The sequence below is a fragment of the Equus caballus genome, chromosome 1, assembly GCF_041296265.1.
Source record: "Equus caballus isolate H_3958 breed thoroughbred chromosome 1, TB-T2T, whole genome shotgun sequence".
NCBI classification, from domain to species: Eukaryota; Metazoa; Chordata; class Mammalia; order Perissodactyla; family Equidae; genus Equus; species Equus caballus.
The window spans coordinates 135,950,963-136,091,714 of NC_091684.1; the positions used below are offsets into that span (position 1 = coordinate 135,950,963).

General features: G+C 53.2%; 1 protein-coding gene and 1 long non-coding RNA gene across 21 annotated transcripts; one reads left to right on the plus strand and one right to left on the minus strand.

Annotated features, from left to right (window-relative positions):
- The first annotated feature begins 31,097 nt into the window (after positions 1–31,097).
- Positions 31,098–80,867, plus strand: TLE3 (TLE family member 3, transcriptional corepressor). Of its 20 annotated transcripts, XM_005602961.4 has the most exons (21): positions 31,098–31,232; positions 31,365–32,235; positions 32,783–32,883; positions 33,398–33,461; positions 34,439–34,483; positions 52,676–52,738; positions 54,321–54,425; positions 62,941–63,145; positions 65,177–65,193; positions 69,110–69,229; positions 70,113–70,163; positions 70,828–70,980; positions 71,427–71,568; positions 72,129–72,328; positions 73,136–73,212; positions 74,026–74,275; positions 74,645–74,892; positions 75,774–75,921; positions 76,737–76,887; positions 77,749–77,825; positions 78,892–80,867. In XM_005602961.4, exons 2-21 carry the CDS (start codon positions 32,212–32,214, stop codon positions 78,997–78,999), a joined length of 2,349 nt encoding a protein of 782 aa, XP_005603018.1. In that variant the 5' UTR covers positions 31,098–31,232; positions 31,365–32,211; the 3' UTR covers positions 79,000–80,867. The 20 variants fall into 20 exon arrangements, with proteins under 20 accessions (XP_005603018.1, XP_070125517.1, XP_070125563.1 ...); XM_070269416.1 differs by lacking the exon at positions 65,177–65,193 and having other exon boundaries at positions 62,941–63,150; positions 71,427–71,559; XM_070269462.1 differs by lacking the exon at positions 65,177–65,193 and having other exon boundaries at positions 54,321–54,395; positions 62,941–63,150; positions 71,427–71,559.
- Positions 80,868–107,034: 26,167 nt separating this feature from the next.
- On the minus strand, positions 107,035–112,447 carry LOC111775999 (uncharacterized). Its single transcript, XR_002812030.2, has 3 exons — positions 112,297–112,447; positions 111,615–111,896; positions 107,035–108,142 (listed from the first exon to the last, which is right to left on the minus strand). It is a non-coding gene; the product is annotated as an uncharacterized lncRNA (long non-coding RNA).
- Between the last annotated feature and the right edge of the window lie 28,305 nt (positions 112,448–140,752).

A 140,752-nucleotide genomic window follows, 5' to 3' on the forward strand; every position in this document is an offset into this window, starting at 1 on the left:
AGCTGAGAGGCAGTTGGGCGTTGCTAGGGAGGTGTCAGCTTCCCGGTCACCCATGGTCATCTCTCACGGGGAGGACTGGGCTTCACATTATTTCATCACCCTAAAGACATTCCTGTGTGAACTTATACTTCTTATCCTCTGGAGTCCCGGCTGGAAAGCCCTGCTGAACCCTCTGGGACGCAGTTGTGAGAGACACCATGCGAACAGCTTCTGATGGACCCCTGCCCAGTCCTACCCAACTCTCCCCTGTCTCTCCCACTCACATGTAGCTTCGATCCACAGTCCTCTGTCCCTGAAAACCCCAGGCTGGGCAACGCTGGAGGAGCTCACCTGCTCAGCTCCAGCTGGCTTCCACGTGGCTCCACTGGAAGCACTTGGACAGGAGAAAGAAAGATTGGCCCAATTTTTAGGGGTGGCATTAATAAATTGGAGTGGGTGCAAGAGCCGGTGATCAAGCTATACACCAAAAGCCTTCATGAGAGGAAGGGTGAAGCCCTGGGGACTGGGCATCGTTGGGTCCAGTGAGATTCTGACCCCGAGAGCTTACTTTGGAAGCTGACCAAGCCACCGCGTGGATATGGGCTTCATCTTCTGTGTGGCAGTGGAGGGTAGCACTTGGCCAAAGGAGGAGTATCCACGAGGCAGACACAGCTCAATTCCCAAAGGTGCTCTGGCTTTTAGAGCTGTCTGCACAGGCCTGTGAAGTTGGCAAAAGCAAGGGTCACACTGGTCCCCACAGGCTGGAAACTCATCAAGGAGAGCCACCTTCTAAAACGACCACCGTCAACGCATGGGGCAGAGCCCCCATACCCCACACCACTCCCCACACAGAGGCTGAAGGCCCAGGAATTGGACAAAAGGAGGCAATTCCTATGTGATCATCTCCTCTGATGTTAGAACCCGGCCACATTTCTTCCTCCCAGCCCTGAGATCAAGACATCTGTGAAGCACGGTCTCACTTCAGTCTGCTGGGAGGTAAGTGACCAAGAGTGACCCTCTCAGCATCTAAGGCTGAGAAGGGATGTTAACCTGGACCAATAGCTGAAACTAAAGAGAAAAACTTACCAAGTGTAATATCAGGCGATGCTGAGCTGGACATGGGAACAGTAATTACAGAGCTCGGTGCCGAGCCCCATGCTGCGGGCTGGACCTTTGCTGCCTCATTCGACCTTCCTTCTCTGGAGGGCACTGGATCTTCCTCATAAACCTGCCTGGCAGCAGAGGTGGGCCTGGTGTGGAAGTGGGGAGGCGAATCTTCTAAAATATACATTTTTGTACTCTCCTCTCCACAGAACAGCATTTTACATTATTAAACAGAAAACCACACCTGAGCAGATCTTGCAGCCGGATGAGCTAGAGGGTAAACTCAGGCCCTTCACAGAAGGATCCCTTGGGTTGCAGAGAGACCGAGGGCCTCTGAAGGTAGCATCTTCTCCAGTGTTTGTTTTCAGATCATTAAGTACTTAACACAGGGAGAGACTAAAAGCCCAAGTGTTCCAAGCCACTGCTGATTAAGTATCAATCAGAAATTAAGACAGAGCAAGTCTAAAAGTGTAACGATCCTTTACAGGACAGGTCTGTGTCCACTTGATTTTTTTTTATCTGCCTGGCAGGAAGCGAAACAACTAAAGCATGTGGTTAAACACAGGACACTCGGTGCCCTGCCACTCGATGGGCATCACCTCCTCAGTTTACAGGCCAGGAGTCCCGGCCTCTCAGAGAGTGTGCAAGTGCCCCAGAGTCACACAGCTGCTGAGTGTGCACAGGTCGGGGGCCAGGATTCCATCCCAGGCAAACTGACTCCAGATGGCAAGCACCACCTGCACCCCACGGTCGCACTCCCTGAGTGCCAGTAGAGAAAGCCCATTCCCCTCAGCAGCCGGCAGAGACCTGCGCTCGGTTTACTGAGCAGTTACTGTGTTCTGAGCTTACACTGTTCTGTTCCACATGTCATTTCATCGTCACAACCATCAAGGAAAGCAGATACTATTGTGAACTCCTTTACTGATGAGAAAACCGAGACCTGGAGACGGTGAGTCATCTGCCCAAGACATCTGGACGGGAAGCACTGGGCCCCGTTTACAAACCGAGGCAGTTTGATTCCAGAATCCCGAGGCCTAAGCTGTGCCGCCATGATCCCAGCTGCTGGGGAGGAGAGCCTGCCTCCCCTCGCAGCCGACTGGGCCCAGCCCTCTCTTTGGGTTCCCACAGTCCACTCTGAAGATGAGGCGAGGGCATCGGGCATCAGGCCTCTCTGACTGGCTCCAGGAAGAATCAGCACGCCCTTGTGGTTCAGGAGTCGAAGGGTTAACTTGATTGCCCTTTCAAGGGAAGTGAGGCAGAGGCCCTTTTTGGGGCTAGCTCCTATGCCTGAGTCACTTTGGCACTCAATTGTTTATTATTTAATTGCGGTATTGGGCGGCACAAAGTGATCTACTGCAAAGTTATTAGCAAATTCCAGTTTTAAGGAAATAATTACTGAATTCTCCCTCCCTGGGTTGAATAATTCCTTCCAAGATGCTCAACAGCATTAAGCATTTTCACCAGGGCCACTAGCAGCTCTGTAATATGCAAATAAAGTAACTCTGTAATTACCAATAAAATGCTTACTGAAGTGACAAATTTTTACTCAGCAGTGAGTTGGGGGAAAAAAATAGCATCATTTGTTTTTTAAGGATCCTTTAACCTTGTTAGTTGGCATTTGTTTCCGTGCTGTTTTATGGTCATTTAAAAAGACAACGGAGCCAACAGGCCTCCCCGGACGGGGAGAGGCCCTCCTGGGAGCTCCCTCTTCCAACCAGCCTCGCTCCTGCCTTGGAGGCACAGATGGCCCACTCCTGTGCTGGGGGACTGCAGGTGCTCCATGCACTTGCCTTAGACATCCCTGCTGGGACTTTGTCTCTCCGTGGGGTGCAGGGCTGATCTTTCCAGACAGACAAATAGAGAGTGACCTGTCAGCCAGATGCCAGAATGATCTTTCTGAAGCCCAAGTTGGCCTGTGCTGCTCCTCTGTGGTCAAGCTCTCCCCTGCATTTCAGAGATAGCAGCATAAGTCCCAGTCACTTTCCTGGCCCTCAAGGTCTTCCACAGTCACTCAGTCAGGGCCTTGTGCACGGTGAGGGCTCCAGCTGCCTCTTCTCCAGGCTCATCCAGGCCTCCCTGTGCAACTCTGATTTCTTCATCTGTAGAATGGGATATTAGTCAGCATAGGCTAGGTTATGCAGCAGTAACAAGCAAGTCCAAAATCTCCGTGGCTTAAAACAATCAAAATTCATTTTTTTGCTCATGCTACACATCCACCATGGGTCAGCCTGAGTATCTGCTCATTATACTCACTCAACAAAAAACAAGCTGAGGAAGACATCACCTTCTCAAACGTTGCTGGCCTGACACCACGTTGGAGGGAAAATGAAATGTTCTCAATCTGGAATGACGTATTACTTCCTCTCACAAGTTGTTGGTCAGAACTCTTCACGTAGCCCCACTCAACCACAAGAGGCTCAAGAAGTGAAATTCTACTTGGTACTCAGAAGAATGAGAACCAGAAATATATGATGAACGCTAATGACCACCACAAATGCAGATTTAAAAAATTGTATAAGAATTATCTCTGTCATAGAGTTGGTGTGAGAGCTAAGTATGATCGCTCTTAGTACTGTGCCCAGCACATGTAAGCGCCCAGCCAATGTTAGCTACGAACAGGTGCTCAACGCCTGCTCATTGGATGAACATTCCAGTGTAACCCTCTGTAGTCTGCTAGATCCAGTTCTCTCTCTCTCTCTCAATCCTCATAAATTATGGTGATCAGAGAAAGCCTTCAAAGAAAAGATAACAGTTGAACCCAGTTTGGGGGATGCTGCAATGTCAGGAGATGGCACTCCAAGAGGAGGAAAGGCACAAACACAGGCAAGGAGGCCTGAAAGCAGGATGCACATGGAGAAGACTGAGATGAACTTCACTGGGGTAGAGTTTTTCAAGGATAGTCCTACATGCAACAGGGCTGTCTCCTCAAAGAATAAGAGAAGGGACTTCATTCCAAACCCTGAGTTAACACCCACAATTCACAAATCAGAAAAACTCCTTTGACATGCCCTGCATCTAATTCTTGGCTTGGAAACAGTCCCTGGGAAATGAGGTTGGGGTTAGATTATCAGACACCTTGATCTGAAACTCCGATCCCCACTGAGAAGCCAGGCCTCCTGGCTCCAAGTCCAGCGGCCTCTCCACAGCCCCACACAGTGGCTGACCTGCTTTCTCCTCCTTCTTGTTGCCAAAGGCTCCATTTCTGGGTGACCACATTTGCCCCGGGAGAAATCTGTCTCTGATATTTGCATTGCTAACTGCTCAAAGTCCCACTGAGGCCTTGGAAATGTGCCACCCCCATCCTCTCACACTGGCCCAATTGTTTGTGGCGAATGCCTCCCTTTTGAACTCTGGACCTTCTGGAGGAAACGGTTTCAATAGGAATAACTCCGAATTCTCCCAGGCCTTGCCATCTGGGCATCTGGAATGGAGCTTCCAGGATACATGGCTCTTTGGAAGGAAATAAATTCAATTGGTGATTGTGTTCCTATTTAATATGCCTAAGGATTGGTCTTGTACTCTTGCCAGGGCATTTTTTTTTTCATTCAACAAACACTTATTGATCTCCTACTGTGGATTCGACGCTGGGCTGGGTGTGCGGTCAGGAAGGTGGGAAGAGTAGATAATTTTGAAAACAACTTTGACCCAATAAAATGAGCATAATAGAGATACGCATGAAGGACTTTGGGAGCCCAGCAAGGGGATGGCTAACTGCTCCTGGACAAGCCAAGAAGCCTTAGAAAGGAGAAAACAGGGCCACGAGGCTCTGAAGAAAATGAACCTGCAGAAACTTAGGGGGTCGTACACTTAATCCACATTATTTCTGGACAAGTTCGGGATGCACACAGTAAAATATGATCCCACTGGACAGACATTTTAATGTGGACCTGCTGCTTGCCAGGCACAGAGCTAGATGGCTGGGGGACCGCAGAGGAAAGAGGCGTAGTCCCCGCCCGCATGTTGCTTACTGTCTACTCGTGGAGGCTTAGGCTTGGGTGCAGACGACTGCCACGCGACCGCAGAGGAAGATGCCCAATGCCTTCGGAAGCCCTCCATGAGCCTTCCAAGTGGAAAGAGCAAAGTAGTCCCAGGGACTGGCAGATGCCAGGGTGGACTTCCTGGAGGAGGTGGTAGGACTGAGTTTTTGCAGAGATGGAGCGGTGGGGAGGAGAGGGGAAGGGGCTGTGGCACAAACAGGCACGGTGACCAAAGAGCCAAGTCACAGGCACAACCACACACATGTGTCCCAACGGCAGTGAGGGCCTGTCTGAAGCAGGGAGGCAAAGCTGGTGGTGGGGTGAGGTTAGACTTGACTCTGCTGGATGAGGTCACCAATGTTATCACCACCCAAGACCTTCTGTTCGGTTTTCTCCATGGGTTCCATCTTTTAGCAGAGCAGGCTTTCTCTACCGAATACATCATATCTATTAAACAGTAATCCATGTGTTTTCCCAGAGAATAACCAGTGTCAGCTCAGCTAAGATTATTCTAGCCAAAAGGAAACAGAACATTTTCTGAATATGTCCCTCTGGTGCTCCAGATTCTTTGATGGCTCCCCATTGCCCTCAGGATAAGGTCCAGCACACAAGGGCGCTGGCCTCCTGGCCCCTCACCTCTCTGCTGGGCCTTGTCAAACTACTTGTGGTTCCCCAGACCCGCACGTTTCCCCCTCTGCACTTCTGAGCATGCTGCTCCTCTGCTTGGAAGCCTCCCACTCCTCCCCACCTCCAGATCCTCTGGCTTTTCTGGGCTCAAACCTTAATGCTTCCTCCAGGCAGAGTTGCCTGACCCCAGACCTGGGGTAGGTGCTGAGTTCTGATCACACCGTGTGGGCGTGCTCCGTTTCCGTGTCTGTCCCCCTCAGGTGGCTGTGAACCTGTGGGCAGGGACTCCATATCCAACTCAAGTGGCCAGCACTAAGGAATACAGTGGTGCTCAATACAGGTTGAGTAACGCGCAAGCTGGCGAGTGAGTGAGTGAATATGATGTGTCATTTCAGGTTGACCTGTGGACCCACGTCACAGCGAAGGTGCCATGCACACCCACCAAGCTTTCCAAACGAGTGGAAAGAACCCATGTTACCCACACGCCCATCTTCACAGCTGCCAGACCAGGCACTCCCGGCACAGGCACTGGGAGCCAGAGGGGATGTTGAGCAAGGGGAGGGCGTGCCTCTTCCAGCCACAGTCGTATTTGTTTGGCTGCCGCTCTGCAGCCCTCGCCCCCATCAGAAGGGCCGGGCAAATGGTGGAAGCATCAGCCTGGTTTTACCAACTTCGCCCCTAGTGTCTTTCCTAGTCCTCTCTTTCAATATTTCTTTACCTCCTGACCCCAGGCAAGAAGCAGGATCAGATCTTCCGATGCCTTGTGAGATGATGTCCTTCTGATCCCTCACGCTTCAGGCCCCATCCCTTACATTGTCACCAACAACCAGTGTTAACTGTGCACCTACTGTGTGGCAACTGCTGGGGGACCAGACACACCCCAAACATAGTCCCTGCTTTTGACAGCTTTGGAGAGAGGGCATGAAAGGTAAAAGAGTCATTAAGTAACTTCTGAAAGAGCCCTGAGTAGGGCGAGCAATGGGTGCAAAGGGGTTTCTGGCACTGAAATTTTGAGGGTGCCAAAATATTAAGGAATGGTTTCTAAAGACTGCACGCAGTTCTCAGCCCTCCTCTGCAGCCCCCTGCCAGTCTATGGAGAGGATGGAGCAGCGGACCAGTTGGCCGGAGGCAGTCTCACTCCCTGTGCCATGTGGCCACCCGTGTTGCTGCCTCTCATGCTCCCACCCATGTTCCCACACTGTGGGAACTGTGACCAACTACTTTGGCCATCACTTATCCCAACACTGAGCTGCTTGGTCCTCAGATATAGCCTGCGGAACCTCGCTCAAGCAGCCTGAGAGGTGGGGATCATGCTCCCATTTTGACTTGAATGGCTGTCCAGCCAAGCACAGCAGCCATTTGAGCCCAGGTCTGGGAGGCCCTGCAGCCAGGGCTGCAGCATCAGTTGTCTGGTTTGGCCCTCACAGCGGCCCACTTGGGGAGACAGAGTAGACGGGAGTATGCTCACCTGGCAACCCAAAGTGGGAGCTCTCCATTGTCGAAAGTTAGATGACGTCACCATTTGGCAGAGGCTGTCAAGGGCCCACAAAGGTGGACAAAACCAGCTCCCTCCTAGACTAGCCACGCAGTGCCACGGAGAGTGGTTGGTCTCTGGGCAGAGCCCCCCACTATGGAGGTAAGGATAAGGAGGGCAAAGGAAGAAAAGGAGCCCTCCCCCACCTCGGCCCCCAGACTGTCCCTTTGTACCTCTAACCTCCCCTCACTCCAACCCACCAATAGCCACACCTGCTCAGTCATTCATTCATTCCTAGTGAGTACCACTCTGCGCCAGATACCTCACTCAGCCCCCAACAACTCGAGGGGGGCCCTATAATTGTCCCTGTTTTACAGAGAAGAAAACAGAGGCTTAGAGGCATTAAGGACCCCAAGGGGCTGGGACTCCATCTTAGGGCTGTCTGGCTCTGAAGCTTCTTGGAGCTATCATCCTGCAAGGGGCTCTCTGACCCGCTCCTGCCCTCCTTACGCTGCTATCCTAACAGGGGAGGAGGAGCCCAAGAGCTTGGAATCCATTAGTAGAAGATTCTAGAATTCAGGACTCCTCCTTTTCCTCCTCAGATTTTGCTCAGCCCCACACCCCTCAGGGAAGTCCCTCAGCCTCTCTTGGGTTTCCCTCCATCACTGGGGCAGGCAAGAGAAGACTAATTAACAGTATGCTGAGGGCTTTGAAGATGAAAAGCAGCCTTCAAGTGGCAGCCTATTATCCTAAGCTTCACACACGGAATAATGAAATTCCAGGTTCCAAATGGAGAGTAAAAATCCTTTAACAAGGTGATAAAGGGAGGCAGGCCAGGGCCAGGGTGGGAGGGAGGACGGAGGTTCATTCACACCTCCAGTGTGCAGACCCCGTAGACCCCAGGGTCGTGGGCTAAAAGCGTGTGACCTGGGTCAGCCTGGGGCTGGGAGGCCCTTTGTCACTCACCCCTGCTGTTCCTGCCAGCAACCTGAGACTCTGGAGGAAGGGGGGACCAGGCCTCCCAGAGGGGCCCCTGGCCTCGGGGAGCCAGGATCTGAGGATCCAGGGCAGATGGTAGAGTGGAGGGGCGGGCTTGGGGGTGGGGAGCCCTGGTGTTTAGGCCTGGCTCTGCAGTGACTTAGTCCCGACCGAGGGCGGGCGGGTCCTGCTCTCGCTGGGCTGTTTGCCTAGGGAATCCACCTGCATGAGCCCCACGCCACCCCCACACATGGAAGCCCCTCGAGGACGGGCAGTGTATGCCCAGCGTTGTACAGCCCCGATCCCGGTACCAGGCGAGTGATCAGTAACTGCTGTGTAACTGAACAGCTGACTCTAGGGTCCCTCCCAGGGCTAGTTTTCTGGGGTTCTCGGACTTTAAGTGTTCAGTCTGCCCCAGGTTACAAGGCTGGAAAGGAACAGCCGTCCTGTACGCTCCCAAGTTCCCTGACTGACAATGTCCTGAGCACCGCTGGAGCCCTGAGGAAGCCCCCCACCCCCTCAGAAGCACATGCTCAGAGCCTGCACGGCCCAGCCAGCTCCCTCAGAGCCAGCAGGTCCCCTGAGGGCAGGGATGGGTCCCACTCAGCTCCGGACCCCCGTGCCTGCCATGGAGGTGAAGTCACACTCAAACACAAACCTTGGTTTTGGCATTCCAGTAAAAGTGAAAACATGAAATTGAGCTGGTAAAGTTATTAGATTGAAGAGATTTTGGAAAAGACTCATCAAAAATTAAAACTTGATCCCATCTCCACTATTTGGACAAATTGCTTAACCTCTCTGTGCCTTAGTTTCCTCATTTGTAAAATAGAGAGAGTGGCAGGACCCATCTCATACGGTCATTCTAAGGTTATGTGAGTTAATTCCTCTAAAAAGCCAAGAACAGCATCTGCCATATAGTATTTGGTCAGTTCTTATTACTTTTATTATTATTACTTATTGTTATTATTGTCATTGGTTAGATAGTTATTATTGTCCCCACCTCTTTGCTGCACCTGGAACTCCTTTAACCCCTTTACTCCACAAGGGAGGCAAGACGGGAGGGGAGACGCCATTCGGCCAGCCACCGTGACAGGAGCCCTAGCACCCCAACTGCATATGGCCGGTGTTCTGAACTCCTAATAAGCCTCACCTGTGATCCTCACAACACGCTTCAAATCCAGAAAGTGGGTACCGTTCTTCCCTTTTACAGATGAGGACACTGAGGCACGAAGAGCAAGGGGGTTGTCCACAGTGCCCCAGCTGGACAGGGTAGCGCACAGATTTGCACAATGGAGAGATGCGTGTCGGGTGCCGATGGGCCAGGCACGAGGGGCATGAGTGAAGCAGACGCACACATCCCTTGCTCTCCTAAGCTAACATTCTGGTAGACAGATAACAAACCAGAAAAAGGTGAGTAAATGGATAAATATCACAGCTTGTGATCAGGGCTCTGAAGAAAATAAACGAAGTCCTATGATCAAAACTAAAGAGGAGGTTGTTCAGAGAAGACTTCTCTGAGGAGGTCCAGTCTGAGCCCTGGAACAGGAAAGATGAAAGACAGCCAGTGTCTTTCCATTGCCCCTGGCTGCCTTGCTGCCAATTCTCGCTAAGGTGTAAATGATTAACTATTGGTCCCAGCCTGGAAGCGAGGGAAGAGGGAATCTGAGGGCAGTGTGGAGGCCGCAAGGGAGGAAGGGAAGGACGGTGCTAGAGAAGGAGAGCCCTCGGAAGGGCTGCGGGGCCTTCTAGGTGTAAGAACTCCAGTTGCGACTTTGAGGGCTTTGCTAAAAACAGAAAGACGGGCTTGGAGGCTTGGGGAGAAACTCCCATTGGTGAGAAGGAAAGACATGCGCCTGTGTCCTCTCTGTCCCAGAGACAGGTGGCAATTTGAGGCTGTCAGGGCAGAAAGATGAAAATCATCTGTTCCTGGGTGGTGGCATGCACGCAGACGACATCATTCCTAACCAGAGCAGACAGAGGGAGCGCTACACGGCCATCCCGAGAAGGCAGACTCTGCTCCCTCCCTTTTCACAGCTGTCGTGACAGAGCTGGTGTCACGCACCTTCCCACATCCTTAAGCAGGCCCTACTGTGTGCCCTGTGGCAGGCACTCTCCACAGTTCTGAGGAAGACCAGAGAAAGAGCCTGTGACAGCAAGTGTGGCCAGGCCCAGGACACAGAGAAGGTACCGCGACCTGAGGTATCAAAGGGGAGGGGAGCGTGTTTCTGGCAAAAGGAACAGTCTGCTCAGGGGCGTTCTGGCACGTTTCTAATAACTGGGGACTCTGCGAGGCAGGGGGTGGCCCACTGGCAGTGTTCGCCAATTTCCCTGGTGTAAATACTCTTGCGGTGGCATGGCGTCACTGAACGTGGGCAATCCTCAGCCAGTGGGAGCGGGCTCCAGACGGACACTGGCATGGGGCCCGAGGCCGGCAGGCACTCTGCTGGATGAAGGAACAAAGCCCAGCCCCGGGCACCCAGGGAGGCTGCTGGCCTTGGAGGAGGAGTGGGTTTAGCCAGCAGATGCCATGTGAGGGTCGTGACCACAGTCTCTTCCTCATCTTCCCGTACCCCTCAGAGCTCCGCCAGGTTGCATCCAGGCCGGGTGTTCCTGGTGGTAAGTGCCAAGGAGAGAATCAATCCACTAGATCCTTGCAGGAGCAGTTGTGCACTTTTCATCTGGTGAAAGGGGACAGGCATTCCGTAACCATGGATGGGACATCCCTGGAAGCGCGTCTGTCTCCCTCTCTGTGGCAGGTCACACAAAAGCTGTTGGTTCACCAGCCCTTCTGTCTGCAGAAGTCCAGCTGGGCAGCCGAGCCGGGTGTGTGTCGGGGGAGGGAGAAGTAAGATACAGACCCCACATGTGTCCCTCCGAAGGCCTGGCCCGGAGTGTTTTTGAACTACGGGGCATCTCGCCATTCCGATTTGAGAGCAGCCTAGAGCAAGACAGAGGCCGGGTAACGACAGGTAGGTAAAGAGCCGCCCAGCCTGAGGCAGCCAGGAGCATCAGCTACTCACAGGAAGGACAGGGAGGTGGCAGCTTGGAAAGAGCAGGACTCAGCAGTGGGGCCTTGGAGGACAGGGGACCTTCACTTCCCACCCAACCTGGCACCCTGGACCTGGCACCCTCCACCCAGGCCATCCTAATCTTCCCAGTCTGAACCTGCCCTAAAAATCCTCTGCACTCTGCCTATTCGTCCGTTCCTCCCCCTGGTAGCCACTGATCCTTTTACTGTCTCCATAGTGTTGCCTTTTCCAGAATGTCCTATAGTTGGAATCACTCGGTATGTAGCCTTTTCAGATTGACTTCTTTCACTTAGTAATGTGCATTAAAGTCCTTCCATGTCTTTTCCTGTCTTAATAGCTCATTTCTTTTTAGTGCTAAAAAATATTCCATGGTCTACATATGCCGTAATTTCTTTATCCATTCACCTACTGAAGGACATCTTATTTGCTTCCAAGTTTTGGCGATTATGAATAAGGCTGCTATAAATATCTGTGTGCAGGTTATTGTGTGGCCACAAATTTTCAACTCCTTTGGGTAAATACCAAGGAGAGCAATTGCTGGATTATATGATAAGAGTATGTTTAGTTTTCCAAACTAAACTGTTTTCCAAAGTGGCTGTGCCGTTTTGCATCCCCACCAGCAGTGAATGAGAGCTCCTATCGCTCCACATCCTCACCAGCATCTGGTGTTGTCACTGTTCTGGATTTTGGCCATTCTGATAGGTGTGTAGTAGGATCTCATTGTTGTTTTAATCTGCAATTCCCTAATGACATATGATGGGGAGCATCTTTTTATATGCTTACTTGCCACCCGTATGTCTTCTTTGGTGTGATATCTGTTCAGATCTTTGGCCCACTTTTTAGCTGGATTCTTCATTTTCTTATTGTTAAGTTTTAAGAATTCTTTGTATATTTTGGATAACATGCCTTTATCAGATATGTCTTTTGCAAACATTTTCTCCCAGTTTGTGGCTTGCCTTCTCATTCTCTTGAGGAGTTAATCTTTTCATTATTAAAACAATGACTGTATATATAGCATGCTGATAATGAAGATCAAAATAAAAGAAAAATATTCTTTTTTGAAGAAGAAGAAGATTAGCCCTGAGCTAACATCCACTGCCAATCCTCCTCTTTTTGCTGAGGAAGATTACCTCTGAACTAACAGCCATGCCCATCTTCCTCTACTTTATATGTGGGTCGCCTGCCACAGCATGGCTTCATAAGTGGTATGTAGGTCCATGCTGGGGATGTGAACCAGCGAACCCTGGGCAAAGTACACGAAATTAACTGCTTCGCCACCTGGCCAGCCCCAAAAGAAAACTACGCTCAATTCTACTTTTCTAAGGATGATAACAACAACCGTTCCCATCTTTGCAACACTTGCTGTGTTCTGAGCGCTCGGCCATCGTCTCAGGTCACCCCACCACAGGAGCATGTTGGATAGATATTATTATCCCCATTTTCAGATGCTAGAGAGGAGGCTCAGCGAAATGAAGTAGCTAGACGGGATTACACCCTAGTAAGTAGTGGAGCCAGTATTCAAACCCAGCACTGTCAGTCCCAGAGGTCTTGTTCCCAACCCAGCAATTTTAGATGGTGCCATTTTCATCTTCAAGCACCCCCAGTCAGAGGCTTAAATACAGCTCATATCTCCTCCGCCCCCAAACCCTCTTAATTTTTATCATCTTTTTTCAACTTCAGGATTGCTCTGGGAGATAGGCATCCTTGCAAAAGAGCAAATTGAGACTCTGAGAGGTTAAGTGACTTCCCCAAAGTCACACAGCCAGCTGGTGTGTAACCTCAGACAAGCCGCTTTGCAAGGATTCTCTCCCTGTGCTGCCAGACCCCACAGTCCAACTCCTCCCACTACTTCAAGTGGTCCCCCAAAAGCCACCCCTGGGCTGGAATGCTGCTGTCACCTCCCATCCTTCCCTCCCGCTCAGTTCATTCTCCCCCTCCCATCCTTCTGTGGCTACTAGAGGGATCATTCTAAACTGCCAACCCAATCACAGAACTCCCCAGTGACATCATCCTGCGGCTGCCATCTCTTCTCAGGAGGATGCTGGAACTCCCCTGCATGGCTCCCCAGGCCACCAGCATCCTACCGCTTCCTTCTCAGCAGTCTCCACCCCGCACACACCCCTCCTTCTTGGCTGAGCCAAACCACCTTCGTCTGCTCATTCTGGAGCCTCCAGGACTCTATCCTCATTGCTTCTCTGCCTGGTACACCTTGCCCCCCCTCCTTCACTCCCCGGCTCCACCTGAGTCCAGAACAGGTAGAGGTGGCTCCTCCTCCAGCGGCAGGAGGAAGAGCTGTCTTTTATGGAGCACTGACTCTAGTCAAGGGCAGTGCCAGGTGCTTTATTCAAATTTTATTTAAATCTCATAACAATTCAGTGGTAGGCATCACTAGCCCCATTTTACAGAGGAATAAGCTGAGCCTTAAGAGACCTTAAATAACTTGGCTAAGGCCACACAGTAGGGAAGTGGCAGAGGTGGGATTTGAGACACTATCTAGCTTCACACACAAAGGTCTGACCGCATCACCCTGACACCCACCTTCCCAATCCCTCCCCTCCCCCCCCAAACTGCTCCCATAGCACCCATGAATTTCTGCGTGATTACACTTGCTCTTTTTTATTTCATAATTTTTTTTTTCCTGGCAGTTTTAGGTTTACAGAAAAATTGAGCAGAAAGTACACAGAGATTCCATACATCCCCTCATGCCCCCTCCCCTGGTTTCCCCTACTGTTAACATCTTGCATTAGTATAGTACATATTTTTACACTTGATGAGCCAATATTGATAGACTGTTTACATCAGGTTCATAATGTGCATCAGGTTCACTCTTGGTGTTGTACATTCTATGGGTTTGGACAAACGCATGATGATATGTCCACCTCTGTCGCATCTCACACAAGTGTCACTGCCCTAAAACTCCTCTCTGCTCTGTCTGTTCACCCCTCCCTTGCCCCACCCCCTGGCAAGACCTGATCTTTACTGTCTCCTTAGTTTTGCCTTTTCCAGAATATCCTATATTTGGAATCATACAGTATGTAGCCTTTTAATATTGGCTTCTATCACTTAGTAATCTGCATTTAAGTTTCCTCCATGTCTTTTCATGGCTTACTAGCTCATGTTTTTATCACTGAATAATATTCCATTGTCTGGATGCACCACAGTTTGTCTCTGCAGTCACCTACTGAAGGACATCTTGGTTATTCCCAAGTTTCGGCAATTATGAATAAAGATGCTATGAACACCCCTGTGCAGGTTTTTGTGTGGATGTTAAGTTTTCAATTCCTTTGGGTCAATATCAAGGAGAATGATTACTAGATCATCAGGTGCTCTTTCACACAACGTCCCTGAGCCTCTTCCAACCCCATTGGGAGAACTCTCGGAAGGCAAAGAATGTATCTTGTACTTCTCTATCTCCAAGACTTACACGTCATAGGTCCTCAATTAATATCTATTGAAATGAAAAATGCAAATCGACAGTCATGTATCTCAGATTTTCCAGGGCACTTTAAATTCCCTATCATTTTCTTATTTGCAACAAAGGAAATTTATTATAAACACAACCAAATGAAGATTGAAAATGCCTGTGTAGGCTTTCCATGTTAAAACATTTCACAAATTGTTTTTTCAAAAACGTCCTTTGCCAGATACGGATGGTGGCTTTGGGATTCCGAACACGCAGTTGCCGGAGGTATGGTGAGAGGGACACAGCCTGCGTGCTCTGACCTCGGGCTGGTCCCTTTCCCACAGGGGCCTTGGTCTTCCCTTATGAAACAAACCCGGGGCTTGGACCAGCTGACCTCTGAGTTCCCTCAACTAGGCTGTTCTGGGATCCCGGTCAGATGAGTCCCCTACTCTTGCACCTGGGGGAGACAGGGGCAGAGAAGGCAGCTGTAGGGGAGAAGGCCAGGTCTCTCTCAGCCAAGGTCCACAGAAGGGGTCCCCAGGCCCTAGCAACAGGAAGGAGGAGTGGAAGCCTCTTCCCCCTTCACTGTGGATGCCCCTTTGCCCCTTTGATCTGGCTAAACCATTCACTTGACCATATTCGTTCTAAGAACATTCACGGAGCACTTACCAGGCACTGGGCTGTGTTCTGAGTAGGCTGATTTAATTCTGACACAGCCCAATGATACAGGGACTAGGATCACCCACATTTGCAGATTCCATTCAATCCGCAGATGTGTGCTGAGTGCATACCACAGGCTAGGCACTGCTATAGGGCTCCAGTAGTGAGCAAGGCAGACAGAGTCCCCGGCTTCATGGAGCTGACATTCCAGGGTAGGAGACAGACGGCAAGCAATCAACACAAGACAGCATTATGGGTGTTAGAAGGTGAAAGTACTGCCCCAGAAAGAACGAGGAGAGCAGGGAAGGGGGCAGGAGTGGTGGGGAGCAGAGGGGGCAGACTTCAGCGTTATGTAGGCAAGCCAGGGTGGGCCTTTCTGAGAAGGAGGCGTTCCTAGCAACAATTTGAAGGAGAGAAAGTTAGCCAGGTGGATTTCTGGGGAAAAAGACTTCCAGGTGGAGGGAACAGCCAGAAGGAAGGCCAGGAGGCATGAGTGAGGAGCGGGTCAGCGGGGTGAGTGGGGTGGAAGAGCAGCGGGGACAGTTAATGGAGGGGCTGGTGGGCCACCTAAGACCTTGGGCTTTTCTCAGAGAGAAATGGAGGGCCAGGTCGGGTGTCCAGCAGCAGAGTGGCGTGACCATCCTCACTTCTGTTAAGAGTAGATCATGGGCAGGAGGGGAGGTGGAGACAGACGCCCTCTAGGGCTGTAGTTAGCCAGCAGAGACATGATGGCGGTGGGGACCGCTGGTGGCAGCGGAGCAAGTACCAGGAGGTGGGATTCGGACTCTCCTCGGAAGGCAGAGCCAGCGTGGTTCCCTGAGGAAACTTCAGTTCATCTGAGCGGCTGGGGTGGAAGCCCTTGGCCAGGCCCTGTCCTCAGGGACAGCCCTGCGGGTGGCCCGTGGGAGGCGGGAGATTTCAGGTCTGCTTCTTTCCCACGTAAGCTGGAGATGCTGGGGCCACTCCAGAAGTGGAAAGCACCCCTCCACTCCACTCCCCCGGACTGCACGGGCCCCAATCCCAGTTCCGCTTGGTGTTACCGTCAATGGCACAATGATAGTAGCTTCCTATTGCGCTCTCCAGAAGCTGACCTCCCAGTCACCCGGCCCCAGCATTCCAGTTAAAGGGGAAGCGGGCAAAACCGGAAGTGGAACTGCTGCCGAGCATCCTCACACTCTACCCGGAGCTGGGCAGGCGTGGGGGGGGGCAGAGAGCAGCAGAAGGGGGCCTCTCAGTGTTATTGAAAGCCATTAGACATCTCCAAATTTTTGCAAAATCTCTCCTTCGCTGCGTTTAATTCAGCATTTAATGAGCTCCTACTGTGTGTCTCCCCACTGAGCTAGGTGTTGTTTGCATACAAGATCAGGAGTCCAGCCTTTGGTGGAGACAGCACTGGCGTTCGACTAGGAAGATCTGGGTGGTTGAGTCCTGTTCTGCAGTTAGTAGCTACCTGACCATAGGCACACCAGGACACCTTCCAGGTCTCTACGGCATCATCTTTAAAATGAGGACAATGGTGACTATCCAAGAGAGCTATAAAGGACCATGAAGGTGAAAAGGACTTTACAAGCTGGAGAACACCACATGAAGTTCAGGTGACTGCTCATGGCCCAGGGGGAGACACCCACCCATGCCCAGCTAACCAGGGCAGGGCACCCTGGGGTGAGGGCATCAGACACAAGTTAGGATGTCATGGGACCCCAGAGGCCGGAGTGCCTCCTTCTGACCAAGTAGGGGACAGTGAAGGCTTCATAGAAGAAAGGGCCTTGGACAGCGGGTGGGATTCCAGTAAGTCAAACAGAGAAGAAAGGGCATACCGGGGAAAGGGCACACATACGCAAAGGCCAGAGGTGTGAAAGTACACTACACATGGCTACAGGGAGCTATGGAAGGGTTTTGAGCAGGGGAGTGGCAGAACCAGACTTTCCCTAGAGGTCACACTGGCTCCTAGAGAGGGATGGAGTGGAATTGCTGTGGCCCAGCTGAGCAATACCAGGCTTGAGCCAGCTGCCATCTCCAGAAGCGAGGGGAAGGCTGCCGAGGTTCCCCCAACAGTCGGGCAGTCAGTCCAGGTCTGCAAGGGAAAGGCAGATGGAAGTGGGAAGCTGACGAAGGGGGGAGCCTGGGCCTGGCCGAGCCAGCTGGCTGTCCAGCCCCCCTCCCCCAAGCCCATGCCCACCCCCTGGGAGCCTGGAGACCTGTTTGTTTTCCTTGTAAAGAGGGGAGTCCTGCCCTTTGTGAGGTTTCTGCTTGGGAAGAGCAAAATGTCTACTTGTGCTGCTGCCTGGATTTCCAGCTATTGACACAGACTCTGACAATGAAAGCAAAGGCCAACAGCGCAGAGACAAGGTGGCTGATTAAACTGTTCTCCCCGGGTTTTTCAGCCCTGCCCTGGGAAGGCCAGCTGGAAAACCCGGGGAGGAGCCCCATCCTCCAGGCTGCAGGCCTGCTTAGAGGCGGCGCTGTGACAAGGGTGGGCAGTTTCTGCACCCGCCCCGACCCAGCTTCCCAAGCGCCCCCCGCCACTGCTTTTGTGGTTTCTCTCCTCCCTTAATAACCGGGGCCACTTCCAGGACTGCAACTTCTTGAGGTTCAGTTTCGTTTCTAAAAAGGGGCAATGACAGCTCCCCCTTTATGGGGTTTGTAACAGGTTAGACTCCCCAAAGAACAGACCCTGCAAAGGAGCAGAGCTGCCAGATAAAATATAGGGTGCCCAGTTAAATTTGCATTTCGGATAAACAATGAAGGATTTTTTTTTAAGTATATCCCATGTCACACTACAAAATTATCTGTTGTTTAATCGGAATTCAAATTTAAGTGGGTGTCCTGTATTTCTATATCCTAAATCTGACGGCCGTAAAGTGGAGAAGGTTCATAGGCGCAGGTTTATTTAGGAGTGTTCTCAGGGTCGACATCTGCCGGGGTGCAAGGGAAGCGGGATGGGGCAGAAGGAGGAGCGCTGGGGTGCTGTCACATGTCACACAAGGGTCTCAGATGAACCTGGGGGTAGCTCTGGAGCCAGCTGGCCTCTCAGAGCTGCCCCAAACTGGGGCTAGGGCTCTGGACCCTTATACTGGGCCCCACAATGCGCCTGTCACTGGATTCTGGCTTTCCTGGGAGGGGATGTGACCTTGGGTGAGGTGACTCTTCCCTGCTGAGGGCAGTTCCAAGAGGTGGACTCAGCTCAGCACTGTCAACCCCCATAGGCCCTGCAGCTGGGCACGGGGGCTTCCGTCCTGAGAAGAGTCTGGGCAGCAGCCCACCGCAGCATCCAGGACTTGGTTTTCTACAGTTTGATGAGATAGTTGTGTAAACAGCTTAGTGTGGCCTGACACCTAGTAATCAGTGATTTTAGCATCCCCCAAATAAAGGCTAAGTCACTTAGCCCGGCCTTCAAGGCCATAAACCATCCAGGGCCAACTCAGCTGCTTGTCCCTCAGCTCCTTCTGGGGAGTCCTTTCCAAAATTGGACCTGTTTATTTAACATCTGGGAGGGGGACCATGTTCACAGTTCCCCAGTGTGTTGATCACCAAATCCACGCTAGACTTTGATTCTGCAGATCCCAACCAACAGCATAACATAGATCTTCTCCTAAAGACTCTGTCTCAAGCCCAAACCGCTAGTCCCAGTCCTGGGGGCTTGACCGTCCTCTGTCTGGGTCTGGCCTCATTCTCATCTTCGTTGGGAGTTATGAGACTGCAGTTAATTGGGTTGGAGAGGGCATGCTGGTAATTGGCTCAAAGGAGATCCCTGCATTGCCAATGGTGGGGGCAGCCTGGCTCTGGTTCCCAGTGTCTCTCTGGGTTTGGCCTCCATAGGGCAGGAGGCTGCAGGCAGGTGGACGGGGGCTGCCTCCATGTCAGGCCCTTGCTAGCTCTGGATGAGCTAGTCCCCAACCCCATCCCACGCAGCCACACACATCTGTGACCCACTGAAAACCCACCCTGCTTGCATTTTCCATTGGCAAGGACTCCAAGGCCCTCTGATTAATCCTGACCTCCAGCATTTGGGCCTCTAAATCCGAAGCTTCCCTTCTTTCCATGTCTCCCACTTGTGTGAGACATATTGAAGTTCTGGGAGCAGGGAATCTGGCTCTAGTAGAAAAGAACCTAAGTGTGGATTTAAATAAAGAAGCTGAGGAGTCTGAACACACTGAGACAAAGTAGTCGATGCGCCTCACTCATTCAGAATCACTGACAGTCATTGAACGCTTGCTGCCAGCCCGAGTTATCCTGCTAATTCTCACAACCACCCTGTCAGGAAGGCACTGATAATATCCCCATTTTACAGATGAGGAAACTGAGGCACAGGAAAAACAACTGTCTTGCCCAGGGTTCCACAGCAGAGGAAGCAGGAGTCAGGATTCCAACCCACATCTGCCCGCCAGGAGCACCTGAACTCTGAATGGGGGCGTGCCCTCCACTAGATTGCACAGATTTGTCTGTTTATGCTCAGGCATGGTGGCCATGAGTCATCGTTATTTTCAATATCACTATTCTTGTGAAACAGGTAAACAGCCACGAAAGACAAACACCCCAAAAGCCCAAGTCAGGCTGAGGTGGGCATAGTCAGGAGGCTTGCTGGAAGAAGCAGGACTGTACCAGTCAGGAGTCAGGGGCAGGGGACAGGAGCCACCCTAGCTGTGTGACACAGACAGCATTCAATGGAAGGAATTCGCATCGGAGACACCAGTGGAAGGGCTGGAGGAGGAGTCTGGGGGCTGGGCCTCCATGAACCACGCCTAGAACTCTGATGAACTCACCTGCCAGAGCGGCCGCCCCTTTTTTTTAAATTGTGGTAAAAAACACGTAACGTAAAATTTACCATCTTAACCATTTTTAAGTGCACAGTTCAGAAGTGTTAACTATATTCACATTGTTGTGCAACAGACCTCTGGAACTTTTTCATCTTGCAAAACTGAAACTCAGTCCCCACTGAACAACAACTCATTTCCCTTCCCCCTGCCCCTGGCAACCACCATGCTACTTTCTGTTTCTATGAGTTTGACTACTTTACATACCTCATATAAGTGGACTCATACAGTATTCATCTTTTTGTGACTGGCTTATTTCACTTAGCACAATGTCCTCAAGTTTCATCCATATTGTTGCATGGGACAGGATTTTCTTCTTTCTTAAAACTGAGTAATAGTCCATTGTAGGTACACATTTTATTTATCCATTCATCCACGGATAGACATTTGGGTTGCTTCCACCTCTTGGCTATTGTGAATAATGCTGCAGTGAACATGGATGTGCGAATATCTTTTCGAGATCCTGCTTTCAATATTTCTTGGTAAATACCCAGAAGTGGAATTGCTGGATCATATGATAATTCTATTTTTAACTTTTGAGGAAGCTCTATACTGTTTTCCATAGTGGCTATACCATTTCACACTCCCACCAACAGCGTACAAGGGTTTGAATTTTTCCACATCCTCACCGATACTTTTTCTTTTTTTTTTTTAGGAGAGTGGCCATCCTAATGGGGTTGAGGAGATGTCTCATTGTGGTTTTCAATTCCATTTCTCTAGTGATTAGTGATATTGACCATCTTTTTATATGCTTGTTGGCCATTTGTACATCTTCTTTAGAGAAACGTCTATTCAAATTCTTTGCCCATTTTCTTTTTTTTGAGGAAGATTAGCCCTGAGCTAACATCTGCTGCCAATCCTCCTCTTTTTGCTGAGGAAGACTGGCCCTGAGCTAAACATCTGTGCCTATCTTCCTCTACTTTATATATGGGATGCCTGCCACAGCATGGCTTGCCAAGCGGTGCATAGGTCGTCACCTGAGATCTGAACCGGCAAACCCGGGGCCGTGGAAGCAGAACGTGCGCACTTAACCACTGCACCATGGGGCCGGCCCCATTTTGCCCATTTTCTAATGCAGCTATGTGTCTTTTTGTTGTTGAGTGGTAGGAGTTCTTTATATATTCTGGATATTATCCCCTTATCAGATATATGATTTGTAAATATTTTCTCCCATTCCGTAGGTTGCCTTTTTACTCTGTTGATTATTTCCTTTGATGTGCAGAAGTTAAGTTTGATGTAATCCCATTTGTCTATTTTTGCCTTTATTGCCTGTACTTTGGGTGTCATATCCAATAAATCATTGCCAGATCCAATTTCATGAAGCTTTTCCCCTATGTTTTCTTCTGGGAGTCTTGAGGGGAGAGCCACCTCTTCTGGCACAGTCAGAAGATAGGGAAATAGACAGCAACCTCTAGAACCTCTAACTTGAGGAAGTGCTGCTGTCGCCAAGATTCAGAGCTTAGAAAGCTGCACCACCCCTACCCTCACCACAGCTTACCCTTGACATTTATGAGACTAGTGACTAGACACTGGGACACGGGTGCAGAGAAACCCCCCATCTCCACAAACACGTCACCAGCCAGAAACGACTGGGGCAGCCCGTTGCGGTCTCCGCCAAGCTGCTGCTTTCCAGTGTCCCTGGAGAGCCTCGAATCATGGAACCGTGTGTTCACTCAGGGCCCTAGCAATGACAGCGTCTTGAAGTGTGACGTTTAGCTGTCAGCCTCTGCGGCGCAGGAGGTGCCCAGTAAGGAGGTTGGAACGGATGATGAGTCTTGGGGTCCAAGGTAATAAGTTAGTCGATGTATCAGAAAGTGTCAGGCCTCTGCTTAGCAGAGTGGAGCCTAATTATACACTGCCACCTTCCAGGCATGAAAGAATGGTGGGTTTATGACGCAGGGTGGTATTGGGTAGGGTAGTGCAATGGTTATGGGCACCGACTCTGCAGCCAGACAGGCCCAGTGTGGAATCCCAGGTCTACCATACATGAGCTGTGTGACTTGAGTGGGTTATGGGTCTCTCTGGGTTTCCCTTTTCTCTTCTGTAAGAGGAGGGCAGGGAAGGAGCTCAGAATAATCTACAGCTCTCCCCTTCTGGGCTGCTTGGCCATTCAGTATGCTCTTGGGTTGTGAGTGTTGCCCTCAGCCTCTCAGAATCTCTCTTTCCTCTTAGGTCATTTCATAAAAGCAAATGGGAGGCTGAATTAGAGTTAAGGGGCTCCCTAAGCGTGAAGACGACACAAGGTCTTCTGCTATAAGGCATCTTCAGGACCCCTTCCAGCCTGGGGAATTTCTGCAGCCCTTCTCTCTCAGCAGGAGAAAATTCTGTAGTCATAGCTGAGAATATCTGGAAAGATATTATGTAGTTTACTGATTGTAAAAGTTCTTTTTTTTCAGCCCCAAAACAAAATATTTTTTAAGGGCCGGCCTGGTGGCATAGTGGTTAAGTTCGCGTGCTCCACTTCAGCTGCCCGGGGTTCATGTGTTCAGATCCCGGGCGTGGACCTATACACTGCTCATCAAGCCACGCTGTGGTGGCATCCCACATACCAAATAGAGGAAGATTGGCACGGATGTTATATCAGCGACAATCTTCCTCAAGTAAAAAGAGGAAGACTGGCAACAGATGTTAGCTCAGGGCCAGTCTTCCTCACACACACACACAAAAATACATATATTGTAGAACCTAACCTATAAAACAGACAAAAATTGGAGTTCTTCCGATTGAAGTGGGGGTGAGGATTCCTGCAGTCACCTCACTTCCCTACGGTCTTCCCACTTCATCAACTTCTGCAGCTCTCAAGACCTCCTTAGAGCAAGATTTGGAAACAAGACTGGTCTATGGAAAGAGTTCTTTCCAGTGCAAGAAGGCCTAATTCTGGTCAGAATTTGCCATTATCAACTTGTGTGGTGGTGGACAAACCGCTGAACTCTCTCTGCCCCTGAGTTTTTTCATCTATCAAATGGGGATAATTTCCCAGCTCTTCACGCTGAGGCTCACCCGTGAGTCCATAGATACGACAGTGCTTTAAGCTGAACACACAAAAGTAAGGTGGTGCTGGTTTGGTTTGTGCCTTTTGCAGTGGGTTAATGGTCAGATAGCCAGTCTGACCTCCAGACTTTCAAAAAGAGTCTTTTCCGCAATTCTATTCCAACATAAAACTCTGAAATGATCTATCTGCCTTATTTCTTCTTTTCTTACAACTGAAGTCCCCTCGCCCTTCTCTTGTCCCCACCTTTCTGTGTGCCCAGAATTCCAGGGTCTACCTAGACCTTCAAGTCTCTGTCTCCATCTTCTCTCTGACTCCCAGCCCCCGCCCCAGCCCCTTCTCTGGTGGCCCCTGTCTTCCTCCTGCAGAACCTCAGTTCTAGGAAGGGTACCCTCAATGAAGGCAAACTATACCCCATTATTGGGCCAGCCCTGCCTCCCAAACTCCACACAACTTAATTCTACTTACCTTCCACCTTGACGTCTTTCAGAGCTGGGCCAACAACTACTTTTCTGACTATTTTCCAGTGTAACACAGGTGCCCAGAGGGCCCAGGCCTGTTGCCCTCACTATAGGAGCTGCCAAAGCCTCCCAGGGCCTGTCTAGAGCCAGCCCTTCACAGAGGGACTTTATTTGAATGACTACATAATTTCTCATTTGTAGGGCAACCTTTAAAATGGCTAAACCCTACACAAGGTAGGATCCCAGAGTTGGTCAGTTTTAAATACTTTCTAGTAGAGAGAGCACTGAGAATAGAGGGAAAGTGGTCTGAAGACCCTGACAAAGGGTTTGAAGACAGAGGGTCTGAGTTCAGCAACCACTCTTTCTCTCCCTGCACACGTGATACTTTCCTTCTTGCCTCTCGGTTTGCTCATCTGCAAAATAGGGACACAGAGAACGACTCGATGTGTTAAGATTAGATGAGATGGCATATGTCAAGGTTCCTCAACCTCAGCCCTATTGGCATTTGGGACCAGATAATTCTGTGTTGTGGGGCTGTTCGGTGCACCATAGGACGTTTAGAGGCATCCCAGGCCTATACCCACTAGAAACCAGTTGCACCCCTACCGTGAGTTGTAGCAACCAAAAAATGTCTCCAGATATTGCCCAATGTCCCTGTGGGAGCAAAACCCCTCCCAGTTGTGAACCACTAGTGTACATGAACACACTTGGTAGACTCTTCGCTATTGCATGCATGTGACAAACACACGTTTATAAATTCATTTACTGAAACGATGTAAAGCTGAGAACAGATTTGGAAGTGAGAATTCGAGCTGTCAGGCAGACAGCCTCCTCTCTCTCCTTCCCCGGACCACATAGCCCAGGAGTGCTGGGTGAGAGTCCCGCCTTCAGGGTCGGGCTGCAGAGCACTCCCTCCGGCGGCCTGGATAATTCCTGCAGCACGGGCCTCACCCTTGTGAAGTTGGAAGCATTAATACCAGCAAAATATTTCTTAATCTCCTAAGCCTCAGCTTTGAATCCTTAAAAAGGGAAGAAAGAAATGGCACAAATCTCTTAATTAGGACGCCCAATCACTTCGATAAATATTTACCCGGTTCTGCACGAGGCATGGAAACCCTGCACCATTAGTCAATAGAGGTCAGCAAAGTGCACCTTGGGAACAGCAGGATGCAGCTCAGCTTGGCTTTGGATGGGGTGTGGGGAGAATGTTTCCAGTCTGATGCTTCTGCTAAAGACAGGTGAGCAAACACATCACACGCCTACTCTGCACACCTGCCCCCACAAAGTACCAGGTGGACACAAGAGGCTCATTGTCAATCACTGCCTGGCTTCCAGATCTTTCTATAGAGAGGTGATGACCTCTTCTGTCAGTTGAGCTACCAAATCATCCCCAGTATTCTCTAGTCTCCTGGCTGGGCATCTTTGCCCCTATCTGGAACTCTCCTGAGACTTTTGTCTCCACTTAGCCGCAAAGGGCCACCCCCTACAGGCAGCTTCCCTGATCATCAACCCCCAGCCTTCTACTCAATACTGCTTTCCTGCATGGACTCTATTTAGCTCTTGGGGCGTACATGCAGCCTGGCATTAGGGGTTGTCTGGGCTTGCATATGTCCCAAAGGCAAGGGCTTCCCTTAGATTTTGGTACCTCCAAAGTGGTCTTGCAAAGAGTAAGCTTTCTGTAAATTCTCACCAGGTAAGCAATCAGGTGCCAATATTCCTACTTTACAGATGTGGAAATCGAGACCCTGAGAATGTCAGGGTTTTGCCCAAGGTCCTTGAACATCCCCAGGCCTACTAATGCCGAGGTGAGGGCTGCCACACAGTACTGATGAGTGGATTCTTCTCTCCTGACCTTAGTGGCACGCAGAGACAGGTTTCATTAGAGCCTGAAATGGAAGTGGAGATGAGGGGAAGGGTCTTAGAATAGTAAGCTGGATGCCTTGTTAGGCGGCAAAACAAAGAAAGGATCCAAGGAAGCAAAAAGCACCTGTGCAGGCTGAGGGCGAGGGAAGGGTTTCTGCCGGAAGTATTTGCTCATCCGGGCCCCTCTACCTACTGGAACTTCTGTCCATCCTTCTGGGCTGAGCTCAAGCTCCACCCTTCCAGGAAGTCCTCCGAGAACCCTCTTCGCAATTCCTGTTCTCCCTCAGAACCGGACCATTTTGTAGTCATATACTTCACGTTTGTGGCTTGTCTTCTCAGAAAGGCTGTGGACTCCACTGCTGTCCAGTCAGATTTCTCTAGCTGCATCCCCCACACCTCCTGAGGGCTTAGCTTTGAATTGCTTTGGACCCTTTCCTCCCCCTCCCCCACATGCCTCAGGGGTCCTTGGGCAGTAGGGATGTCCCAGATCAGGAGAGGACCTTGATAAAGAATGGGAATTCCAGAGAGGGAGGGCAAGGCCCAATGACTCAGGAGGGCCTTGCGGGAGCTCAGGGGAGGGGAGCTGGGCCTTCCCACCTGGGCTGGGCTACCTGTTTATACATAAGGTTGGGACTACTGCCTGGTTTGTTTCCTCTAAGGAAGAGAACATTAGATCTTCCTCTCTTCTGCAGGCCCCCAGAAAATGGAATCAGTTGATGGTTCTACATCATCGTCATGGCCACCATAGCTAACTGTTATTGATCACTTAATGTGCCACATTCTGAACTAAGTAGATTGCATGCATTATCTCCATCGATCCTTCAGCCAGTCCTCTGAGGTGGACAGGATTGTTATCTCCACTTTACAGATGAGGAAATGGAGGCTTAGCAAGATTAAATAAATCCCCCAAGGTCACATAGCTTGGACCAGCCAGAGAACTGGAAGAGGGGTCCGGAGACCCTGGGAAGTCCCTTGCCTTTTCAGAGCTCAGTCCCCTTCCCTGAAATGAGGTGGCTCCAGGATGAGGTCTATAGGGGCTCCCTGTGGGACTTCCTGGGGTCCTCCAGTTTCCTGTGGTCTTTCCTACAGCCCCCTGATCTGCATTCCCAGGAAAGCCAAACTTGTAGAGACAGTGAGGTGTGGTGGTGAAGATTCTGGAGCTGAACTGCCTGGGTTCAAGTCCATCAGCCACTGGAGTGACCTTGGGCAAGTCCTTGTAGTACCGCCTGTCAATTGCCCCCTCTGTGAAACAGGGGTGATGCTGATAGCAACCACTTCATTCATAGTGAGAGGATTAAGTGTGTTAATATTTGACAAGTGCTTAGAACAGTGTCTGGCATAGAGTAAGCACCACGTAAGAATTTGCTAAATAAACAAAAGATCCTTTACCTCTTGCTGGAGGGTAAGGTGCTCACTTGTTGGGGAAGGCCTGGGATGACTGGTGGGTAGGGGAGGTGAAGGTAGGGGGACAAAATTGCCCTAGCAATGGGGTTAAAGGCCCCCAAGCAGAGGAGCCTTACAGAGTCAACCACAGCAGGGTGGGCAAGGGCGATTCCTCTTCTCTCTGGGCAGTCCCAAGGGGAGGCCTCCAAAAAACCAAAGCCAGTGGAGGCTGTAGGGGAAGGGATGACAGGCAGAGGCTCACAACCCCACCCCAGGCACTGGCATCAGTTCCTCAAACAGGAGGCCGCAGATCAGGCTGACCTGAGCCAAACCCTTCAATTCCTGAGAAAGGGAGAAAACACATATTAACACTCTCTCTGAAGTATCTGACTATGCTTTTTAAAGAACCAGAGGAGCAGCTCTCGGAGCTGGCAAGCAGCTGCCCACCAACCACCCTGCACCCCAAAGGAGGGCTCGGGAGGCCTCCGCTCTGCAAATCCAGGCCGGGCTTTCTGTCTCACCCGGGTGACTTTTTTTTTTTTTTTTTTTTTTTTTTTTAATGTGCCAGGAATTCCTCTCCCACGTGGGGTGGACTCCGAGGTACTCAATTAAGCAGCCAATGAAAAGTCAGCTCTCCGGTAGCAAATGACCCTGACACTTCTTGTAACATAAACAGTTGAAACGTTTCCAATTAGAACTGGAGACAGCAACGTTTGAACTCTCTCTCCACTCCCCTCCTTCCTTAAAAATAATTGTCAAGCGCTTTTGGACAGGGTGTTGTATACATGTTTTTTATTTTCTTTTCTCTTTCTTGAGCATAAAAGAAATTTATTTTTCTCCTTGTTTTTCCTAATTTGCGGGGTGGCATGGGGTGGGGGGTAGGGCGGTTAAAGGGGGGCTGGCCTCGTTACTTACCTCCCCACCCTGCTTCCTGCCCTGGGCTCAGGCAGCCCAGGAGAGCTGGGAGGGACGCCGGGTGCGGAGCGAGAGGGAGGCAGAGGTGGGCGAGCTGGGCCTTTGACCCTACAGCCAGACCCTCAGACAGGGCTGGGAATGAATGAATGAATGAATGACTATGAATGCATGAATGCCTTTCCTTCAGCGAGCGCTCACACGATGCAGCTCGTGGGTGCAAGCAAAGGGGGCGCCGAAGTAGGCAGTCGAGCCAGCTGCCCGGGATTCGAATCCTGACACCTCTGCCCAGCTTGGGGCAAATTACTGAGCTTTCTCAACCTCTCTTTTTCACTCTATAAAATGGGGCTACGAGCCAGGCTGCTTCTCTCAGGAGTGAGGTGAGGATGCAGAGTTCTCTCCCGGGTAGCGCGCCCTGCCTTGTACACACTAAGCATTCTAGAGCCGTTATCATTCCTGACGGCGTGACAGGGTCCTCCAGCCTGGCCAGGCAGAGGAGGCTGCGCTCTGCCGAACCACCTCTATCGCACGTAGCCGCTGGCTCCTCCATTGTACCCGGCCGGGTGCTCGCGCTGGGGTTCACAGATGAGCTTGACGTGACTCTGCTCTGCTGGAGCGCCCTGCATCGTGGGGTCCCCAGGAGCGCAGACATCGGGGTAGGAGCGACGCCCAAACCCGGGACGGAACTGCTGTGCTCTTCTGTCCACAGTCCGCAGAGACCCGGACTCGGGGCCCGGGCTTGTCGGCCGACTGCTGGCGGGCGCCATCGGAGCCAGTCCAGAGTGAGGCTGGGAGAGGGAGGCCCGACGAGGCGCCGAGTCCCGGGCATCTTGAAGGCATTGTGTTTAATAAATCCGGGCAAGACGCACACCCGCTCTCCCGCCTCTCCTCTCAGCTCCTAAATCGAGACCTGCTGTGGGACCCTCAGTTTATGGGGGATCTCAAAACCCCCTCCACTTTGATTAGCAGCTTCAAAGAGCTCCCTTTAAAGTTCTCCCCCTCCCCGCCCCCACCTCCCCTTTTACAGACCACCCCTCCCCCATCACTCCTCCTAGACTTCTGGACGACAACAACAAAACACTTAATGCAAGTTTAAGGGGGCGGGGGGATCTTTCAGGCTCCCTCCTGAACATGGGCCGTAGAAATTACCCGTTTCAGGCGTGCGCAGAAGTCGGAGAACCGTGGAGTCTGCTTTTTTTCTCTTTTTTCTGTCTATCTTTTTTTCTTTTCTTTTTTTCTTTCTTTCTTTTTTTGGGGGGCTTGTGTGTGTGTTTTTACCTTTTATTATTTAAATTGATACGTTTCATTACTAGGGAGAAAAATAAAATATTCCTTTGATACACAAAATCAAATTGATATTTAGCCTCTGCTTACTTTTTTATGCATGGCTCCTTTATACCACATGGTAGTGACAGATTGTTTGAGCTGGAAGGAAAAGCCATTCAAAGCTAATTAAGCAGCCATTCCAAGCACTATTTGCAAGCGGGAGGCTCAGAAGCCTCGGCATTTGTCAGCGCTCCCCCACCCCGCGTGGTTTTGACTGACAGCTCTGGCCGCGGACTGACAGCTCCCGGTAGCTTCACCAATCAGAAACTGAGAGTCCCTTCAGCAGTCTCTGATTGGTCTTTCGGGTCTCACTTGGGGGCGGAGCCAGCGGCCCCCACGTGGGAGCAGAAGCGAGAAAGGGGCGGGGCGGGTAGAAGCGGGTGCGCCCACCCGTGACGTAAGGGGGAGGGCAGAGAAGGGGGAGGGGAAAAGGAAGCTCCAGAAAGGAGCCATTTTGTGTCTAATGAATGCTGCGGCCAGATGCTCGCATCTGTCGAGCCCGGCTTCTCACCACCCCCCTCTTCAGTGCTCGCCGCACACGATTTATGTTTTTATTTAGGAGAATAAATAAATGAAGAGACGAGCGCGGTTCTGGGCTGGCGGCCGGAGCGGGCGCAGGGAGGTTCAGCTCCGAGGCGGGCGCTCACGTGTAACTCCCTGCGCACTGGCCTCCGAGCGCCCGCTCGCTCGCAGCTCCTCATTAAGATGCAAAAGCGAACTCCGGCTCCTAATGAGGGGAAAATATAGATCCAGGGGCGCGCGGCCGGCTCGCGCGCGCCCGTCGCCGGCCCCGGGGTGCGTGCGGGTTCTCGGAGATGCCCGGGAGGGCCCTGGAGGTCCACCTGGGCCCGCCTACCTGCGGTGCCTGCGCGGTCTGGGGCGCGGCGGCTCCAACCTCTAAGCAGGTCGAGGGCCGCGTCCCCGTGGCCGGTGTGCCCTGATGTAACCCCGAGGGCAGGAGATCTAGGCTATCGGTTTGCGGGCAAACCGGCCCCCGGAGTCGAGTGGCCTGTGCGACCGCGCGGGGAGCCTTGGAGGCGTGGGGGCGGGTGAGAGTCTGCGCCTCCCGGGGCGTCGAGGCTGGCGGCCGAGACACCCACAGGCTCGCGCACGCGCCCCTCCACAGGCTTCCGCCGACGCTGTGACACTGCCGCGAGCAGGCCGAGTAAACCGGGTTGGAACTCGGAGATCCCGGGCCGCAGCGGGGCAGGGCCGCCACCCCGTCCCTCACTCGGCTCCTCCGGCCTCAGCGCGCAGTCAGGAGCTGCGGCGAGGGCGTCGCTGTACCCCCCGGGAAGGCGCCCCGAGTGGGGACAGCGCGAAGTGAGCCGGTCGTCCGCGGGCAGCAGGGCCCTTCCTTCCATCTGTGCTGCCCGCCAAGCAAGAGTTCCTCAGACTACTCATAGGCAGCCGTCGCACATCAAAGACGCTGTTTATTTGGCTTTCTGAAAAGAAGGACGAATGAACAAAGACGAAAAGCTGGGGGCCAGTAGGGGGGTGGCGCTGGGCAGGAGAAGGGGTAAAGAAAGGGACACCTCAGTTACGAGCAAATTTTTTAAGGTGGGAAGCAACTTTGGGAGCCTCCATTTTATCTGTCCTAAATCTTGTGAAGTGAAAACATTAAAGTGACAAAGTGATTCTGTTTGTTTTATAGTATCTAATTGGGCTGCTTTGCAGACCTAATGAGATTAGCGGGAGGAATCGTTCGCCGCCACTGCAGAATAAACTGATATATTACTACCAGCCACAGGTTTTGAGGACTGTACAGCTTGGGTTTTTTTCTTTTGTTGTTATTCCTCTGTCTTCTCTCTTCCCCCCTCCTGCCAAATAATTATTTGCTAGTAGATCGTGGGAAAAAAAAAAAAGAGGCGGAAAAAACCTCTAGTAGCCTAGGACTATAATATATATCTATTTATTATATGTCTTTCGGTTAATTCCTGATCTGAGGAGCGCTGTTTTTCACTCCCATGCGAAAGTCACCAGCGGGTAGGGCCTGATTGCTACTTTTCATGCATAGTTTTAGACACAAGAGGGCATTGTGACGTCGCGCCCGGCGGCGCCCAGTCGCAGGCCGAGTCCGGCAGCCCCACGTGGGGACCCCGCGTTCCCATTGGCCAGCGCCGGGCGAAGCTGCCACATTATTTTGTTACTTTTCAGTCCCTATTTGGAACTGCTCTCGCGGCAGTTCAGACCTCGTGCTCGTCCCCCTCGCTTGTCTGTGTGTGGTATCCGAAGGTCCGGGGCACTTTTCTGGTGTGTGTGTGTGTGTGTGTGCGTGTTGGGCGTGTGTTTGGGGGGATTGTCGGGGCGCGGAGAGGAGAGCCGGGCCGAGGGGAAGGAAGGAAGCCGCAGAGCTCCCGGTCTAGAGCTGCGTCTCCTCTCCAGCGCTCTCCTGCCTGCGCGCTCCGAGGCGGCGGTGGCGGCGCCGAGCGCTCCTCGCTGGGGACGCGGCGCTCGAGCTGGGAGCAGCGAGGACCCCTTTACGGAGGTTTCCTGTGCCCGCTGGAGTTAGGATGCCAGGGAGGTTGATTTGCACCTACTGAGCCCGGAGTTTCCTCGGCCCTGGGAAGGGCTTGCGGCGGCGGCGGCGGCGGCAGTAGCAGACGGAACAGCAGGCTCTCCTCTCCGAGGGGGGGCGTCGAAGCGCCCGCGCCTGGCTCCCGCCCTTACCCTCCGGCTCTCCTGCGGCCCCAAGCCGCCACCTCGGTGCCTGCCTCCTTCCTCCTTCTCGCCAAGAGCCGCGTCTGGGATCGGACCCGCGCGCCCCGGATGCTGGGGCTGCCCCGGCGCGCCCCTCTCTTGGCGCGACGCGCTGAGTGATCCGGCGGGGGCCCGCGCTCGCCCCAGGAGGGGCCCCCGGCCTCGGGACCCCGCGCCGGACCCGCCGGGGAGACGACGATGTCCGCGCAGCCCCCGGCTCTGACGCGCTCCACGCAGCCGGGGGAAGGCGGCCGGCCGCAGCCCGCCGAGCCCTAGGCGCACAAAGCCCGCGCCCGCCGCCCGGCCTCGGCGCCCGCCGACGACTTTGCCGCCTGCTCCGCGGCTCTTTGTCTCCACTTGGGGCGGGCGCCCGACTCTGGGATTTCGCTGCGAGAGCGGGCTGGGGGGGCCGGGGGCGAGCTCTCGGTTTCCCGGCCGCCCCCCGCTCGGGCTTGGCTCCCCCCTCCCCCGCACCTCCCCGGCCCGAGCTCTCGGCGCTTCCACGCTCGCGGAATCACGACCCCTCCCTGCCATGTATCCGCAAGGCAGACATCCGGTGAGTAATTGCAACTCGGTTTATTTAAGCATCTATCATGGCAGGGTGAACGAGGCAGTTTATCTGGCACCTCCATTTTGCTTGTTGCTACCTTTATGGTGTGTGGGGGGTGTGTGTGCGCGCACTCACACAAAGGGGATGGGAATGGGGCGGGCGCCGTTGAGAGAGGAGGTTAATTCCGCCGGAGTGGCGTGGGGGGCTGCCTGTGTTCCAGTGGAGCTGTTTGTTTTCACGCTGCCCCCCGCCCCCTCTCCTAAGTCTCTCAACTCACCCGGCGTGTCTCCACCGCCCCCGTCTTACTTGGGAATGGGAGCCCCTTGGTGAAAGGGATGGGAGACCCGGCCAATAGGGAGAGATTGGGGCGCCCCCCTTCCCCCGCCCCATCGGGGAGCTGAGAAACTTGCTGGGAAGGTTCTGGGCTGAGGGTGGCCTCTCTGGTTGGGTAGGGGCGGGGGGAGGCCGGGGGAAGCCGCCGAGGGGCCCGGGCAGCTTGGAGCCGCGTCTGACGCCCCCGCCCCCTCCCCTGTCTTGTCTTCGCGGGCTCCAGGCTCCCCATCAACCCGGGCAGCCGGGATTTAAATTCACGGTGGCTGAGTCTTGTGACAGGATCAAAGACGAATTCCAGTTCCTGCAAGCTCAGTATCACAGGTAAGGCCGGTGGGGGCCGCCCTGGGCCTGGCGGGGAGGGGGCGTCCCCACTGGCGCTCCTGCCACCCCCCGCGGGGACAGAGGGGGCTCCCGACCCCGGGGCGGCGGGACAGCCGGGGCCTCCGCCTTTTGTTTCCCCTTTCCGTGCGCGGCGCCTTAACCCTTTGCTGCCTGCAGCCTCCTGGCTCCCCGCGCCGCTCACAGGGGCCCCCGGGGTGGGGGTCGGGGTCGCCGACGGGCTCGCTGTGGGTCTGGGGGTCGCGGGCCTGCGTCAGGGTGCAGCCCCCGGCGGCTGCGATGCATCCACTTGCCCGGCCGCGGGAAGTTTCAAGTTGTTTCACTCCCCTCCCCGTGGCGGGGACCCGAGTCCTACTCCTCCCCGAGGCTCCGGGATAATGGGGTACCCCCGGGGGGGTGTCAGGGAAGTGGAAAATGGCTCCCCGAGGCCCTTCGGTTGGGGCCTCGGCGGAGGCTGCAAGCGCCAGGCCTGAGCCGGCTCCTCCTGCCCTCGCAGCCTCAAAGTGGAGTATGACAAGCTGGCGAACGAGAAGACAGAGATGCAGCGCCATTATGTGATGGTGAGAGGCGGCCCCACGGGGCCGGAGGGGGTCTGGGGAGACTGGAGCTGGGTCCCCACCTCGGGCCCCGCCGCAGGGCAGCCCTGGGAGCGGGTGTAATCGGAGTGCCCTCCCACCCTGCCCCAGCCTCCCTTAGCCGGCCACTTGGAGGAGGGTGGATGAGAGGAGGAGCAGCAGGAGAAAGCCAAACCCCAGGCCAGCACTTCTACCCTGCCTTTGTGCCCCTCTGCTTTGAAGGTTCCCGAGGGCTGGTTGCCCTGTCTTGGCTAGTTAGATAGCATTGGATCAGCCCACGTCAGGACTGGATAAAAATCTCTCAGAGACCTCCTGGCAGCGTTGGGAAACTGTACAGCCCTTGGGTCTAGCCAGAGTGGGACGTAAGCCCTCTCCGCCTACCCCTTTCCTTCTCCAGGGTTTTCTGAGACTGGAGGAGCCTTTGAAAGTGCTCTGCCTCCACTCCCCTCCTCAGGGATCCCCCAACAGAGAATCTTGTCAGCCCTGGGGCAATAGGTAGACTGTCTTCCCTTTTCCAGTGTCTCTTCCAGCAAGTTTCAATCTTCTGTTTGTGAGAGGGCATGGAAGGCACTTAAGCGCAGCTCCCTACACTGCTTTGCACATAAGAGGCCTTCGACACGTTGCTAAATAACTCTCAGAGGACAAGAGGGTCCCAGTGTACACAGGATTCCCTGTTGAGCCCAAATCTTGTATAAACAGGGTATATGGCACATGTGGTGCTTGTGGGAGGGAGAGCCTAGCTATTCTTACTCCTGTGTGTATAATGTTGTGTTGAGATGAGAAGAACACTTGCCCGCTGTCAGCTCTTAAACCCCTCGATAGCTGGCTTTGGGGTTTGATTTAAACTTTTTAAGCAAATGTATCCTAAAAGTATGGTTTGGCCTGAACCTTCCCAGTAGCTGATTCTGGAAAATGAACAGATTTCTGTGTTGTCTGTTAACGGCAGCTCTTTTTACTTTTAGTACTATGAGATGTCCTATGGCTTGAACATTGAAATGCACAAGCAGGTAAGTGCTTTTCTCTTTAAAAAATGGGGCTCGTTTTTAAAACTTACATAATACATGGATTTTGTATGGCCCCTCCTGTTTGAAAGTGAGCCTACTTCTGTTTCTCTTACTTCTTGAGGAGAATGGATCGGGTCCTTGAAATGCAGGGTCTGAGGCTTTGCTGATTTCTTGGTCGCGGTGAGTTTTTAGCGTTGAGCTTGTGAAATTAGTCGAGTCTTGGATCTTGGTGGAGGATAAGGGAGCAAAGGGAAAGTTGTACCTTCAAAATCTTCCTTATAAACTCCTGCAGCCCAGAGGTGGCAGGCTGCTTTCATCTATTTCAGTGTAAAATTCTCAAGAGGAAATGCAGGAGGGGTGTGCGTGTGTTTTGTGCTCACTCAAAAATGTGATGTTCTGCCTCGATAAGATTAAACTTCGAGAGTCTTAAACGCCAAGCTGAGCTGTCAAAATTTAAGGGAACTAGTCACTAACTGCTTAAAAACGTAAAGTCGGAATGAAGTACAACCCCAGTGCCTTCCAGTCCTAAGGCAGCTTTCTCCTGCTATCTGAGTCTGAAGGCAGCTGCGTTCCCATTTCACAGAGAGGAAGCTGAAGCTGAGGGGTGAAGGAACTTGCCTGGGGGCAGCCTAGCCGGGACTTTTGAGATGGCTGGGAGTTGAGCTCAGCTTTGAAATCCTGAAGTCAAACCAGTTTAGCTGGTGTGGTGGTGTTTGATGGATCTGTAAACTACCTGCTATTGTCAGTGCTCTAATAACAGTATCCCTCAAACCAAGCAAATACAAACACCCTTTATCTCGGTGCCTATCAGTAACTAGTCCGGGTGCTAGGCTGGGCTGTGGGAGAGGCCTGTTTGTGTGTTTGTGTTCCGAGGAGAGGCTGCCTGTAATTTGGCTTGGCCGGCGATTAGAGTTGACTTGGCACGTATAAATGGTGCAGACCGGTTGTTCTTTTTAACAATTGGTGTTCTTGAAATCTCAGAAGGCTGTTGACTCATTCTAGCCCTTGGTGACCGTGACTTGAATGGGTTTTCTGCTCTAAATTAACAGTCGTTTACAAGGTTTAAATTTTGCTCTTTAAGGGGGCAGGACCCAGGGCAGGTGAGAAGGGCAGGTGACCCCTGGAATGCTTGTCGGCTCTTGCCCGCTCCATTGGTTTCGTAGAGAGCCTTTTGAACGTGTGGTTTCCTTTGCCCTCCTGGAGGGAGCCCCAGTGTTGAGTGAAGGGCAGCCAGAAAGGGGCCTGAGGGTGTTGAGCAATGTGGGAAGCCAGCTTGTGGCTTCCTGAGGGATTAGCTCCTTAGGAAGGCACATGAAGGCTACCAGGTTTTTACTTCTTGAGCCACAGAAATCACAAACAGACGCTGCTTTGTACGTAAGGATGTTTCTCCTTGGGAGAACGGACTAGATAGAGATAGGTTCTGCCCACCTTTAGGTGGAACTGACTGGGTCTGACTCGTCCAGTAAGAATGCATGAAGTGCAGCTGGGGTCCCAGGTGTTGAAGGACCTTGGGGTGTTATGCAAGGTGCCACCTCCTCCCTTTATCCACCCCCCCCCCCTTTTTTTCTCAGCACTTAGTATCTTGGGTGTGTTTAAAGAGGGTAATTGCACCAGGTTTAAAATTTATAGCAGCAGTTATTCTAAGAGCTTCGTAATTAAGGTATAATATGTCGTTGCATGTTGAGGTTTGCATGGGTGGTGTTCCCCGTGTCTGTGAGTGGATGGTTCTTTGGCACAAAGAATGCACCTTGGTGGAGCAAAGCTGTTCCCGGAATCCTGGGGACACTCTGAACCCAGTAAGAGTTAACCATCTTAACGCATTTGGTGGTGGGGTTTGCATCAAGAGCAGCTGTGTGCATCTGGGACTTCTGGCTGTTCCCCAAACAGGGTTCTTAGGGGGAGAATGCCTGAGGTTTGGCTACATCGTCTCATTTAATCCTCTCAGCTGCCAGAGGCAGATAAATGGATTCTTTGCCCCCTTTTTATAGGCGAGGAAACTGAGGCTTCAGAGAGGCCAGGAGGGCGGAGCTGGCACTCAAACCCCAGCCTCTGGATTCCCAAACTGGGCGCTTCACCTCACATGCCACTCACCTTTGCCTTCCAGCCTCAGCTCCCCGCCTGCTTCCCGGCATGCAAGTGTGTGCTCCCAGCGAGGTGCCTTTGCAGGGTTTATGGCAATCTCTGAGTTGGGTGAAATCGCCCTGTGGCTGTGTAGGAACAAAGAGGCAAGGAGGTGAAGAAACCTTCACTCAGAAATGCAACCCTGACCTAATGGGGCTGTCCACGCCCTGGGCTGGCGAGGGTTCTGCAGCAGAAAACCCGGCCACTAATTGCAATGTGGGTCTTGGGTGCATTTGGCGGATGGTGGTTAGGCCTGAGCAAACAAGTTTATCAGCTGACCTGTTTAGCGGTTGACTGGTGTTTTATCTGCACACACAATCAAGTGACTGGAGTGCTTGAATTATTCATGCAGTGTCCTGCCCTCTAGACTTGACTGTTCGTGTGATTACATCTGCCTGGAACAAACAGGCTGGATTCTTCATCTTTAAGCTTGGGTGGGGGTGGGGACTGTCTGTACATTTATATAAGAGATGATCTCCAGAGCCAGCACCTTGAGAAGTGTGGCAGTCCTCAGCCTGCACACACACACTCAGACACACACATGCACATTCTCTTACCACCACCACTACAACCATGTATTTTATAAAAAGCCCATCTTTGTTGGCTCTCTGGGAAATGCTTATTAGTTGGGAACCTCAGGTTCTGCCAGATGGGCCCAAGGATTGAGAGAGGGCAGCTGATGGGGTATCCAGTCCATTTTTATTTTACCCAGAGGTTAAACTCAGTGTGGCTGGCTCTCTTCCTGGTTGTTTCTCTAGCTCTCTCTCATTCTTTTTCCAAGCTGTCGAATCCCAGAGAAGTAATAAATGGTTTCTCCTCCTCCTCTTCTGCCTCCCTCCCTAATTATGGTAAAGCAAAGATTGCAGAATCACGGTTCTGGCCCGAGACGTCAGACGTCACCCACCTCTCCAAGCCCCTGCTTCCAGGCAGAGTGCCGGGTGATTCTCTGAGGCCGGGGAGGCCCCGATGGCTGGCCAGCTACCTCATCAGTCCCCATCTTGTTCCTGCAGAGGCTTTCCAATGTCAGCCACAAATCACAAAGCCAGCTTACAAGCAAGCGCTTCAGACCAACGGTTGTGTGTGGGTTTGAGGCACTGATGCTATGGGAAGCTGGCTCAAGCCATCTTTTCACCCTTCGGCCATGAGCACCGAGATTTTGAAAGAGGACTTGAGGTTTGGTTTGGGGACAGTGTCATGCCAACACTTTACTGTCACCTTTTTCTGTAAACCCAGCAACTTTTCCTCCTGGAACCGAGAGTCCTTTGACTTCTCATCCAAACCTTTCAAGTTACCGATGAGGACAACGAGTCTCAGAGATGGGAGCTGATGTTTCCAGAGGCATATAGTCTTGTGATAGTGGCATAGCTGCTACCAGCCTTTCCTCCCAACCCCAGGTCTCTTTTCAGCAAGACTCAAGACTTGAAGAGTGCTCGTTTACTAACTAATCATGCTCTGTCTCTTTAATGACAGTTGCCTCTTTCTGTGTTATCATCTGAAGAGGCTGAGGCTACAAACCTGGCTACACCAAAGTCCAAAGTCCCCCAGTCCCTATCAGCTGAGCTCTCTTTGCCCGTCGTCCTCTTCCGAATTGCTGGCTATTTGCACAACTACTGATTTGATGTGTATAGTAGTATACAGGATACGTGACTAGCAATCCCAGAGATACGGTGCACAGGTGAGCAAAAGTGGTAAAAACCTGTCACCATTTTCACCTGAGGATACAGAAAGCCATGGGTTGGCCGTGAACACAGGACTGAAGAGGGAGATGGGACATCTCCATTTGTCACCACCCCCCGCCCCGCCCCGGGGTGTTCTCACCTAAGTAATAAGGGGCTTGGACTGGAAGATCTCTAGGTACAACTGCTTGAAGTTCTGTGACCATCGAGAAGGTGCGAGTGGCTAGAGGGAGCCAGCAGGTGGCGAGGTTACAGTGACCCTGCCAGGAGTTGAGTCTGTCTTGGAAGGGAGAAGGTGGGAACCACTCTCCAAGTGGAAGGGGGGACACTCGTCCTTAGAGTAGGGCGGTGCCTGTTTGGTGTCTGGGTTGAGCTAAAAAGAAATTCCTTCGAGTATCATTTTTTGCCCAGAGTGCTGGCATCCAGGAACCCCTCTGTGTGCTGGTTTCCGTCTGACTTTTCCTGCCTCATCACTCTCCTCTGGAACGGTCTCCCCTCTACTCGTGCAGCTCCTCTCACTGTCCTGGGTACTAGCCTCGCTCAGCTTTGGGGTCTGCTGAGCTCAAAGCTCCCTTCACCCTGTCTTGTTCACCCAGGAAGAGCTCCCACCCTTCAGGACTGCCTTCCACCCAGCCTTCTCTGGACCCCTCTTCTTAATTGCTGATGGAGTTGACAGAGTTGGGGGCCGTGTACATCTTCAGCTCTCTTCGTTCACGTACGCCTGATCACTGAAACGACCTGGGAGATGGGCACGTGGTCTCTTGTCCTTACTTATGGATCAGGAGACTGAGCCTGTGTGGGGACCTGGCTCCTAATTTAAAACTCTTTCCATGAGCTCTCTGGACCAGGACCCCCAGAGCACAGAGCTCTTCTTTCTCTCTCTGGATTCCTCCTTCCCCACCCAACACAGGAAGGGTCTAGTCTGTGTCAGAGGCCCTTCGTTTCCATTTTGTTGTAGGAATGAGTCAGTCAAGAAATGAATTCCCCTTTCCTTCCTGCACAGGAAAATGTTTTTCTATCCCATTTGTTTGTACAAAATACTGGGCCGCCAGGACACAAAGGCCAGATCTCAGTGGAGTTTCCCCGTGATCGGGCAGGCATGCCCGATGTCCCTTCTCGCAGCTCATTATCTCATTGTCCTAAGCATGGAGGATGCCCCTCTGCCAGCGCCCCTTCTCTGCAGGCAGCACGTGGTAGGTGCCCAGGAAACATGTTGGTTTTTCCTCACTCAGAATTGCCCGGCTTGTCAGAGGGTGGAATTCCGACTCCCTGAGCCCTGTGAGTAGGAGGTGGGGGTTTAATTGTGGGCTGGCTATGGCTCTGCAGGCTTCCTCCTACGGCTCAGCATCCACTTTCTTCATCAGTAATACAAGGGCGTTGGACTCATTCCCAAAACGGTTATTAGGGGCCTGGGAGGTGCTGGGTGAGGGCCGGGGCTGGTCACACAGACGAGTAAGACACCATTCCCTCCATCTAAAGTCATTGCGATGCAGTGAGGTAAGTGCTAATGGCCGAGTGTCCCAGGAGGAGCACCCGGGACTGAGCGGCTTGTTCTTGCTGGAAAAGGGGAGCCGGGTGAGAGAAGACGACCCCGAAGGGCTGGCACTTGAGCCTCGTCTTAAAGGGCAGGCAGGGGTTTGTAGGCAGAAGCTGGCAGTGGGGGCTCCTCCACGGGGGACGGCGGCTCTTGGAAAGGCAGTGAGGTGTGTTCCGGAAGCCACAAGTCCACAAGTCTTCGGAATGATGCGGAGGGGGGCTCCGCTTGGGGAGTGAGGCGAGGTGGTGACATTTTGCAGCAAAGTGATCTCCAGGGCCTCTCAGCTCTCACACTCCCGACTCTGTGGCTCCTCCGGCCCCATATGGCTCTCCAGGGCTGGCCCGAGTCCATCTGCCGAGGTGGGGGTAGGGGACGCTCCACGCAGTCTGTGGCCTCCCCCGCCTGCTTCTCCACCATAATGTGCTGGTTTGAACTTTATTCCCCAAAGTGGCATTGTCTCCATTCTCATATTGGTAATTCTGTAATGACTGGTTATGACCCTCCCCTCCCCCATATTTAATTCTCATCAGCCCAGCTCTCCACTTTGCTATTAATGATAGCAGCCAGCAAAATAGCTTTCAACATGCCATTGACAGTCTGGTTTAAGAGAGCACTTGAAGTAGTGCTAGACAGCTGAAAGCACCCATAATTGTGTACCAGAGTGAGAACTGCGTGCTCAAGGGCCTTGTTTTTATATGCTTAAAGGGACAATATCTTGTTTTCAACAAATGCTCTCTGAGACTCACGGCCAAGATGCTTTCTTCCCTTCTCTCTTTGCTTTTCTCCCTTGGCTTTTTCTTTTCTTTCTTTCGTCTTTCAAAATATATGTTCCCTCTCAACTTGGGGCTAAGGAGAAACTCAGGGAGGGGGAATTTCCTGCCTCCGCATCAGTGAGGACTGTTGGCGGGTTTGTCGCTTTGAGGCACCCTCCATTGCAGACAGCAGACCGTGGGCCTGGGCCTCCCCTGAGGGTCCTTCGGCCCTGGCATTCTCAAGCAGGTAGTGGGGGAGTTGCAGTTCCTACTAAGGTTGTTTTTGAGTTCTTTTGTTTGCCAAGGATGTTGCACAGTCAGCTTGAGGATGGGGCAGATGGGCTTCCGAGCTGTCCCTGTGAATGTTGAGTAAAGCAGAGGCCACATTAGTGGGGGCACTGGGGGAGGGGTCCGCCAGTTGGAGAGTCAGATCCAAAGACCTCTAAGCCTGGTTCAAATCAGATTCTTGTGCAGAGGCCCCTCTGAAACCATGAGGGTGGGTAGTGCAGAGACTTACATTCTTAAGTGGGGGTTCATCCCAGTTTAGGGGGTTAAGCAGGAGTCCCATTTACTCAGCCCTGGAGATTTTCCCTGAGCGTGAACACCCCCTCCCCTTTGCCCTGGCCGACTTCATTACTCTGAAGGTGCGGCAGGCTGTCGGAAAGAGGCTCCTTCACCCGCTGTCACCAAAGCGCCCCTTTACCAATTGCGTCCTTCAAAGGGTGAAGAAGGAACCAAGTTCCCAGCATTGGGAAAGACCAGAAGTGGGGCTGAGAGGCCGGGGAAGCCCTCTTGGGGCCTGGAGTCTGGCTGCGGCCATTGCCCTGTCCTCTTAGAGGCCGGCTGTTCTTGGCGAAGACTGGGAGCAGGGATCGGCTTGGCTTGTCTGTGGGAGGCAGGCGGCCCCTCCAGTTATCCAGCATGTGAGTAACGCAGGCGGGGGTCTGGGGTCCTGGGGCAGCTGCCGCCGCCGCCGCCACCGCCACCACCACCACCAGATAATCCCAGGACAAGGCCTTTATTGAGGATAAAGAGTGAAAATTTTGATCTTCCAAACATTCTGGATTTTAATAATAGAGCCCTCCTGTACTGATAGCACTTGACTGTTGGCAAAGCAGATTAGGCCTTTTCATCTTGGGAACCTAGAATAAGGGCCCCGGGGTCCAGGAGACACAAACACCACAATGAAAGCCTCAGAGCAGGGCAGGAAAGGCTTGGGGTGTGAGGATGACCCGCATCCTTCCGGGGCCCTGGAGGGCTGTGTTCTTAAATTGGGGGTGGGCTGGGGCAGAGCGGGGTGGAATGACGAGGCCATGAGTCCCTGAGGGACAGGACCAGTTTGTATTCGCCGCAGCCTCTGAGCCCAGCATGGGGCCTGGCCCACTCTGGGGGCACAGTGTGCACTTTGTGGGGCACTCGAGGACTATGCCCCAGTTTGGTGTTCTCCCTGACTCTGTATAGTATTATGGACTTTCTGGAAAGGATACAAGTCTTTCTCAGGTTGGCTGCAAAAGTCATGATTATAGAAAGAAATGTAAAAGTATCATAAAGCTTTGATTTAAAGTGTCTTTAATATAGCTTAGGCATTTTTTTGTGAGATGAGGAAAGGAGAGGCATGAGGAAAGAGAGTTGGGAGGAAAGAGGATAAAGTGGAGAGGTGGGGGAATGGGGAATGAGGAAGAGATGGTCAACCTGCTGAATTTGGATTAAGGAGAGGAACTGTAGCAGGAAGCAGGGGTGGTGGCTTGGAGGGTAAATTAGTGAACTCTGCTTGTCATGCCCTGGCAGGCTGTTTGGGCCCGGAGCTCCAAGAGTTATGGCCTTATCTCATTGCCCTTTTAAATCCTTGATAACCATTATTCACAGCTCTTCATCTGTTTTGTTTTTTTTTTAAATTGTGCGTAAGAACTCTATTAGCCCAATGGGAGAAGATGCTTTTTAGTTGGCACTGGAGTGCTACTCCGTCTTCCCCCAAATGCACCAGGAGTCCTTCCTGCAAGGCCTGCAGCCCTGGGAACACTGCCGGCAGGGCAGGGGACTCTTCCTTCCCAGTTGGCCTGAAGGCTTTGGTTTTAGACTCCTCCACCACCACCCAGCCAGGTGTGACGGAGGGCTGGGGGAGGAGGCCCTCTACCCACTCCCGAATACTCCCTTGGGGAGAGAGCCCTCAACAGGCTGTCCTGACCCCATGTCTGAAATGGATCCTCATGAAGGGCATGCTTTGTGAGCTGGGGTGATTTCTGCTGGGGAAGAGGAAGGCCGTTCAGTGTAGACTGGTGGGCGAGGGATGGGAGTCAGTCCTCAATAGGGTGGGGCTGGGGTGCAGGAACTATCAGACTGCTGTCCAGGAAGAGGTAGGCAGACTCACTGCTCCCGGGGGTGCTGCAGGTGGTACCCCAGGGTCTGGAGGGAGGGGAAAGCGGCCCGGTGGGAGTAGGGTGAGGGTGAGATCACGGAGGGAGGCGGAGAGCCAGCCGGGACTGATGGGCCAGTAGGGGCTGTAGCTTCTCCTTACGCCGTCACTCTGGGAAGGAGGGAGGCCTTCCTCTGAGCTCTCTCACCAGTGCACAGGGCTGCAGTCCAGTTCTTATCTCGCCTTGCCTAAGAGCAGAAGTCCTAGGGAAAGGCTCTGGAGGAAGTGAGGTTGACGGTGCTGCCCTGTCTCCCACCCTCCTTCTGTAGCCTTAGACCTTGTCCTGGAGGAACGGAGATCTCCATGAAGCCGGCTTGAAATGGGGAGAAGCATTAGAGCCCGCAAAGAGCTGCCTTGCCACGGCCAGGTGCCTCCCACTGTTGACTCGACACTGGCTTCTGTGTCACCTGGCACTTGTCTGTGACACCAAGGAGCCCAGCCTGGAGGAACTTCTTAAGGGGGGCTCTCTAGATCCTCCTCGTCTCTCTTAGCCTCTTTGGGTTTCTGTCTGTTCTCTCACTTGGGTCTTACTCCACTTCTCAAGAGACCCACACCTGGCTCTCCCTCGCTGTCCCCCTGACCAAGCCCCTTTCTTCAACTCTGGTGATGCTGTAGGAACACTGGGCGTTTCCCAGGCCTTCTGGTGATGGGTGGGGTGGGTCCCTGGTAAGCCTGTTTTTACTACACCTTTTTGTCAGTGGATTCAGAGTTTCTCCATCAGAAGTCAACTGGTTCTGAAAGGGGGATCTTGAGAAGTTAGATCAGAGCTCCAGGAGTGGGGAGGTGGTATGTCCTGGTGGCTAAGAGACAGGCTTGGAGGTCAGACAAACTTGGGTTTGAATCCTAGGTCAAGACTTACTGACTCTGTGACTTGGGGCAGACTCTGAGCTCTGGGAACTTCCGTTTGTAATGCGGATGATAATGACACCCACCTATTAGAGCAGTGCTGTCCCGTGAACTCACTCCGGTTGTGGAAACGTGTATTTTACTGTCCAGTATAGGAGCCACCAGCCAGATGTGGCTACTGAGCACTTGAAGTGTGGCTCCCGTGGCTGAGGGACTGAGTTGTAAATGGAATTTTAAGTAACGTTAGTTAGCTGTACATGGCTGGTTGGTTCATATCTTGGACTGTGGTTATAGGGAGCGTTAGGAGGATTATATGAGGTGACCCATATTAACTCTTAGCACAGTACCCACTGTGCGTACAGGAGGACCTAGCAAGGTATTCTCACAGTGGGACAGAGTCCCCAAAGTTGCCAGGGAGGACAGGATCTTGGTGTTGTGTGTGTTGTAAGACTTCCCAGGGCCCCTTCTCCTTTGTTGCTTGCCGGCTCCGCGTGCCAGCCCTGCAGAGGGGGCGTCATGAGCACCACCTGACAGACAGGAACGCTGACGTGTACCGAGGTTAGTGACTCGCTTGTGGTGTCACGGTGGACCGGGGCGGGTTTAGAACTGGAAACCAGGGCGCTTTCACTTGTGGACCGAGGATCTTTATCCACGTGCCATATCAAGGTGTGGTCTTTTGTGGTCTCCCCACATGCCCAACCCCCAGACCCACCTGTACTGCAGGGGTTTGATTCCAGTTCTGGGAAGTCCCCAGACAAAGCCTTTCAGAGTTCAGTAAAATGTGAGCGTCAGTGATGCGCAGATCAGGGTTTTTCCGCCTGGGCACTACTGACATTTGGGGCTGGAGAGTTCTTTGTGGTGAGGCTGGCCTGGGCATCCTAGGATGGTTGGCAGCATCCCTGGCCTCTTTCCCCTAGTTGTCAGTAGCACCACTCCAGTTGTGACACCCAAAAATTTCACCAGACATTGCCTAATGTCCCCTGGGGAGCAAAATCGCCCCTGGTTGAGAACTCTTGATGTAGGGGGAAGAATTCTGGCTCTAGAGCTGGGAGACTTGGTTGCCACTGTCTTGCTCTGTGACCTAGGCAGCTCCTTGCCCTCCCTGGGCCTCATTTCCTCATCTGTAAAAGGAGATGTTGAACACGATGGTGGTTTGGGAGGAGGTCAGTTGGAGAGGGAGCCGATCATATAAACAAGCCGATCATATAAACAGATAACGAATCTTGATTTTTATGGCCTATGAAATGCCACCACTCCTGCCATCCTTGTCTGAGGAGAGAGGACTCTGACCCTTCTAATCTAAGGAGGGGACATGCTCTTTGGTTGTGAACTCCGTGGTGGGTGGATAACATGGGGCTCTGTTTCTGCCCGAAGTCTGCCTGTCCCCTCCACTGACACCTCATTTTCCCTTCCTGCCGCCCAGGTTTTCCAGAGCACCCCTGTCCGTAAGTCATAGCCAGTATTTCATTTGTAGCACTGACCTTATGGGGAGACCCCCAAAATTTAATGAGCTGCTTCTGCAAGGGTAATGTGACTTTTACAGCCTGTTGAGGGGTGAGGGGAGATTTGCATAATGTTCCAAGGGGGATTAGGTGGCGGGGGTTGCCATGGCAACCTCCTGGGGATGAATTGAGAATTCTCCCTCCTGGCAGGAGTTGGCCAGTGGAGTCTGGGAAGGTTGGGGAGGGGGCAGGGGGTTATCTGAGGGGAGGGAGGGCTGGAAGGGTGGCTGAGCCAGGGATGAATGGGCAGTGCTGGGGGAAGGTGTAATCTGAAAAGGCTTTCCCTGTTCTGTCTACACAAGCAAGCTCTTTGAGAGCCGTTCCCTGGAGTGGGGGTGGGAGGCGAGCAGAGTTTAATGTGTTTGGGAACCAAGAAATTAAAGTGAACAAATATTTAAAGATTATTGGATCTTGTTAACAGGAAGCCCGGTAGATGGAAACTGAGAGTCTGAAAAATGAAAGTGTTAGAATCTTAGAGCCAAGGAGGAACTTGGCTGTCATCTAGGCCCAGGTCCCTCCCATGAGTGGTGTTTACCCGTTTCCCTGTTGGGTTGCCACTGAATGCTTCCGAGGGTGGGACACTCACTTGCACACGGCACCTAATTCAGAGCTCTGGTTATTGTACTGGACCTGAATCTGCCTCTGCCGTGTAACGGAAACTGAGGCCAAAGTGCAGGACGTACCTGGGCCTGGAGTGCAGGTCTCGAGGCTTGGCGTTGCCAGCTCTTTCCGGGGTCAGTGGCCTAGATGCTTCCTCTTCCCCCACCTCCGCCACTCCCCCCTTCCTCTCTCAGCCCCACCATTCCCAATTCCCTTACTCCCTAGACTCTTGGCGGGAAATGTCTGAGATTTCTTGGGGGGACCAGAGAAAGGGAAGGCTTAATTCCTTTCAAGGAAGTGTGTGGAAGGGTCACGCCACAGCCTCAGCTCCCAGACTCCCTTGCCTTTCACGGGGCCTAGCTGGGTAAGGGCGAGTGCATTGTCCCCTGCCTGCCATCCTTACCCTGTGTGAAGGGCGTAGGGGCGAGTGTGTGGAATGTCCATCACAGCTGGCCCCAGCCAGCATCCCATTCCCTCCAGGAGACAGATCCTCAGGGTCACGCCAGGGCTGGGCCTTTTCTTGTACCTTCCGGCATAAAGAATTCAGCAGGCTTCCTTGGAAGCATAAATATTTGATGGTGTCGTAGTTATATATAATTTGATCAATATGTCAGTGCTAAAAGGGCCTTTAAGGAGGCTCACCTCTCACTGACTGAGCTGTGATGGAAACCTCCCCAGCCCCGCCAGGAGCAGGGGTTATTATCTCCCTCGGCTGCTAAGTGGACCATTTATTTGTCCCCTTCTTAAAGACACTATGGTGCTGCTTTCCCCGAGAGCCGGTAAGGGGACGAGGTGGGCCTGGGAACCCCATGCAGGCTTTTGCTGGAGGTCCCTGTCCCTGGACTTCCCTCCCATGAGCAATAAAATACCCGCTTGCTTTGTTTCAGTGCTCTCCGAGTTTGGTCTGAGGAGAAACTGCCTGGCAAGGAATTTCATCTTGTAGTGCAATAATTGAGGGCCTATCAATTTAGAATTGCCTAGGAAATGCAATGGGATATTTTAAGTTGAAATTGCCTGGACACATTGTTCCGGAATCTTCCAATATTTGATTGCTGGGAGATGGTGGCGCCCGGCTGCTGGAGCCTCCTCCTTCTGCACAGCCCCCAGCGTCTCCCTGTGCCCCTGTGATTTTAATTCAAGATGAAGCAGACTCTCTGAATACCCTAGCACTTGAGTCAGAGAACCAGGTAAAACCTGATTAAAATTCAAGAATCCTAGAGCGCCTGAGTCTCCACCCAAACACGTGGTTCTAGAGGAGTCACCTGAGGCCCAGCCAGCAGGACGTCTTTCCAGAGGTCACATGGCCTGGCGGGGACAGAGCTGGGTCGAGCACCACCATTTCTTCATGACTTTGGGGTGTGGCTCGTGTTTCACATAGGCAGGCCTCCTTCCCTCGTCTCATTTCTCTCACTGACATCCACACATGAGTCTCTAGGTTCACAACACACGGCTCTTTCCAAGACCATGCCCTGATTGTCCCAGGAAGAAATCCTTGTTGTAGACATGAAACTAGGAGCCTAGTAGCGGCCCCTTGACTATCTCACAGATGTGGAATTGCTGTTACTTCCCACTAAACAAAATGGCGTGAAGAGCCCTTGCTTGGCCGTCTTTACTGTGCCGCCACTCTTGTCTTGTGAATCACAGAACCCGGACAGTAGGTGCTTGACACTTACAGATAGGACATCCCCACTCTGGCCTGCTCTGACGGTTGTGTGCACTTTTGCTAATGGACACATTTGAATGGTTTGTGCTATGAAGACTGATCCTCAGGACTGAGCCCCAGCCTGCCCTGGCCAGCCCACCACCCTACGTCCACCCACATCTCAAGGTGGCTTGCCTCTTCTCTGCTTGTCGTTGACGCTCGTGCCATGCTCTGTTTCGCTGAGCTTTATGGAGGAAATAATATGTCACAGAGCAATTCAGGAATGTTTAGCATTCTTAAAACTCTAAATGATGACTCCTGGATCTCATGTTATATCCAGTCCGTCCCTCCATTTTGCAGACAACAAAACGGAAGACCAGGAGGGAAGTGCTCTGCCCAAAGCCACACAGCCAGATGGAGGCAGAGCTGGGAGTAGAAGCCAGGGCATTGCTGTGTGACTTTGGGTCATAACATGCTCTTTAAAGTGGCAGATTTCTCCCTCTCCTTGTTTTTGTTTGGCTGAGGTTAAAATGGAGTGTGCATTCTCAAGAGCTGACGGCAGCATAAAACCAAGTAGTGGAGAGACCGTCTGGTGGAAGTGGCTGTCAACTGCGTCTTGAGCAGTCAGCTGAATTTTTTAAAAAGGCCAACAAGTGGCTGAGTGCTGAAGGCCAGGAGCAGGAGGTTGCTGGGGGTGAGGACCGAGAGCAGATTCCATCTCCCTTAATTCAGTGTCCTGGGTCAGAGGCCCAAGGATGGTAAGTTGCAGCAAATGTGAGTGCCAGAATGTTTTTAGAGAAATACCCTTTTTGGAATGCTCAAGTACCCTCGGTTTACAGCAAGATGTTTGGAGGTCCTACTTTAATGAGGAGATGATCATGCAAATGGGAGCTACTAAGGTACGTTGAGCAGATTGCTCTTTGGGAAATTACACTTGCCCCCCTACTATCTTGTTTTCCGTCATTTATTTGCCTAACAATCTCGACAGAGACGCAGGGCAGATGTTACCCCCAGCGCCCAGTTGGGAGCGCAGATTCTGAATTTTGCAGAATCTCTCTGCACGTTTCTCTGAACTGCCTCTCTGTCTGTGTCTAGTAGATTAATTCCTTCCAAGGAACAATGTTTTTCCACCAGCAAAGCCGCCTTCTTTGAACCACACTTGAAAAGAAACTTTCAAAGGCAGCAACAGGCTCCCCAAACACCTTTTTTCCAAAGGAAGCCGCCTTCCTGCTGCCCGGCACCCCCTCCTCTCGGGTTTGTGTCTGAGGATCTGGCTCACAGGTGGTGGCTTTGTGCAACCGAGATGGAGGGAAGGATGGAGGTCAGCCTCCTGGACCACGGCTGCCTTATTGATAACCGTGCCCTGAATCGCCAAAAGGAGTTTTCCAATGTATGATCTAGTTCCAATTTGTGATTTGTGACTTGTCCCGATCGTCGAAGTCACACGTCTTGATTTTTTTTTTCTTCCTTTCTTGGAACTGATGTTTAGAGCTTGTTTGAGTTGGATCAAATGCTGTTTTAACAGCTGTTCTAATCGGAAATGCTGTCAATTATTAACCCTGACAGTAGTTTTTCTTTCAAAAATACTTCTAAGCTCTCTCAGAATGTCAAAATGTGGCTGTTTGGTAGGAAATTGTTTAGTGAAGTTGCTTAATTTCTGAGCATCAGTTTCCCCATCTGAAAAGTGGAGATTTTAGTACGCACCTCCCCTGTGGGTTTACTGAGAGCTCACGCATGTGAAATGCTTGGAACAGCTGGGTCGGCGGATGTTAGCCATTATTATTATTGTTGTTGTTAAGAGCGGTTCTGTCCGGTCAACTTCCTATTTCCAGGAGCTCCTCCCGCAATCACCACCCTCACAAAAATAAACATTAAAAAAAGACTTTAAGTGACCAGTTTTCCTGTTCCTTCTCTGACTCACCAGCGTGTCCTGAGCCTGTTCTCAGGGTTGGTGGCCAGCGTAGAGAGGGGTGGCACTCAGTCCCTGCTTCCACTTTTGAGGGGCGTGCTGCTCAGCAGCAGGCGATGGCTTGCCCCTGGGAGGGATGGGATTTGCATGCTCTCTCTGCCCCCACTTCCCCCCAGAAAAAAACCCAGATCCAAAGACAGGGAAGCCCTGGTTTACTATAAAAGCTCCTCGAGTGTAAACCCCTCTCCCCTCTACCCCTCCCCCCGCCATAACCCTGTCTCCTGGTATGCCCGAGTCCTTCCTGCCACTCACCAAGGCCTCTCTTCATTGGGTTTAGGCCCCAGGAGGGAGCCTGAATGTGAATACCCAGGTCTCCAGAATGTTCCATAGCCATGTGGAGCCTTCTGATGGCCCTCAGTTGATGTTTCTGGTCTTGGGAGGTGGTGAAGGAGGCAGGAACTGCTTTCAGTGGGGTGGAAGGGTGGGACTGAGGGAACTCGCTCTGAGCCACCCACGGGGCTTCTGAGCAGCCCAGCCCCTGGCCCCCTGGTGGCCTGCATGCCAGGCCTTGAACCAGGCATGCCTGCATGGAATCCTGGCAGATCCCTTTTCCTCACAACCAGAGGATGCTGGGCTCCGGACCAGGCCTGCGGGAAGAGCCCACCTAGGAGAAGCCTGTGGCCACGGTTGCTGCAGGGTGTGGGGAAGGGAAAGGTCGCTACTTTTCACTTTTTCCCTTTGACTACCAAGACCCTGACACTTGACCTATTTGCTAGAGGAAGTAGCAACAGCTGGGAACCCTTTTGTAACCCTCTACCCCAGAGATGGTGAGAACTGTAGTTGCTAAGTAGGCTGGAGTGACCGGGAAGGTGCGGGGCCTGCCACCTGCCCTCCCAGCTGTGGGGAGGGGCCAGCAGCCAGGGGCCCACCGAGTTGGCTGTGGTCGGTCTGGCTTGACCACACCACCTCGCTCTATTGGCGAAGCTTGGACTGATGCCCACCCCACCTCCCAGTTGTCTGTCCATACTCGGTTCGCCACGGCCCCTCCCACGATGCTGCCCCGATGGCGGCAGGCCCAGATCTGTGCCCAGGGGGACACTGCGTTATGAAGAGTCAAAAAATAGATGCAGGGAAGTTGGTGGGATTCTTTTGGCTAAACATTTTTTTGACCACCTACTATGTGCCAGGCTCTGCTGAGGTGAGAGGCCTTGAACCAATGTGCTTCCCTGAGCAGTGAAGCTGGTTTATTTAGTTTATTTCTGGTTTTTGTTTTTAATATATCTTTCTATTATTTGGCACATAAACATGTGACAGTTGAGTGACCGCGTTGTTCTCTGCAGGTTTGGACTAGGATGCAAACTAGCTGATTGTTTCTAGAACTGCTGCCATATACAACCCTGACTCTTATATTTCATTCCCCTTCCCCACTATTGATCAATTTGGGGGAGGAAAAAATGAACAGAAATGAGAAAGGACCCTATTTTGGAGTAGAACTCTTCCCCCTTACCTAGAGGAGTAATTTATACAATAATTAATCTTCCCTGGTTTCTTACAGTATGAATGGCGGGCTAGTGGGTGGAGGCCCGGGGAGCTGCTGAGAGCCCTGCACTGCACACACCAGCCCACACAACGAAGAATTATCTGGCCCCAAATGTCAGTAGCACTGAGGCTGACAAACCTGGATGTACTGTGTCCTTGCTGGAGCATCCCCAAGATGTGTGCATGTGGCTCTCAGCCTGGGGTGATTGTCCCCTCCCTCCTGGGAGTTTGGAAGTGTTGGGGGTACGAGGGACAGTCTTTCACACAAAGAATTGTCCCAAGTGCCTGTGGTCGGAGAAACTGGCCCTATTCCTAGGGGTGCGGAGTGTTCCAGGAGGGGGAAGCTGCCCCCATCCCCACCCAGCAGTCCCTGATGTAGTGGACAGGCCGTCTGTGTTGGAGCCGGCCACTGCTGCCTGCAGCCCCGGGACGTCAGGCCGCAAAAGTCCATCAGATTCCTAGTCGATGGCCTGTCTTCTTCACAAACCAGAGGCGTCCTCATCAGTGGCTTGTGGTTGGAGGGATGTGGGGGTACGGGCCTTAGGAGTTCTCCTGAGGTCCAGGGTCTGTTGGTAAGCCTTCAGACAGCATGGTTTTTATTTTAAGGGCACAGGGATTTCTCATCCAGAATCATTTGACATGCAGATGATCACAGGTTTTTTAAGGCTGTTGTCATGGTTTTGTCTCTGAAAGATTGCTGTGTGCTGATGAGAGCATTGAAGCCAGCTCTGGGACCTCGGTCCCGGCGGCCACAGATTCAGAATGAGATAAGAAAAGCAATTCTGAGCCTTGTCTATCAGTGGTTCTAGGCCTTATTGTCTGGACTCAGTTAACCGTTTAGCACGACTCTTTTTTTCTTTTCTCTTTTTTTAGCCCCTCTTAGTCTGAGATCCTGGGGTTCACATAGGACATGAGTGGCAAAAACAGTTGGTGTTTCTCTAAATGTGATCTTTTCTGGGGTGTTAGGGGGTGAGGCGGAGAGCTGATCTGCTTTTCTACGATCAACATATGTGAAGGGCTAGGGATCCAGTGAGTTATCTCCTGAGCAGCTTCTTAGAGGAGGCCGTGCTTTACCCTAAAAACTGAAGCATTAGTGGTGGCGTTCAGGTGGGGTTGCACATGGCTGGGGGTGGGATTGGTCTGGTTGGGGGAGGCAGCAGAGACAAGGGGGGGCGAGGGAGACCCTCTGTGCCAGTTATCACTGCCTGTGCAGCTGGCCCCAGCTGCGTCCTGTCCTGTTTGTCTCAGCGCCTGTCTTGCTGTTGCCATCGGGCGCCACTGGGCACCTCACTGCGTTTCACTGTTGTAGTAGGTTTTACTGGGGTGTGCGGTGTGGGGGTTCTTGTTTTGCTTCGTTTTTAATTAGGGCTTCCGTCCAGAGGAGGCAAACTGTATTCTGAACCAAACATCTAGACCACCTCCGATAGGAAATTGGAGCTCCGCAAAATGTAGGCAGCTTGGCTGGGGGGCGGATTGGAAGAGATTTTTGGATGCTGTGGGTTTAACGAGGCCCCCTGGGACGACGCCGACTGAGGGTGGACAGGATGGAGCCGGTCATAGAGTCTGTGGTCTGGGGCGAGTTTGCACTCCCACCCGTCAGGCATTTCGGCCACCTGATCTATGTGCCTGAGCTTCACGCAGCCTCTCTTCTTTTGCAGACAGAGATTGCGAAGAGACTGAACACAATTTTAGCACAGATCATGCCTTTCCTGTCGCAAGAGGTAAGGCCTTTTACTGTGTCCTCCTTTTCTTTCCAAAGCAGCCCAGCGGCTGACCGGGTCCCACTGAGCCCACTCCTGTCCATTCCTACTGCCTGAGGTTGACAACCTGGAGATTTGCAGAGCCTTCTCCAGCACACCAGAGGGACCATTTGCTTGTTCTTCTGGTAGAACTGGGTCTCTGCTGCGCAGACCAGGGAGGAGGGTCCTGGCCTGTGACGGGGCTAGCAGCAGACAGTGGGAGCCTCTGTGCCCGCTATGCCCCATCAAGCCAGCATTCCCAGCCTCACTTTCCCTGTGCCCCAACTTCCACACCTGAAAACATCTAGGAGCAAGGAAGCCTGGCCAGTCAGTGCCAAGGGCCAGAACCTCTAAGGGGACCCCAGTCCCCAGGACAGTGTCCTCGCCAGAGGCATGACCAGTCAGTCACATCACCTTCTCAGCACTTTCCAAGGGGCCCCCATCTGAGGCAGGGCTGGGCTAATGGGCGACATGAAAGAAGTGTCTCCAGGGAGGCTCCTTGTGCAGGGCAGACAGCTGGGCCAACTGAGGGGCCTGTTTCTGCCCAGTGCTCACTCCAGCTGGGCCAGGCCCTGCCCTCCACATCCCCTCTGTGGCTCAGGCCGCCTCAGCTGCCTCCTGGAGTCCTGGGTCTCTGAGTCAGAGTAATGACCAGTAAATGATGGAATTCATGTAAAAACAGAATAGAGTGATGTCCTCACAGCTTACAGCCCAGTGGGCAGAGAGCTGTACACAAAACAGATGCTACCTCAAAGCTGAAGGCAATGAATGCACCAGAAAGAAATTTTTTTAAATAGACTTTATTTTTCAGAGTAATTTTAGGTTCACAGGAAAATTGAGTGGAAAGTGCAGGGATTTCCTACAGCCTCCCCTCCTAACAACATCCTGCACCAGAGTGGGCCATTTGTTACAGTTGCTGAACCCACACTGACACTCGTTATCGCCTGAAGTCCACAGTTTATATTAGGGTCCGCCTTGCCACTTTTTCTCTCTCTTTCTAATCTGTCTGGGCACATACTTTTTTGTTTGCTTACTCTCTACTTAGATGGATAGAGATGAGTATATACAGATACACATACTTTTCTTCTGAACCACTCGAATGTCACTTGCAGACATCCTCACAACCCACCCCTCACCACTCTCGCCATGTCTCCTAAAACGGGCGGCTCTCCCACGTGACTCCAGTGTTGTTAGCGCATTCAGAAAGCTCATCCTCAGTCAGGAGTGTCCTCTGATCCTCAGCTCATATTCAGATGCATGGAAGGAAGCTTTTTTGTATGTGTGATAGAGGAAGGCGCTTGACTAATAGCTGTCTTTTGGCTCATTTATATTTTAATTCAAAGGAAGTTTTGATTACAAAAGGAATGCATGCTTATTGCAAAGGGCTTAAAGAAGAAAGTAAAAATGCCCCGTCCCCATCCCACTCGTGTCCTGCTCTGGTTGGGTGACCCTCTTGGCCCCCTTTTGCCTTCTCTGGGGGGCTCTGACTGCCTACCCCGAGCGGCACTCCCTGTGCCTCCCCGGGGAGGGCGGCGTCCTCTGACCCTCGCACTGTTCCCTCCAGCACCAGCAGCAGGTGGCGCAGGCGGTGGAACGTGCCAAGCAGGTCACCATGACGGAGCTGAACGCCATCATCGGGGTACGTGGACTCCCCAGTCTGCCTTTCACCGTGTGTATAGCCCTTTTATTCCTCTCATTTACCACAACCAGAGATCGACCCTGACCTTAGCTGGCCTCAAAGAATGGCGGCCCCAGGGTCCCCGCTTCCCCGAACATCTCATGGGCTTGGGACCATTTGGGGCTCTCTCCCCCTTGGCTCCCCAAGCGCCTCTCGGTCCCCTAATTAAAGGGGTGCCCGACATGCCTCAAATCCAACTCTAAACTCATCAGCAGTGTCCTCCCCCAGCTTTTGGCATCCCCACAATTGAGAGTGGTCCTTGGGATCACCTTGGAGGTCATGCTAACTGACCAGGGTACTGGCCTCCTCGCGCCTCCCTGGGCGCCTGTCTGCTGTGTCCCCTCCCTGGCAAAGGTCTGCCCTTCTTTGGCCACCTGGGTTCAGAACGGTCTCTGCTGTACTGTTGATGTGAAACGTGCTGTGGAATCGGGTTTGGGCCTTGCTGTCCCATGCACTGAGCTGCCTGGCTGAGCATTCGTCACAGGTCTTCCTGACCTTCTAGAAGCCCCGTCTCATCCCGGCACAGGGAGAAATATCCAGGAGTGCTTTGTGAGGCCCTCTTCGGTCCGACCCTCAGGGAAGGCAGGAGGCCGATCTCTCCCCTCCAGCATCCCTACCTGGCTTGCATCTCCAGTGCGTTTCTTGAGCTCACATAGCTTCTTTCTCCTGCTTGCTGCCTTGGTGGGAGGCTGAGGATATTTAAGATAAGCATCTGGGGAAAAACAGTTTTTTCATGTGGCTTTGGGCAAGACTCTTAGCCTCGGAGTATACCTGTCCTTATTCTGTCCCTGAAATGAAGGAATCACTGCTTCCCATCCACAGACAGCGGGGTCACGGTCCCCCAGGGGGGCTTGCAGACAATAGAGATTCCAGGGCACTCGCCCCAGTGTTCTTTCCATAGGTCTGGGGGTGAGACTGGGAATCTGTGTTTCTGAAGTTTTCCAGATCCTTCTGAAGGGTAATCAGGCTGGGGAAGCAGTGGACTGATTGTCTGAGGCCCCTTCAGCCCTGACATTCTGAGACCCTGGCTGGTCTTCAGTCCTTTTTTTGTTCTTATGTGAGGTCATTATTTCAAGGTGGAACTGAAGGCCCAGAATGTTCTGCTTGGTGAGCTAAGTGATGTGTTCTAGTTGTGTTCTACCTGTGTGACCTCGGGCAGGTCCCGTCTCTTCCTCGGGCCTCAGTTTCTGCATCTGTTAAAGGAGAGGTTGGACCAGCTCATCTCTTTGGGCCAGGAAGGCTGGGAGGCTGGGTTCGGAGTGACAGTGATGCTGGTGGATTCCGACCCCCATCACACCCTGGGACCCGTGATGGGTACGTGGTTCTGTGCTCTGGTTTAAGCCCTGTGGCAGCTGCTGGGGGGAGGGGGGAGAGGGGAGGCATGAAAGCATTCACCTGGTCTGAATCCTGGCAATGCTGGGGGAGGACCAGACCCTCACCTCCTGTGTGGGAGGAGCAGAGAGGAGTCTGGAAAGGGAAACATGAGTAAGTGGTCAGTGTTTTTAGCCACTGAGCTGGGAAGCATGATATTATGGTTCCCCCATTGGGTAATAAGTTTGAAGTCTCCTCGGAGATCATCTAGCCCAGGGTCCTTCGGGCTCATCACTGTGAAATTTGGGGCCAGATCCTTTGTTGTGGGGCTGTCCTGTGCGTGGTGAGATGTTCAGCGCAGCCCTGTCCTCTTTCCACTGAATGCCAGTAGCACCCCCCACGCACACTTATGACACTCAAAAACGTCTCCAGACACCGTCAGATGCCCTAGAGGGGGTGAAATGGCCCCTAGTGGAGAACCACTGAGCTAGCTGTTGCCCTTGTTTTACGGAGAGGGGAAGTGGCTCATGGACTGTTACGTATACCAGGACCAAAGCCAGGCCAGACAGAGGTCAGGGGCTGACTTCCAGCCCCGGCTCTGCCCACACCCCCACCAGTCCAGCCGTAGTATGGGGCATGTGTCCTCGGCCTCGGTGACCAGTTCACAGCTTGGTGGCCCTGCTGATAGTGGCAGAAGGGACGCAGGATGGGAAGTGCGTGGTGAGTTCTGTCGTCTGGAATTTCTCCTCTTCTGGCTCCTCGTGCCCATCCCCTTGCAGGGGACTTCTGAATTTTCAGGCCGAGTCCTCCCATCCCGGCGGTGGCCACAGTGGGGTCCCTTCTCTCCCTCTGCGTCCCTCTTTGGAATTAAAATCCTCTTCTGAAAATAATTTGTCTTAAGCTCTAAGAAAAGAGAGAAACTGGGGGAGAAGCGCTGCCCAGATGTGCACCACTCCCCGTGAGTAGCACTTAGGGAGCTGCAAGTGAGGTCACGGCGGCTCGAGGAAGTATTGGAATTCAATCAAAGCCAACGAGTGGGGCCTGTGACCCCGGTTTTCAAGGTAATTGCTTCTCCGCTCTGAGTGAATGCCGCCATCGCCCTGTCATTAGGCGGGCAGCCATCCCATCGCCACGCCTGACGGAGCTGCAGCGGCGGGAGTGATGGACAGCTGAGGCTCCGCGCACCGCGGGCTGGCGCCACCGCCACCGTCACCACCACAACCACCGCCCTCCCGGCAGGGACGAGAGGGGAGCGGCTGCCGCTGAGCAGCCTCAGGGAAGTGACGTGGAGAAGGATGGCCAGTGCCAGAGGGCCCCAGGCTGGTCGTGAAAGGGCAAGAGTCTTGGCCCCAGCAGCAAAGGGCCGTGAAGAAAAGGTCCCAGGAGGCTCTTGGCAACTAGTGGCTGCCTCCATAGCGCTTTGGAGTTGCCACTATGGAGGGAGAAGTTGCCTGGTCCTCTGGTCTGGGAGTTCAAGAGTCACTTCGTTGCACCAGGCCTCAGTTTCCCCGTTTGTGACAAGATGGAGGGCCAGGCAGGTTCCATCTAATGTGCCCGCTTCAGTCAGCTGTTTCTGGCTCTCGGGTATGGAGTGGAAGGATTCTGAGGTCGTGTCTTGGCTGACCTCAGAGAGAGCTCAGTTGGGTGTATCTGGTGTGGGCCGGCCTCTGCCTAACGGCCCATTTATTGCATGGATTGGAGGATTTCTAGGGTCTCCCTCCTCGTGAGAAAGACCGGGATTCGGTGTCAGATTGGTGTGAGGAAAGAGAAGAGGGGCAGGTGGAGGGAGCCCAGCTGTGCTGGCCCAGCCCTGGTCCCCTGCGGGGCCACAGGAACCTCGAGTGTCCATCTAGGGAACAGGCCCAAAGTTTGTCCCTCTGCTAGCCAGGGCCTGGCGGGACCCGGTTACTGTAGACCCGTGACTGTGACGTGCTCTTTTTTCTTGGATCCAAATTATTGGGGAATCCTTAGAGGGTCAAAGTTCCTGAGCGTGAGGAGGGAAATTTTGACCCTTGGTCAGCAGCTTGCAGAAGGCATCCCCAGGCAGATGAAAGACCTTGTGAGCTGACCTATCAACCGTTTCCAGAACCCTCTTTTTACATTCCTCCATGCTGGCCCAAGGTCACTGAACCTTGTGGGTGGAGGGGCTCACCCTGCTTGCCCTCTGACAATTTGATCTGCACTCCCTTGGAAGTTATTATTGGAAGAGATGTTGTAAAGTGTTGACTCTTTTTTTTTTTTTTTTAAGTCGGGGGTGAGGAGGAGGAAGAAGGAGGTTGTAGCTCGTCACAAACTACAAAGGGTATTTTGAAGCCATACCTGAGGTTCTTGCGTTCACTCCAGGATGTTGATGAGCTGGGCTCAGCTGATTGAATTTTGCATGAGGGACAAGGATGGCAGGCGAAGAGAGTGTGCGTTCTAAGGACTGCAGTTGTTTCCTTCAGCCAGGCCGCCGTGGTGGAGACGATGCTGAGTTTGAGTCCTGGCTTTGGTTGCTTCTGGCTTATCGGAGTCACTAGCCTCCCCGAGCCTGTCCTCGTCTCTGAAATGGGGATAACAAGGTTGTTGTGAGCTCTAAAAGCTGTCACAGAGCATGGAAGCACAATGCGCCCGCCAGCCACGTGAGCTGTGGGGCCCACCAGCCACGTGAAATAGAGGACCGAGTGGCAGTTGGGGGCAGGAAGTGTTCTTTTCATGCACTTAAGGTGGTGCTTCCTCTGGTGGGCGTCCTCAGTGGGTCTTGGCTCTGGGAATGCTTAGACAACTTCACTGAGTTGAACCCAAATTGTGAGCCTGAGAAGTGAAGCATTAGTCGGCTAGCAGAGGCAGAAAGCACGAGGTACATAATCCCATCACACAGACTGCCAGCAGGTCTGCCCTCAGCCTCTCCTGTAAGTGGCCAGACCTTCGGAGGCACACGTGTGGAGGACGGGGGCACGTATGCCCCACGGGACACATTCTTTGACATGCCTGTGTTCTGGCATAAAATATTAGAGGGACAACTGAGCAATCATTCCTGCACTTAGTTCTCGACTTGCAGCCCCTCTTTTGGTATTGGAGGTGGAGGGAGGGTTACTGACTTCCTTTCATGTCATGGATGGAGAAGGCCTGGTCTTGAAGGAATCCTGCAAGCCCCGGACAGGTGACTGCAAAGCAATGAGCTCAGGGCCCTTCTCCCAGTGTGGACTTGATTTCATTTCTCTCCAGTTGATAACACTGTCACCCTCCCACTCATGTGTCACCGTGTTTCAATACATCATCCTCTGAAGTCAGGCATGTCACAGGGGATGGAAATGCAGCCTGCAGATGGCTGTGCCCTGCCTGTGGAGGGGCTGGGGCTGAAACATGGGGACAGCAAGGTGGGTGGCTCATTGCCAGCCGCCTCCCCCTGCCCTGCCGGTGGTGCAGGGTGGGGGCGGGGAACTTGGTTTCAGTCTATTGCAACCGAGACTTGTTAGCAGCCCCTCTGCCCGGCAAGCCCCGGCATCTGCTGTCACTCCCAGAGAGAAGCCTTGGAGCTTGACTTTTCCATGCCTGCTTCCTGGAGCCTGCTGGGTCACTGCCTCCTGAGCCTTCACACCACCCAAGGAGACCTCGGGGCAGTTTCTAGCTGTGTGGGGGAGGCTCTTGTACTTGAAGAGGAGAAGTATGTGGACGTTTCCTTTCCTCTGTTGCAAAGAAGACACTCCTGCTTGACACGCTCTGGCAGAAAACCACCCTCCCTTGGAAGCTCAGCAGCTTTGGAAGCCACTGTTTTCCAACAGCCTCTACAGCCTTTGTTCCAAGTTTCTGATGCTGGTTCACCGGTTCATCGGTTCACGTTCCGGGAAGCGGGACACCCGACTGACGCTCCTTGTCCCAACTCACTGTTCTGGCTGCATCCAAGCGGGCTTTAGAGAGGAGGCACAGAAATGGAGACGGATGGTTGCTTTTGGACAGAGCCCCCTGATGACTTGCTCCCCAGCATCCCCATATGTACCTTTCCAACATCTTCACCTACTCACCCGGCAGGTGTGTACTGAGCAATATGCTCGGTGCTGTTGAAGTGCTCGGATGGATAAGACAAGGTCCTGTCTTCCTGGGACTCCTGAGTTGCCCAGCAGCACATAAAGATGAAAGAAATGGTTGTATCTGCAGTCCATTCATCGTTTTTTGCTAGTGTTAACTGAGCTCCTCCTTTGCCTTGACGTGTGGTAATGCATGTGATCCTTACACAACCCCAGGAGGTGGGCTGCCTCTGATCCCCATTTTGCAGATGAGGAAACTGAGGCCCAGAGAGGTCAGCTGACTCATCTACGGTCTCATAGCTGATAAAGGATAGAGCTGGGTGCCCACCTTAGTCTGTCTGGCTCCAGAGTCTGAGCTGATGGAATTCTTAGAAGGGAGAGCCCCGTTCGGCCAGGATGATGGGGATGGCTTCCGGAGGGGGTGGCTGGGTAAGGCTGAGCCTGGAGGGCTGGGGACGGGGGCGACCCTTCCCTAGTAAAGTCAGGTCTCTCCACAGGCACACAGCTTAAATCAGCTCTTTCCTTAGAAACAGAATTGTTCATGGAAGGAGTTAACCTTGTGCCGGGCACAAAGCCGCTTCTTTGAACCGCCTCCCCTCCTTTTTCCCTTCTCTTCCTCCAGTCATCTTATTGGCCGTGCTCTATAAAAAGTGGGTTAAATCTCTCAGACTTTGCCTTCTAGGATACGAAATAGTTAACTCTGGCGGAATGAAAGTGCCTACCAGCAACTGGTCTAAAACCGCAGGCCCCCGGCAGAGACTCATTTTAAAATGGAGCCTCTTGATGAAGGTGGATTGTTCATCCACACCAGGGAATATTACGTGTCCATCAAGAAGGACGTGTTGATTTGTTCAGAAGCCTCTCAACTGAAACTCCAGTTGTATAGCAGTAAGGCTAACAGCCCCTTTGTGTAGAATTCACTTAAAATTTACAGATTCCTGTGAAAGAAAATCTAGACAAATTAATAGTGGAATCCTCTAGGGAGTGGGATTGAAGGGTAATTTTTTAGAAAACCTTTTAAATCTGTACTTAATTTTAGTATTTTCTGGCAATGAGCATGTATTCTTTTTGTAACAAAATATAAAAATTACATTTTCTTTGAAAAGAAGAGGTGCGGGGGTCGAGGTGGGAGCTCGTGCCCGAGAAGACCCCCGGCCCCTGACCAGGGTGGGCTGGATGTCTGCACTGGGCTCTGGTGGTGCCACTCCCGGGACCCCGGGCACTGTTTCTGCTCTGGCATCTCAGGCAGACCCGAGGTCAGGCCACACTGGGACCAGTGCCCACCGGCAGCTTCTGTAAACTGCCCAGCGACAGACGTCCCAGAGCTGCACTGACGGTCTTGAGCGACGGCCGTGGGTACCAGCCTTTCACCCAGAGCTGAGAAACAAGCCCTCCGGGGCCAGGAGTGTGGTGATGGCTGTGGCTGTCGTTAACTTTGGGGTGGGCTAGAGTGGCAGTGTGCAGTTTAGTTGGGACAGAGTGTGGCCGTTGACCCTGTCCTCGAACACTTACTGCTGCTTGGAGCCTCCCCTCCCTGCAGAGCCGTAGGCCTTTCCCATGTTCTGCTGTCTGTCAGCAGTGGCCAGAAAGCCCGTCCCCGTTGACCAGCCAGCTGAGGTCCCGTTGTCAAGAGTGAGATCTTGAAGCTTGTGAGATCTTTGCTCGGGGTCACCTCCCACCAACACTTCCTGCTTTGGGGGTCTCCTTAGGAGCATTCTTTGATGAGGTTGCTGGTTGACATGTGTGAGTCCGGATCCCACATACTAGTGGTGGGGCTTGGCTAGTTGCTGGCTGCCCGCTCCAGTCCCCTAAGCGTTAGTTTGCCGTCTGTGAAATGGGTATAACCCCTCCTTTGCCAGGTGGTTGGAAGGGTCACAGATAATGTTGGGAAAGTGCCCAGGCATTCACTTAGGCGCCCAGCACATGCTGGTTCCCTTCTCTTGCGCTAGTTGAGACGAAGGATGTGTAAGTGATACCAGCATCTCCAAGGCCTCAGTCACTGCTAAGGAATGTTTCAATCCCTAGGAAATATGTGACTGTGGTGTAACCTGGCTCACAGTGCCCGTGGTTCTTGGCACAGTCTTAGGAACGACAAAGGGCATTCCGTCGTGGCTGCCCCAGAGAGGACTAAAGCTGCCCAAGCCAGTCACCTGGGAGTGGGAAGGGGAAGGAGAAAGAAGCCCCCGAGGCTCGTGTGGGGTAGGAGGCCTGGGCATTTGGGGCAGGGGAACAGAATCTTTGACTGGGCCTGGGGCGAGGCAGGAGGATTGTTAGCAGTAGTTGCTATTCATGATAATACTGAGTTAATACATGTCAAGTTTTTGGAACAGTGGGGGGCGCGTTGTAAGCCCTGGGTAAGTGTTAGCTACTGTCACGATCACATGAGTAGTTGCTGTGTGTCCCAGCTGCCACACACATACGGATGTTATCGTACATACGATCTTACGGCCATCCTCTGAGGTAGGTGCTACTTCTCCCCTTTTACAGATAAGGAAATTTGAGGCCTAGAGAGTTGAAGTAAACTGACGAAGTCCACACAGCTAGTAAGTGCCAGAGCAGGGATTTGAATCCTGGTCTGTCTGGTTCCAAAGCCTCAACTCGTCTAGTTACCCTTCCTCTGCTCTGATGTCCAGTGATGCCAGTTCTTGCTCCACTGGTCCCGGGCTCCTCCTGCTCCGAGTTCTTTTCTGCTGTGGTCTGCCCTGGCTCTGGGAGGCAGGCGTGGAGTTCCTCAGAACTGAGTCCCGAGGAATTCTTTGTTGCCCAGAATTAAGGAGTCTTTCCCGGGGTGGGAGATGCTGGCTGCTCACATTTGAAGGCGAGGGAGCATGAGCAAACATGTGATGGCTTTGAGCTTAAAAATGGATCCCCTGCTGAGAGGGAGCCCCGAGGACGGCGTGGCTTTTAAGTGCATGCTTGATTTATCTTGGCTTGGAAACCTGTGCAGAGAGAGAAAGTCGTCCTGAAGCTGGGGCAGGGGGATGGGTGGAGTGTTCGAAACTGTAAATCTTGTATCTAAATTGCAGTCCGTTAACAGACTTCCTTCAGCAAGACAGCATGTGGACTGAGCTGGGGGCAGAGGTGTTAGGGGCGTTTTCCCCCTGCCTCCTGATGCAGGAGCGAGGGGGATGGCCTGGGGCCTCCGCTGCCCTCCTGCTCAGCTGTGCTCACCACCGACTTCATTGCAGCAACAGCAGCTCCAGGCGCAGCACCTCTCCCACGCCACGCACGGCCCCCCGGTCCAGTTGCCACCCCACCCGTCAGGCCTCCAGCCTCCAGGGATCCCCCCGGTGACCGGGAGCAGCTCGGGGCTGCTGGCGCTTGGTGCCCTGGGCGGCCAGGCCCACCTGACGGTGAAGGATGAGAAGAACCACCATGAACTGGACCACAGAGGTGCGGCCTGGAGCTGGGGCTGGGAGCAGAGGGCAGGGCTGGGCTGGGGGCAGGTTTCTTGTAGGCCCCACTGAGAGTGGACACTGCAAATGCTGTCACCCCAGGACCAGGAGTTACCAAAAGGCTTGGAGCCATCTGTTGAATCCCTGGTGCGGAGAAACCCAGTGCCCCATTCCCCATCCTCCCAACTCCTGGTGTGTACCCAGTATTCTCTGCCCTGAAGACATCTTGTCTGTTCATCCCAGACCAGCTACACCCTGCCCATCCTTCAAGGGCCAGCCCAGTCCCACTCCTTCAGGATGCCTTCCCGCCCAGGCTGGGGGCCGTTCTCAGATTTCCATAAGAGTTTAAGAGTTGGGGTCCCAAGACTGAGCCCTCTGTTGCTGTCCTTTTGTAGCCTTGTTATTAGTGCCGTCCAGTCGATTGCGACTTCCGGTGACCCTGCGTACAGCAGGACAGAACCCTGCCTGGTTTTTTGTTGTTGTTGTTGTTGTTTTGCACCATCCTCTCACCTTCTGGTGCTGTATCAGACGATGCTCTGCTGCTCTTCGTAGGGTTTTCATGGCCACTTTTTTCCGGAAGTAAGTGGCCAGGTCCTCCTTCCTAGTCTGTCTTAGTCTGGAAGCTCCGCTGAAACCTGTCCACCATGGGTGACCCTGCTGGTATGTGAAATACCAGTGGCCTAGCTTTCAGCATCATAGCAACCCATAGCCGCTGCAGTATGACAACCGGCAGACGGGTGGTGTGGTTCCCTGGCCAGGAAGTGAACCTGGGCTGCTGTGCTGAGAGCGCCTAATCTTAACCACTGGACAGCCGGGGCTGGCCTCCTGCATCCCACCCCTGGGAAATGTTTTGTCCTCACCAAGATCATTAGTCCTCTGAGGACAGAAGCCAAGTTCCTTTAACTTTATGTATGTGTCTCACCAACTCAGGTGCCTTGGAAAAGGTACACAGTTGGTGCTCAAGTGAAGACTTGTGAGTTGACTGCCTTTAAGTGAAGGTAGCAATCACACTCCTGCAGGGAGATGATCAGAAAGATTCGGAATCAGACTCCCCTATCCCTCCTGGTCCTCACTGTGAGGACCCAGAAAGCCGCACTGAGGAGGGGCTCAGAAAGGCTCAGGTCCATCAGGAAAGGAATGAGCCTGGCTGCCTGGCAGACCCTTTTTAAAAGCTGCCACCTCGTGTGGTCTGACCTTCGATATTTTTTTTTCAGCTTTATTGAATATAATTGACGTATAAGATCATGTAAGTTTTAGGTGTACAAAATGATGATTTGGTTTGCCCTTGGATGGTTACCGGGGCACACCACCAGTGCCTTCTGAGCCCCTCTGGGCACCACACTGTTGGGCCCCAGGGGCCTGGAGTGTCACTGTCCTGCCCTCACCTGGGCCACAGGGCCGTAGCAGATCATGAGAACCTGAGGCCACGTTTCTGTCCCTGCAGTGGCTTGGTCCTCTTGGCAGAGGAAGAGCGCCCCCCACAGCAGACGGGAGAATCAGGGAGCTAGTGATTGGCTGGGCAAATAATCAGAGGCTTCAGCTTCCAGGGGCTTCTTGGCAAAGAAACAGAGTGGTGTTAATTAAAAACAACAACAACAAAAAACACTCCCATAATTCCTTTTCTTTTAGCAATAATGTTCTCAGCTCCCAGACCCTATGGATATTTTGCATAGCACGATCATTTCCAAGCTTGTGGCTTTAAAAACTGCTGACCGGTAATCTTGGCGCCCTTCTTGGCTTGTCAGGGAGGGCTGGGACAGGGGCCTCCCTCTGCCCCTCCTGGGACTGGCAGTGGGGGAAGCTTTGGAGTTGGGGTGGTTAATTTCCAAACTGAGAAATGTCACCTAATGGCCCTGCCTTGGCTGACCTGCAGTGACTCAGAGAGCCAGGCCTGCTGCCCAATTTAAAGCCTGTGAACTAGCAAAGCACAAAAGGCAGCTGGATGAGACTGACCTTTTTCCTTTCTTTTTTGTCTTTTTGTCTTGGGGGGACCTGACCCTTCTCCTGTCCTGGCCTTCCATCCGCAAAGAGAGAGAATCCAGTGTGGTAAGTGTCAGTGCTCTGGAACCTTCGGGGTGTGTTTGGGGTGCTGGGAAGAAGAGGGGACCTGGTGGGCGGGGGTGGGAGGTTGTTGTCATGAAATAGGAGCTGCTGTCACCTGTTGAGAGTGACCTGCAGTTGAGGAAGCCTTCATCTCTCCAGGCTTAGTTCCATCATTTGTCAAATGACGAGCTTGGGCTAAATGAGCTCTGACTCCCTTTTACATGAGAGATGATTAACCGGACAGGTCAGCTGGCCAGCCTTTGGTCCTCCAAGGGGCTGTGTGGACTCATCCTGGGTCGTGGTGCTTCTCCAGGTCGTCTGCCCCTCCTTGTGATCCTGTATTCTCCCCCTTTCCTCCCAACGCGCCTGAGGTTTCTCCCTGTTCTGGGCTTTAACTTGGTTTAAGAAAGTGCTAGCAAGCGAGCACTGAGACCAGGCTGCATGCGTGTCTGCCAGCTCTGAGATTTGTTGTAAATCTTTCTGATCACACTGAGGCTCAGAGGTTCTGTTTCAAGTGAATAAGCCTTCTGAGTAAGCGCAGTGGAGTCTGGATAAAAAAAATCCTCCAGCGATTAGCAAAGCTATTTTATTCCTCATCGCCGTCCTTGTATCTGGGGCCATCTAATCTGTTAGGATGGCTTTGGTTATTACCTCGTGTTAAGTAGGACTTGGAAGGTCAGGCAGCTAACTAACCATCTAGACAGCGGCTTCCTCAGGCGGCTCCTCCCTCCCTCCCGACCCCCCCTCCCTTCCCAGTCCTCCACCCAGCCGACTTAAACATCCTGCTAGCCACACAGTGTTTGCATCCCCTTTCAGCTTGCCTGTGTGCTCAGAAGTCCAGGTCCACATTTGGGCCCAGGAATGGCTAGGCACATAAGAAAGGAATAGTTGAAGCTGAAAGTCTGTTTTGAATGCTTTCGTGTTGATCCCCAAAAAGTGGCATTTTTGAAGGGGTGGTTTGCCTCCATAGGAAGAGGGCTACACTGGACATCTCAAGGCTCAGCTCTGGTCCCAGCATCATGGGACATAGGCTAGCTCTCTTGGCCTCTTCGAGCCTCAGTTTCTTTATCTGTAACAAGGGGTAATCCCTGCCCAGCCAAGCTTGGCAGAGTTAGGAAGGCCCCCTCAGAACAGGACCCAGGATCCGGGAGATTGCCTGGTTCACAGGGACCTGCTGCAGAGCGAAATGGGTGTTGGGAGCGTAACACCCTCCCTGCCCTCACATCGTCCTCGTCCTCATTGCTGTTTGCTTCTGGCTTTGTGCCCCAGTCTGTGAAAGCTTTCTGCTACAAGAAACCCACAGGGGACCCCCAAGAGCTGAGCTCTTTACTCTGCTATGCTCACTGACGTCTATGACTCACATAGCAGAGGGAGCACAGTCGGGCCGCTGGAGCATCCACTGAGGATGAATCAAAACGCCATCCACGGGCCCGGTGGGCAGGTCCGGGGAGAGGCGCATGTGGCACTGATGTCAGGGGGTGTAGACTGAAGTAATCAGCCCTTTGGAAACCAGGTTGTCAACAGATGAGGCCCACGGCAGGAAGGACAGGGCCGCAGTGGAAGTGGGAGGGGGGGCGGGGGGACGGTCTGGAAGCTGTCCCAGAGGGGTTAGTCTGGAGTCCAATTAGAGGTAGCTTCATTCATATTTCCTAGCCCAGCCGAAGCAATAAAAAATACTTAGTTTTTTGGCCGCCTGCCAGCCAGAGGCGGGCTGGATCGATGCCGCTAAATGCCTGACATGACTCTCGGTAGCAGCGAGGGTTTTCAGCCTGACTGCATGAGAAGAAAGAGCTCGCTGTTCTCCACGCCGCATACTGGGGCGCGGGAGAAACACGAGCAGCCGCGCAGCCCCCCCCCCCCCCCCCCCGCCGCCTGCCCGAGAGGAGAGGGGTTGGAAGCGTTTCTGCTTAGCACGAGGTGGCCACCGTCGGAGGAAATGAAATGGAATGAGGGTGATTTTTCTGCCGGCGCTTGCAGCAGCTAATTGAATTGCGGCTGTGCGCGCATCGCCGCCGCGCCTGCACGGCTGTGGGGAAGGTTGAGCTGCAGTTCCATTATAACCTCCATTTTTTCTTCAAGGCTTGATAACTCTGCCATTTTAATTTGCTTCAGGCAGAAACTTGGCGGGGAAGGGCTGTCCAGAAACCAGCTTAGGAAAGGAAATTAAGCTCTGCGGCTGGTTCCTGCACCGTTCTCCCCCAAATACCCCCCACCGGCCGTCCATGCCCATTTCCTCCTAGTGACCCTTGCCCTGGAGCCGGCACTGGCCTCCAGGAAAGTGGGGAGACGGGTGGTGAAGGCTCATCCCACTTGTCTTTTGATGCCCTCCTCTTCTGGACGGACATCTCTCTGTGTCCCCACACGGCCTCGTCATGCACCTCTGTGCTGCGTGGGGATGTTGATTGACTGGCCTTTTTCTTCCCTCCAGCTGGACACTAAGCCCCTGGAGGGCAGGGACTCTATCTTGCTCATTCCTCCCCTCCTGGTATCCAGCCCAGGCCTGATCCAGGGCAGGTGCTCAGAAAGGGTGGGTGTGTGGTGACGGAGTGAGGGAAGGCAGAGGTGGGGCACTTAGATGGGAGTAAGCCACAAGAGCCCCCCCAGGGGGGCATCGGCTGTAGTATTATTCTCTTGGCACTGAGGTTTGTTTGCTGGTGGGTACCCCAGCCAGTGGCTCTTCCCTCACTGCTTGAATCCCGGTACTGACAGCCACAGAATGCTGTTCCGGGCCACCAAGGACACCGTGGGCCAGCGGGGTCCTCCTTTGTAGGCGGCTCTCTTACCTTCCTAGACAGCTCTGTTCCCAGGCCTGCCTGTGAGCACTTCTCCTGCCTCGGCTTTTGGCCCGTCTTCCCTCTTTCCAGGCTTTTTTTTTTAATTTTTTTTTTTGAGGAAGATTAGCCCTGAGCTAACATCTGCCGCCAATCCTGCTCTGTTTGCTGAGGAAGACTGGCCCTGAGCTAACATCCGTGCCCATCTTTGTCTACTTTATATGTGGGATGCCTACCACAGCATGGCTTGCCAAGCAGTGCCATGTCCGCACCCGGGATCCGAACCAGCGAACCCCAGGCCGCCCAAGCCGAACGTGTGCACTTAACCACTGCGCCACCGGGCCGGGCCCTCTTCCCAGGCTTTGAATTCCAAACTCTGCTTGTCCTTACTGGCTTTATAGTTGGAAGGAGAACTCATTAGGCAACTCCCAGCCTGAAAAACTTGGGTTTCCTTCGTGTTGCCTCCTGCTGGGTGACCTTGGGCATGTTTCCCAACCTCTTGGGGCTCCTCCTTTCCCATCCTCACAAAGAGGGTGATTCTGCCTGCTCTTAGCCTTCACTGCACTGCATTTTCTCTTTATAACCCTGGTGTTTCTCTGAAGTTGCAAAGGCCACGCGCTGGCTAGTAGGGCATCCACACACAATGCCAGGTTGCTCATCAATGCTCAGGGGGCCCGGCGGCAGCCAGCGTTCTCCTTCCCTGTCAGTCTCCCCACTCCTGTCTGGCTCAGTGGTTGAAGTATTGCTCATGGTCCCAGTTTGTCAGCTCAGATCCATCTCTCAAGACTCAGTGCAAATTCTGCTTATCCCTTCTTGGAGCAAATATGCGTGGCAGGGATGGGATGGGTGGTGAGGAGATAGACGTGCTGCTGCCCTCATGGAGCGTACAGACTCACAGTCAGAAGGCAAACGCCTCATTGTGAGTTATTATCTCATAACAGCGGTACTGCTACAAAAGAGAATTGGGATGCTCCCAGGGCCTCTCTGGGGGACCTGGTCCGGGGAGTTGGCAGGGCTCCCTGGCAAGGCTCCAGGGGAGCTGAGACCTGCAGGACACGCAGGACACCTTGGCTGACCTTTGACTCAGCTGTACTTGGCTGTCTCTGCGTGCGTGGACTGTTCACACTGGATCTCGGTCTTGCTTCCAGAATAACTCGGTGTCACCCTCGGAAAGCCTCCGGGCCAGTGAGAAGCACCGCGGCTCTGCAGACTACAGCATGGAGGCCAAGAAGCGGAAAGCGGAGGAGAAGGACAGCCTGAGCCGATACGTACGGCTGGGAGCGCGGCGGGCCGGGGGCTGGGGAGAGCCACAGTGCCTGAGCTGTGACTGGAGCCCTCTGCATAGTCAGGGAGTGAGGCAGAGGGGGCAGGACAGGCGGCCCCGCTGAGGAGGGTGGGTGGGCTGCAGTGGGAGGGCCATACACACACTGTGAGCACAGAGGCCACAGCCTGAGGGAGTGGACAGGGAGGTTGTCCCAGCCTCCATGGGGTTTGGGGAAAGCTGTGGGCTCCTCCCTCAGACAGGCCAACCACCTCAGCTAGCATCACAGCCCTCCCAGAATCCCCACTCTGCTCCCGTGGGGTGGTCCCTGGTGTCCCCACACTCTGACCCTACAGTGTGTCATGGCGTTTGCTCTGGGACAGAGGGAAGGGGGCACTGCAGTGCTGGGACTCGTGGTCTTGAGCCAAGCCCTCTTCAGCCATGCGGCTGCTCCGCGGCTTTGGCCAGTTTGCACACCTGAAGCCTCAGCTGTATTTCTGGGAGACGAGGCTGATCGCCCATCCCAGCAGAGTGGTGGCAATGACAGAATGAGACTGGTGTGCTTACTTGGGAATGATGGTGATGTAAAACCAGCCAGAAAGAGGTGTCTGGTTTCAGAAAGACACAGGGGGCTTAGAAATACTATAGTGGCGTAGGGGCCGGTGTCGGTGAGGCTGCCAGCGGGCATGGGAGCAGAGTGACCCAGAGCTGGGGGGCTGGGCCAGGAAAACAGCCTCAGAGGAAGACCAACTTTGGTGGGGTGGAGTGGAGAGCATGAACTTTGGGGTTTGGCCCAGGTCGGATCCTGGCTGGTGGAAGTAGGGAGTGGTTCGGGCCCAGTCTCAGGTGGGAAGGGCATGGCCTCTTACTGGCTTTTTCCTCCGTTGCAGGACAGTGACGGGGACAAGAGTGACGATCTGGTGGTGGATGTTTCCAATGAGGTGAGGGCAGGCCCCGGCTGTAGGGCAGCTCTCAGTTTGTGGTGGTTGGAGATTGTCCCTCCCCAGGGTGGGACCTGTGGTGTCTCCACAGCTGCACCAGCATTACTGGCAGCCCAGGGCCACAGTCCCTTGGTGTTGGGTCATCAGCTGGTCAGGAGGAGCAGGGCGGGGCTTTGCTGCATTGTGGCTGGGCATCCGTGGGCCCTAGGGCTTCCTAGGATGGGTCTCCGGAGAGAGACCCCCCCAAAGATCCCAGCGTAGGACCAGCTCCTGTTCCCCATGGTCTTTCAGGTCAACTCTGTTCTCCCCACTGCCCCAGGCGGGATCTTGAAGTGGAGGTTGTGAGCCCCTAGGGATCGGCGTCAGCAGGGTAGGAGGAGCTGGCAAGAATCTACATGAGGCCAAGAGGCCAGCAGCCCAGATGGGAGTCCTGAAATTGTGTTTGACCCTGTCGGGCGGGACACTTCCCGCAACCACAGGCCTTAGTGTCCCCATCTGTGGGATGAAGGGGTCAGACTAGGTTGTTAAGAACTGGTTGCCCCCCAATCTCTTTCAGCCACACTCCCCCCATCACCCGCGCCCCCCGCCTTCCCATTCCCAGGGCAGGGAAGGCTCTAAGCTAGTTGTTCCTCTTACTGCGTCTCAGCATCACCTGTGTTTTTAGGACCCAGCAACGCCCCGGGTGAGCCCGGCGCACTCCCCTCCTGAAAATGGGCTGGACAAGGCCCGTGGCCTGAAGAAGGATGCCCCCACCAGCCCTGCCTCGGTGGCTTCCTCCAGCAGCACGCCTTCCTCCAAGACCAAAGACCTTGGTCATGTATGTGGGGTCTGCCCTGCCGTCACTGAGGCTGGGGAGGGTGGGGCTGGAGGAAAGTGGTTCTGGAAGAGGGATTGGAGCCAAGGCGGCACTAATTAGAGGGCAGAGGGGTGAAATAGGAAGAACATGGATGGGGGTTTGGCCTACGTTCAAATCCTGGCTTTGCCACTTACTGCCTGGGCCCTGTGCTAGCTAGCTAGCTTAGAAACCTTAACTATTCTAAGCCTTGATTCCTGCATCTGTAAAATGGGAGCAATTACCACAGTCCCTGCCAAACAAGGTTGGGCAAGAATCGAGGGGCTGTCAGGCAGAAGGGTCAAACTGGAGCTGGCACTGGGCTTCACGTGGTAACCGGCACTGGGCACTGTGGCCAGCTCACAGTGTCCGGCTGGTGGGAGAAAGGAATCTTCATGGCTTCCCTGGGTCTCTGCACCTTCCCTTTTCAGAATGACAAATCCTCCACCCCTGGGCTCAAGTCCAACACACCCACTCCGAGGAACGATGCCCCGACTCCAGGCACCAGCACAACCCCGGGTCTCCGGGCAATGCCAGGCAAGCCCCCAGGCATGGACCCGATAGGTATAATGGGTAGGCACGATGGGGCTGGGTTGACTGGGCTTGAGGGGATGGGTCTGCCCCCAGCCACCGCTGGAAACCCACAGGTGGGCTGAGCACCAGGGAGTGTGTTGGAGGTGGGGCTCTCGCAGGGCCTGCCCCAGGGGGCCTTCATGGTCCGGTCTGAGGAGGAGATGGACGCCTGGTGCTTCAACACTGAGGTCAGGGCTTCCTGGGGCCATGCTGAGCTCAGCGTGTGGAAGGAGCTTCAGACAGGTCAAGACACCCACCGTCTGTGCCTGCCTCTCTCGTTGGTTCTGTGAGCCTCTGAACAACCCCCTTCTCTGGGCCTCTGTGTCCTGCTCTGTAAAAATTGGTGGGCACATCTCAGCGCAGCCCTTCTTGGGCTGTAAAGATGGAGATTCCAGTTGGGTGGGTTCAGTTTGAAAGGACTGCCTGGAAGAGGCAGCTTTAGAATGCAGGAAAGATTGCTGCTGGGCGGGGAGGCGGCCTGGTGTCCTGGCTTCGTCCCCAAAGGAGGGGTGGGGCCCACTCCCCTGGATGGCTCCCCTCTGACACCTGCCTCCTCGCAGCCTCGGCCCTGCGCACGCCCATCTCCATCACCAGCTCCTACGCGGCACCCTTCGCCATGATGGGCCACCATGAGATGAACGGCTCCCTGACCAGCCCCAGTGCCTACGCCGGCCTCCACAACATCCCGCCACAGATGAGCGCAGCTGCCGCGGCCGCCGCCGCCGCCTACGGCCGGTCGCCAATGGTGAGCTTTGGAGCTGTACGTAGACCTTTTGGCTGCTTTTTGGGGGGACTGGGCAAGGAGTGGGGAGCTGGTGGGGGTTGGGGAGGCACTCCTTGCACACCAGAGGGAACCTTGGGGGTCTCGTGACAGACAGCTGCCCTTGGAGGAGGGTGTTTATTAGAAACAAGTGGCCTTGGCCGAAAGGACACACGCTTAGGGGACAGCGGCCCTGGGTCCCACCCCCTGCTTGCTCGCTGGTCTCCATGTGACCTCACAGAATGCTGCTCCTCTGGGCCACCCCTTTCCATCTGGGAAGTGGGGCTCATCCCTGCCTCCTGGGCTCTGTGGGGAGGGAACCCCAAGATGTATCAGGCACGTTCCGCTTAGCGAGGGTTTGGCAGATGGGCTGGTGGTTATACAAGAATTGTCTCTTGTTTGGGTTGACAGAGCAAGGGGGCCTTTTTCAGGAGATAATTTCTCTTTACCTCCTATACCTGGGGTGGCCTCCTCTCCACACGACAGGCCTCCTGGGACACTGGGAACGAAGTGGAGTAGGACCCGCTCTGCCTTGTGGAGCTGGGAAGGCCTGGGTGAGGGTGGAGGATACTGGTTCAGAGTTGGGGGTCTGGACTGTTAGCCTGTCTCTGCCACTGTCCCAGGCAAGGCATTTGGCGCTGCCGGGCCTGTGGTGCTCCTGAAACGATGGGTCTTGCTCTGTTTGGCTGTCTCCCGGGTCAGAGGCAGTGGTGCCGAACAGGCAGGACCAGGAAGTGGAGGAGGAGGAGGCGGGGAGGGGATGGATGGCTCGACCCTCACTAAGGGCCAGCCTTGTCTTGCCTACAGGTTGGTTTTGACCCTCACCCCCCCATGCGGGCCACCGGCCTGCCTTCAAGCCTCGCCTCCATTCCTGGCGGGAAACCGTAAGCTTTGGCTATACTTGTATGCTTCTTGGGGAGGGCAGGAGAGAACACAGAACCCCCACCCCACCACCCTGTCCCCGGCCCTGGTGGTCCTCCCCTTGAGGAAGGTGTCTCCTTATCTGAGAGGCTCTCGTAGGCCAGGGTGCAGCCCTGAGAAACGGCTGCCTGGCCACACTCCTGATGGGCCCGGGGCTCTCTCGAAAAGTGGAACTGGAGGGGATTGAGAATGTGGTCACTGGGCTCCAGGAGAGAAGGAGCACTTCAGACGCTGGTGCCTCCTAACCAAATCACATGGGGCTGCCTGGCCTTGGGGGCTCCTTTGGGTTTCTGCTGGAGGCACCCCCAGCTGGCGCGCACAGTAGCTTGAAACGGCTGGCAGACCACACTGGCTTACCCCCCGGCTCTGATGTGTACGCCATGGTTCTTTAGTGGAGGCTGACAGATTTCCCTCCCTAATATCACTGGATCCTAAAGGAGGGGATGGCATTCAAGCTGGGTCCTTTCCAGGGTCAGCACGTTAGGGATTTCATAGATGGTGGGAAGGGGCATTCCAAGGTACCTGTGGGGCTGGTGGCCTGACTTGGAGCAAGGATATCTAAGTGAGAGCAGAAGTCAAGGTTGGAGTATTAAGCAGTCCTCAGTCTTGTGGAGCCACGCCAAGGAGGTTGGGGTCCTTGGGTTCCCTAAGTACTGGGGACAGGGCCCTGGAGGCAGGGAGGCCAGTCGCAGGGGGATGTGGGTCAATCTGAGCAGGACCTGTGGGAACCATGAGAGGACGAGGGGCGGCAGCAGTGACGGTTCTTGCTCTTCCAGAGCATATTCTTTCCACGTGAGCGCTGATGGCCAGATGCAGCCCGTGCCCTTCCCCCACGACGCCCTGGCAGGCCCCAACATCCCAAGGCATGCTCGGCAGATCAACACCCTCAGCCACGGGGAGGTGGTGTGTGCCGTGACAATCAGCAACCCCACACGGCACGTCTACACAGGGGGCAAGGGCTGCGTGAAGATCTGGGACATCAGCCAGCCAGGCAGCAAGAGCCCCATCTCCCAGCTGGACTGCCTGGTGAGGATCCCAGGGCTGCGGGCGTCTCTTCTAGCTGGCCTAGGAGAGCCCGGGCCAGGGGCAGGGCCCCGTTGAGCTGGGCTGGCTCGGCCGCATATTGGCTGGGCTACTGGTGGGGAGCTGGCCACCCTCTCCGAGCCCTGTTTTTGCCATCTGCAGGTGGGGGTGATACCAACTTCCTGGGGTTCGTGAAGAAATTTGTGGTTGTGGAGGGTGGTGAATGAGCAATGGGGCCAGCCTGGCAGCTGCTGTGTGTGAGGGCAGGCTGTGAGCAGTGGTGTAGAGGGTGCCTGGTGGCATTGGACGTGGCTCTGCTGGTCCCCAGGAGGGGAGGTGGGCGGCACTCAGCGCTGCTCCTTCTCCCTCCAGAACAGGGACAACTACATCCGCTCCTGCAAGCTGCTCCCTGATGGGCGCACACTCATCGTGGGCGGCGAGGCCAGCACGCTCACCATCTGGGACCTCGCCTCGCCCACGCCCCGCATCAAGGCCGAGCTGACATCCTCAGCTCCTGCCTGCTACGCCCTGGCCATCAGCCCCGACGCCAAAGTCTGCTTCTCCTGCTGCAGTGATGGGAACATTGCAGTGTGGGACCTGCACAACCAGACCCTGGTTAGGTGAGGCGGAAGGAGAGTGTGGGAGTGCCTTGTCCTTGGGAAGGTTGTGCTGGCCATGCCTGGCAGCGTTGCTGTGACTGTGGGGTGGCCAAAGCAGTGCAGGTGAGGGGCACCCAGGTGAAGGGACAGCTTGGCCTGCCTTGTGTGAGGGGGAGCTGTGTGCCACATGCTTGGCGTGGGCAGAGGAGGGAGGGCTCCTTGGCTCGGGAGCTTGCACGGTTCAGGGAGCTGGAGCTGGGGCAGATCTGGGAGGGTGCCATTCAGATGAGTGGGGACAAGCGCTGAGGAGGGTGGAGAACTGAGGAAGATGGGCGTGGAGACTGGAATAGAGGAGCAGTATCCTTGGACGCAAAGCTGCCGGGTTTGACTCCTGCCTCTGCTGTGACCTTGTGCAGTCACTTAGCCCCTGTGTCTCAGTTTTTCCTGTGGGAACGGGATCGGGAGGCACCGTCCTCAGAGTCAGGCTGCGGTGCAGAGGCTGTGGTGCCTGGCCGAGTCAGCTCTCAGGACACTTCGCCATCTTCATTAGTCATATTACCGTTTGGCTTGTTTATGGCCTCAGTCCCGCAATTCATGCAGGGCGAGGAGAATGGGTTAAAATGCCAGCTGAGGAGGCACGGAGTATGGGGCGAAGGAGGTCCCCTGTTAGGCGCCCATCCCCCGGGCCTGCCCTGGGCTCAACCCTTGAGTGGAGTGGGCAAGGGCCCGGGCCTGGCTCAGCTGCAAGCTCACCAACAGACCCTGGATGCATGGGGCACCCCCTTCTGTTTCCTCAGTTTCCTCTCCAGCTTAGAGGCAGAGCTGGCCTGCCCCTGGGACAGCTGCCAGCTTGGCAGGCAGTGGGTCCCTGCTTACCTCTCCTCCACATTTGGCCTTCCTAGGCAGTTCCAGGGCCACACAGATGGGGCCAGCTGCATAGACATCTCCCACGACGGCACCAAGCTGTGGACCGGAGGCCTGGACAACACTGTGCGCTCCTGGGACCTGCGGGAGGGCCGGCAACTGCAGCAGCACGACTTCACCTCCCAGGTGTGCGGTCCGAGATCTCCCCCCCCGCCCCTCCCCTCTCCCAGAGCACCTGTTCCCTTCCCTCCCGGGGTCCAAGTGGCCGGGTCAGGAGACCAAGGGGCCCCCCCAAGTGTTCATAGCAAATGGACCTGAGACCAACCTGAGCCATGTGGGAGGGCTTCCTGGAGGAAGCAGCAGTGGAATAGATTCGACAGGGCCTTGGAGTTAGACACACTTGACCTGACTGCTCACATCTGTTTCCCAGCTCCCCTCCTCTGGGGCACTGTGGCCTCAGTTTTCTCATTCGTGGGTGGGAGTAATAGGAGCTGCCTCAGAGGTCTGGCGTGAGCTCCTGAAATGGCCCCCTAAAAGCCTCAGCCATAAATAACCCTGGCTCCTAGAAAGCATTCTGTAAGGGCTAGCTATTATTATGTTTTGTTGTTTTTCTCACTCATTTTAATATTTTAATCTTACATATTTAATACTTCAGTGTTGCATTTACCCACTTTTTTTCTTGAGGAAGGGCAAAAGTCACAAAGACGGAGAGAGTGACTTTGAAAGTAAAATGTCTGTGCCATCTCTGAGTTATCTGTACCACCTCTGAGTTCGAATCCTGGCTCCTCCTTACTTTCTAGAGTCAGCAACCTCTCTGAGCCTCCACTTCCTCACCTGTAAAATGGGGGTGAAAAGTGACATCCCACCCCCTGGGCTGTTGGTCTGAGGGAGGGGGCGGTGGGGAGGTCCTGAGCCCTCAGGGTCCCTGAGCAGGGCCTTTGAGGAGCCTGGAGCTCTGGAGGGCAGAGGGTGCTGAGCTCAGTCTGCACCGCCCCCTGCAGATCTTCTCGCTGGGTTACTGCCCCACCGGGGAGTGGCTGGCCGTGGGCATGGAGAGCAGCAACGTGGAGGTGCTGCACCACACCAAGCCCGACAAGTACCAGCTGCACCTGCACGAGAGCTGCGTGCTCTCCCTCAAGTTCGCCTACTGCGGTGAGCCTCAGGGACGGGGAGCTGGGCAGCCTGGCCTGCTCTCTGTACAGATGAGGGGCCCAAAGCTTCCAGAAGGAGCAGAGCCCCAAGTGAGCCGGGTCCCTAGACCGGGCCTCCTGACCCCCACCAGTGTCCCCCCTCATCTTTGTGCTTCGCGTGCAGAGACTGCCACAGGGTACCAAGCGCGCATGACTGTCCTTGCTGGCCTGGGGCAAAGGAACAGGACTCCCAGCCCTGAGGGCAGTTCCTCCGGGGTGGAGATTACTGGCTTTGACAGCCGATAGCCCTGGGCTGGAACATCTGCTCCTCCACTGACTGGCTAGGCGGCCTTGGGAACATCTCATCCTCGCTGAACCCCGTGGGTCTTGCTGTGTGGACCAGGAATAGCACCGTGCCCGCCTGTGGCTTCGGGGAGGGTTGGAGCCTGGGCACGGGCAGAGCCGTGGCAGAGCAAGGGCACCCACCGACCACAGTCTTCAGCTGGTCACCAGACTCTTGGCTTCACCATTTCCAGTCCTTCCTGCTATCTTCCAGTAGGAGAATTGAGAAGGGCCAGTCCACCTTAGTGGCTTTCAAGAGTCTTTTGAGGAAGTGTCCTTGCTGCGATTAACTGCAAATCCTACCTTTTTCCATCCTCGTCCCATGCACCCCTCCCCCTTGATTGCACGGCAAGGCGTTCTCTGGGTGTTCACGTGTCTCTCATGTGTCTCGCTTACAAAATGCCTCTCACTAGCAGAGACTGGCTCTGCACTGATGATCGGTCCTCACCGCGTTTCCATGGCAGTCGGCCGTGTCTGGGATGGGTCTTGCTTTCATGGCAGCAGGGCACAATCTGACGCCTCCTTTGCCTCCCGCCTGCAGGCAAGTGGTTTGTGAGCACTGGGAAAGATAACCTTCTCAATGCCTGGAGGACACCATACGGAGCCAGCATATTCCAGGTACCGCCCACCATCCCAGAGCCCCGCTCCGTTCCGCCCGGAGTCAGGGTCTGTCCGTGGTGACGGGGGCTGGGAGAGCAGGAGGCAGAGCAAGACCTGCCCCGGCCCCTCGAGGCCCCCACCTGATGGAGGTCCCAGATGCGTTCTCCAGAGACAGGACTTGGCCACGTCAGTGGGACACATACCCTGCTGCTAATGGCATCCGACCCCTGAGGGCCAGGGCCTTTAAGCAAGGAGCCCTTGGAGGATTCCTAGAGCAAGGAAAACGCTCCTGGCCCCAGCCCTTGTGCTGGGCGTGTGCAGGAGGCGCGCTGGCAGTTGAGCGTAACCAAGCAGCTTTTTCTCAGAGCAGTGTTACCTGATATTCAAGTCAGTTCGTGTTTCATCTCAACACTTTGATGCAAGGAGAGAGGTGGGGCAGGAGAAAAAGGGTCCAGAACAAGATGGGAGAGAGGGAAGGGGCTTTTTCAGGACCTGGGGTCTCTCTTACACACACTTCTTCACTCATACACACGCACACACAATCGCTCTCTCGCTCTGACAGCCAACAAATCACTTTCCGGACCTGTGCTGGAAATGTCCAGTGTCCAGAGTGTCACACACATAACTTTCAGAGTCTCTCTGGTCACACTGGATGCTTCAAAACTCGGGTGCAAATCCTCTTCTTAGCTCCCCAGGCTGAGGATCCGGCCTGCTGACTCCTGCCCCAGCTCAGAAATGTTTCCTCCTGTTTGTAGCTCCGAAGAGAAGCTCGTGCTAAAGAGTTCTGTTGGATCCTTACAATTTCCCTAAGGTCCACCTTGGACCCTGGGGATGAGCTTTTCCTCATGGAGGAGCTGTGGGGAGGGCAGCCCCAATGGGGAGGCCTCTCTGGGCTGCGTGTGCCGGCCTCGCTGTGTGTGCTCGAGGTCGCGTGTGCTCGAGGTCACGTGTGCCCAAGGTCGGAGCCCCAGGGCGGGTAGAGGGCAGTTTAATTCCGAGAGCGTCAAAACGGTATCAACTACTGAGAGTGATTCCTATCTTTTTTTCTCCCCGCACCCTCCTGCCTCTTGTCTGCCTCCTCCAGTCTAAGGAATCCTCGTCTGTCTTGAGTTGTGACATTTCGGCGGATGACAAATATATTGTAACAGGCTCTGGTGACAAGAAGGCCACGGTTTATGAGGTCATCTACTAAACAAGGACTCTAACAGGGCTGTCAAACTCTGGGAGAAACAGACTCGGCTGTGACAGGGAGACCCCGGCGAGGGGCCCTGAGGATGGCGGACAGGCGCGAGCAGCCGAGCGTTCCGGGCTGCGCTCTGGCAGGCGGGGAGGGCGCGTGCCCCGTCACCGCCTGGACTCCTGGGCATGGATCGATGTGTCTCACAGACTCCGATGGATTTCTCTCCTCCTCCTCCCCCTTCACAATCCTGGCAGATACTACAAATAGATTTATTTGGAGGCTCGTGGCTCCAGCTCCCCACAGACACCCTCATGAATCTCTGTCTGTCCTTCCCTTTTCTTTTGACCTGTGCCCCTGCCCAGGGTCGGGGACACTGGAGTGGACCACGTGTTTGTGCTGGGGGAGGGGGGACCTCATTTTCCTGATTGTGCAGCGCACAAGATTTGTGAAAAATGTAAATAACAGACTCCTATCTCGGACTGATCAGTGGGGGAGGAGGCCCCTTCCCACCGGAAACGCTAGCCGTGTGTTCGCCTGCTGTATTTGTAATCCACTCGTGGTGGTGGCCTTTTTTTTTTTTTTTTTTTTTAAACAGAAGTTCCCATCTGGGAAGGGGAGGTAGGGAGGGGGTGGAAGGGAGAAAATCTTGGGGTGGAGGAAGGGAGCTGCAGCTGGTCACCAGGCTGACCATAGGTTCCCCCTGGAGTGAGTGCCGTCCATCTCCGTGGACTTGGGGGCTTGGGTGGGACAAGTGCCAGGATCGAGCGCCATGCAGACTGCGCTTGAGACAGGGGCCAGCCTGGGCCTACAGCAACAGAAATGGTCAGGTTCCTCCGTGGCCTCCTGTGCGCTGCCTCTTGCCCTCCCTCCTTGCCCTCTCTCAGGTGTCTGACCCTCTCTCTCCGTCTCTCTCTCTCCTCCTGGCCTCGGGCGGTCTCTCTCTGTGGTGCACACTTGGTTATTGTGATGAGATGGAAGTCCCCAGGAACTCCATCTCCGGCCCTTCTCAATCTTCAGACACAACCTAAAAAGGACAAAAGTTAGAGGAAAGCATAGCAACTCAGCTCAGGGAGCTACCAGAGAAAAATAGCAACTGATGTGGGTGCTTTTTTCTTTTTAATTTGAATAAAAAGAATTAGAAGTGATGTCCTTTCATAAAATGCCTTCTCCCCCTTTCCTGCCTATGCCCCGTCCTCTCTCCCCAGAGAGGAAAAGTATATTAACCTGCAGGGTTGTGGGTCTGAAAGGATCACCCCCACCTGCCCCCTGGGCTGGCACCGGGGTCCAAGGGCACGTGGGTGGGGGTGGGGCACACATCTGGCACACTGTGGTGACTTCTTGCCACTTTCAGTCTCTCTTGAGCCCAGACAGGTTACAGGTAGAATATTGTCTTCTGCGGGTGCCACTTTTTGGTACCAAAATGTTCTGAGGTATTAGGATTTGGGTAGGGTTTTTTTCCTTTTGGTCTTTCGTTTTCTTCTTTTAAGGAAAAGCTGAAGGCCGTCGTGAGTCCTGGTGGTGGGCTCTCCGAGGATGTAGCATATGGAAGATAATTTTTATACTGCATTTTTATGGATTATTTTATAATGTGTGGTTCTGTCTAGTGAGAAGGAAGAAGGGGCCCCAGTGAAAACAGCCGTCTTCGGGGACGCAGAGGCCACCAACTGGCAAGGCGCCCTGTACCTTTCTGAGCGGGGTGGGGGGGGTGTCTAGAGTCCCCCTCTCTCTGGGTCTCGGATGTTCATCTGCCACCTCTTGTTAAGGCTCCAGCCACAAGGGAGGGGGAGGGTAGAAGAAAGTTGATTCCTGAAGAAAAAAGAAAATGAAAAGTCATTGTAATGAGCTGTTTTTATATTTTTAAAAGTTACTATTTAAAGGTTGGTTTGATTGTTGTGTTTTAATTGCCTCCTCCCCCCACCCATTTTGGCAGTCCTCCCCAAGAAGAAAGCCAGGGCCACTGTCACCCTCACGTCCTGGCTCCTGGGCGATTTCCTTTGTCATCCATAAACATGAGCTCCTCTCATTTCAAAGCACTTTGCGTGCTGCCCCCAGCCCCTAAAAAGTCTGACTGCGTGAGAGTGAAGGGGACCCTCCCAACGCTGGCTGCGCAGCCTCTGTAGTCTCGGCACCCGGGAGGGAGGGGTGGGTTTCCTTGGGGCAGACAGACAGGGCAAAGTTCCCAGAGCGGAGGGCCGCTGGTTATCACCAAAGTCTTGTACAGCTGTCAAGTGCAAAACTTTTTGGAAAAAAATGAAATGTGATGAACTTCAAGTGAAATTGCAAAACGTCTGAATGCTGGGGCCCTGAAGACCTGCGTCATTTTTTTAAGCTTAGCAAGTTTAGCTGTTGGGGGTGCCCTTGATCTCCAGGTCACAAAGGCTGTTTTTGAAGGCTACCGGAGGAGGGGTTTGCGGAAGGGGCAGGACAAGCAGTGCGGGCCCGGCCCCCAGAGAGGCAGGCTGGGCCTGGCGGGCTTCCCAGCTCCTGGATTTCTTGTACCCATTAGCAAAATATCTCCAGAACTAGGGCCTAACATGGCGTCCAACTCCTTATTTTGTCACCCTCGTCATAAATCAGCACAATCGCCTGCTGTTATTTTATACAAGAAGAGGAATTTAACGTTTGAAAAAAGGACAATCAGAATAAAGCGCACTCTTTATTCTAAGCCGGCAAGGACAGCGGGACTGCATGCACAGAGGGGTCCTTTAGCTGGAGAGGGGCTGTCCTCAGGCCTATAGAGGAGAGGCCGCCAGCAGGTAGAAGGCTGGCCTGAGGCTGCAGCTTAGCCGACAGCTTTGTCTTGTGCTCGTGGCATGGACTTGGGTAGAACGTCACCCCTTTGGACCACACTTTTCTTGTTTGTCCAGGTCTGCACATTGCAGCAGAGGGCGTGAGGGCCAGATGGTAGGCTCTGGCCAGGAAATTCTGTGTGTGCCCAGGACTTGCCTGGGGATTGCCCATCGGTGCCAAGATAGGGTTGGAGTTGAGGCCGTCAGGCCCCAGGGGGTGAAAATATCCCTCAGTGAATGCTCCAGTCTTGTCCCACTGGGAGTGAAGGCCAGTGCTCTTGTCATTTCTGAGAAGGAGAGGCAATCTCCGAAAGGCTGTTATGCCAAGATGTCCTCGGTACAGTCAAGGATAGAGAGAGGACCACGATCCAGTCCCAGCCCTAGAAGCTCGCAGTGGAGGGTGAGGAGAGACAGTACAGCCCCTTCGTTGGACCTGTGTCAGTGATGTTGGGGACACATCCTCCAGTACCAGCTGTGAGCGCCTCCACTCCTGCCTGTTCTCACTGCCACTGTCCTTAGACCAGCTCACCAAGCCTCTCCACACTGATGCTCACACTGTGCGAGCTTGCTCCTCTCTGCCTCATCCCCAACCCCGCTCCCTTCTAACCACTTCCACTCAGCTTGTTAGAAATCAGAAGCCCAGCCCCCGCTCAGTCCTGTGGAAGCCCAGTCTGCATTTTAATGATCTGCAGGTGATTCCTCTGCACTTGCATGCTTGTGAGCCGCTCTTCTAGTCCACAGGGAGGGACCCATTCATGGTAAACATTCCACCTCCCATCCTTCATTCCCCGAGGCTGCCCCTGTCTCCTCTACAGGCTGACTGAAGCCTTGACACCATTTCTCTAGCATTTTTAAAAGTCACTCCCTAACTATTTTTCTGCAAAAATTCAGGCTCATACCAATCATAGCATTTGCAACGTCTCACCTCACCTATTTGCTTGTCTGCCCGGCTAGACGTGTCTCCCTGGAGGGCAGCGCACAGGACTTTATGGACCCAGGGCAGTACTAGTGAATCAGTGATGAGCATTCGCTAGCTTGAGATTATCCTGTTTCTCAGGGCGAGTGGGGCATCTGGATGCTCAAAACTGAAGCCCGGAAAAGTGAAATGACTTCCGAGTTCTTTCGGCTCTGTTGTGCTGCCTTTGCTCAAAGCAAAGAGATCTGTGTAAAGAAATGGGGCATGGCTGTCAGGAGCCAGCTTTCATGGTATTAGTTCATATCAGATTATATACATGTCCAGGTTGCTCCTAGCAGCAGCCAACCAGGCCACCCTTCTGGCCTCTGTCTGAGTCACTGCCCATCCCTGTTCCCCACCCCTAGGCAGCCCAACCCCAGCAGGGACAGTGACTGTCCTGACTTGTGGGGTCGATGGGAAGGTACAGAGATACAGGGAGCTGGATGCTGGCGCTGGAAGCGTCCTTAGCAAGACTGTTAATGTGATGAACTGGCCTGGGAATATCCTGGAATGATGGAGCGTGAATTTCTTTTTCAAGAACACCGTGTTTGAAAGTGAACATTATTTTTTTTTTTTTTTGAGGAAGATTAGCCCTGAGCTAACATCTACCGCTAATCCTCCTCTTTTTGCTGAGGAAGATTGGCCCTGAGCTAACATCTATGCCCATGTTCCTCTACTTTATATGTGGGATGCCTGCCACAGCATGGCTTGATAAACAGTGCGTAGGTCTGTGCCCAGGATCTGAATTGGCAAACCGCGGGTCACTGAAGCGGAGCACCTGAACTTAACTGCTGCACCACTGGGCTGGCTCCGAAGATGAACGTTATTTTTAATATAGAGTATAGCAAACAAATCTGATTAACCTTTTTTAATTTGCATGGTTAGGCATCTTGATTTTCTTATGATAATATAAAATGTACTCTGTAAAATGTACCCATGAAGCATTTTTAAACATTTTCACCAAAATTGGATCTTTCATATTTGAAGAGACATCTAAACTCAGCCCCTGATTTTATAAATGGGACAATGAAGACCCAGAAAGCGCCAGCGGCTTACTGTGAGTCCCAGCGCCTGGCTGAGATGACCACTCACACCTCTCCCTCCCCTAAGCACCTAGCACACTCAGGGAGGGAGGACGGGAAGCCAGCCAGGAGCTGCCCCGCGGGCAGGACAGAACAATTCTGTCTGGAGGGTTAGTATCAGGGGTGAGACCTGCCCCTTCTCCAACAGGACTGGTGAGGAAATTCCTCACAGAAGGGAGATGGCCCACAACAGTCATGGAAACCAGTTTCCTGCCTTGAGAACATCCTAGAACTCCCCCACCCATCTTGCCCATGCTTCCATCCACCCATCCATCCCCCGTCACCCACCCACTCATCCACTCATCTATCTAGCCATCCTTCTGTCCACTCATTCATCCAACCAGCATTTATATGGTGAGAGTCTAGTATATGCCAGTTTTGGTTCTAGGTGTGGGGACGCAAAGATCGATAAGGCACGATGCCTGCCTCACGGACGGAGCTCTCAGCCAACTGGGAAGAACGTTACATAAACTGACAACTACCACACCATGAGACGTGAAGGCACAAATCAGATGTCGCAACACATAGCTGAGACATGAACCTGGGTGTGGAGTCAGCGAGGGATCCCTGAAAGGAGCGAGCTAAACTGAGGCCTGAAGAATAGAGTTGTGTGCCAAAGGCAGGGGGGTGAAAAGTGTTCCAGGGGGAAAAGGAACAGCATGTGCTAAGGCCTGGGGTAAGAGAGGGTGCGAACCTACCCTGAACCCCTTCCCCACCTCGTCTAGTCCTCGCTCTTCCCCTGCTCTAGCTTCAGTCCAGCTTGTTTACGTCCCCCTTCCTGCTGCCTCTCTCTGACTAGTCTCCTCCATTGCAGAAGCCAGGCTTTGATTCAGACCAGCAGGTTGGTGACACTCAGGAGAGGGGACCTGGGCGGAGGCCAGAGTTCTGGCCTGAGCCAGAAAAGGCAGGGGAATGGGCAGGAAATAGAGGGGGCGGGCTGCAATTCAGGGGCCAAGAGGATGCCTGTGCTGACCCCAGGGCTCTAGGTCCCCAACACAATTGGCATTCAAAGACCTGGGGGTCTGTGCACTGGATCGTTGGGCGTGGTCCGTCCCTCCTCTGGGAGGTACACTCACTCAAAGCTCCCCAAACCCTCACAGTTCCCTTCACTAACTGCACGTCAGTCCTCGTCACTCCCCCGCTTGGAGCCCCTCACTGGCTCTCTGCACAGCACGGTGTCTAAAATCCTTAACTTGTCCCCAGGCCCAGACCCTGCTTCTCCAGAGTCACTCCTCTCCTCCTGTTGCAGTTTACACACCAGTCACACACACCTCCAACGCCCTCAAGAACAATGCTCTCCAGTTTTAGGCTTTTATGTGCTTCTCTTTCAGCCCAGAGCGCCCTGCATCCTTCTTTGAACCCCTGCTTAGTCTTTATGACTCAGCTTGGGTTTCACTTCTTCCAGAAAGCCTCCCCTGACCCCCACTCCTCTTGTCTGAGTTGAACGTATCTCCTCTGTGCCCTCAGAGCATCCGCTGCCAGCTCTCTGTAGCACATACTAAGCATGGTGTATTGTGACTGTGACTCTAATGATATCCTCTCTCCTGCTGTCCCCTTGACCCTCCAAGCAGACAGTGAGCTCCGGGAGCAGGGACTGTGTCTTGTATCTCCAGTACTTAGCACATAGCAGGTGATCAGGGAATGCTACTTGAATGAATCAGTGAGTGTGTGATGAAGATAATAGCTAATATTAACATTGTCTAATTCCATACTCATAACTGTCCTATGAGGCGAACGCTATTATTAGACTCATTTTATAGATGAGGGAACTGAAGTCCAGCTTGCCCAAGGTCACACAGCTTGTAGTGTTTGTATGACGTTGCTGGATGGATGGATGGATGGATGAATGGATGGATGGGTGGGTGGATGGGTGAATGAATAGATAAATGGATGGTGCACTGTCTGCATCATTAGGATTGGCTCAGAAGCTTGGAAAGAACTGATCCCACAGGTAGAGGAGGACATCAGTGATTTGAGATGAAGAGCATAGAAGGGAAAGTCAAGGGACAAAAGTGTCCCCTGCCCAACTTAGGCTTTCCTCACATCCATTAGGGTACATTTGTCAATGCCAACAAGCCACAGTGTGCTCACCCTGACCCTGACTCTGAACTCCCCTCCCAGGCAGATCAGACAGGGCAGGGCTGATGGCTCAGAAGTGGGCCCTTGGGACCTCCTAGACTGCTGAGGCCAGAAGAAAGAGTGGGAAGAGGCTGTGACCTTGTCCTTCTGGATATCAAAGACAGAAGCTGCCCTGAGCAAGTGTTCACTGACAATAGGTTACAAGCCTTGAAAACAGCAGATCTGGAATTTCCAATTCTGGTGAATGAAGCAGCAGCCAGCTAATAAGGATTCCATTTAACCATGTGGACAAACATGTTGGATAAAATTAAAATAAAACAATTTTACTAGCCTCCCTTGAAAGAAAAGAGAATCCTTTAATGTTATAAATAAAAGACCTTAAAGGTAGGGTAGGGAACTCCCAAGCTCAGAACAATAAGCAAAAACTACATAAAGCAAAAAGTGACAGAATCACAAAGAGGAGTGGGAGGTTCTAACATACCACTGACAGAAACTGGCAGATCAAGCTGGAGAAATTTAGGAGGATGCGGAAGATAACTCACATGCTTGAGACACAGAACCCTACAGCCAACTCCTGAAGAGCACAAACTATTTTCCATCACACCTGGAAGGCTTAGTTTTACCAATCAAAAGAAGCAAATAACACATTTTACAAAATTCAACACCTATTTATGACTTTTCTTAAAGTACCAAACTAGGAATAAAAATTTCTTTAGTCTGACAGTGGACAGCTAACCAGACCAGCAGCCAGTAATAGATAAAAGTTAAGTTTTAGAAGCATTGTTTTGAAGTCAGACAAGAATACTCATTATTACTACTTCTATTCAACATAGTGCTGGAGGCTGCGGTAATGCAACGAGACACAATAAAAGAATAAATAAACAAGGTACAATGATTGAAATGAGAGAAACAAAGTTGTGATTATTGCAGGTGATATGACTATACATAGAAAATATATAAACAATTAAAACAAATAAGAGAGTTTAGTCAAGTTGCTGGATCCAAGATCAATATTCATTAATCAATAGCATTCCTATTTATAAACTAACCAATTAGAAAATGTAAAGAAATAAAATGCATTTACAATAGCAATAAAAACTACCTATGAATAAATCTAAGTAAAGCTACATAAGACCTTTATGGAGAAAAATTTAAATTCTTTTGAAGGAAATAATTTTTTTAACAACCTGTATAGATCATAAGCTATACCATATTCATTGATAAGAAAATTCAATTTCATTAAAAAAGCTGCCTTTCTTATCAATCTATAATGCAATGTTAAACAAAATCTGAATGGGATGTTTTCTATGTTATTGATACTAAAATTTATCTGAAGAGTAAAGAACCAAGAATAGTAAGTATAATTTTGGAGAGGAACAAGAAAGGAAGACTTGTCCTCCAGATATCAAGTCTTACTGTAAAGCACACAGCAGGAAAGTGTGCTCTTGGTGCATGTAACAGACAGACCAGTGGAACAGAATAGAGTCCATAAATAGACCTCCACATAGATGAGAATCTGACAATGACCTCGGTGGAATTTTGTACCAAGGAAGAAAAGCATTATTTAGCAAACAATTCTGCAATAACAGGCCATCTTTATGAGGGTAAAATGGATCTCTATCTCACACAATATGCAAAAATAAATTCTAGTGGGATCAAATTCTTCAAACTTTTAGGATAAAATGTTAGAGAACAACCTTAGCAGTCTGAGGAAAGAAAGGATTATTGAACAAGACACAGAAAGCAAAAGCTATAAAACAAAAAAATAAAAGATCAATTTGACTACATTAAAATTTAAAACACCTGTACAGCAAGAGATGCCATGCAGTTATAAAACATGAAAAAATATAAATGTAATACTTAGAACTGACAAAGAAGTGGTATCTGCAATATGTAATGAATTCTTCCAAATCAGGACATGAAAACAAACAACCCAGAAAAATGTGTAGAGGACAGAAATAGGCGATTCACAGGAAAGGAAGCATGAATAGCCGGTAAACATGTGGAAATACCCCATCTCCATAGATATCAGGCAAATGCAAATTAGAAAAAGAAATTGAAACAGAACCACTCAGTCCCATTGGATTGGCAAGTTTTTGAGTTTAATAATATGAAGCTTCCATGAGGATGGGGAATGACGAGTATGTCAAACACTGCTTGTGGGAGCATAATTGGGTCACCCTCTTTGTAGAGTGTTGACAATAGCTGGTAAAGTAGAAGCAGCGCAATCCTATGACCTGGTAATTCTACTTCCAGGTCTGTACCCTAGAGAAACTCTGACACAAGTACACAAAGAGATATATATGAGAGTTTCATTGCCCCACTGTTTGAAGTAACAAAAATAACTGGAAATAACCCGTCCACTATTGGGGAAATGGAAAAAGAAAAATCTATGCACTTTCGTATAATGAAATTGTATACAGGCACTGAAATGCATAAGCTAGATCTTTATGTATCAACTTGGGTAAATCTGAAAAACACAAAGTTGTGTGAAAAGAGCAAGTTGCAAAAGGAAATATACAATATGATACTATTTATGGCAAACGTAAATCCACACGAAACTGCTAAATTTGAACATATATATACTAAAATATAACAACACGAGTGGAAAGAACACCTCACGCCCCAAGATAATGGTTATCTATGGGACGGAAGGAGGGGAAATGAGGGCCAAGTAGGAGTTCAGCTTCACCTATCACATTTTATTACCCTGAAAAAAACTGAAGAAAATGTTAAAATGTTCACATTTTAAAAAATTTACTTATTTGCAAGGAAAGATTCACCCAGAGCTAACATCCTTTGCCAATCTTGCTCTTCTTTTTTTCTCCCCAAACTCCCAGGACACGGTTGTATATCCTAGTTGTAAGTCGTTCTAGTTTTTCTATGTGAGCCACTGCCACAGCGTGGCAACTGACAGGTGGGTGGTGTGGTTGCACGACCAGGAAACAAACCCAGGCTGCCGAAGGGGTGAGTGCCAAACTTTAACCACCAGACCATCACGGCTGGCTCAAATGTTCACATTTTAAAAATGTGTATGGTGGCTTTAGTGGTGTCATGTTATTTTCTGTTCTTTTCTACATGTTTGAAATATTTCACAATTAAAGATTAAAGAAAGCAAGCCAGAAAGACCAGGACTTGAGAACGAATCACCCTGACCATAGTTTCTGGTGACTAAAAGGGGAAGCTTTGGGCATGTCAGGGGACAGGACTGGGGTAGGGGTGCCCAGTAGCAGAGGAGCCAAGCTCACCACGTCATCTTAGCTATGTCACTGGACTCTCCAGTCCTATCTTCTCATCTATGGAGTGATGCTTAAAGACTGGATGAGCAATCCCTGGGTTCCCTCCAGCCTAGATATTTGTGACTATTGATTTTGTAGGTATGCAGGGGCAATTATCTCAGGCAGAGACAACATGGATTAAATTTTTAAGCTTTTCATTATGATACAAAGTAGAGAGAAGAGTATGGTGAATCTCCATGTGCCCATCATCTAGCTTCAACAGTTACCAACTCACAGCTGATCTTGTTTTATCTACACCCCACCTATTTCCACCCAGCCACCACTACTGAAGTATTATGCAGCAAATCCCAGACATCTCATCATTTAATTAGTAAATATTTCACACTATCTCCAAAAGGTAAGATCTATTTTAAAAATATAACCCAAATACCACTAACCCACCTAAAGAAAATAATTTCCAGTGTTATCAAATATCCAATCTGTAGTCAAATTTCCTCAATTGTGTCAGAATTTTAAAAAGGAAATTTGTTTGTTTGAATTAGGATCCAAATAAGGTCCATACAAAGTGACTATAATTGATATGCCTTTTAGGTTCCTCCTTCATATCTCATTCCCTCTCTCTCTCTCTCTCTCTCTCTCACACACACACACACACACATACACACACACATTTATTTGTTGAAGAAACACAATTATTTGTCCTTAGAGTTTCTCACAGTCTGAATTTTGCTGGTTGCTAAATGTAGTTAAATCTTGGAGCCTGATTAGATCCAGGCTTGATTCCGATCAATGAAGAATACTTCATTAATCCATCAGGAAGCACATACTATCTAAATGTTTCTCCCTTTGTATGTTAGCAGTCACTGATGATCATTATCTAGATTCATAAATTCATTAGGGGCTACAAAATGTTGACATTTTAATTCTATCACTCCTTCTTCATCTATTTGCTTGAACACTGCTATAAAGAGAAACTGCCCCTCATCAACCATTTGGTTAGCTTAAAGTATAGTTTAAATGCAGGCTAAATGCTTCACTCATTTGCTTTACTTACAGTTTTGAAAGTAATATGTTAGTTTCTAACATATCATTATGAACTTGTGGATTTAAACATATTTGATACGTTTCAGTCAAGTGTAGTAATCCTTATTGCTTCTCAAATCATCCTGTTTTAGGAAGCCTCCTGAAGATGCCTCCTCAGTCTTTTTGATATGACTCTGGTCACCTTTGATGGCTTCGTTGCTTTCTGGTATAAGACAACATTCCTGGCTCATCGTGTACATTTTCTGCCCTAGATCTAGAGTTGACGATTTCTCCAAGGAGCCCTAGTTCCTTTTAGTGGGAAGTGGCGTTTAGAGACCATAATCTGGGGGCCGGGGTGCTTGACGTTAATGGATTGGTCATTGTTTTTAGATCCCTTCAGTAGCAGAGCTAAGAAATGTGTGTGTGGGGGGGTGCATTTACATATTTGTTAAAGATGAAATTCATCATGAAATCCAGTTATAATTCAAATTCAGGGTTGCAGGTTTTTACTTAACTTCATTGATTTTCTATCTGAATTTCATTTCAAAGCAGATTAAATTCTGAGTGGTTTACATCTAAGTGAAAATGAAGTTCAAATCCTTCCCTCGTTTTATCCATTGGCCACTTGCCTCATTCTCCAACAGGACTCCAAACATCCTGAAGGCAGAGATCAAGTTTGGTTCACTCTGCATTCCAGGTTCCCAACAGAGTAGCTGTCGCAGGATAGGTGCTTAATAAATCGTTATTGACCGCCTGAAAGAATGATGCTGTCCGTGAAAAGTTTCCCCCTCCTTAAATAGAGAAGTAGAGTGAATGAAATCTGAAAATTCAGAATTTGAAGCCAAGCCTGTCCACCCATCCACCCACTCATTAATTCAGTACTCTGTATAGACAGAGCATACCCAGTGTCAGAGGCCAGGGACATGGGATATAAAGAAGAATAGTCAGTGCCCCTAAGCAATGCACTCATTAGTGGGGAAAACAACTCGAGCAATTAGAACAACTATGAAATGGTGTTGTTAATAAATAGTGGCCTGGGCAGCATGCTGCGGGGCTCCTGAGGAGGGGGATCAGGCAACTCTTAGAAGGTAAGAAGGGGAGGTCTCCGTGAAGGCTCTGCAGAGGAGATCCCGTGTGTCCTGGGTGTTTAAGGATGCACAAGAGTTGTAGGTTGAGAGAAGGAAAGGCGTCTCAGACGCACTGGTCCCTGAGTCGCCCGCCCCTCTGTAGTGCTGAGCGGGTTTGCTCCCGGATGGCTGAAGGTTTTGCAGATGCCTGTGCTGGGGCTGGGGGCGACTGCTTGGAGGACCCCTAGTGTCTCCCTCGAGGAGGCCTCAGGAGAGCAGGCAGGCAGAGGGAGGAAGGAGTGGGGGAGGGAGGGAGCCCACAGGAGCTCTGCAGAGAGGCTGCCCCTGGGTCCAGAGCATCATTCAGAAACTGCCAACTGCTGTGCGTGCACTATGGAGACGGGCTTGTTTGTCAACGAAAGTCATTTGCATTCGAGCTTGTTTGGGGACACACTCCCTAGTCCCTAGGAAGCCCCAAACACAGATGTTCCCCAAGATTCTACAATTGACTCACCATCACCTTTTCATCAGGGTGAGGCACCCTCCTCTCGCCCTGCTGGCCCAGTTCCAGGAGCCACAGCTGTCAGGTCTGACTCCTGTCCCCCAACAGGAGCAGAACTACCCCTGCCACGCGGCAGCCCCTGGACCCAAGCATCAAAGAATTGCAGCCATTTGTAAACGACCATCCAGGGATTTTTGCCCTGGTTTACTAAAATCCACCAGCCTATGAGTTACTCACTAATTTTTCTTTAAATAAATTCACTCTTTAAGCCTAAATATTAGTATTTAAAAAGGAAACTTTACATCATTATCCTAAATGGATATCACTCACCTTAGGAAAGTCTCCAGAACAGTAAATGCAATGAAAACAAGTCTAACCACTGTGCCTCCCAGTCCTTCTCACTCCCTCCTGGTTAAGGGAAGGGAGACAGCAGTGTTTGCGGGTGTTGAGCACCCGTCAGCATCCAAGTGAAGCTTGCTCCTTGACCCAATCAGAATGCTGGACTGGGGCTGGGACTGGAAAGGGAGTGACTTTCCCACTCTGCGGGTCAAGCATTTTCAACGCCTCTTCATCTTACTTAAAAAACCCTTCCCCATACCACACTTTGGGAAGCCAGATTGAGTCCAATGCCCCCATTACAGATGGGGAAACTGAGGCCCAGAGAGCATAATGACTTGGAAGTTCCAAGGAGGCAGGACCACTGTCAGCCTTGGTCCCTCTGTGTCCCTGGCTCCCTTTGCAGAATGAACGAATGAATAACCTCGCACAGTCCTGAGTCAAGACTGAAACTAAAGCCCAGGTTTCTTGACTCGAGCGTTTTTTGCATCACAGACTTCCCGGCCGCCAACGCCTCTCCTCAGCTTCCTCTTTCGGTTCTTCTCGGGGAATTCCAGGGACTGCGCATCTCTGGCAGCGTGGGGTGACCCTGCCTGGACCTCGCTCTTGTACCGCCTCTCCAACTGTCCCTGCCCCGTCTGACCTGCCTGGGAGCCAGAGGCGGGGAGCACACAGGGGGCTTGTTGTGCACGGACTGAGGGGCACCGATGGATGTGGGAGAGGCCTGTGCTAGGCAGGTGGCCCTGTCCCTCCTCCTTCCCTCCCTTGCTCTTCATTCTTAGGATGCTGATCTCTGCTCCCCGCCCCCCCCGGCCCAACCCCGGGGCTTGGTTCTGTGCTCTCCTGAGCCCATCCTCAGGAGGCAGCCATTTTGTCACCTCCTTTCTGGGCCACCCACCCACCCACAGACATGCAGCATCCATGCAGTCAGCCCCGAGACTTCAGAGATGCTCAAGACCCAGCCCTTGCCGCCACGTTGCTGCCAGATGGAGATGAGGAACAAATGAGTCCCCAGATGATCCCAATATTCCAGGGCACTAGCACAGGGGTGTGGGAGCACAGAGGAAGGACGCCCACCAGGCCTCACGGTCAAGATGGCTTCCTGGAGGCGGGCATGTCCAGGTTTGGTTTTGAAGGACAACTGGGATAAGAAAGCCCAAAGGAGGAAGGGCAGTGTTTCAGTCTGTGGAATAGCATATGCAAAGGCCCTGGAGTGAAGATGAGAGACGAGGGTCGAGGCAGAATCCCTGAGGGGTCAGATGTGTCCTAAGAGAACCAAGGAGCCACTGACAGTTTAGCGAAGCCCACTTGTGTGGGATTTTGGGATTAAAAAACTCTAACTGTGGCCTTGGGCAGGGCTGTGGGGAGGCGTGGGTGTCAGATAGTGAGCAGCATGGACTCTACCATGGTAACCGTGGCCTCAGAGTCTGGCACAGCCAGAAAAATGTGCTGGGTGAATGAGTGCCAGAACAGCTAGGGGAAGAGGGCCCTAAGCCCCTCCCTCACCTCCCACATGCCACCCTTCCTCCACCCACCACCAGTCAACAGGGGCCCAGAAGTGAGACTCTTCCAGACCGGGGACCGCCGCATCTGCTAGTGTCCTGTTTCCCGTGGCTGACAAGCTGGAGGCCCACTGTTCTGGTGGGATTAGTGTCATTGCTGCCTCTTGAAAGCCATCTCCGTCCTCCCCATCCCTCCGCCTCGTGGTGACGCAGACCCCAGCTGTGGCCTTCTGCCCCCTCTCTTCTCTCTAGTCCCTCTTGGTTGCCCTGAGCAGAGGCCGCCATGTCTGGGTCTGCTGTCTGTTCATGGATGGCCATCTCCCCCACCCCCAATACGCACTTTCCCAGCAGCCCTGCCCTGTGCCTAGTGTCCTCTGCATTGCTCCCATGGGCCCTCCTGTCACCACCCTTGACTCATTCTGGGGTCCCCAGGGTCTCAGGCCTCAGCCTGCCCCTCCCATCTCCCTGCAGTCCAGGCTGGCCCCCAACTTCCCAGCCTCCCTCTCTGCACATCCCCGGGGAAAGCTAGAGAAGATGCTCTTTTAGGCTCTGCCCCAAGCTTACTGTAGGTGATCCCTGGTGCATCTGTGCCTCAGTTTCCGCATCTGGAACATGGGGACAAAAAACAGATCTCAAAATCCCACCCCCTGCCACTGGGGGCACAACCCCAGACCAGCCAGCTCCATCTCCTTTCTGCCCCCATCCCAGATGTTGGGTTTCTGGGCAGCAAGCATGTCTGCAGGGAGGGGTACAGGGGCGCTTCCCGGGTGCGCCGTGCTCCCGGTGGTCCGGCCCGTCTGAGCAGCTCTCTGCCGCGTGGTCCCCCGGGTAGTGCGGGGCGGCCCTCGCCCCTTGGCGGCCCCGCGCTGAGCAGATGGCAGGGGAGGCAAGCGGCCGCGTCAGCTGCTGTTATCTCTGGCTGACGACACGGAGCGTAAATTTTGTTGGCGACACTCCCTCCTGCCTCTGCATGCCACCAGCTTTAATCACTGTAATTGAGTCATAATGAATGATTGTGTGTTCGCATTGTCTGAGCCAGACGCAGGCAGAGCGAGCAGGCACACTGGGCCCGCCCCGCCGGGGTAGGGGGTCCTCACCGCCTGGGAGGGGGCATCGACCCCCGCCGGGCCTGGGGCTCCTGGGCAGACTCTGCCACCGACCTGGTCCTGGTTCCCTTCCCCCAGCACGGAAGTGGCCATGCACCACAGCGGGCGGCCGGTTTATTTTTCACTTTATTGTCATTTTCAAATGACAATGAATTCAGGAACATTGTGGAATATTTGGAAAACTCAGATAAGCGAAAAGAAAAGGAAGAGAAGAAAAGGAACTGGAGTCGCTGAAATCCGGCCCCTCGGTGATAACCACCCCGCCTCTACTCCCGCTAACATTTTGGCGAATCTTCTTTCAGACTTTTCACCAGGCAAATAGTTACAGCTACTGCCACCCGCCGCCCATCACCGTGCGTGGGAGTCCGCGCTAATGCGTTGTTCCGAGCGTCGCCTCACTTACCCCTACAAGCGATTCCATGAGGCGGTGCCTAATTACCCCAGTGCACAGAGGAGCAAACTGAGGCCCAGCGCGCTTAAAGAACCTCCCAAGCGCAAACAGCTAAGGGGGCTGCCCTGTTTCAAACCAAGTTGTGTCTGAGTCTGTTGGCCCCCTGTTAAGTATGCAAATAAAATGAATAGATTTTAAACATCCCTCTCTCTACACTGTCCCCAGCCCCCTGGTGCCCAAGAGAAATGCAAACCTGGCTGCAGAATTTTAAAGTTCTTTCTTCTTCCCATGGGAGAGTCTTCCTCCAGGGAAAGCCAGTGCTGGGACCAGGCCTCTTCGGGGAAAGCAGGGCCCCGCCCCTGTGGGGGTCTCTTGGGACCACGGCCCTCCCTGGTTCCCATGGCCCTGTGGGCTACTGCCCCTTCTAAGTCGGAGGCCCCAGGTGAGCGGCTGCCCTATGTGTAAGCAAAGGGTGCCGGAGACTTCTGGGAGGGTCCTCCTGGTTCTGGTGACCTCAGGGTCCCTCCCAGCAGCGTGAGTGGGCAGTTGGTGTGGCCCTGGCCCCTGCTGGCTCTCAGCTGATGCAGGTGGACCTCCCTGAACCAGGGCAGAGGGAGGTGCTGGTCACCCCTGCCCAGAGACAGCGTGGCCATGCTGGGGCTGCTGGTCCTCTGCTGCGCCATGGCTCTGTCGGGGCAGTGTGGGGACAGGACCCTGAAGTCCCAGCTCCATCCCTGACTTTCTGCATAACTAGCGGGTCCCGCCTTGCCAAATCTCCCCTCCAAGCCCCTGTTCTCTTGTCCAAAATGACGAATTGGAGGTCACCTGACTGCTTCATCCACTCTTCCAAGTAGCATCATTCGTTTTTTTTATTGCATAATATTATTATTACTATAAATGAATATATTGTTTACATTTATACATTACAGATAATGTTTATAATACGTAAGTAATCATGAGGATGAAGATAGCTGGCGTGTGTCGAGACTTAGTGTGTGTGAGCCGTAAGCTCCTATGCTCCGGCTTTTCTTCTGTGACAGAGTTTGGTACTTTGCTGCACCAACAGATTAAACCCCGTCACGAATACCTGAGTCAGCACCTTCCACCGAGCCCTGTGGAGGACTTGGCCCAGTGCGTGGCCTCCGACCCACCGTCCCCTCGTGGGGTCTGGGTGGAGCACGGTTTGTGAGTCTCTCGTCTGAGGCTGCCCTCAGGGAAAATCACAGCCATCGCTCCTCTTGGAGTATTTCTCGGGAAGGCATCTCAAGTGCCCTTTAGAGAACCGCTTCTCAGAGAAAACAATGATTACTTTCGTGAAGTGTTCTCGGTAAACGACATTCCCCAGGTTTTAGGTTTTCCACACCTTTAACCTTCTCTTTTGACGACGGTTCCGGTTTCTAGGATCAAACAGCCCTTCTCCCGGTGGCTGGTGAGCCCAGAGGACCCCAGGTACCAGTCTCCATGTTTCCGGATGCTCTGTGAGCACCGGGATGCTAGCACAGAGAGCATACCAGGTCCTTTTGCTGTCTTGTCAAATCCTCCCACAACCCCAGTACCAGCTCCATTTTACAGGAGAGGAATCTGAAGTACAGAGAGGTTGAGTAATTTGCCTGGGGCTGCACAGCTGGGTGCTGTGCACTGTGATAGGCATTAGAGGATGAGTGACACACACAGCCCCTGACCTCCAGAAATAGCCACAGGCCCAGGTCCTTGACACACCTCAGGGCTCCCACTGACAGCTGCTCTCCCCATGCATCACACCTGCACACACATGTGCACACCCACAACAACACTGTTGCCTGAAGCTTGATGGCCTCCCTCTCCATGCCCACTGCCGGATGCTGGGCTTGTCCATCTGGACCTTGCTGGCAAGGCCTTGGGGCTGAAGGGGAGGGCTTCTGCCTCTCCTAGGAAGACGATGTGGATCCCGGAGACATGGGGCTCCTGGAGATTAAGACGTGCCCACAACACAGGCCACTGCTAGGAGGCACTGATGCTCACTCAGAGGATGTCATGAAGCGGCTTCGAAGGGGGCCTGTACAGACCCTGCTGTGAGAGTGCTGGCCCAGCCCCCCTTCCCTCCCAGCCTGGGGCCTGCTCTCTGGAGGCTCTGCCGCTTTCTCCAGGCTTGGGGAGAGGTTCTGCTCTGTGAGGGCCTAGCCTGTCTTCCCTCAGTCCCTGCCCCCCCAGCCCAGCCTGCTGGCCCCCCAGCCTCTGTGGCTCCTGCTGGAAGGTGCCAGGAAAAGATATTCCCAGCACGGGCCCAGGATGCAGAGAGGAGGCGGCCATGCCCGCATGTTCGTGGGGACCCCTGATCGGGGTGAGCGGGTAGTCTATGCCCCCTCTAGTTCTCCTGCCAGCCTGGTCCTCAAACCCTCCCAGAGGGCTGAGGAAAGCCGCCCTCTAGAAGGTGCTCTTATATCTGAGGACGCCCTGCGGGGAGAGAGGTGGGCGGGGGGGTGGCTGGGGTGGGGCCCTTTCTGCATTTATTCTCTCCCCTTTAGGCACCGCACTTTCCCCCAGGGATGCGGGCTTTTGACTGGACCTGGGGAATCCTAACTGCTTGTGGTGTAGCTATGTGGTTGCTGGCCTAGAGTCTTTGAGCCCCCTTAAGTTTTCCCCAGATGGAGATGCAGTGGCACTGGGGTTGGGCTGCTGCCCACAGCTTCTCCCTGGTGGCTCAGGTGGCAGTACAGTGGGCAGAGCGCTGGGCCTGGAGCCCAAGCCCTGGATCTGCCCCCAATATGCTGGTGACATGAGAGGAGTCAGTCTCTCTGGTCCTCAGTTTCCTTGTCTGTGAAATGGATCTAAACAGACCTGCCTCCCTGGGATATGAGGTTTGAGAAGAGATTATGTAAAAACGTGTTTTGTGAACAGCCAGTGTGAGGACAGGCTGTTGCTATGCCCAGGGGTGCGGTCACCCCAAGCTGCCCTCAGCCACCTGTGGGAGTTGGTGAGGTTGGTCTTCCCGGCCTGGGCTCGCCCCTCCCTTTGTGCTTCATCCTGACTTTCCGCCCTGTGCCTCCCTCCCATCCAGGGCCGTGGAGCTGGGTAGCTGCCTTTTGTAAGAGAGGACGCTCAGCTGGAAACCTCTTCCTTTAAAAAGAGCTGCCTAGGGGGGCCAAGCTAGCTCCAGGGCGCTTCGCAGTGGGGGTCCAGGCACCCTGGTTTCTGCAGGGGGGAGATATTTTTGAAGGAAGCTAGAGATTCCTCTTTAAGAGTGCCTCAAGTGGCACATGGTAAGTGGCCTCTGTCCGTCGGTGTTTCAGGAAACATGATGCTCACAGCAGCAGCCTGACCGCAGACCGCCTGCCTGGCTTTCACGGAATCATCAGCTGGTGGAGCGCAGAGGCATCTCTGTGAGTCCCTTGACTTCTGCCAAGTGGCTACCCTGGGGGTGGCTGCCACGCCCCGTCTTACAGACGCAAAGCTGGGACACCGAGTAGTGTCCAAGGTCACAGAGCAGGGTCTGCGTGAGGCCTCAAGAGTGTGGCTGCTGCTTCCTCTGAGGGCTTCTGGGGAAGCCCCTTCGCCTGGCCTTGCCAGATGCCCTTGGCCCGGCTGTGCTCAGCTCGGCTGCTGGGCCGCCGTGGGTTCAGCCGGCAGACCCCACTGTGCAGGCCCAGGCTCAGGAAGCAGCCACAACAGCTGGTGTCCCACGTGGCCTCTGCCTGCCTGCTTGGTGCCACCGACAGCATCACTCAGGGGAATGGGGAGGCAAAGTCACCACGATGGTGACCCTTTATGAGAAACTGATGTGCAAAGGGAAGTGGGCGTGGGGCTGGGGAAAAGTGGTCCAGAAGCTTCAGAAGGGGAGGTGAGCAGGGCCCTGGTTGACAAGGGCCCCTGGCCTCAGGAAGGCAGAATGCAGAGCCAGCCCAAGAAAGACTCCGCCCTGGGCACCAAGGATGGTCCAGAGCTCCCAAAATGAAGTGCAGGAGGCTCCACAGCCAGAGACTTGGCTCCTCAGGGGCCCAGCAGGGGCTCCCATCTGAACCGAAGGCTTGGCAGGCAGGCGAACGCCAGGGCAGGGGGAGCCCAGGTGAGCAGGCAGGTGGTGGTCGGGGGCTTGCTTCCAGCCTGTTTGGAGGAAGGAGAGCCCAGAAAGCATGGCCCTCTGCTTTGGCAGGTGGTTAGCCGGAGGCCTGGCATTCTGCCTGCAGTCTCCACCTGGAACGGGCATCCCAGACAGGGCAGGGCAGGGGGAAGCCACAACGCTCAGGCACAGCAGCCTCCAGACCCGGCTTTGGGCCTCAGCTCTTCTGTTTACTAACTTCCCCCACTATGGGCAGTGGAGTGGAGTGTTATGAACACGGACTCCACAGCCAGCCTGCCCAGGTTCAAATGGCAGCTTTGCCAATGACCACCCAGGGACCTCGCGTAAGATGCTTAGCCTCTCTGTGCCTCAGTTTCCTCCTCTGTAAAACGGGGGTCAGAATAGTATTCATCTCTGGAGTTGTTGTGAGGACCAAGTTAGTCAAAATATGGAAAGTGCTTAGAACAGTTCCTAGCTCCTAGTAACTAATCAATTAATATTAATTATTATTACTTTAGTGGCTCAACTTCCCAAATGTAAAAGAGGACAATGGGCTTGTTTGGAGGATTCCTAACACTGACGCTTAACTTTGTGATGACCTGTGCTACACACATCACGCCTGTTAGAGAAGCCTTTACTATCACAGTTGAATGCAGCCTCTGAACCTGACTGCCTATGCCCAGTCTGGTTCTATCACCTATTAGCTGTGTGACCTTGGATGAGTTACTTAACCTCTCTGTGCTTCAGCTTCCCCACCTGTAGAACAGAGATAGGTAAATCATAACATTTGTCTCATAGGGTTACTGGGAAGATTAAATGAATTAACACATATAAAGCACTTAGCTGACTGTCTGGTATATATTAAGTGCTCAGTAAATGATGACGGAGGAGAAAACATGGAGGTGGCTGCTTTATCTGAGTCCCAGTCTCCAGTCCTCCAAGCAGCCTCTGCAGGGCCCTGAAGGACCTCCCGGCCATGAATCAAGAGCCGAGTCCTTCAGGGATTGCGAACAACAGCCTCCCTCTGTCATGGTTCCCTCCTGCATGATAGAGTCCCATTCTCTCTCCGGCCACCAGAAGCTAGATGGTCAGTTTTCAGAGTGAGCAGGGACCTTCTTGGAGGCAGGGCCCGTGACTCATTCACCTTGTGCTCCCAGTGCCCCATGCAGGGTCATAGGACCCAGCTGGGTGGGAGGGGAAGGCGAGGAGTGCCGAGCCCCCACGGGGGACTCCCCCTAGCTGGGGATTTTCCGCATCAGCTTGACTTCTGCTCGCAGCCCTGCAAGGGCGTCAGCTCATGCCTGTCTTCCGGACGCGGCCCAGAGAGGCTGGCAGTCTACAGGCTCTGCCCTTCCCGGCCCTGGCTGGCCCTCTCAGCAGCCGGTGCTCCAGGACAGGCTGGCGGAGCTGTGGTGAAGTGAGAAGGGCGGCCGGCTGGAGGCAGGAGGCTGAAGATCTCAGGTGGGGGCGCTCAGGGGGCACCAGGGCCTGGGGGACCCCTACCCCACACCCTAGAGCTCCCCTTCTGAGGCAGAGGCCTGCTCCGTGGGCCCCACCCTGCGTCCCCCAGTGTGACTGTCCCCACACCCTGGCTCGCTCACCGGCAGTCTCCGTGTCCTATTGGAGGATAATAAATTTTAGGTCCTTAGAATTCCTTGATGATTCAGATTCGCTATTCCATCAGCCATTCTCTTCATATTTTCTTATATTTTATCCATTTACTCATAGATACATACTTCAGGATCTAACAATGAGGTGAATTAGCAACATCAATTTAAAAAATTATTTGACTTTTTAAAAAGTAATGAATGATCGCAGATAGGGAGCCTGGCTAACGCTGAAACTGGGATGTGGGTGGAGGCGAGGGCCGCTGGCGGGACCGGAAGAACCTGGTGGGTCCTGCCTGCCAGTCTCAGAATCCTGGCCACGGCGGGCCAGCTCCTGGGCTCCTTCCCGGCGCCACTCAGCGAGCACAGCAGGGTCGCTTTCCAGCTGTGGCTTCCAGCCTGGAGACAGCAAGGGGCACCTGACCGAGCGGAAATCTTGGGTGAGAAATTGGGCACCTGTGGGCTGGGCCTCACAGTCTAGGTGAGGCTTCTTCGCTGTTCAGGACGAAGGACCCTGGAGAAGGCCTGCCCAGCATGGGGGAGAGTGGGGGTCCGGAGGGAGACAAAGCCCTTCCCAGAGATGCCTCCTCCTTCCCCTGCACATCCACACAGGGGAGAAACAGTTTTAAGTAAAAACTTCCAGATGGGCAGAATTCTTACATTTTACGATGCACGTTGACTCCTATTGCTTATTTGACCCGTGTGACTCTGTGGTGGAACATCTCTCACTTTGACAGTGGGGTAAGCTGGGGCTCAGAGAGGGCAAGCAATACATTCCAGGCCACACAGCTGGGCAGGAGAAGCCAGAGGACTCCATCCAGGTCTTGCTCTTGCCCCTCTAGCCAGCTGGGTCCTGGGGCCAGGCTCTTGTCCAGGTCCTCAGCCTTGGCTGGCACACAGCTGTATAGGAAGAGTTTTCTAGCAGCTTCTGCCGGTCCCTTCCCTAATGGAAAAGGAGGGCTTAGTCTATAAGCCAGGGAAACAGAAGTCCTGGCCCCAGAAGCTCTAGGTTGAAGAGCGCCAGCAGCCGAAGGGGAGCCTGGTTCCCTGCAGGGTGTCGTCGGCTCCTGCCCTGGGGCCCCTGGTGCTTACAGATTCAGGCTGCCTCGGAGCCCTCACCCTGTCCACGAAGCCCTGGGAGACCTGGCCTCCGGCTTCCTCTCCTCTCATTTCCCCTCTCTTCTCGGCTCACTCGGCTCTGCCTCGCCTGCTTCCTGGAGCACCAAGCCTGTTCCCCTCCTCTGAGCTTCGTGCCCTCTGCTCGCCCGGCCTGGCACTGCCCTTCCCAGGTGCCCCTCGGCTCGGCTCGCCCCTGGCAGCCCTCCTGCTGCCCTCTGGGTCCCTTTTGGCCCTCCCTGCACGACTGCCCGCCCTCCCCCCACCCCCCATCCCCCAGGGCTTTGCGCTGCTTCTTCCTTCACGGCGAGGGACAGGACAGTTAGCCGTTAGCTGGTGTTGGTTGTCTGCCTACGGGCGCTTGGGGGCAGGAGCTTGGTCTCGTCCTCTGCGTCCCCGGGGCCTGGACCAGGGCCTGGGACGGCGGGGCGGGGGGGGGGGGGGGGGGCGCAGCTGAGAATAACTTACGGCCAATTCCCCTTGAGGTGTCAGCTGTGCCATTTCTTCCGGGAGAGTTTGGTGGGGAGAGTGGTGGGGACCCAGGCAGGCAGGGGGAATGACCAAGCGGTGATGGTAGGACTCTGTCTGCAGGGGTGGCGGCCCTGTCTGGGCAGCCTTCGCGTCTCAGCCATGCGGACACAGCTCAGCCACCCCACCAAGTGCCGCTCCCTCCCTCCCTCCTGTCCCCGCTGCTGCAGTGTCCCTGGTTGGGCTCTCAGCCCAGGCCACCCCACAGCCTGGCGGGCCTGCCCTCCATCTGCAATCCATGCAGCCGGAGCTTGCCACTTAAGGCCCTGACCCCACCACCTTGTTTCTAGGACAGCGGTTCTTAAATGCCCACCCACAACCTGGCTTTGGAGTCAGTCCTGAGCTCAAATCCTGCTCCCTCAGTACTAGCTGGGTGGCCTTAGGCAAGTTCCTGAACCTCTCTGAGCCTCATCCACTGGCTGTCAGATGCAGGAGAGCTAGCACCCCTTCTCGGGCTGTGCTGAGTGCTATTACCCTTGTCTTTGCTATCTGCAAAATGGGGATAAAGACTCAGACCCTGCATGATTGTTTGAGGAGTTCATGAGCTAGAGTATTTGAAATGCCAGAGATGGGGCCTGGCACAAGGTGGGTGTTCAGACGACATTACCTTTGGCTCTTTCCCAGAACTGTTGGCTATAAACCCATTCAGTGCAGCGAGAGGAGAGAGGGAGAGGGGCTGCTGGGAGGGGCGGGGAGGAGGGGCAGAGTGTCATTTATTAACGCAGATGCTTTGAAACCAGCTCTGAGAATCCGTCCCACGTGCCAGCCAAAGCAGGTCAGGCCATCTGCAGAGGATAGACTATCCCAAACCTGATTCCCTGCCCTACCCCCACCAACTCCCCTTCCTAGCCCCAGGCTGCCTGCTAGCCCTCTGCTGGCGCCTCGTGGGCATCCGGGATAACGAGCGGACTCCACCTGACCGCGTCTGCGAGCCTCCCAAGCATCCGTGGGCTTCCTCTGCCTCCTTGGCTAACAGATCTCAGCTCCGGGAGGGGAGAGGCCAGGATGGGTGAGCTGCAGCCCTGGGTCCTGGGCTCAGGAGCACGGGGGCTTCCTTGGGGCGGGGGTAGGTCTCGTCCAGTGCCCGGAGGGCATTTGAGGCCCAGGATAACTGACACCGTGCGGAGGCGGCACCGACGTCGCCCTGGCTGATGCAGGGGCTCCCTGCGGCCAGCCTGGCTGCCCACCCTGCAGGTATGTGCGGAGGGCGGCTGGAGCGTTCCCCATCTGCCCCTGGTTCAGCTTGCTTGTCTGCAGGTCTGTGCCTGGTGTGTCTGTAGCTTCTGAGTGTGTTGATGTGGGCCTGGCTGTGTAACGTCTCTGGGTGTAGGTTTGGGCCTTGCATGTCTGAGTGTGCGCCTCTGTGTGCGCGTGCACACACGCCTGGATGGTGCCCATGAGTGTCTACTCTGCAGGGGGCTTTCTTTCATGTCTGTGACTCTAAATCAACACCACCAAACCCACTCCCCACCTCCCCGCCTCGGCGGCTTTACCCACCCCGGAGGAGCGCCGACAGGGCGGGGGAGCCCGGGAGGCGGAGGGCAGGGCTTCCCTCTCCGAGGGGACTTCCAGGGGGAGGAAGGCGGTGGAGGAATTGTCCCGGAGATGGCTGGCTGGGGGCCAACTCGTCTTGTAAAAAGATCCCAGTGCCTGTGGAGCCAAGATGAAACAATTCCTTGGAATTAACCAAGCTAATTTTGACGAGCAAACATTTTGCTACAATGAAAGTTTTTATTGTAGCACATAAAAGTCAAAACAACACCCAGTCCCCTTGGGGGAGACAGGCGGGCGGGCAGAAGAAAAACAGCGCGCACACAAGCTCGAACTAATCATTGTGAAATCAAAAGTGCTCGCGCTGCCAAATTAAATGTGACTAAAAATACCCGTGGAGAGGAGCCGCTTAAGGGCAGCCCCCAGAAGCCGTGGATTCCTTGGCTGACTTAAGGAATTCAAAACCCCAACCTCTCCAAGCACAAGCCATTATGTTCCAGGGAAGAGTAAGGCCAGAGAGAAAGGGCACCGCCAGCTTCTAGAACATTCCTCAGGCCTGGGTCAAGGTGGAGTCACTTGGCAGGACCAGGGAAGAAAGCTGCCATTTCTGTGGGGCCTGGTGGCTCTCTGAGGCGGTTCCTGGTTGTCCGTTATGCCCTCACCTTTGGGGCTACCTCTGTCCCTTCGTTCATGTTGAGCTGCCCTCCGGGAATCCCCTCCCCCACTCACCCCTGCCCATAGTTCCAGCAGGATCAGGTCCCAATTCGTCCAGGCAATTTCTGTTGATGACTGTTTGATGTCATGAGTTCACATGACTACCGCCCTTCTCAGTGTGCCCCATAACAAATACCCCAGATTTTGGCAGGAGCAGCTCCCTTTGGCAGACAAGGATTTGTGTTGAGTACTGGTTGATGAACCCAGCCCAAGGGAGCTGTCCTTACATGGCATGTGGTTAGCGCGGAATGAGTCCTGTCAAACCAGCAAGCGTTTCCTCAGCTCCTACTTGGCACTCAGAGCTGTGCTGGGCACTGGCGGCACTTGGAAGACCCAGATGGGGTCGAACAGAAGAAAGGTTGTTCCTGGTGTGTCGTTCACGGCTGCTTCCGGGGTGACCCTCCTGGACCCTCAGACAGCACGAGCCCTTAAAGGGCGGGGCTGGTTTCATCCTGCAGAGGCCCCATCCCGTCATCTCTGTTGTTTCCACTTCAAGGCACATCATCCACCTGACAGGAGATTTCAACATGGGTGCTCCGTGCATGTTTGGAAATGGGGTGATTTAGAGACAGCCCTGGGAGAGCAGTGGAAATCCCCTTTTTCTCTGATGTCCTTCAGCGGAGCCCAGCTCTCTGAGGCAGGACTGTGTGGTGGTTTGGTGCACAGGTGTGGAAGTCAGATGGACCTGAGTGTGAATATTCTTTCCTTGCTAGGGGTAGGTATACAAAGTGGTCAAATTCAGTGCCCTCTTTGAACCTCAGCTTGTTAATACATAAAGCAGATGTCAGAGGATCTACTTCATAAAATAGATCCTGCTATTATTATCATCTCTTTTATCAGGATGATCTTAGCTGCAAGTAACGAAATACCAGATCAGGACCTTACTGATACATATGTGCACCATCTTACTTGACAAGATGGTTCCCAGGGAGGCGCAGCAACTTAGCGTCAGTGAAGGTCCAGGTTCTCTCTATCCTCCTGCTCCACCATCCTCAGCAGATGTTGCTTCATGGTCACAAGAGAGTTGCCATGGTTCCAGGCATCATATCTTCACCCAAGAGCATTGTCAGCAGGAAGGAAGGTGGAGAGCCAAAGGGTTCTTTTCTCACATGCCTCTCTATTCAAGGAGGGAAAATTTCTCCAGAGGTTCCCAGTGGACTTTCCCTCCCCTTGTGTTGGTTGGAACTGGGTCATTTGGCTACCGCCTGGCTAATCACTGGCAAAGAGGAAAAGGATTACTATGACAGATTTAGACCAATCACATTTCATCACTTGGGGCCGGGCATGTCAATATCTGAACACAAATCTGAATGAATATTGAGCAAGCAACCAGCAGTACGTGACACGTAGGCTGTGCCTGGCACCAGGATAGGCACAGCAGGAACACAGCCACAACTGGATGCCGAGCCGTGTGTTGGGCCAGGTCTGAGGAGAGGAGGAGGCGGTACTGCCCATGTCTCATCAGAACTTGGACCTCAAAGCGTCAAAGGTCAAGCCGAGTGCTTTCAGAAGGGCAGAGAAGTCTCAGGTGCCCCCCACCCCCACGCCCCCCAGCATCAAAGTCCCCCATCCCACTGAGAACACATGGCACAAGGCTTTGCAGCAAAGAGCCTGCAGAAGGGGGCTGGAGTCCCGGCAGGGCCTCAGACCTGCTGTGTGGCCCTGGGCAGGTGACTTGGCTTCTCTGGGTCTTGGGGCCCTCCTCTAAAGGGAACGATGCTTGCTCTGTGGATGCCATGCAACTGGTGAAGAGCCGTCAGCTACAGGGACTCATCTGAGAAGTTACGATGCAGGCACAGGTGGAGGGGAGTCCTCAGCAGTAAGCAGGTGGTTGGACCAGGTATGCTTTAAGGCTTCTTCCAGCTTGGATGTGCTTGGATCCCATGCCCAGCAGAGTAGTGAAGTAGTGGCTGTCTGGGTTCAAATTCAAGCTCCCCCACTTGCAAGCTGTGTGACCTTTGGCCACGTTGCCTAACATCTCTGAGCCTCAGTTTTCTCATCTATCGAAGTAGGGAAAATTTTAAGGTTGTACTGGGATGGGTCCCTTGAAATAATGCTTGTGAAGCCCTTAGTGATGCCTGGCACACTGGTAAGTGCTGGACAGATGGGAACCATTGTGGACATATTTGTTTTATGTCATTCTCACAGCAGCTTCGTGAGTTCGTGATTATTATCCCATCCATTCCCCTCATTTTATAGGTGGGGCTCTGAGTGGCCAGGGAACTTGCCCAAGGTCCTTTAGGCAATAAGTGCAAAGGCAGAGTTAGAATCCAGGCCTTCTGACCCCCAGTCCTCTGTCCTTTCTACTGCATTCCATTCCAGTCTGGAGGAGATGACACAGCAAGGAGGCAGTGCATACCCCGACGTGGGGGAAAATATGTGTAGCCTACCCATGCTAAGGCCACAACAAAATTGTCAATAGTAATAATAAGTGGTCTGCTCTTACACATATTATTTTAACGCTTAAAAGACTTTGAACTGGAGTCGTTCTTTCTCTCTTTTTAATAAATGACAGCATGAGGTTCAGAGGGGTTGAGAACTGTGCTGCACAAATGTGCAGTGGAGCCCTGGTCTGTCAGGCTCCAGATCCTGCGTCCTTTCCACTGGGCAGGGCTGCAGCAGATCAAGCCGGCCATGGGCTCCCTGGGTCCCCACTGGCTCCTTTCTCCACTGACCACTCCCAGGTCCGCAGGGCACTCAAGCCAGCACCCCTACTCCTGCTGCCTAGAGAGCCTCAGGGCAACCAGCTGCCCCTCCGCTGGCCTTTGCTCCTGAGGCCTCCAGGTTCCTGCGCAGCAGGAGCCTCCTGCCTCCTGGCCTGTGCCACGTCCTGCTGCCGAGCTAACTAAGGTTGTGCGGTATGGAGGAGAGCCACGGGCACGGAGGAGAGCCGCAAGCAGGGAGGACAGCGCGGGCACGGAGGAGAGCCTGTGGGGTGCTCACCACCCCGCCTCCCCTCCCAGCAGCAGCCTTGGCTGTAAGTCAGCAGAGCCTCTGAATAACCCAGAAGGCTCGATCTAATGGTGGGGACAGCAGGTATTAGGAGGCAAGTGGGGAGACATTTGGGGACAGAGAGGGGCTGGGCATTCCTGGGAGTCATCTCGGGCATGTGTGGAGATGTGTCATTGGCTGAGCTGTCAACTGCATTGCCTGTCCGCCTCCAGCTGCCCTGTGTAGGAGGCCGGGTAGGCCTTGCACACACATTTGTGCACGACAGAAAGGGCTCACCTGTGCCCCCAATCCCACAGCTGGGGACAGGCAGGGCCCCGGGCCCCCCCTCCCCCAGAGCACGTCCAGTTCCTCAGGGTCCCTCTCCAGGTAACCGTGAGGCGAGCTCTGGATCCCAAACCTCAGCCCGGGATGGTGGAGGGTCACTGGGAAGGTGCGGGGGCTGTGCTTGGCTGCTCCTCACGCTGGAACCCTCCACATGGCGGAATGCCCAGAGGGGAGAGGCCCTGCCTGGCCTGGGCCACGGGGAGCACGGCTCGCTGGGAGGAGAGCAGCTTCAGTGTCCATGATTCTCAGAAAGGCTGGCCCGGCCTCTCACGCCAGCAAAACAGACTGAATCCAGTTGGGCCCAGCCTTTTGCCGCCTGCAAAGAAGACAAGCAGAAGTTTACTTCAGCGAGCAAGACCTGGAGCCACAAAGGAGCTCTAGGTTCCCTTTTGTGGCTCCTCCCTTAGGTCGTGGGTTCTAGATGAGGTGTTGTGGAGGCTTGGGCCTTGTGACCTGGACAGGCCCTTTACCCTCTCTGGGGCCTACCTGTAAAGTGAGGGCAATTACATCCCCAGGGGCCCTTCCTCACTTCTACAGCCTCTCCCATCCCGCCATGAGCTGCCCTCTTGGTCTCTCTCTCCAGACGCACACAGACATAGACACACACACAAGACCTACACATACGCATTGACACAGACACGCATACAAGCATACATAGATTCACATACACACAGACTCACGCTCACAGACACTACTTCTTGTGTCCCCTCTGCTCTGCACTTAGTCACAGGCCCTGACATCATAGCACTGACCACAGTGGCCTGGTTCAGTGGTTCTCAAACTTGGCTGCACTTTAGAATCCTCTGGGGAGCTCTAAAAAAATCCCTGACGGCCAGGCCACACCCAAAAGCATCACATCACAATCCGTGGGCCAGCTCCAGGCGTCGTAGTTTCTAAAGCCCCCAGGTGACTCCAGTGTGCAGCCAGGGTTGAGAACCAGTAACCTTGAATTCATTGCCTCCCCCAGCAAGGAACCCCACAGAGTGAATTACAGGGCCCTCCCAACCTCAGATACAGCACCCACGTTTCCAGGCCCTGCTGGTTTCCTTCCAGGTTGTCCTGACGACACTTGACCCTGAATTGCCCCCAGTATGGGGCAGGGTGAGTCACTGTGAGCCAAGCCTCTCCTGCCACTTTGGGGAGAGAGCCAAGCAAGACTGACTGCCATCCACACAGATGTCAGGGATGTTTCTCAGACTGGGGGATGCCACCCGCGTCAGAATTCCCCAGGGCTTACTGACATGCAGATTTCTGGGCCCCGGCCCCACCACTGATTCCCAGTCCTGAGGACTGTGCCTGGGGCCTCCTGGTGGAAACACAGTGGCTGGTATGAGCACCAGATGACCAGGTTGAGTCCCAGCTGTGGCCCTGACCCACTCGGTCACCTGAGTAGGCTGGCCTCCCATCTGTGACCTTCCCACCTCGAGGGGCCTTGTGAGAAGCACAGGAAGGGAGGTCTGGGGAAGACACTGCAGACTCCAAGCACCTTAGGAGTCGATGGCTGTGTGATTATCGGTGCAGGGGTTTGTGTTTGTCATTTACATTCTGCTGGTCCTGCCCTGGCCAGATGCCCCCTGAATGAGCCTGGAGAGCCGAGAGCCCTGGGGATGCTACAAGAACAGTCCTGTGGTCATCCTGTACAGGGTGGGGTGACAGTCCTACGGGCATCCCGCACAAGGTGGAGATACAGTCCTGCGGGCACCCTGCATAGGCTGGGGATACAGTCCTATCGTGATTCCCCCACAGGGCAGAGGGGCTGTCCTATGGTCATCCCACACAGGGCAGGGGGGGAGGTCCTATGGTCATCCCGCACAGGACGGGGGGACGATCCTATGGTCATCCAGCACAGGGCAGGGGTGTGGCGATGAGAGTTGTGTGTCGGAAAAACGTGTCTGTACCATATTTGGCTCATCTGTTCGGGGGATGATGTTGAGGCCCTGTCACAGCGATGGGGATGCCCTGTGGCTCCAGTGAGCCTGGCCTTGACGGACTCATGGTGCGGGAAGAGGGCAGTAGAGGAAGCTGGCCATTTTTGGTCCCTTGCTATGTAGCAGGCAATCCACTGGACTTCTTACACATATCAGTGCATGAATTCTCATACCCAGCATTATCCCCAAGAGAGGAGAATAGGAAAACTCCAGAAGAGGGAGCAGACACTCAGAGTTAGGACTCTCCGAAGGCACTGAGAAAGATGTGGCCAAGGTCAGATTAGAGCTCAGGGAGCTCTGTCCCCCATGCCACCCTGTCCCCCTGCACCACCATATCTCCCTGTGCCACCCTGTCCTTCTGTATCATGCTGTCCCCTAGTACCATTCTGTCCCCTTGTAGCACCCTGTCCCTCTGTCCCCGTCCCTCTGAGTCACCCTGTCACCCTGTCCCTTGTCCTCCTGTACCACCTTGTCCCTCTGTGTCTCCTGTCCCCCTGTGTCCCCTGTCCCCCTGTGGCCCCTGTCTCCCTGTGTCTCCCTGTCCCCCTGTCCTCCTGTACCACCTTGTCCCTCTGTGTCCCCCATTCCCCGTTCCACCTGGCATTCCTGTGTGCCGGGATTGAGGGACTCATAAGATGCCTCTCACTTCCTCTGGGGGAGCATCCAGCTGCAACCCCAAGGTCTTGAAAGATCTTTGCCCTTGTGGTTTCCGGGGGACACCCTAGCCGGATCCCCTGGCCCAGTGTCGCCTCAGCTGCCCACCCAGGAAGGAAGAGAATATCTGAAGTCAGTGGGTTTCTAACAACAGAGGGTTTCAAAGAAAGATAAAGATCAAAGGCAGAGGAGGCCAAAGCAGCCCAAGTCAGATATCTCACCCCCAGATCAAACCTGGAGGAGCCGCCCGAGGCCGAAGTCTGTGGGAGGCCTGCCCAGCGCCCTGCAGCCGGAACCCTGCGGCTGTCAGTGACAGGTCACAGAGGGCGGGCCAGAGACAGACAGATAGACAGACAGAGACACACAGAGCAGGGCAGGGGGCCTGAAAGAGAGAGGGAGAGAGGAGGGAGGGAGAGGGAGAAAGAGACAGAGAGAAAGTCAGACAGGGAGACAGGCAGAGCCACGTGGAGAAGCAGAGAGAGACTGAGAAACAGAAAGAAAATGACGCAAAGCAGATGGAAGACAGAGCCTGAGACACGAAGCGAGGCGGTGAGGTGGTGCATGTCAGCGGGGACCCTGGGAGGAAGGACACTAACAGTGGAGGTGCCAGTGTGTGGCGCCCGGGTGGGCGGAACTTTCCTTCGGAGGTGGCTCACTGGCCTGCCCTCCTTGTTCTGCACCTGGAGGCCCGCTTTCATTCGAGATGAAAGGCGGAGCCTGCCAGGCCGTGGGTCGGCCTCCTTTTCCACAGATGCGTCTTCAGCGGAAAATGACTTCTCCTGTAGAGGCTGGGAACCACCCCTCCACCTGCTGGAGGAGGCCTCCAGGCTGGGAGGCCCCACAGAGCCTGGAAGCCCTCCCCTCCCCCAGGGCCTGCTCAGGCCTGCAGTGGCCACAGCCATGTGTTCCTGGCCCCTCCTGCCACCTGGGCCTTCCTTCTCCCCTCCACCTCCACACCTGCCTTCAAAGCCCAACCCAGGCTCCTCCTCCTCTAAGAAGCCCCCGGGACCACAGACCCCCAGGGATTTCTCTGGACTTTTTTTGCCTGCCATGCTGGGTCATGTTCAGGGACACAGTATTTGTCTTCTAAATGACATGCACATAAATTCTCTGTTCCTGTCTCTCCATCTGGATGTAAAATCCTCTTGTTCATCCTCTCCCCCTCCCCACCCAGACCTCACAGCATGTGCACAGACAGGCACTCACCAGGCTCCGAAATGCGTCACTTCGACTCATGTTGTGCTTGCTACTTTTCCCAGATTTGCTCTGGTGAAGGTGGGCAGTTGGTCCTCAGTTTGGAGAGTGTGCAAGAGAGGACACCTCGTGCCCGTGGACAGAGGGGAGTGGAGACCCAGGCGGGGGCCTTGCCAAGTTCCCTGAGCTGGTCCGTGGTACGCTCAGTCCTGGAGCCCAGCTCCTGCCATAGGTGGCCACCTGCCCCCCGCCTCTCCTCCGGAACCTCAGTCGAGACGAAGCTGAGCACCTGTGCTGGGGGAGTGGGGCAGGGAAGCGGGTTATTGCACCCTGCTGGCCTAGCTCAGACCTGAGAACCCGTCCCCAAGGGCCCAGCCTGCAACCTGGCCCCTGCTCTCTCACTTCCCTTTCTCAGTGGGTCAGCACCTGCTGAGCACCCACACCCTTGCTCCCACCCCTGCCAGGCACACCCTCTTCCTTTCCCCAGAGGCCTCCTTCTGGGCTGGTCCTGCTTGGCTAAAGCAAGACACACGGCCACTTAACTTCTGGTGAGTGGGGTAGTGTAAGCCTGCCACTGCCCAGAAGGAGCGAAGGTTGGGACATCTGCCAGCAGCCCCGGTGACCTCCACATTCAGAGCAGTGGTCACTCCTGCCCAGCTGAAGCATCTCGAGGGCTGGGACCAGGCTTACTTACCTCTCTACCCTGAATCCTCACCCGGGTTTGGCACGTCGTGGATGCTGGGGTAACTTTTGAGCAGGTGGTGTAGGCCCAAACAAAAGACAGCAGCCCTGACAGCTTGGAAGCACCTGCCCTCCCTCCTGTCAGGATGATGATGATGATGAATAACAATGTCACTGAGCAAAGCGCTTACATCATCACAGCTGATACCCACAACAACTCAGACAGGTGCCTGGGACCTGGGGCTCAGTGACCTGGTCAGGGTCACACAGCTGGGAAGTGGAGAGGGGCCACATTTGGACTCAGGTGGACTGTAACCAGAGTCTGAGCTCTTGAGTCTGGGCTGGAAGCCTGCGACGGGGGTTCTGGTGGCTCCCCTGTGTGACCGTGGGTGGGTCCCATCTCCCCTCTGAGCCTCAGGCTCCTGGTGTGTGTAATGAGGACTTGAACTCCTTGAGATCTGTGTTCCCTTTCTCGGTTGACATGTCCTAATTCTAAAGAAGTTAGATCACCCCCCCAGGGGTCTTCGCAAGGATTCAGAATTAAGCAGCAGCAAGAGGCAAGACTGCTGCCTGCAAAGACCTTATGGTCCAGTGGGGGCGAGAAACAGCCACATAACCTTCCATGTAGGTTTGGGTTCCAGTTTCTGTTCAGACAGTGGGGCTGCAGGAGCCCTGATGAGGGGCTGGAGAGGTTCCTGGGGGAGGGGGAGGGATGGGCGGGCCTGGAGGGAGGGAGGCTTTGGCTGTGTGGATGGTTGGGGGAGGGTGGAGAACGGATGGCCGTACAGGTGGGGATGAAGAGACTTGGGGTGTGTGATGGCCTATGAGGACCTGGCCAGCTGGCGTGGAGCAAGGGATGACCTTTTAGCAATTTCCCTCTCCAAGCCCCGTCTTGTGAGCGAATGTCTTTAATTTATTAAGGGACAGATTTTAAATCATCCTCCTCCTTTCCCTGCCCACCTCCCTCCTCCACTGCCTGTATTTCCCCTGACCATAAATTTTTTTTTAATGACAGTTTAGAAAATGAGCAAATCTTTGCTGACACTTTTATCACCTCCAGAATACTTTTAATAAGAGGTTTCGGTAGATTGCATTCCGGGAGAGGGGGAGGAGAGAGGCAAGACAGAAGCTCCATCTATGCTTGTCCCAGCCCTGCAGCCCGAAGGCTGCCCCCTCTTCACCCCGCTCCCTCTTCTAGGGGGAGGTCCCCGCCTAGGACCCCAGCTCCCCGAGCTCCAGCCCCACCCCAGCGTCCCGCTCACCCTGGGCCTCAGCACACCCCTTCACTCCTCCCTCTCTGTTGGTCTCCTCATCTGTAAAATCTTCTGTAGGTGCAGGGGATAATTAGTGCAGACCTATTAATAATGGCTAACAGTAATTAGCTGCTGACATTTTGAACCACGCCTTGTTACTCAGACTGGCAAATCAGGTCCAAGAATATTTCTCAAACTACAAACAGAGCCAGCTGAACTGGAATCAAGAGCCTGGATCCCACCAGTCCTCTGATCCCCGGAATTGCGTGTGTTGTGCTCACCCTGTGTTAGAGGTCGAGGGAGCTGGAAGGTCTGCGAAGCACCCAAAACACAGTGTCACCTCCAGGAGTCGTCAGCTGGGTTGGAGAAGCAGGAAAAACTGTCCAGAATGAGGTTGGGGCAGAAAGAAGGCCTTAGAGGGCCCAGAATGGGGTGGGGCGGGCAGGCGAGCCTTTTATGGTTTCTGCAGGAGGAACAGATCCCCAGAAAGGGGACACGGAGTGTGTAGGGCTGGTTGGGAAGGGGAGGGCCTGGAGGGACTTGTTGCAGTTCAAGAGTGAGGGGAGGCCTAGACAGGAACCAGGAACAAGGCCTGGGAGCGAGGGACATTTAAAGGGAAATCAACAGGGTTTGGGGGCTGACTGGAGACAGGACGTGTGAGCAGAGGGTTTGGGAGAATGGGGGTGCCACAAAGAAAGGCCACCCCAGGAGGTCACTGGGTGAGTGCATCATTGGGTGACTGGCAAAATGATTCTGCCCATTTAAAAATATATGAAGGAAAAATCAAGTTTTCTTTTCTTTAAGAAACACATTGAGGGCAGTCAGAATGTAATTTGCTTCTAATTGAATTATGGCTTTAAAAAAAGGGAAGGGTTGTAAGTTAACTGTAAGTTGACTGAAAGTGACTTGGGTGCTCAGAGATCCTGGCGTTTACTGAGCCCCTATGACGCGCTATTCGCTCTGCTTGGCACATTTAGGAGCTGATGCGTTTAAAGAGCTTCATGCCGTGCCTGGATTCATAAATGGGAGCTATCCTGCTCTCATCTTTATTGTTGGGAGGAAATCCTTATGGCCATGGGTGAAAAATGAACATAAACGGCATGGAAAATAAAGTGCTATTGATCACTTACTAGGTGCCAGGCACCATTCTAAGTGCTTTGCGTTTGTTGAATCCTACAAAAATCCTAGAAGGTAGGTGTTATTGTTATCAACCTCATTTTACAGATGAGGAAGCAGAAGCATAGAGAGGTTGAGTAACTCACTCGAGGCCACACAGTAAGTACCAAGTCAGAGATGGGACCTGGTAGCCCGGCTCCGGTGCCCATTAATTCATTTCCCCCCGCCCCGAGGCTGCAGTGTCTAGTCTATTTCTGACCCTGCAGAGGAGTCGTGAGGACCATAGGGGACTGGAGAAGACTCCAAAGGGTTCCCTGAGAGCCCATCTCCTCTCTGAGGGCAGGGAAGGTCTTGAGGGGAGTAGATGCGACGACTGGGCTGTTGATTCCCGACTACACAAAGTGCAGGAGGAGAGCTTGAGGGGTTTTACTGACCCACTCTGGGGGCTGCAGGGAGGGGCCCGAGGGTGTGCGCCTGGCTCAGCGGGCTTTCCTGGCATGGAAGCAGACCTGGTGCAAGGAAACGGCTGGAGAGGAAATGTCGCCAACTGAGCTCTCTCCGCAACCGGGAGAGACCCGAGGAAGACTCTCTTGCCCTTCCTGTGGGCTTCTTCCTCCGTTCCGTGTCCCAGCTTTGAAACGAGACAGAAACTGAGTGTTTAATAGCACGAGCTTTATTCAATGGCCAAAGGATGGAGAGGTGGGAACAAAGTTCACAAGTCAGCTTCTGAGCCCCTGGGGCAATTTAGCAGCTGTCACAATGGGTCAGGGTAATGAAGAGGGGAATACTCATAGTTATTCGGCGAAATGGGCAGGCTGTTCTGGGGAGCAAGGGTGCCAGCTCTTTTCTTTCCTTGTTTGGTTATGGCCTGCCATTGCCGTGGCAGTCCTGAACTGTCCTGGTGTCGGTGGGTGTGTTCTATAATATGGTAATGTATCACAAGGAGCGTAGACTGCACCATGGGGTCTATGTCAGGTCAAGTCAGACTGCCACGTTGCCTTTGTGGGCTGGGTAACAGACTAAATTCCATTTAAACTGGGACTGGAGGCAATTAAACTGAACGAGAGATGGTTCCTGTTCTCGGTTTGTTTTCTTTACATTTTGCTCTAAGTGTATTTGAAAATGCCTGGACGTTGGAGAGAGGAGGATGCAGGAGTGAGAAGCTGTGGCCTCGCCACACGGTGTCTGGGTGATGGTGGGCAAACCACTGCCCTCGTGGACCGCTGGTCTCCTGGCCTGCAAAATGCGTCGAGTCCCCACGTCAGAAGCGGGGAGCCGAATGCATGCAGGTTTAGCTCCTGGTCCAGATTTGGCCTTCTGTATCCTGTGATTTGTAGCTATTATTGTTATTATGGCTGTAACTATAGATCATTAATTTACAGTTTGAGTGCCTCACCTATTTCACTTTGCACTATTTTATTGAAGAATTAAATTTTTATAGGAAATCCTTCTAATTGGCTGGATTCAATATCAGCCCTACTTCTTTCAAGTATACACAACAGATAGGCAGTGACACGCACTACTTCTGTCTGGTGGCAGCCACCCACCCACCCAAGCCACTTTTCTTCATCTCCTCCCACCTCCCGAGTGTCGGCTCCATGCCAGGCCCCGTCCTGGGTGCTTTGTGGACAGCATCTTCAATCTTGAGACAACCCTGCAGACGAGGACATGGAGGCACAGAGAGTTAGATGACTTGCCTGAGGTCACACAGCTGTGAAACGCTGGGCAGGGATTCAGAGCCAGATGTGTCACTAAGGCACAGGCTTTATCCCAGCTGGCCAGTCCAGGGTTTAGGGAATCCTCTGGGTGGAACTGGCCTCACGACGATGGAGAGATTGACCAGCTAGAGGCTGTTCTGCGGACAACAGGAGCTCTCCAAGATGGTTCCCGTCTGGGGCTGAGCAGCCCCGAGAAACCTGAAAGGAGCATCAACCAGGAGGACGCTGCCTCTAAACATTGTGTCCTCCACCTGGCAGGGAAGCTGACTCCTCCTCTGGAATCCCCATGAGGCTCGTCTCCGTGGCACCCATCCGGGGCTGAACTGCCTGCTATTCCAGAGACCAGAGGTGATGTGGGGGTGGAGCCATAATCATCCCTTACACTGGTCCAGGGCTTCACAGTTTGCAGAGCGGTCTTTCACAAACACCGTGGCCTCTGAGCTAAGAGGAGGTGGTGTCCCCACAGATGAGAATACGGGCTCTTGGGTGCACTGACTTGGCCTGGAGTCTCTGTTCTTGCCCAAGTCACTTCATCTCTCTAAGCCTTAGCTTCCTGACCTGAGAAATGGGGAAAATGCCTACTGCATAAGGTTTTTATGAGGGTTAATTGAGATTATGCATATACACATATATATGATTATATTATGTATATACAATCTCATTTAACTCCCATAATAACCCATAAATAAATAACCAATACCCATACATAGCAATGCTTTAATAAACTAATATTAACTAAGCACAGCCACACCCAAAAGTGGATGATAAGAAGTATTACTTATTAAGCCAAGTTCTTCTCATCATATTTTGTTTCTTAGGGCACCTTGACCATCCACTCGCACACCGGATGACAAGCTCCCTGAGGCCAGAGCCAGGGCTGGCTGCTCAGCTCCAGCCACAGCATTCAGCAACACGTCTGACAGGTGGCGGGTGCCCGATAAATCGGCCATGGAATCCGTGATCTTGTTTAACCTTCACAACAGGCCTTTGAAGTCTGGGAAATTCTCATCCTCATTTTACAGATGAAGAAACAGAGGTTCAGAGAGGTGACAAGGTCACACAGCTGGCGAGTGGTGGAAGTGGAGTTCATGCTCAGGTTCCTGACTCCCTAGTCTGTACCATGAGCCGTAACCCATCCTGCCAGAGAGAACCATTTCCTCTCCCCAGACAGAAGGCAGGGACCAGGCTCCCGGGCTCGCAGCCCAGAGCCCTTCTCATTGCATCAGAGAAGGGGTGGGGTGGTCCCCAGGTCTAGCCTCACAGCTGTCTAAGGAGCACCAATTGGGCAACAGCCCAAGAGGCCTTGGGATAACAGCTCATGGCCTAGGGGACCTGCTGTGCCCACTGCGTCTGTGTCCCAGGCGGTGGGACCTAAAGCAGACTGGGGACAACACACACTGAACAACACGTCTTTCCCAGGGAAGGCCCCTCGTGGGGCTCTTTCCTCTGCAGAAGGGGCCCTGCCTTGCTGGGGATGCCCTTCTCTTCAGGACGGGGACCGCTGGGGGCTGTAGCCGCATCACCTCTCCCTGCAGCCTGGAGGAAAGCGTGACCCTGAAGCTCTGCAGAGAGAAGGTTGCAGCAGCCCGCCAGGGCCTGTTCCAGCCCGGGGCTCCTCACAGATGGCCCAGGAGCCCACTCCACAGAGGCCGGGGGAGGCTGCCAGGGTCTCTGGGAGGAAGCTGCTCCGTTGGGCTCCAGCAGACGTTGTGAACTCCCGAATGTGCCCCAGCCCCGGCAGTACCTGCTGTTCTTTCTGGGCCTCGGGGCCAAAATCACTCTCCAGGCTGGTGAGAGAGGGAGCTGGAGTTCAAACCCAGGTCTGGCATCTGGGCCCCTCACCCCAGTCTGTACCTTTACCGTTGGGGGAAGGGGGGCATGCTGGTGCGGCAGGACCAGAGGCCTCTGCAGCCCAGGGACGTCCCCCCTCACAGCTGCTGCCCCCAGGAGGCCTCTTTGAGCCGAAGGGAAGTGCAGGTGGATGATGAGGGCCTTGCGAGACACGGGGGGTGGGGGGAGGGGGGGCACACAGGTGGGGAGAGGAGGAGGAGCAGACCGGTTGTGCTGTCCTTTCTCCTCCCAGCACCTCGGGCTAGGTGGGCCTGTTCTGGGTGGGAGCTGGAGAGGTGGAGGCTGGCAGGGTGGGACCAAACAGAGAGTGTGTGTGTGTGTGTGTGTGTGTGAGAGAGAGAGAGAGAAGCACATAGCATATTGGATGGGAGTCTGGAAATGTGGCTCTACTCCCAGCCGTGGTGGAGACCGGACAGGAGTCCTGTCCTGAGAAGTCGCTTTTTCTCTGTGCGCCGTCATCCCATCAGGAAGGCGGGTCAGGTGCTGTCAGAGGCCCTGCCAGCAGCCCCACTGCCTTTCTCATTTCTAACCTGAGCAAAGACACAGAGTCAGAAGCCGGACTGCTCACATACAGTCTTGGCTCTATCCTTTAGCAACTGTGTGCTTGTGGGCAAGAGAATTAACCTCTCTGGTCTCCCAGCCTCACCTACGAAACAGGGATAATCATGGTTCCTGCTCTCCCCGGGGAGCTGTGAGGATTCGAGGAGTTAATGTGTGTAAATAAGTGAATGCTCAGTAAACAGTAACTGCTACTATCATTACTGTCCAGATCCTTTATTCATACTCCTGGGAGCCCAAACATGCTGAACACCAAAAGCTTTTTAGAAATTCATTTGGCAACTATTTTTAGTCTTTATTTACCCCATGGACTGTGAATATTCATTAGTTTTCCTGCAGAGATGTTAATGCGTTTGATTGCAGGGCCCTGTCCCAGATCATGCTGGAGGGATGTGAAATATGCAGTGTTTCCACCACATTCCATTTCTAAAATCCAAAAAATATTCTGAATCCTGAAATACACCTGGCCTCAAGGAATTTGGATAAGAGATTGTGGACCGGATCTCTCTTTTAATTCTTCCGATAATCTTGAAAAGTAGATGAACTTTATTCCCATTGTACAGATGGAGAGACCGAGGCTTGGAGGAGTCAAAGGGCTTGTCCTGGCCGCCAGGGCTGGTAAGCGGCAGAGCCAAGACTCGAGTCCGGCCTCTGATGGTAGATCTGACGCTGGTACCCCCAGCAGCCCTCCTAGGCTGTCAGACTCCTGAGGGCCTGTGTCTGCTTCAGCCTCAGTGGACACCACCAGGCATTTAGGGCTCGGCCACCGAAGGCTGACTAAATGCACAAATGCACGCAAGAGCAGAAGACGGGGATTCTTCTCTTGGGTGGACCAGCATCTCCTAAAGGAGACTTGGGGAAAAAAGATGAACTCCCAAGAACTGTGCCCGTAGGACACGGCTAAGGTGCCCTGCCATCTGTGCCCAAGTGAGAGTCAGGCCACCTCGGACTCATTTCTGGCTCTGTCCAAACTCACTCACAAGGGACCCTGAGCAAGTCCCTTGACCTCTCTGAGCCTTGGTTTCATCATCGTACAATGAGGACAATGACAGTTCTACCTCAGACAGCCATGGTACTTAGCAGGAGGTTGGGGTGCATTCAGTGAGCTGACACAGGGCCTGATCGGTGCTCAAGAACAGCTGGAACTCACCAGCTTCCCCCCCAGAGACCCTGGCAGCCTCCCCCAGCCCCTAGGGAGTGGGCTCCTGGGCCATCTGTGAGGAGCCCTGGCCCGGAACAGGCCCTGGGGGGCTGCTGCGAGCTCCTCTCTGCAGAGCCTCAGGGTCATGCTTTCCTCCAGGCCGCAGGCAGAGGAGACCGGCCACAGCCCCAGGGCCCCCAGCTCACTGCAGCCCCAGCTGTCCTCGTCCTGGAGAAAAGGGCGTCCCCAGCAAGGCAGGGTCCCTCCTGCAGAGGAAAGAGCCCCACGAGGGGCCTTCCCTGGGAAGGACAGGTGTGCTGTCCCCAGTCTGCTTTAGGTCCCACCACCTGGGACACCGATGCAGTGGGCACCAGGTATCATTTGAAGGTTTCGGTTCAGTAAAGGAAAACCCATTACTGCTGTGAGTGGAGCCTACAATTCCTGTTGTTGACACCTCCCTAACTCGGCTCTTCCTACATGCCGGGGTCCCCAGGCCCCCTCCCTTTGCCCAGATACCAGGACCTGGCCCCTCCTGACCAGCCTCATCCAGCTGTTGCTGCAAGACCCTCCCTGCCCCCCTCCTTCTCCCAATTCCACTGTTAAAACAGAACATCCATCATGCTTCATTTGCCTAATAAGCCTCAGTCTCCATTCCGCTGGGTGATTAACCAGCTAGACTCCCGTGCGCTCCCTCACAGGCTCTCGCGATGCCGCGGGAGGGGTGACGGGAGCGCCCTGTGCTGGCGGAGCGCTTCTCTCCTTCTTTCGCTATGCGCCCCCCATCTTCTTTTCCAAATGAAAAATGACAGTGTGATTCCATTAAGTTCCCTGTGCAATAGCAATCACTCTGGAGGAATTGATTGTGACTGTTAATGACTGCTTGGTCAGATGCTAATGCATCCGGGAACAGTTTACACTGTCCTGCTTGCTGCAGCCGGAGCACGGAAGGATTCCCTGGGAGGGTAGGCGCCCATGGATGCAGGGTGGGCGGGGCATGGACCAAGGTGGGCGGGGCAGGGCTGCAAGGAGGGCAGGCAGAGTTTCCTTGAAACAACGGTAACTTCTGTACTTCTCAGGAGGGATTTCCCACCTGTCCGGTGTCTGGGTGGAGAGTGTTCGCTTCTTGTGTAACCCTCCCTGCTTGGGAGTCCTGCCCCTGGGTGGCAGCAGGTGGGTGCCTTGCTCCCTGCCCCTGTCCTTCATATCACCAGAGGGCTGTGTGTGGTCCGGAGAGAGGAGGAGATCCAGTCAGAGTTCAAGAGCTGACTCTGGGCGCTCGCCTGATGGCGCAGCGGTTAAGTGTGCACGTTCTGCTCCGGTGGCCCGGGTTTCGCCAGTTCGGATCCCGAGTGTGGACATGGCACCGCTTGTCAAGCCATGCTGTGGCAGGCGTCCCACATATAAAGTAGAGGAAGATGGGCACGGATGTTAGCTCAGGGCCAGTCCTCCTCAGCAAAAAGAGGAGGATTGGCGGCAGCTGTTAGCTCAGGGCTAATCTTCCTTAAAAATAAATAAATAAATAAAGAGCTGACTTTGGCCTGCCTGTGGGTGTGACCCTGGTCTTCTCTGAGCAACTTGGCATCTGTGAAATGAGCACAGGCACAACCCTGCCTCACTGGGTAGTTGGAAGCCAGAGGCTGATGCCAACACTTGCTTGTCCAATACCCATCCCTTTTGCTCCTTCCTTGCTGGCAGAACCCAAATGGGGGCATCAGGTCATATGGGGTGGTGTGGGTCCCTCTCCAGCCCAGGGAGTAAAGGGTGCTCAGATCAGGCCAACCTGCCAGGGGTGGGTAAAGAGTTCTGGCCAGAAGGCAGACACCCTGCTAGGCCTGCTGGGAAAGGATCTCCTGCTTGTCAAAAGCAACACCAAGAAGGGACTTCTTGCTCCCCGCCTCTGGACACTGCCTCGAGTGCTCTGCGACTATGAGCAGTGTCCAGGACATCTCTTGCAGCTTGGAGCGGCAGCAGTCACCTCCCAAGCACGGAGGGCCAAACCCAGTGACCAGGTGAGAGTATGAGCTGGTGAGTCAGGCTGACGTTATCATTCTTCATGGGCCCAGAGGAGCTGGGCCTGGGGATGCTCCAGAGGGGGCCCTGCGCTGTCCCAGGCCCTGTCTCTGTCCTCCCAGCCTCGGTGGTCTTTGAGTACAGAGGCTGCAGAGGGAGACAGAAGGGTCCCAAAGCCCAGGGAAGGACTTGACCGCACAGGACCTTTCAAGCAGAGTGCTTTTTTTATGGCAGGGATTAGAAACTGTTGTAATATTTCTCTTAATTGACTCTTCTAATTGCAAATCAATAGAACTAATTTGTACCCTGGCTTGGTTTGTTTTGTTTTGAAGTGACTGGGGGCCCTGAAGAACTCGCAAGGAGAAGAGGATATTAGGAGAGGTGAAATCAAACACATGGCCAGCCACCACTCATGGTGGGGCGGGGAGCCGGAGGCGGGGCCAGCGAGAGAGCTGGTTCCTCCCTCTCCTCCTGAGCCCCCAGCACTCACCCGCAGGCCGACACCTGGTGAGCAGGGGAAATCCAGCAGGTGGGAAGGGCTGGCTGCCAAGCTGTCCCCTCCGGCTGCTGGGGGCTGTCTCTTGCTGGACACTGTGACCCAGAGCAGCAACAGGCCTCTTCTCCAGCCTCCTCTCGGCAGTGGGAAGGTGGCCTGGAAGTTCAGTCCTCCGGTCAGTGCTTCACGAATATTTCCTGAGCACCTACTGTTTTCCAGGCTCCAGATGGAGACTGGGGACCCAGTGGTGGAGACGAGAGCTCTAGCTCTTCACAGGGACACTAGGAATGAACGACTGAATCAGTCAGGAGTCAGCTGCCAGGACCTGAATTCACTCTGGTTGTTTACGTAGAAAGGGACTCTTTACGGGGTAGTAAATGGCTTTCAGAACTGCTGCAAGGCCTGGAGAAATGAGTGTCAGGTCGAGCTCCCAGCATTGACTCTTAGGAACCAGGCCACTGAGAATGTCCCTTCCAGGCCATGTGGCAGCCCGCCCCAGCTGCACACTCTGGAACCCTGATGCCCCTGCACCAAAGCGGAAGACTCGTGTCTGCCGCTCTGCCTCGTGGCTCAGTTCTGAATCCTAGTTTCAGACGAGTCATCGATTGATAAGACTCAAACCAGTGTGGAACTCCAGCTGCAAGGGAGCCTGTGCATGCAGGCACCAGCTCTCCAGGAGACACCCCTCGGAGCAGGAGGTGGGAATGGATTGTGAGCGAGCAAACCCACACTTGCAACCCAGCAACTGATTACACAATGTGTTAATTAAAGTCCTTTGTGGGAAGTGCTTTGCAGAAAAAAGCAGAGGAAATTGTCAAAAGGAGATTTACCAAGCTCTTGGCAAGACTCAAGGGGAAACCATGAGTGTAAAAGTAGATGGTGGGATTGTACATGGGCCCTTTGAAGATAATGGCCTCCAGTCCCAAAGGCACGGCTGCTGTGTCTGCTGGAACCTGGCTGTGTCTCTTCTGCTTCCCAGTCCCCAGGCCCACATGGCAGTCACCCTGGGTTCCTGACACGCCCAGGTGAAATCCCAGTGATCTCTGTTTCTCCTCAGATCACAGGACCAAGACCTTTGCTCAAATGATCTAGGTGTCCCAGGGCCCACCCATTTGTCCCAAACTCCCTGGACAGGCCACGTGGTGGGCACAGTGAATGACCCACCATCTTGGCTCAGGCCACCAGCCCTGCCTGCTTCGAGAGGCCTCCATACCGAGCCTTTCTGGTGTGAGGCCGCCCCCCATGGTCAGCGGAAGGACCCAGCCCACTTTAGAGCTCCATTGTCCACACCCTGATCTCAGTGTTTCTTGAAGTTGGATCTGGGGGCCAACCAACATTAGAAGTTTTCCCCAGCTTTATTGAGGTATAATTGACGAATAAAAACCATATATATTTAAGGTGTACAAAGTGATGTTTCAGTGTATGGAGACATTGTGAAATGATTACCACAATCAAGTTAGTTAACACAGCCACCGCCTCGTGGCGGGACCAGTTGTGTGTGTACGTGTGTGGTGAGGACACTTGAGATCTACTCTGGGGCAAATTTCAAGTACACAATGCATTATTAACTGTGGGCAACAGGCTGCACACTAGGTCTTCCGAACTTATTCATCTTACAACTTGAAGTTTGTACCCTCTGATCAATATCTCCTCTTTCCCCCACCCCCCCAACTTCTGATAACCACCGTTCTACTCTCCGTTACTATGAGTTCAACTTTTCTTTAAGATCTGTATATAAGTGGCTTGTTTTACTTAGCAGAAGTTCTTCCAGGTCTGTCTACATTGTCACAAATGGCAGGATTCCCTCCTTTTTTAAGGCTGAATAATATTCCATTGTCTATATGGACCACATTTTCTTTACCCATTCATCTGTTGATGGGCACTTAGGTTCTTTCCATTTCTTGGCTATTGTGATAATGCTGTGATGAACATGCGACTGCAGACATCTCCTTGAGATCCTGTTTTCATCTCCTTCGGGTACATACCCGGAAGTGGAATTGCTGGATCACATGGAAGTTCTATTTTCAATGTTTTGAGGAACCTCCTTACTGGTTTCCAGTGGCTGGGCAATTTACATTCCCCCCAACAGTACACGAGGGTTCCCCTTTCCTCCACATCCTTGTCGACACTTGCTGTCTTTTGACTTTTTGGCAATAGCCATTCTGACAGGTGTGAGGTTACATTTCACTGTGGTTTTGATTTGCATTTCCCTGAGGATTAGTGATGTCGAGCACTTTTTCATGTGCCTGTTGGCCATCTGTATGTCTTCTTTGGAAAAATGTCTATTCAGCTTCTTTGCTCATTTTTTTATTGGGTTATTCAGAGTTTTTGCTATTGAGTTGTGTGAGTTCTTTATAGGTTTTGGATATCAACCCTTTATCAGATATATGATTTGCAAATATTTTCTCCCATTCAGTAGGTTGCTTTTCCATTTTGTTGATGGTTTCCTTTGCTGTGCAGAAGCTTTTTAGTTGGATCTAGTCCCATTGTTTATTTTTGCTTTTGTTGCCTGTGCTTTTGGTGTCAAATCCAAAAAGTCATTGTCAAGGCCAATGTCAAGGAGTTGACTGTCCATGTTTTCTTCTAGGAGATTTATGGTTTCAGATCTTACGTTTAAGTCTTTAACCTATTTTGAATTGATTTTTGTGTGTGCTGTAAGTCAGGGGTCTAATTTCATTCTTTTGCATGTGGATATCTAGTTTTCCCACCACCATTTATTGAAGAAACTGTCCTTTCCCCATTGTATATTCTTGGAGCCTTCGTCAAAAATTTGTTGACCGTACACGTGTGGGTTTATTTCTGTTCATGTGTTCACTGTTCTGTACACGTGTGGGCTCCCTATTCTGTTCCATTGATGTGTGTCGTTTTTATGCCAGGACCATGCTGTTTTGAGTACTGTAGCTTTGTGATACACTTCTGAATCGGGATGTGTTATGCCTCCAGCTTCATTCTTCTTTCTCAAGATTACTTTAGCTCAACATTAGATTTTTCACTTGATAAAAATTCTGTTCCCAGGCCCTGTCCCAGACCTACTGAATTTGAATCTCTGGGAGATGGGACCAGAAAGTGTGCCTTTTCTGCAGACTCTCCAGGTGACTGTGTGCCAGGACCGAGGCCCATGGCTCTGGGCACACAGGTTGGAGGGAGGCAGTACAGGTCGCGGGAGGCACACGGGACTTGGCGGCATGGCCCAGTTTTTCCTCTTCCTCTTGTTCAGTCTTCCAATTCCAGCTGTCCTGTTATGGGGCTCAGTTTCCTGACCTTAAAAATGGGAGTGATGATATCGTTTCCAGGTTTGTCACAGCTGTGAAATAACATTTGCAAAGCGTCAGTCAACTGGGAGGCGCTGTTTAAATACAATGTAGCCCTTAGGAGCCTTGGTGAGAGAGACGTTTAGGAGGCAGAGCTCAACAATCCCCAGGAATTTAAAGAAAAGTTCATTCTTTACTCGAGTTTCTCAAACTCGAAGGACAGGAAAAGGGATTCAAATACACAACCCACGGCAACACTTATTAACCCCTTTTTCTCTCCCACTCACTTTCCTGGTGCTCCACAGGGGCCGGCCTCTTGATCTCCCAGAGGCCCTGGACCTCCGTCTGCCCCGGTCCAGGGGCCTTCTTTTCTGCTCTGCCCTCATCTCTCTCCCTCAGCACAGTGTGACGGGGTGATGGCGTGACGGTGTGAAGGGATGACGGGGGTGACAGAATGACGGGGTGACGCATAGGTCAAATTAGCCCCCTTCCTTCCCCAAAGGAGCCGCCCTGTCCAGGAGGAGGGAGAAGGGGGTAACTGGCTGGAGAAGGAGGGTTTTCTCTGGGGGCTGGGTGGGGTTCAGGAGGCTGGTGAACATGCTCAGCTGAAGACATTTTTGTGGTCAGACACATCAGATAGGACGAGTGGAGCAGTGCCAGCAGAAGCAGTGATATTGGATGCTCATGTGTGATCAGTGTTTCAGGTGAGGGGTATCCATCCTCTCACATCCTGCCTTCCTCCCTCCCTTCCTCCTTCCTCCTTCCTTCCTTCCCTCCCTCCTTCCTTCCTTCTGTCCCTCCTTCCTTCCTTCCCTCCCTCTTTCCCTCCCTCCTTCCTTCCTTCCTTCCCTCCCTCTTTCCCTCCTTCTTCTGTTTCTTCTCTCTGTTTATCTGCCTCTTTTTCTTCCACTTGTAGAACTGGTTTATTCTTTTATCCCACAACCATTTATTTTATCTGTAATATTTAACTAGTTTTCTTTTTCATAGTGAAAGTGAATAAATGCTGTGTGAACATTTTCAAATAGGCCGAAGGACATAAGGTCAAAGGCAGTGAAGTCCTTCTGGGTGTCATTTCCCTGCCTGTAAACTGAGGAGCGTCGTGCTCAGGCGTTGCTGAATGCAGCGTCACTGCACTGGCTCCCTGCACCCTGGCGGGTCAGGTGGCTGGCACCCCAGGCAGCTTCTCATTCGACCAAAGGAGTGGGAGACCTTGGAGAGGGAAGGAGAGACTGATGCCGGGTGGGGTACCTGTGCATGTGTTTGCACATGGAACAACGTGGCTCATGTGCATGTCAGGCCCAGCCCCCACCCTGGCCAAGTGGTGATGTGCCCTTCTGTCCCCCACCTTTGCTCTGTAGCGTTACCCCTCTGGCCTGTTGCTCCCCTCTCCTCCCTTCCCCGGACCAGGTGGCTCAGGGCCCCCAGACAGACCCTGCCACGGTCTGCTGTCTGGGCAGGCAGAACTGAACAGGTGCCACTGCTGGGCCTGCTGGACTCCCAGCAGGGGAGAGGCTGGGGGAGGAGGAGGGGTTGGGGAGGAGGAGAAGGAAGCTGGACTCTGGAAGGCCTGGTAGGGGCTGGGGCAGAGCACCTGAGGCTGGAAAGGGGTCCTTCAAGTCTCTCAAACACCATGCACGGGAGCTCGAGGAGCTCAGGCTGGTTCCAGATCCTCTCGGCTCCCTGTCCCGCATAGGGTTTACTTATTCATTAATCATTCAATCAATCATGATTCAACGAATTCCTCTTGAGCCCCTTCTGTGTGCCAGCACTGAGCTAGGCACTGGGGACACAGCAGTGAATGAAGATCCAAAAGCCTGCCCCCGTGGCGCTCCATCCTAATGTGGGAGACAGACAATAGACAAGATAAAATGAAGGGACCATACGCTAGAATGGATGAGTGCTACAGGGAAAAGAAAGCAGAGAAAGGAAATGTGAATGACAGGGTGGACGTTTTTGAAAGAACGACCAGTGAAAGCCCCTTTGAAATGATGACTTTGAGAAAAGACCTGGATGATATGAAGAGGGAGCCTGTGAATGTCTGGAGGAGGATCATTCTAGACAAAGGGCAAATGCAAAGGCCCTGAGGCAGGAGCGTGTCTGAGGAACAGAAAGAACAATGTGGCTAAGCAGGGTGAGCAAGGTGGACGGCAGCAGGCGGTGAGGTCGAGGAGCACTGGCAGGCCCTCGCAGGTCATACACTGAAGACTTGGGCTCTGCCTCTGAGAAATAGGAACCATTGGAAGTGAGGGCAGAGACGTGCTATGCTCGCACTCACATTTTAACAGCATCACACAGTTGCCAAGTGGAGCCTAGACTGTAGCGACAAGGGTGGAATAGGGAAACCAGAGTGGACAACACATAGGTGAGACATGCCAGTGGCTGGTCCCAGATGGTTGCTGCAGGAGTGCGGCAGCCATGAGATCCTGGACACCAGGTAAAGGTGCCGCTGGCCTTGTTTGCTGGAGGCTCAGCTGCAGGGGCTCAGACAGTGGGGCTGCTCAAGGCCAGGTTGGCTGCAGGTCTGTGGTTCTAGGGCTCAGTCCGTGTGGAACAGGCCCTGGCGCACTGGGGAGAGAGCTGGCAGGAGCCGGGCCAGCATGAGGCTGGGTCATCAGGGCCGGACTCGCTCTGGCCTTGCCAAGTGACCAGAGGGGCAGCTGAGGAAGGGCCATGGCTCAGTGAGCACCTGGGGGTCGAGAACAGAGTCAGACCCTCTGCAGAGGGCCCCTTCCCCCCACGGGCTGGACACTGAGACGGTGCTCTGGTGACCCTGTGCTGGCCACGAGTGCTCATGCTGAGCAGGACTGGCAAAGGCGGGGCTGGGTTTCCAAGTCATACCTCCTGCTTCACACCCTCTAAGTCCCCTCTCTCTCGGCTGTCAGCACAGAGGATGAGAGCACATCACGAGACCCACTGAGAGGGAACGAGGGCCCTCGGGTTCAAGCAGAAGTCCTCAGACAGGGACATTGCCCCCAAGGAGACATTAGGCAATGTCTGCAGGCATTTTTGGATGTCACACTGGGTGGTGGGGGTGGTGCTCTTGGCATCTAGTTGGAGAGGCCAGAGATACTGCTAAACATCTTATGATGCACAGGACAGCCCCCAGGGCAAAGGATCATCTGAATTATCTGTCCCAATGTGTCAGTAGTACCGAGGTTGAGAAAACCTGGTTTAGAGGCACCTTAATTCATTAACCTTTCCAAGTGTGGCAGGTTGCAAAAAAATGGCCACAGATTCCTCCCATCTCTTTACTCCATCAAGAGGTGAGTCTATTTCTCCACCCTATGTGACTTTCTTTGACAAACGGGACACAATGGAAGTGATCTTATGGGATTTCTGATGAGCGACCCCAGAGGAGACCAGTGGAAGAACCATCCAGAAAAGCCCAGCCCAAATTGCTGACCCACAGAATAGTGAGGAAATGGAATGGTGGTGTTTTAAGCCACTGAGTTTGGGGATGTTTGTTTTGCAGAAATAGGTAACTGATACACCGAGAGGGGTACAGTCTAAAGGGGATGTCTCTGGACCACGTAGTTTAACCCAAAGCATAAATGGGCACGTTTCAGTCAACGGAAGGCAAATGGAGCTAGATTTGGGGCAGCAGAGGAAGTCTTCTTCCTGTGGACCAGATCACTGATGAGTGGCCGCCAGTAGGGTCCACATTCGAGGCTGGATCCGATGAGCATACAGAACAGCTAGGGTCCTGTCCACGAGCCACAGGTGGGGCTGGGGAGCAGCCGGGTGGTGGAGACCAGATGAATGGTGAACTGCAGTGTGGCAGAAGTGCAGCCTCCTGCCACTGTGTGACCTTGAGTGGGTCCCTCTACCTTCCTCCCAAACCTCTGCCTCCTCCTCCGGAAGGGAATGCTCGTGCGCCTCTCAGGCTTATCGGGGGAGTAGAGCAGATTCGTTGAGACAGTGTGTATGAAGGAGCTTGCATTGGGCCTGCACAGGGAAGGTAAATAATGGCTTGTTGACACACTGTTGGAATAGGGTCGGCTGACAGAGTGAAGGGTACAAAGGGACTGTCCTCTTAGTTTGAGGAGGGTCCCCAAACTTAAAGAACAAAAGAATTGGGAGCTGTAAGAACTAGGCTATTGCGAGATGTTTCCAGAATGGTATCCCCAGGTGAGAAGGAAAAGCAGGTTTAAATCAGACCAGCATTGACAGCAGAAGGCAGGCAAACAATTGGTCTTAATATTATTCCTGTGCGAGCCAGCATGTGGTGTGGGTTTTAATTTAAAGGCAAGCATTTAGTGAGTGGATAAACAGGAGCGCACACCTCCTGCCATCCCACGCCCTGAGCCCCAGAAGAACAATTATCCCGGCGAGCAGACGAGAGGAACATATGGAAATGAGTTCTAACAATGTGGAGAGCGGCCTGCTTCCCTGGGCGGGCTCTGACGGGGCTGAGATTGTGTACATGCCAGCAGGTAACGAGGGGCAGCTGAGGCCTTCCTTCCGGTTCCCTCCACTGAGCTCCACGCTGGGGAAGGGGACAGTCCGGGAGCTTCGTGATCTTCTCTTAACTGAGATGTCTAAGGCACAGCCTCCACGGCATGGGCTCTGTGGCGCTGTGCACGGTCGTTCACCTGGGCGGGCTGGCTGTGTGTTTCTTTGCCTTCCCCCAAAGGCGGACACACAGGAGGCTGGTGGGTCTCTGTCTAAGGTCTGTGCCAGACCCAACTGGGAAAGTAGTAGTTTGGATTCTAAGTTTCAATTCATGGCAGTCTCCTTCAGACTAGTCAGGCAAGAGGGGCTTCACTGACTTACGGGATTGATCGACAGAAAGAGCAGGGCAGTGGGCTCCCAGGCATCTGACCACTATCACCGATAAGACCTCATTGTCTCTTGTCTCTTCTTGGCCTCTCAGGCCAGTTTTCACTACAAGACTGAGCACCTGACTAGCCCTGACTCCCATCCACAGCTTCCCGTCCTTGTCTCCAATGGTAAGACCCCTGAGAAAAGCTCTATGGCCCAGCTTGAGTCACATATCTGCCCCTGCCCGCGGCTGAAGTGGGTGCTCTGGTTGGCAGGCTCCTCCACAACCTCACCTGTGGGTAGGTGATGGGGAGGAAGCTCCCGAAAGAAGTGAGGATGCTGTTGCCAATAGGAAGGGAGCGCTGGGGGGACAATGCAGTGGTTATGTTCCGGGGGTCAACAGAGTCGTAATGGGGCTTTCTGGAGTTATTTCTACCATTTCCTTAAAGCCTGCCAGGAACCACATATTCGCCCGTGAGTGGGTTATCCCCGCCGACAGAAACGTGGCCAACTGCCGTGGACCACAATCATGTCTCGGTTGCTGCTCTGATGTCCGTCTTGGTCATTCTTGGTCTTTGATGATTGAACTTGGAGGAAAAAGTTAATCTTCACAGAACGCATCTAGTTGGTTTTTATTTTAGGCTTGTTAAAGACGAATATTTCAGCTCTGAGGACAAAGCTTGGGGCAGGCTCTTTTCCTCAGGGACTCCCCTGCACAGAGAACACACACTTAGCAGATAGAAGGAACACACAACAAGCTTTCTTACTGTATCACTCAGGATCTGGTTCAGCTGCATATAACAGCCAAATAATGGTGGCTTAGACACACGGATTCTCCCTCACTCAAAAGATGTTCGGAGGTCCATGCTGGGAGAGAATGCTCCGTAGGCCTTCCGTGCTTTTGTGCGTCTGGGGCGCTTTTGTTCCAGACCATGTTTTCAAGGATGTTTTAGAGTGAATAGACTTGGAAGATAGAAAGAGTGACCTTCTCTTGTCAAAGGGTAGATGTCTTTGTTGTCCAGTGTAGTAAAGGTAATGTTTTACTCAGGGCAAGGTTGGGCAGGTTTGCTGGTGGCCTCATTATAAAGGATTGGGGGTTCCCGAGCTTGGGGTTCCTCAGCTGCCGCACAAACCCACTGCATTTGCAGCATACCTGAACTGCTCTGCATGGCCCTATGGGACTGTGGGACAAGGGGAACTACCACAAGCTGACATGACCATGAAGCTCATGCTGCCTGCTGGGTCATGAGTGATAAAGTCCTTTGTCTCTGACCCAGAGTCTAGTGTCTTTTGCTGGCATGCATGAAACTGTGAGTGGCTAACTTGTTAGCTTGCAAGCAGGGTGAAATCTCAGGCCCTCCACAGTTCTTGATGGTATCCAAGAAAGGGCTGAAGTGGGACTCCACACGGGAATCTAGCCCAGCCTCCTTTCATCTCTCTGTTCCACCATCCTCAAGGTCACCTCATGGTCCAAGATGGCTATTGGAGCTCCAGTCAGCACATCTGCATTCAAGGCAGCGGGAAAGAGGAAAGAGAAAGGACAAAGTCACCACCTCCAGCCCTCCTGGAATTCTCATACAACACTCATTGGCTACCACTTAATCATGTGGCCTTACCTAGCTGCAAGGGAGGCTGGGAAACATCTCTAAGCTGGGTGCAATGCTGCCACAGGCAGGCTTTGTTACTAAGGAAGCAGGGAGATGGATGTGTCAGGTGGCAACCAGCAATCTGTGTCCCAGGCCCTTCCTCTGGCCTGCCATCCTTAGTCTGGTGGTGGGGACAGGAAGGAGTTCCTCATCTGAGTATAGTGCACACTGAGGATGAAGGAGACGGTGGGAAAAGGTAGGAGAAGGTACGCAGGATGAAGTACCCTCCCCACCACCCGAAGGCTCTCAAAAGATGGAGGGATGGGCATGTGGATTACTGATCACAAAGCACTGTGAAAAGTGGTTGTCAGAGCTGGGTAGAGGTCAGCAAGTCGAGGGAGCTGTGGGAGCACTAACAGGGGGTAGTGACATTAATCAGAGGTCAAGGAGGGCTTCCTGGAGGAGGTGATGCTTGATTTGAATCTAGAAGGATGAGTAGAAGTTCACCAGACATGGGTTGGGGGTAGGGCTGCCAGATGAAACATAGGATACCCAGTTAAAATTTAATTTTAGATGAACAGCAAATAATTTTCAGATAAGTATGAACCATGTGATATTTGGAACTAACTTATACTAAAAAAAAATTTGTTTTTTATCTGAAATTCAAATTTAACTGGCATCCTGCACTTTTATTTGCTAATCTGGTCACTCCATGTGGGGGTGAGGGCAGCCCAGGGCTGATGAGCAGACATAGAAAAGCCCAGGGGATGGGGAGCCGGGTACAGCCTGGAGCGAGTGGGAGGTGTGTGAGGAGTCGGATGAGTCTGGAAGAGGAGGCAGCGCGGTCACTGTCTAGTGAGTAGGAATTAGGTGAATCTTTCATCTTGTGTTGATTGGTCATTACTATGTGCCAGGAACTCGGCCAAACTCTTCAGTATTGACTCATTTTATCCTCACCCGTCACTAGGAGGAAGGTGCTTGTATTACAGTATTTCCATTTTACAGATGAGGAAACCTGGAGGTGAAGTAACCACTAAGGAGCGGAGTAGGGATTCAAACCCTCGTGTAAGTCCAGCCGTCCCTCCCTGGAACTTTCTGTGGCACTTACTATGCGTTGTCTTGTTCCCTCCAGCTTCCTATGATCCTGCCTTCCCACTAGTAGGGCAGGGCTGGCAATCACCTCGCTGCCCTGATAGACGAGAAAATGGATGGAGACCCAGGCGGTTCAGGCTCCTTCAAAGCATGTCCCTGGGACTCCCAGAGAACAGCTAGTCCAGAGGCTTCCACCCCTGCACCTACGCGCCCTTAAGGGCACGAAGGAAGGGACTTCAGATGCCCCTCTTTGGAGGGGAGAGGAGAGAGGAGAGGGAGAAGGGATGAGAGCCCTTTGCTTTTATCCACTGTGTATACTGGACATCTGTCTGAGATGGGCATTTGAATAAAAAATGGCTCAGTGCCTTAGAAAGAAACAGCCTGCTGGGAGCCCAATACTCTGCTTTTTCAGCAGAGGAAACTGATCCCCAGGAGGGGTGGGCAGGGAGGGATGACCTGCTAGCTCAGGGCAGCGGGGTCTCCAGTGCATCGCTAGGTGCAACCTCAGGACCTCCCTCTCACCCCCGCCACTTCTGCGCCCGACTCCAGAGTGCGCGGGTCCTTGGCAGCCGAGAAGCCAGCCTGGCGTTGCCAGCAGACAAAGGCTCCCGGCTCAGCGCTGCTGAGAGGCGGTCAAGGGCTCCCCAGAGGACCTGCCCAGCGCAGGCACATGGCTGGGGAGAGCGGGCCTGGACTGCGGCCTGTCCACGTGGCCTCCAGAGAGCCTGAGGTGCCTGGGCCAGACCCAGGCCTCTGCTCTGCTGGCACCTCCCCCTTGCCCGATGCCGGCTTTGCCCGACCCTCCCAGGCAGTGGTCTTGGGGACCTCGATTCTGGCCCGGCTATAACTGGGATCCGAAGGTTTGCAGGGATCGGCTGTGGTGGCTGTGCCAGGATCCTGGGGCCAGGAAAGCCCTCATCCATACCTGCTCCATGCCACCCCCTCAGCGCGGCTCAGCTCCGTCGGCCCATTCTTGTCCACAAAATGTTTAGGAATCAGCCATTTAATGAGAACAAAAGGAATTAATTGGTGGTTTAGGCCTAATGAGACCGCTGTGCAAATTAACAGTCCTCATCAGCAGAAACAAACAGAGCCCTTAAATGAATTGCCGAAGAGCATTAGACTGAATAAGCTTTTGCCGGATGATAAATAGCAGGTCAGAGGAGACCATCTGGGCCCTTCCCTGCAGCCCCCTGCCAGGGGGAGGGGAGAGGCAGGGAGGGCCAGGAGGGGCCCAGCTGGGCGAGAGCCGCGCACTCACTCACACTGTCACACGTCACACGACCACACGCGCATGCAGTCACACGCGTTCATTCACATACACTCAGCCACAATTGCACACATCCATTCATATGCTTTCGCATACTCATAGTCACATTTGCACACATCCACACAAGGTCACATGCACGCACATTCACAGAACCATTTATACTCACACATATATATTTGCACACACATTCGCTGGAGCGCATTCACACACACGCTCACACACACTAGCCTGCAGCCCGTCTGGGCAGGAGGCTCAGGCGACTAAGGTGATATTTGTCACTGGGCGCCCTCTGCCTGATGCACACGTGCTCAGAGGTCAGGGGGCACCTTTGTGGGGTGAGTGCTGAAGCTCCTGGCACCCCATCCCACCCCACCCCACAGAACACTCTGCTAGGCGGGAGGACAGAGAGCACCCGTGACCCTCGGGTGGTAACGCAGCCCAAAGAGCAGGTCTGCCTTGGGCAGGACACGAGGGGGACTCTGACGCCCCCATCTCCCACCCTGGCCCTGGGTGGAAAGGCTTGGGTGAGGCAGGAACTCGGAGGAGGTCACGAGGCCCTCCAGGTGGTGCATACTAGTTGTGTGTCTACCGCTCCTTCTAGAGCTGACCTTCTGGATGCCTTTCCCCCTTTACAGATTTTAAAATGTATTTACCTGTCTTCTATGTTCTTCACTCACCACAAGCAGGCAGTGGCTGCGTTTGTTCATCACTGAGCATTCGGCCTAAGCACAGTGTCTGGTACACTGGAGGAGCTTAATAAATGTTGTTGGTTGAATGAGTGAAACCAAATTCTTTCCAACAAGCATACGAGGATCAGCCCTGGCTCAGGTGCCAGCGACGTCGGGGGAAAATCCCCGTGTTGTGCTCTGTGCACGGAGGGACCATGTGAGACCCTCAAATGTCTCGTGTCCCCTTCTAGGGGCTCAGCTCCTGCGTGAGGTGTCAGCATCATCGAGTTGCCCACAAGGAAGTTCTCCCCTTGGGCACTGACGGGGGCTGCCCACCCCCACTTGGCCCTTCCAGCCCACGGCACAGACTGCGGGAGTCACCTTCCTGAGGCGCAGGGTGGGCTGAGCACAGAACCTCTGATGGCCCCTCAATGCCTGTCCAGTAGAGAGGAAGCACTCATTCTTTAATAAGATAACTAATTTCCTCATCCACTCAGCCATTTGACAAATATTTTTGAGAATCTGGCTCTGTGCTGGGTGTTGTGTAACCTAGCAATGATTTCGGTTGGCCAAGTTTCTACTCTCAATGAAGTTACGTGTGTTGAGAAAGAAAAGAGACAAAAGACTTGTGTTAAGTACCACTAAGAAATTGGTCAGGTTTAGAGCTAAAAGAAATAGTGGAAGCACACATTAGGGAGGTGGTCAGGGAAGGCCTCCCTGTGGAGGGGATGTCTAACTGATGCCTGAAGAATGTGAAATCTGCTGCATAGACAGTGGGCAGAAGGGTATTCCTGGAGGAGCAGGCAGTATGTGCAAGGGTCCTGAGGTTTGTGTATGTGGCTGAAGCCAGGAGGAGGAGGGAGGGTGGTGCAAGGTGGGCTTAGCAAGTTGGGCAGGCCTGAGAGTACAGCCCTGAGGACGAATTTCAATGAACCAGTGAACATTAATTGTTAGAATTTAAAGCTCAAGCAATGAGAGAAAACCATAAGGACCTTCAACACAAAATTTTAGCGATCTTCAACTAACTAATGGTCACAGAACACCTCCTGGGTATAACCCTCTGCCAAATGCTATGGGAAACAGAAGGATGTGTAAGATTTGATCCCTGCCCTCGAGCTGGCGACAGCTGCTTTGACGTGGGCAGCCTCTCCGCACCCAGCACCTACTTAATGTGGCCTGGATCTAGCCCAGCTGAGAACTATAGACATAAATTGGGGCTTCTTTGCCGCCAACAGCCCCAGATATTCAGGAGAGGGCAATGTGGAGGCTTGGCATGGTCGGGACAGGGAAGCTGGTCCCAGGGAAGATGGAACGGAAATTGAACTTGGACAAATGGGCAATCGCTATAGGCACTAGTGCCTTTCTGCTAGACATGGACACATCTCCAGCCTTCTTCACTCACCTGTGAGGTTCGGATCATTAGCCCATTTCATAGATGTGGAAACTGAGGAGGGGAGAAGAATCAGAGCCATGGAGTCACAGAGGTGGGATTTGACCCCAGCTTCTCACTGAGGGAAAATTGGAACCCAGTTCCTAGGTCGAGGTGGCTGGGCCACCCTGACAACTTTCATGGGCCCTGGGCCTTTTGCCTTCATGGGCCCCCTTTCTCCCTTAAAAAAATTATTAAAAATCATATTTTATGGCTGCATGGTACAAAGACAAATACATTCATTTTCTTCTTCTGATTTTAAAGGGAATTACAACATTTTCACGGATCCCCAAATGCATCGTGGGCCCCAGGCTCAGTGCCCACAGTGCCCAGCACAGAAGCCAGCTCTGCTGACCCCACCCATGCTGGCAGCTCCTCCAGATCCCGTGCCACCTTCACAGGCTCCAGGAGCCCCCAGCCCCAGAACAGGGTGACTGCCCCGCACAGGGAGAGATGCCACTAGAGATGCTCGAGCCCGGGGTCTCTGCAGGTGAGCTGGTGCGGGCAGCTGGACGAAGAAATCGCTGCCGGGGAACATGCGTCTGTGCTGCTGTGGGGACAGGAGATTGCTTGTCTTTTTTCCTGGAACCAGCGCTTACATTCACCAGGCTGATAAACGGTTTGGCCTCCCTGACTAAGGCCACCTCCATAACTCACAGCCAAAGAGGGCCCAGAAGCATCAGTCTCATGTTTGTTGTTTTTCTCAAGGCGAGTGAGGGCCATGCTTAAAAGATAGGGGGAAAAAGTGGCACAGCCATCTTGCTGTGCCCTGGGTAGTGCAGCCCAGGGCTCTGGGACTCCCTGTGAGAGCGCCCCCCTGGTCCAACCTTCCACCCTTGCCAGCACAAGGACCCCTTCCCACTACTTCCCATGCTTTCCCATAGAAAGCACAGTTCTTGTGGGGTGCCTCCTGATCTCAAAGACCTTCCATGGCTCCCCTTTGCCTGCAGAAGGGAAGCCACATGCCTCAGTTTAGTATCCAGGGCTCTCCAGGGTCAGGCCTCAGTCTACCTTTCTATGACGCTTTCCCATGAACCTTCTCTTCCAGCCCTGAAAGCTGCTCTGTGCCTCCAGGCCTTGCTGGCCCTGGCTGGAAGGCCGCTTGTCTTCCAGGGAGCCCTCCAAGGAGTTGCACTTGGGAGAAGGCTTTTTCCCCCTCTCTATCTCCCCGTGGACTGACTGCGTGTGGATCTCCGTGGCAACCCTTGGTGCAATCAGCTTGTAGCTACCTATGTGTGCCTTTGTGTCCTGCGAGTGTGGGAACCCCTGGAGGATGGGGACCTGATTTATTCATCCTTGTCTCTCCCACGGGCCTGCCATGGTGCTTTGCACACACAGGAAATGCTCACTGTTTGTGAAGTGAATTGAATTTCCAGTGGGGAACTGCCTTGGTCTAGTTAGATAGTCCAGGGGCATACAGCTCTATTCTAATTCGAGACCTTTGCTTGAAGGCAGACCCAGCTCCCCCATTTCTAATTAGACAAAGCCTTGACCTTGACTCATGTCCCCCTTTGGCCCAGGAGAAACTCAGGACACCAGGTTTGGCAAATGCATCGGTCCAGGAATCCATAAATATTGATTCATTGTTTGCAGAGTAATTTAAATGTCAGTTATAAGCCCAAGGCAGATAAAGATCTGTATCAACAATAAAACTGGATATAGCCGCGAAACCCTGGGGAGGCAGCTCTGGGTTAAGACGGAAATGGAATGCACAGGCCTTGGGGAGGGAGGGCAGTGAGGGGAGATGGATCAATGGCTCTGGGAGACTTGGCTGCCAGCGATGCTTGGGTCAGGATATGCTTGCTCATTACCATGTCTGCTGTTTGTGGGCGGAGGCGGGCCCCATCTATCCATCCATCCATCCATCCATCCACCTACTGTGGAATTCCATTCCTCCGCTACCCAGAGGGAGATAGACAGACAGATCCACATACACACCCAGAGTCACGCACACAGAGGACAAAGATGGACAGTGATATACACACACAAACGGTGGTAGACAGACACAGGGAGAGGCAGAGATTGAGACAAAGACACTCATGGAGAAGGAAACACAGAGAGAGACAAAGAGACAGAGGTGAAGGGAGAAACAGATAAACCCCACAGCAGGAGGGCACTGGCATAAATGAGAAGAGTTAGTGCACAGTTGTGCACAGAGGTGGGGGGGGGAGGGCAGGCAGCAGGCCAGGCCCTGGTCTGAAGCAGGGGGCCTAGATTCTAACTCCAAGAGGTAGTGTTGCCCAGTGGTTAAGATCCACAGTTTAGGAATTAAATTGAATGATCAGATGGAAGTCAAGTTCCAGCTTCTGCACATACTAGAGGTTTATGACATTGGACTACTGCATTAAACCTCTGAGCCTCAGTTTCTTCATCTGTGAAATGCGGATCCTTACCACATAGATTTTGGGGAGTAATGTATATTAAGGCTTAGCCCACCGTAAGCACTCTATAAATGCTGGGTTTCATCGTTCTAAGTTAGAGTCTTCCCCTAAACTTACACGTGACGTTGAGCAAATCGGTTCCTCTCTCTGTGCCTCTGTTTCCCCATCTGTGAAGCGAGGAGAGGTCGCTTGGAGGATTTCCAAGTCCCTGTCTTCCTTCTCTGCCTCCTCTCCCCTCTACCTTCTCTCTGCGGTTCTTTGTGGCTGCCCCGAGCGGACGGTTTCCCTTCTTGGCAGAAGGTGCCCCCTCTGACTTTGATTTCATTTAGCCGCAGTCAGACCCAGCAAATGAATTGCTTCCCTCCTCTTGGCTGACACCAGGGAGCAGCCGGCCTGACAGCTCCCCAGGAGGGATCGATTGGAGGATGTCTGAGTTTGAAATGAACTGGAGGACTGCTTTGGGTTGTTGAACCTGGCCTGCCATCGTTCCGGGTCAGGGCGACGGTCAGGAGCTGCTGCCTCAGCCGGTGCTCTCACCGTGGCTGTCGGGAACGGCGGAGGGCGCGGTGCTCTGTGTACCGTGTGGTGTCCGTATAGTCCACAGGGGGCCCCTGGGATCCATGAGGCCAGCCTCTCACCAGCAGTGTCCCCCACCCACCTTTCCCTAGGCTTGATAAATGTCCACGGACCCTCGAGGTTCTCGGCCTGGATACCTCCGTGCCTGGGAGCGCACTACCTCTCCGCTTTTGAACAGTTCTTGGAGATAGGGAGCTGTTGAGTCTGCTGATGCTGATACACTAGGATGATGCTAACAGTTAGCATCTACTTTTGTACAAAATGTGTTAAGGAGGTGATACCACTGGAAGAGAGATTTTAAAGTTCTCTGTTGTTAAGAAGCAGGTGAGTAGAAGAAAAAAAAGAATTAGCATCGCCTTGTCTGCAAAGCTTTCCCACTCGGTTCCACTGTGACATTCTGTCCTTACGGGCACTACAGGGTCACCAACACCTAGTAGGCCAGTTTCCTCCACCAGGCAGGTAGCTGGGAAGGGCCCTGGTCTATTGTCTTTGTAGGTGACTAACAAATGAATGAATATATATTACATTCTGTAATTTTAACATATGTGGCCTGCAATTGATTTTTAAAGTTTAATTTAAATTTTTATCGCAGTAATACATGTATACAGACACTGTTGAAAAAGCTAACTGGTATTGCAAGCCTTCCAGCTAAAGGAGGCAGTCCCTGTTTCCCCACCCTATCCTGCTTCCCTGAGGCAAGCATTTTAACTCTTTTCTCTGCATTTTTTATCTTCATATTTCAATAATATGGATATACCTCTATTTTCTGATTTTTCAATTTTAAATGTTATGTATTGGCTTTGCATGATAGAATTTAGCGTTCTTACACTCACGCACACGTACACGCATTTTCTCCTCCCCCCTCCCAGTCTAGCTCTATCACAAGTTTTGGTAACACATCCCTATTCAGTTTGTGACAATTTGCATGTTGTTCCCAGCTCAGCCAGGTAGTGTACTATGATTACATTTCATTTCTTTTACAGCTTTAATTTTCCCTGCAGTTGATAATTGCCTCTTTTTTTGTTGCTTGCTTAGTTTTCTATATTTTCATCGTTAATTTATCTCTAAATTCTCCAAAAGAATTGTGAAACTCCTCTAAATGTTAGACACATCCGATAGTGGTTCAGTTTTATTTTTTCGTGGAGGCATCCCTCTGGAGTGCTTTATCTTCCGCTTCACGCTGCACGGGGGATCTCCATGTCCTCTGTGTAGCTGCCATCCTGGATGTCTCTCTAGCATCGTCCTGGTGGTCTTTGTTGGTTTATTTTGGGGCCTTTCTCCTACACTGGCTCTCCCATTTCTTGGACACCGT

What these genes read in the sequence shown, in the direction of transcription:
- TLE3 (XM_005602961.4), top strand. Translation starts at nt 32,212, where the DNA reads ATGTATCCGCAAGGCAGACATCCG. An exon ending in TGGTGGATGTTTCCAATGAG is followed by an intron (nt 70,164 to 70,827) that starts GTGAGGGCAGGC and finishes CTGTGTTTTTAG; the next exon opens with GACCCAGCAACGCCCCGGGT. An exon ending in CAATGGTGAGCTTTGGAGCT is followed by an intron (nt 72,329 to 73,135) that starts GTACGTAGACCT and finishes TCTTGCCTACAG; the next exon opens with GTTGGTTTTGACCCTCACCC.